The 134,486-nt window shown below is 58.1% G+C and overlaps 9 protein-coding genes across 26 annotated transcripts in view; 5 read left to right on the top strand and 4 right to left on the bottom strand.

Moving 5' to 3' along the window:
• NR1H2 (nuclear receptor subfamily 1 group H member 2) lies at nucleotides 3,230-10,151 on the top strand. Of its 4 annotated transcripts, none has more exons than XM_005664782.3 (10): nucleotides 3,230-3,386; nucleotides 3,500-3,634; nucleotides 4,175-4,239; nucleotides 4,326-4,457; nucleotides 4,760-5,050; nucleotides 5,133-5,404; nucleotides 5,597-5,776; nucleotides 6,361-6,460; nucleotides 9,100-9,308; nucleotides 9,614-10,151. In XM_005664782.3, the coding sequence occupies exons 3-10, from the start codon at nucleotides 4,194-4,196 to the stop codon at nucleotides 9,758-9,760; spliced, it is 1,377 nt and encodes a 458-aa protein (XP_005664839.1). In that variant the 5' UTR covers nucleotides 3,230-3,386; nucleotides 3,500-3,634; nucleotides 4,175-4,193; the 3' UTR covers nucleotides 9,761-10,151. The 4 variants fall into 4 exon arrangements, with proteins under 4 accessions (XP_005664839.1, XP_020950450.1, XP_020950451.1 ...); XM_021094791.1 differs by having other exon boundaries at nucleotides 4,061-4,239; nucleotides 9,614-10,149; XM_021094792.1 differs by having other exon boundaries at nucleotides 9,689-10,147.
• On the top strand, nucleotides 12,493-36,781 carry POLD1 (DNA polymerase delta 1, catalytic subunit). 4 transcript variants are annotated; one of them, XM_003127364.5, is made up of 27 exons: nucleotides 12,493-12,601; nucleotides 22,387-22,589; nucleotides 22,834-22,947; nucleotides 23,920-24,066; nucleotides 24,152-24,277; nucleotides 24,354-24,522; nucleotides 24,604-24,685; nucleotides 24,763-24,892; nucleotides 25,336-25,502; nucleotides 25,829-25,933; nucleotides 27,356-27,496; nucleotides 27,587-27,697; nucleotides 27,954-28,145; nucleotides 28,239-28,327; nucleotides 28,409-28,525; nucleotides 28,726-28,839; nucleotides 29,143-29,290; nucleotides 31,893-31,988; nucleotides 32,095-32,232; nucleotides 33,541-33,716; nucleotides 34,040-34,192; nucleotides 34,332-34,434; nucleotides 35,106-35,238; nucleotides 35,332-35,445; nucleotides 35,786-35,838; nucleotides 35,916-36,013; nucleotides 36,595-36,781. In XM_003127364.5, exons 2-27 carry the CDS (start codon nucleotides 22,388-22,390, stop codon nucleotides 36,698-36,700), a joined length of 3,324 nt encoding a protein of 1,107 aa, XP_003127412.2. In that variant the 5' UTR covers nucleotides 12,493-12,601; nucleotide 22,387; the 3' UTR covers nucleotides 36,701-36,781. The 4 variants fall into 4 exon arrangements, with proteins under 4 accessions (XP_003127412.2, XP_005664840.1, XP_020950452.1 ...); XM_005664783.3 differs by having other exon boundaries at nucleotides 12,498-12,601; nucleotides 25,336-25,466; XM_021094795.1 differs by having other exon boundaries at nucleotides 12,596-12,688.
• Nucleotides 37,541-45,575, top strand: SPIB (Spi-B transcription factor). 3 transcript variants are annotated; one of them, XM_003127365.3, is made up of 6 exons: nucleotides 37,541-37,625; nucleotides 38,549-38,576; nucleotides 40,923-40,995; nucleotides 41,310-41,521; nucleotides 41,960-42,113; nucleotides 43,643-45,575. In XM_003127365.3, exons 1-6 carry the CDS (start codon nucleotides 37,603-37,605, stop codon nucleotides 43,939-43,941), a joined length of 789 nt encoding a protein of 262 aa, XP_003127413.1. In that variant the 5' UTR covers nucleotides 37,541-37,602; the 3' UTR covers nucleotides 43,942-45,575. The 3 variants fall into 3 exon arrangements, with proteins under 3 accessions (XP_003127413.1, XP_013854148.1, XP_013854149.1); XM_013998694.2 differs by lacking the exons at nucleotides 37,541-37,625; nucleotides 38,549-38,576 and having other exon boundaries at nucleotides 40,930-40,995; nucleotides 41,998-42,113; XM_013998695.2 differs by lacking the exons at nucleotides 37,541-37,625; nucleotides 38,549-38,576; nucleotides 41,310-41,521 and having other exon boundaries at nucleotides 40,930-40,995.
• Nucleotides 46,685-74,878, top strand: MYBPC2 (myosin binding protein C, fast type). The gene is given in 30 exon segments (XM_003127371.5): nucleotides 46,685-46,787; nucleotides 47,140-47,335; nucleotides 48,439-48,528; nucleotides 49,003-49,089; nucleotides 49,266-49,414; nucleotides 49,718-49,835; nucleotides 50,516-50,564; nucleotides 50,756-50,815; nucleotides 53,254-53,447; nucleotides 53,693-53,825; nucleotides 56,380-56,504; nucleotides 56,617-56,722; nucleotides 58,011-58,183; nucleotides 60,411-60,576; nucleotides 61,287-61,393; nucleotides 61,663-61,692; nucleotides 62,012-62,151; nucleotides 63,453-63,612; nucleotides 63,712-63,816; nucleotides 64,003-64,191; nucleotides 64,542-64,676; nucleotides 66,792-66,959; nucleotides 67,092-67,180; nucleotides 67,283-67,478; nucleotides 68,842-68,981; nucleotides 70,609-70,768; nucleotides 70,951-71,087; nucleotides 73,262-73,394; nucleotides 73,397-73,447; nucleotides 74,762-74,878. Coding segments are annotated over 29 exon segments (3,420 nt in total). The 5' UTR covers nucleotides 46,685-46,787; nucleotides 47,140-47,316; the 3' UTR covers nucleotides 74,773-74,878.
• FAM71E1 (family with sequence similarity 71 member E1) lies at nucleotides 75,310-80,963 on the bottom strand. 2 transcript variants are annotated; one of them, XM_005664786.3, is made up of 5 exons: nucleotides 80,796-80,963; nucleotides 80,501-80,619; nucleotides 80,015-80,145; nucleotides 76,016-76,301; nucleotides 75,310-75,479 (listed from the first exon to the last, which is right to left on the bottom strand). In XM_005664786.3, exons 1-5 carry the CDS (start codon nucleotides 80,863-80,865, stop codon nucleotides 75,423-75,425), a joined length of 663 nt encoding a protein of 220 aa, XP_005664843.1. In that variant the 5' UTR covers nucleotides 80,866-80,963; the 3' UTR covers nucleotides 75,310-75,422. The 2 variants fall into 2 exon arrangements, with proteins under 2 accessions (XP_005664843.1, XP_020950455.1); XM_021094796.1 differs by having other exon boundaries at nucleotides 80,501-80,601; nucleotides 80,796-80,929.
• On the top strand, nucleotides 81,078-86,945 carry EMC10 (ER membrane protein complex subunit 10). Of its 2 annotated transcripts, XM_005664785.3 has the most exons (8): nucleotides 81,108-81,312; nucleotides 82,406-82,478; nucleotides 83,363-83,472; nucleotides 84,008-84,112; nucleotides 84,492-84,673; nucleotides 84,781-84,874; nucleotides 85,694-85,780; nucleotides 85,993-86,945. In XM_005664785.3, exons 1-7 carry the CDS (start codon nucleotides 81,199-81,201, stop codon nucleotides 85,778-85,780), a joined length of 765 nt encoding a protein of 254 aa, XP_005664842.1. In that variant the 5' UTR covers nucleotides 81,108-81,198; the 3' UTR covers nucleotides 85,993-86,945. The 2 variants fall into 2 exon arrangements, with proteins under 2 accessions (XP_003127414.1, XP_005664842.1); XM_003127366.5 differs by lacking the exon at nucleotides 85,694-85,780 and having other exon boundaries at nucleotides 81,078-81,312.
• JOSD2 (Josephin domain containing 2) lies at nucleotides 100,160-105,713 on the bottom strand. Of its 3 annotated transcripts, XM_013998690.2 has the most exons (6): nucleotides 105,526-105,712; nucleotides 104,820-104,982; nucleotides 102,952-103,077; nucleotides 101,600-101,794; nucleotides 101,360-101,492; nucleotides 100,160-100,303 (listed from the first exon to the last, which is right to left on the bottom strand). In XM_013998690.2, exons 2-5 carry the CDS (start codon nucleotides 104,963-104,965, stop codon nucleotides 101,393-101,395), a joined length of 567 nt encoding a protein of 188 aa, XP_013854144.1. In that variant the 5' UTR covers nucleotides 104,966-104,982; nucleotides 105,526-105,712; the 3' UTR covers nucleotides 100,160-100,303; nucleotides 101,360-101,392. The 3 variants fall into 3 exon arrangements, with proteins under 3 accessions (XP_013854144.1, XP_020949092.1, NP_001230345.1); XM_021093433.1 differs by lacking the exon at nucleotides 101,360-101,492 and having other exon boundaries at nucleotides 105,526-105,713; NM_001243416.1 differs by lacking the exon at nucleotides 100,160-100,303 and having other exon boundaries at nucleotides 101,246-101,492; nucleotides 105,526-105,689.
• On the bottom strand, nucleotides 106,037-108,231 carry ASPDH (aspartate dehydrogenase domain containing). Its single transcript, NM_001243870.1, is given in 7 exon segments — nucleotides 106,037-106,208; nucleotides 106,660-106,814; nucleotides 106,885-107,105; nucleotides 107,188-107,337; nucleotides 107,429-107,513; nucleotides 107,770-107,914; nucleotides 108,109-108,231. Coding segments are annotated over 7 exon segments (855 nt in total). The 5' UTR covers nucleotides 108,164-108,231; the 3' UTR covers nucleotides 106,037-106,164.
• LRRC4B (leucine rich repeat containing 4B) overlaps nucleotides 111,481-134,486 on the bottom strand; it is a 63,090-nt gene continuing 40,084 nt past the window's right edge. For all 6 annotated transcript variants that reach the window (XM_021094800.1, XM_021094798.1, XM_021094802.1 and 3 more), the window contains one exon: nucleotides 111,481-113,470. In XM_021094800.1, the coding sequence (XP_020950459.1) occupies nucleotides 111,602-113,470 (1,869 nt within the window). In that variant the 3' untranslated portion in view covers nucleotides 111,481-111,601. The remainder of the gene's footprint in view (nucleotides 113,471-134,486) is intronic.

Consider the following 134,486-nt stretch of genomic DNA (forward strand, 5'->3'; position numbering starts at 1 on the left):
TGAAATGAACAATTTTCTAGTTGTTGGGGAATTGGTTGAGTTCTTTTTTTTACCTTTTTCTTCTTTCCTTTTTAGGACTGCACCCGCAGCGTATGGGAAGTTCCCAGGCTAGGGGTCGAATTGGAGCTGCAACTGCCGGCCTACACCACAACCACAGCAACACGAGATCCGAGCCGTGTCTGCGACCTACACCACAGCGCCTGGCAACACTGGATCCTTAACCCACTGAGCAAGGCCAGGGATGGAACCCACATCCTCATGGATGCTAGTCAGGTTCCTAAACCGCTGAGCCATGACAGACACTCCCCTTAGTTCATCGATCTTATCTCTGATTTCACTTCAGAATAGTAAAGGCAGAGTTAAACACGAGAAATGATTTGAAATAAAAACAGAGGAATTGTGTGCTCAGCAGGTTAAGTATCCAGCTTGTCACTGCGGTAGTTCTGATAAGGATAGAGGATAGTTAGCTACACAGGGAGTTGTAGAAGCCCCAGTAGGCGACCATGGCTAGAGAGGGAAACCTAGGGAAATTTGGGAGACCACTGTAAGTTAATAATTGCTCAAGAAAGTCATCAGAACATCATGGCACAAAGCAGCCTTGCTTAACTATAAAACCATAAATCGAAGCACGAGATATGCCTCAGGTCATTGAATGAGAGATTAAAGGAGTATTGTCTTCAAGTTGGGCAAGATAGTGATCCTTAAGACAGGAATTTAAGGGAAAGGTGACCTCCCAAAGTAGGAGCCCCTCATTGTTACAGAAACCTGCAATGATTCAACATATTTCAACCTATGTTACCACCCTCCCGCTGATCTGAGTAAGCGCCACGACAGTCCTGGTTTGACCTCACAGGTCAAAGTCTCTCCTACCCGAGATGAAGGAGGAGCTAGTGATGTCAGCATGACGTCTACTGGAAGAATCAGGAAGAGGGCGGTCTTTTCCCCCTCCCACCCTCATTGGATTATAAACATGAGCCTCCTCACCTGCCCACCTGTATCTCTCACAAGCGTCCTATCTTAATAAATCCATTTCTTGCCTACCACTTATCTTTCGCTAAATTCCTTCTGCACTGAGACACAAACAGAACCTGCGCCTCAGTATCAGGTGCGTCCAGACACCAGGTGAGTGACCCCGGGTTCAAGTCCCCGTCCCGGTTTATGCTGGGTGTTTCCATTTCAGTTTGTGTTGGTGCTGTGACAAGTGTTCGATCCCTGGCCCGGGAACTTCCACATGCAGAGTGTGTGTGTGGGGGGGGGGGTGTCAGGGGAAGAGCCATCAGGAAAGTACAAATTAAAACCATGATGAAATATCTATTCACACCCACTAAAAGGACCATAATAAAAAAAGACAGAAAATACCAAGCAGTGGTAAGGTAGCAAAGAAACTGAAATCTTGGGATAGCGTTGCCGGGGATGTAAAGAGATGCACGTGGTCTGGCAGCTCCTCAAAAGAGTTAAATAAAACACACACAGGACACGACACAACACAACACACACACACGACAAAAGCTACACATAAAACTTAAATAATCGCATGGCGTATTAAATCAAAGACATTAATTTACATTAATTAGAAATCGAGTCACATTTTTTTTAAGGTTCACCATGGCAGCACTTGGAGGATTTTAACATGTAACTGAATGAGAAGTTCCCATTGTGGTGCAGTGGTTAACGAATCCGACTAGGAACCATGAGGTTGTGGGTTCAGCCCCTGCCCTTGCTCAGTGGGTTAAGGATCCGGTGTTGCCCTGAGCTGTGGTGTAGGTTGCAGACACAGCTCGGATCCCTCGTTGCTCTTGTGTAGGCCGGCAGCGGCTACAGCTCCAATTTGACCCCTAGCCTGGGAACCTCCATATGCCACGGAGTGGCCCCAGAAAAGCCAAAAAACAAAACAAAACAAAAACAAACAAACATGTAACTGAACAAAATCCTGAAATGCCCCTAGGGGGTTGCTTTATGTTTGAAAAAAATTCTTTTTCCATTTTATAGGCAATTTCTGTGTTTATCATAAGCTTCATGCTAAGGATGGAGAATTCTGGTGAATTGTAAATAGTATTGTGCCATTCTATCATTTGCTTGGGGCCAATTAAAATTTGTTTTACATCTGTACATGTTAAAAAAAAAGTAAACACAGAGTTACTGTAGAACTCAGAAACTCCACTCCTAAGTACACGGGAGTTCAGTCATCTCCCAATGCCGTGTTAGTCACTCTGCTTTATTGGTAAACAACCTCGGGTGGAAAATCCCACAGCTTGAAGGCCACGCTGGAATGGACAAAACAAGTCAAAAGAGACCATAGAGTATATATTCCCATTTTAAAATTTTTTATTGTTTATTTTTTGGTGCAGAAACCCAGGAACGAAATACTCCCATTTTTTAAAAAATGCTTATATGCTCGATATAGATCTAATTGTAATTGAAAAGACTTTGGAACAACTCTCATCTTCTACCTGTCCAAGTATTGAGTTTTCTTTTTGCTTTTCTTTTTTGGTCACGCTGTGGCAGGTGGAAGTTCCTGGGCCAGGGAATTGAACCCGTACCACAGCAGCAACCCGGGCCGCTGCAGAGTCAACACCGGATCTTTAACCCCCTGAGTCACAAGGGAGCTTTCTTTCTTTTTTTTTTTTTTTAATTCTTCCTATCACCAAATTATTTATTTTATGGCCCCACTTGGAGCAAATGGAAGTTCCCCGGCCAGGGACTGAATTCAAGCCCAGCAACAGCCAGATCCTTTAACCCAATGTGCCTGCCAAATGGAACCCGCACCTCCGCAGTGACCCGAGCCACTGGAGTCGGATTCTTAACCCACTGGCGGGCAGCAGGAACTCCCGAATTATTTTTAAAATACATTTTTTTTCTGCGTCTAGGTATGTAATTAACTTATTTAAAACCAACAAGCAGCTCAGTTCCAAAATCTGAAAAAATTATAACAACCAAAAAAGAACAAATACGCTTTAGAAGAGCCATGGGGGGAAAAAAGCTGTAGCCGGGGAGACGACGCCGGTAAATCCCGCGAGCCCAGGGAGGCACAGGGCAGAGTTTAAAGCAACACTGGGCGGGGCAGGGAGGTTTGGGACTAGCCACGCCGCCCTCCCGCCCCACTTTGGATTGAATGGAACCGGAACTCTTCTTCCGGCCTTCCGTGGAGCTACCCGGTAACGCGAACTTCCGGGCGGCAGCCGCCATCCGTAAGAGACAGCCGCTTAGGCTACCCCTAGACGGACCGGAATTCCGTCATCCTGACTCCACGCCCACTTCCGGAAGTGACGCGTGGTGGGGTTGCCGGAAGAAGTGGCGAAGTTACTTTTGAGGGGACCCTAGTCGCGGCGCCGTGCCAGCAGATACGGAGGCGGCAGAAGAGAAGCAGAACAAGGGGACGAAAGCAGGTGCACCCGAGTGTGGGGAGACGCGGGAGGAGCCCTGGGCCTGGGGCTTCCCGGCGTTCCCCGCGCTGCTTGGCTCAGCCCCCTCCTCTCCTTCCACCCCTTCCCTTCCTTAGCTCGCGCCGCCGCCGGCTGTTTCCAGGGCAACAAAAGTAGGAGACCCCCACAAGAAGCCGCCCACGAGACCCTCGCGCGCAGCCATGAGCCCCGCCCCCCACTGGTGTTCGGAGAGGGGCGGGACCTGGAGAGAGGTATGGGGGCGGAGCATCACGGGAAGGGGTGGAGGCAGGATGTGATGGGAGGGGGTGGGGCGGGGCCTGGAAGGGATGGGGAGACCTAGGAGGTGTGGGCGGAGCATAATGGGAGGAGGTGGGATCAGAATGAGAGATGAGGGCGCTTCCTCGGTGGAGGTGGAGTGAAGTCTGAGTAAAAGTAGGTGGGGTGAAACTGGATGGGAGAGAGGAAGTGAGGGTAGAGCACTTGAAACTGCAGGGACGAAGGGACGGGACGTTTCTGGAAAAAGCGGGTGGGCGGGATCTAGGAGTGGTTGGGGTCTAGGGGAGGGCGGGGCTTGGCCCTGCTGAGGGCTGTCCTGGAGCATAAGGGGGCGTGGCCTGTTAGAACTGGGTGGGAGGGTCCGAAGGCTGTCAGGGGCTGGGAGTGGGGTTTGTACACAGTAGGGTGAAGAGTCTGGAAGAGATGAAGAGGGAGGTGCCCCATTGAGACCTGTGGCTGGCGTAACCTGACCCTCTCTGGCCCCACAAGGCTCTCAGGCCCCCTGTATTCTGCAGGCTGCTCCGTGACCCCACCATGTCCACCCCCACCACGAGTTCCCTGGACACCCCCTTGCCTGGTGGTGAGTGACTCTCCCCCACCCAGCCACTGCCCCCCCGCCCCATCAGACTATTGTCAGGAGAAACCCACTGTGCCTCCATCTCCCAGGTAATGGTCCCCTTCAGCCCAGCACTCTGTCGTCTTCATCCGATGGAAAGGAGGATGGCCCTGAGCCATTGCCCGGAGGGGCGGACCCTGATGTCCCGAGCACTGACGGGGCCGGCTCAGCCTCCGTTGTGGGTGAGATGGCGCCCAGGCACACGGACTGGGGTTGGTATGGAGGTTTGAGGTGGGATCTAGGAAGGGAGAAAGAGCAGAAGCGGGGCCGGGCAGCGCTAGTTCCTCTCCCAGGCATCCTTGCCACCTCTTATTTTGGTCCACTGAGGTTCACTGACATACACATCTTTCTCTCTCATCGTCATCTCTCTGGGTCACCCTCTTCACTCTGGTTCTTTGCCTCCGATCTTTCGTGGATGTTTCCCTTCTGGCCACCGTTTATCTTTGTGGATTTGTCTCTCATGGCTTCTGTCCACTCATGCCAGTCATCCTAGACCCAGCAGAGGAGCCGGAGCGGAAGCGAAAGAAGGGCCCGGCTCCAAAGATGCTGGGCGACGAGCTGTGCCAAGTGTGCGGGGACACGGCCTCCGGCTTCCACTACAACGTGCTCAGCTGTGAAGGCTGCAAGGGCTTCTTCCGGCGAAGTGTGATCCGAGGCGGGGCCGGGCGCTATGCCTGCCGGGGCGGTGGAACCTGCCAGATGGATGCCTTCATGCGGCGCAAGTGCCAGCAGTGCCGGCTGAGAAAGTGCAAGGAGGCTGGGATGAGGGAGCAGTGTGAGTGCCAGGAAGGAAGCGGTGCCAGCCTGGCCCCTGCCCAGCCCTGGGGCTTCTGTTGAAGCCCGTGTCTCCCCACCAGGCGTCCTCTCCAAAGAGCAGATACGGAAGAAGAAGATTCGGAAGCAGCAGCAGCAGCAGCAGCAGCAGTCATCACCCACAGCGCCCGGAGTCAGCAGCGGCTCGGCTTCTGGGCCGGGGGCCTCCCCTGGAGGATCCGACGGGGGTGGCCAGGGCTCTGGGGAAGGCGAGGGCATCCAGTTAACAGCTGCGCAGGAACTGATGATCCAGCAGTTGGTGGCGGCCCAGCTGCAGTGCAATAAACGCTCCTTCTCGGACCAGCCCAAAGTCACGGTACTGCCCCTTCCCCAGCCTCGAGGGGTGATGGGCCCCGAGGGGTCAAGGCCCCAGGGGAGGATGTGGCTCCAGAGGGCAGGGGCTTTGAGAGGAGGGGCTCCTAGGGAGTTTCGGCTTTGTCTCGAGGGGCCCATAGCGTTGGGCCCCTGGGAAAAGTCCTGAGAGTAACCTGGCGCCCCATATCCCCAGCCCTGGCCCCTGGGCGCAGACCCCCAGTCCCGAGATGCTCGCCAGCAGCGTTTCGCCCACTTCACGGAGCTGGCCATCATCTCAGTTCAGGAGATCGTGGACTTCGCCAAGCAGGTGCCTGGCTTCCTGCAGCTGGGTCGTGAGGACCAGATCGCCCTCCTGAAGGCATCCACCATTGAGGTAATGGCCAGCCCTCCCGGCCTCAGCAAGGCCTTTCCATCCTGCCCTCGGAACCCAGCAATAAGCCCCAGGAAGATGCTGGGAGCAGAGGGACAAGCAAGACTCCAGTCCTTGTCCTTGTGGGGATGACATTCTACAGGAGACCTAAGCAAGTCATCAGAGCCTCCCACGAGGCATGGAGAGAAAGGAAACAGGGCCTGAGGCTCTGAGGATAATTGAGAATTGGAGTAAGCATTGAGTACCTAGTGTGTACACCTGGCCCTGTCCCTAGTGCTGGGCGTGTGGCAGTGAACAAAACAGACAAGCGAGCTCTGCCGCAGGCCTCACACCCACTCAGGAGAGTGTCCTGAGCGGAAGAGGCTGGGGGTGCCGACCCTGGAGGAGGGAGAGAGCTCAGAGGGTCCCCCATGCTGCCTGCAGGCCGTGTGGCTGGGAGAATGGGGGCCAGAGCCGGGAGGGCTGATCCCAGCAAGTGGGCGTCTCACTCAGGCCGGGGGAGGGGGACAGTGGCTCAGGGCTCATAGGGGCTCCTTAAGCCCCTGCTGACCCCTCTCCCTGCTGACCCCTCTCCCCGCCTGCCTCAGATCATGCTGCTGGAGACGGCCAGACGCTACAACCACGAGACAGAGTGCATCACTTTCCTGAAAGACTTCACCTACAGCAAGGATGACTTCCACCGCGCGGGTGAGGCCAAGGGCAGGCTGGGCGGTGGGGGCTGGGCAGTGCCCATGCTGGGTCCCTGCTGGCCCAGAGGCCTCGGACCCTCTCATTTCCGTCTGAGCCGCCTCCGCTTCTTCACATCCCAAGTGGGCTGAGGGTTGAGCCCGCCCCCTGGTAAAACAAGAGCACATTTATTGAGGACAGTGGGACGTAGGGCAGGAGGTGACAGAGGGGTCTCTGCTGGCTCTCACACAGGGCATCTCCGTAGGAATTAAGAAAAGACACTCCGGGAGTTCCCATTGTGGTGCAGTGGAAACAGATCCGACTAGGATCCATGAGGTTGCGGGTTCGATCCCTAGCCGCGATCAGTGGATTAAGGATCTGGCATTGCCGTGAGCTGTGGTGTAGGTCGCAGATGAGGCTCGGATCTGGCATTGCTGTGGCTGTGGCGTAGGCCGGCAGCTATAGCTCCCATTTGATCCCTAGCCTGGGAACCTCCATATGCCGCAGGTGAGGCCCTAAAAAGGCAGAAAAAGAAAAAAGGAAAAGACACTTTGAGAGTTCCCTGGTGGCTCAGTGGGTTAAGGGTCTGGCATTGTCACTGCTGTGCCTCAGGTCACTGCTGTGGTGCAGGTTGGATCCCTGACCGGGGAACTTGTGCATGCCATGGGTGCAGCCCAGAGGGGTGTAAGAGGAAGGAAGGAAGGAAGGGAGGAAGGAAGGGAGAGAAGAAAAAAGGGACACTCTCTCTCCTCCCCAAACCTGGTCTCAGATGAGGGAGGCTGGATCTCAGCCCATCATGAAATGTCCAACCTCCCCAACCATACAGGGCAGCCGCAGTCCCTTCCTTGGGGGTATAGCTTAAGGAAAGGGGCTTACGGAGCAAGTGTAGTTGAACTGAGGCCAGAGGAGTGAGAAATGCCGCCTAGGAGAAGGGAGGTGGGGAGCAGCATTAGTCACCAGGGAATGCCTGTGCAAAAGCCTCGCTCCCTGGGTCTCTGGGCTTTCTAGTAATTTCTTTTCTCTCCCATCATCTCTCCCTGGGGCCTCTCTCTATACTTCTGGACATCTGCCCATACCCCACCTTCCTTCCTCTAACCCCTGGTCTCCTAACGCCCAAGACAGTCCCAGGGACTCTTTGAGCATAAGCTTGGCGAGGGGAGCACTGGGCGAGGGGGAGTGTTTCTGGCAGGGCAGTCAGCATGTGCAAAGGTCCTGGGGTGGGGAAGAACTGAGCGGTTTTAAGGAACCATAAGTAAGCTCAGGCAGCTGGAGCACAGGGAGGTGGGGCTGGAGGGGCGGCTGGATTACTGCCACTGCCCCCACCCCATCTGCTGCCATTGCCGATGTCCAAGCTTAGTTGGTTCTCTCTGGGCTCCTCCTCCCTTCATCCCAGCCTAGGCTCCGAAGAATCCTGTTAACAACCAATTTAGCTCACGTCCCTTCTATGGCTCTGGTTTCACTGGGAGAAAACCCGAAGCCCTCGCCTGGCCCACAGGCCCTGCAAGGTCCGACCCCGTGCCCTCCCACCCTCGTCTCCCCTGATCTCCTCCTCCAGCTACACTGGCCTCCCTCTTATTTGAACCTACCAAGCACGCTCCCACCTCAGGGCTTTTGTACTTGCTGGTCCCTCTGTCCAGAACTAGGGCGACCAGTTCGCCGCAGTGCACCTGGGAGCGTCGCAGCTTTAATACTGTCTCATAGCCCAGGAAGCCTAGTCCCGGGCAGAGCAGACGCTGGTGGTACCCTGCCCAGAACACTCATGCATCCTGGTGACTCCCCTCTTTGAATTGAACACCCTGCAGCCAGGGAGGCCTTTCTGCAGTGCGACCCTACCCTGACGTCTGTGTAAGATGTCACATCATTCTCATCAGTCCCATTACCCTTTGCGGCATCACCTCCATCGATAGAGCTCATCGCCATCTCACAGGTTGGATAGTTTGGGTTTTTTGTTTCTTTGTTTTGCTTTTGTTTTTAGGGCTGCACCCGCATCATATGGAGGTTCGTTCCCAGGCTAGGCCTACACCACAGCCTCAGCAACACCAGATCTGAGCCACATCTGTGACCTACACCACAGCTTATGGCAACGCTGGATCCTTAACCCACTGAGCAAGGCCAGGGATTGAACCTCATGGTTCCTAGTCAGATTTGTTTCTGCTGGGACACAATGGGAACTCTTTTTTTTTTTTTTAAGATTTTTATGTTTCTTCTATTACAGCTGATTTAGGATGCATAGTTTACTCACATATTTAGTATCTGTTCCATCAACCCCCAAATGGGAGTTCCATGGGGTTTTTGTCTCATAACCGTCTCTACCCCCGAGGGGCCGAGTGTGCAGTAAGTGCTCTGTAAAGTTTGACGAATGAATGAGTCACTCCTGGAACTGCGTCCGCGGAAGCCACCACAGGGTGACATAACATGACCTAGGATTAAACATCCTTCCTTGAACCGAGAAGTACCCGGAGGCCTGGGTGGAAGCACAGGTGGTGATGGCGGGTGGAGGATACTAGATTAATGTTCGCCTTGCGCGTTCGCGCCTTCATTCAGGCACACCTACTGTGTGCTAGGCCCCCGATGGCTGCACCCCCCCACCCGCCTGTTGTGGCGCCCCGCTCCCCGCCGGTGGGCGGGGCAGGGACGTCATCGGGCCCCGCCTCCCGCAGGCCTGCAGGTGGAGTTCATCAACCCCATCTTCGAGTTCTCGCGGGCCATGCGGCGCCTGGGCCTGGACGACGCCGAGTACGCCCTGCTCATCGCCATCAACATCTTCTCGGCCGACCGGCCCAACGTGCAGGAGCCCAGCCGGGTGGAGGCTCTGCAGCAGCCCTATGTGGACGCGCTGCTTTCCTACACCCGCATCAAGAGGCCGCAGGTACGGGCGGCTTCCAGGGCGCGGCCCCTCCCAGCCCGGGCCGCATTGTCAGCAGAGCCCGCCCTCGGGCCCCTGGCCCTCACCAGGGAGCCAGGTCCAGGCCCCGCGCAGGGACTAGGGGTCTCATGCGCGGCCCAGCCGCTCCCCACGCCCCACGCCGTCTCTCCTGGTTTGGCCTGGTCTCGGCGGGCCGGCCCCGCCCACCTCCCTCCTTTCCCCGCCCACCTCCCTCCTTTCCCCGCCCACCTCCCTCCTTTCCCCGCCCACCTCCCTCCTTTCCCCGCCCACCTCCCTCGCCACCCTAGGACCAGCTGCGTTTCCCGCGAATGCTGATGAAGCTCGTAAGCCTGCGCACGCTCAGCTCCGTGCACTCCGAGCAGGTCTTCGCCCTGCGGCTGCAGGACAAGAAGCTGCCGCCTTTGCTGTCCGAGATCTGGGACGTCCACGAATGAGGGGCTGCCCACCCCGCCCCCCCACCCTCCAGTGAATGGACACCAGGGTGGGAAAGGGCGGCCTGGGCCTGGGGTCCGCCTTGTGGCTGAAGCAGCGCTCAGGATGAGCCCCAGTCAGGGTCCAGGAGCCTCCCTTCCTACCCACCGAGTCTTCCTGAGAGGGGCAGATAGGTCATCGATCGCCACCTCTGACCTCTCCCAGCGCTCCTGCTGCCCTCCTGCCCAGCTTACACCTCAAGCCTACCACGCGATGCACCTTGAATGGCAGGAGGGGAGGGCCTGTGGCTCCCCCACAGCACGAGAGCCCACAGGTCCCCTTCCCTCTGCTCCTTTTATTTAATAAAAACTAAAAAAACAAAAACAGGAAAATAAAATATGAATAGAAACATGGCCCGAGTCTGAGTGAATCTGAGAAGGGGTTGGGCTGCCAGAGCCTTCGTGGACACTGAACCGCTAGGCCTGGGGTCGGTCTGGGGGGGGTTCAGGGTGATAAGACTAGGTGTTATAGGGGCCCAGGAGAGGCCCCCAACAACCTCAGGGTCATCTGGTGGTTGGAGTCCACGTCTCCCCCCCCCCTTTTTTTTGTCTTTTTGCCTTTTCTAGGGCCGCTTCCCACGGCATATGGAGGTTCCCAGGTTAGCTAGAGGTCTAATCCGAGCTGTAGCCCCCCGGCCTATGCCGGAGCCACAGCAACGCCAGATCCAAGCCGCATCTGCGACCTGCACCACAGCTCACGGCAACACCGGATCGTTAACCCACTGACCAAGGCCAGGGATCGAACCCGCAACCTCATGGTTCCTAGTTGGATTCGTTAGCCACTGCACCACGATGGGAACTGCCCCCCACCTTTTTTTTCTTGGCCACACCCACAGGGTATGGAAATTTCCAGGCCAGGGGTCAAACCTGCACCACAACAGCAACAATGCCAGGTCTTTAACCTGCTGAGCCACCAGGGAATTCTTGGAGCCCACTTCTGAAGGACAAGGAGAATGTAAGTGGATGAAAAGACAGGGCTTTCATTCAAGCTTTGCCGAATCTGCTTGCGGGCCAGGCACTGTGCGGACCATCCTGGGGACACAGAAGTCATTCATTTGACAAATAGGAAGGGAGCATTTACTATCTGCCAAACACAATTTTAGGCACTGGAAATTATCAGTGAACAAGATAAAATCCCTCCTTGCTGCTACTCTGGAAAATAGTATGGCAATGTCTCAAAAAACTAAAAACTACCATAGGACCCAGCAATTCTATTCCTGGGTATGTATCCAAAAAACAAAACCAACACTGATTCAAAAAGATATATGCACCACAATGTTCATAGCAGCATTATTTACAATTGCCAAGATATGGAAGCAATGCGTCCAGCAACAGATGAATGGATGAAGCTGTATACACACACAATGGAATACTACTCAGCCATAAAAAAAGGAATTGTGCCATTTGTAGTAACATGGATGGACCATAAGGGCATTGTGCTAAGTGAAATAAGAAAAATAAATACAAAACCGGTATGATATCACTTATATGTGGAATCTTAAAAATGCAACAAACCAGGAGTTCCCGTCATGGCACAGTGGTTAATGAATCCCACTAGGAACCATGAGGTTGTGGGTTCGATCCCTGCCCTTGCTCAGTGGGTTAACGATCCGGTGTTGCCAGGAGCTGTGGTGTAGGTCGCAGACGTGGCTCGGATCCCGCGTTGCTATGGCTCTGGCATAGGCTGGCAGCTACAGCTCCGATTAGACCTTTAACCTAGGAACTTCCATGTGCCACAGGAGCGGCTCAAGAAAAGGCAAAAAAAAAAAAAAAAATTACCTTCACCTGCACCAGGGCCTAAGGGGCCACGGAGGTGAGCTAGATAGATGGGCAGTCCTGCCTGAGAGTGAAGGAGGTGTTGCTTGGAGGGATGGGGACTGAAAGGGTTTTTTTAGGGGGAAGAGAGGATGGCAGAAGTAAGAATAGTTACAAGCGACTGTCCTATTCCTTTTTTTTTCTTTTTCTTTTTGCCTTTCAGGGACGCACTCGCGGCATATGGAGGTTCGCAGGCTAGGGATCTAATCGAAGCTATAGCTGCCGGCCTATGCCACAGCCACAGCAACGCGGGATCCGAGCCGCGTCTGCGACCTACACCACAGCTCAGGGCAACGTGGGAGCCTTAAGCCACCCACTGAGCAGGGCCAGGGATCGAACCCGCAACCTTATGGTTCCTAGTTAGATTCGTTTCTGCTGCACCACGACGGGAACTCGCCGACCGTCCTATTCCAAGTGGTGTGCCTCTTACCCTACAAGTCATCTGCCAACCCTGAGCTGAGTCCAGTTTACAGGTGGGGAAACTGAGGCCATGAGCTAGACCAGGTTAGGATCTGAGCATTCACTGGCCTGTCACTACGTGGAGGTCAGGCCGTGGGTGGAAGAATGAACAGGGAGGAGGTGATCCTCCCGACACGGCCTCGGACAGCAGGCAGGTGCAGAAGAAGAGATTGTGCGCCCAGCACCCCAGGTCTGGCGGAACTGGGGCGGAAGGGGGCAGGAGGCCACCGCCGCTGCGCACGCAGTAAACACCCGGGCCCACGACGCGGCTGCAAAAAGGAGGTGTGGCCTCCTGCCGCAAAGGTCTGGCGGGCGGGGTTTGGTGAGGATTTGTCGGCCAGGAGACTAGGCCACGCCCTCTGCTGGGACGGAGGGGCGTGGCCTTGCCTTGGCGGGGGGACGGGGCGTGGCCTCCCCGTGTGGGCTGGAGGGGCGTGGCCCGGCTCGGCGCGCGGTGGCTCTGGGCCTGCGCACGCTGGAGTCAGGGGTCACGGCGGCGTGGGCTGTGGCGGGAAACGCTGTTTGAAGCGGGTGAGTTACGGGAGAAGGGGAATTGCCGGGGACTCCGCCTGGCAGTGGAGGCGGCTTGAAGAGCCGGGCGCTTGGGCCTGGGAGAAGGTTGTGAGGCGTCTCGTGAAGCGTGGCGGCGAGGGGGATCCCCCGCCTTGGTTCGGGGCGCGCGAAAGAGAGGCAGGGGCCAGTGGTCGTGGGCGCGTGCGCGGGGGCGCGCGGGAAGATGACAGGGGTTGGCGGGGGCCCCTTCCGTATGCAGGGGCTCCAGCTCTGGGGACTGGGGGTGACGTACCCTGGAGGGTCTTAGGGGCTGCGCGTTCCCGAGGCATTGGAGACTGAATAGTGCACATGGGGACCTAGCGTCATCTTTTATTCACGAAATGTTGAGTGCTCAGTGCCAGGCACTGTTCTAGAAGCAGAGGCTACCACCGGAACAAGGTAGAGAAGACTGTGTCAGGGGGAGACAGACAGTAGACAAGTAGTAAGGATAAAGTAATGCTTTCAGCTCGTAATACGTTATCCCAAGTGAAGTAAAACAGAGCAGCCTTCTTTAGCTCGAGTGATCAGACATCGTCTCTCTGACGAAGTGACATTGGAGAGCGATCGGGCAGGGGGGACAAGCAAGTGCAAAGGCCTGGAAGCAGGAAGGGGCTTGGGGTGTTTCTAGCTGGAGGGAACAGTGAGGCTGGAGATCTGATGGGGAGTCGGATGCCGAGGAGCCTTGTAAGTCTCGGTGTGGCGTTTAGTTTTTATTCTAGGTTCCTTGGGAGCCAGGGGAGGTTTGGGGCATTGGAGGACCATGACCCTCCTCTGTGTTTTGAAAAACAAACTCCCTGGCTGCTGATCCAGGGTGGCATTGTAGCAGGAGCAAGAGTGGAAGGAAGGGCCAGTTAGGAGGCAAGAGCGGGTGGTTGGTGGCTTAGCCTGCAGTGCAGGTGGGCAGACTCCATCCGCACAGGTTGTCTTTGGGGTTTGAGCTGGCATGACATGAGCGTACAGGGAGGGGGCGCCCAGGGTGAGCAGCGGGCTGGAGAGAGAAGGTTGAGGGGAGCAGGTTTGGGTGTGAGGGGGCAGGATGATGTCAGGGTCTCAGCCTCCTGGCCACACCTGCTTTTTCTCCCCTCTTCCTGCACTTTCCCACTCTAGCCCCTTAGGTTCCTACCCCACTTCCTGCCCCACTCCAGGCCTGTGCCTGCCACACCCTTCCCTCCTCCTGCAATGCTGTTCCCTCTCCTCACTTCTTCAGCCAGCTGCTCTTGGGGCCGGGCCTTTGCCGGGCACTGGGGAGCCAGTGATAATTCAGTTTGGTTGAGGGAAGGACAGGACTTCTTAGGCCAGAGGGCCAAGCTATAAGGAGGCAGTGCTAGTCTTTGGGAGCCGAGAGAAGAAAGTGGGGGCTCAGGGCAGATTTGTGGGATCCAGTGACATTAAAGTGGAGTCTAACTCACATAACTTTTTTTTTTTTTTTGTCTTTATTTTTTTTTTGTCTTTATGCCACCCGTGGCATATGGAGGTTCCCAGGCTAGGGGTCGAATCAGAGCTGTAGCCACCAGCCTACATCACAGCCACAGCAACACGGGATCCGAGCTGCATCTTCGACCTATATCACAGCTCACGGCAACGCCGGATCCTTAACCCACTAAGCAAGGCCAGGGATCGAACCTGCGTCTTTATGGATACTAGTCAGATTCATTTCCACTGAGCCACAATGGGAACTCCTAAACTGACACAACTTGAAGTAGCCCGCATTCCAGGCACTGTGCTGGGTGATGCTGGGGCCTCAACTGGAGCAAGTCCTTGACCATTGTTTGCTTGTTTGTTTTGGCTACATCTGTGGTGTGTGGAAGTTCCTGGGCCAGGGATTGACCCTGAGCCACTGAAGTGACAACACCAGATCTTTAACCCACTGCACCACACAGGAACTCCCTTGACTCCCTTTTTTGGGGGTTTTCTGTTTGCCTTTTTTTTTTTTTTTTTTTTAATGGCTACACCCATGGCCTATGGAATTTCCCAGGCCAGGGACTGAATCAGAGAGCCACAGCTGTGACATATGCCACAGCTGCAACAGCACCAGATCCTTTAACCCACTGCTCAGGGCTGGGGATTGAACGCGCACCTCCGCAGCGACCCAAGCCACTGCAGTTGGATTCTTAACCCACTGTGTCACAGCGGGAGCTCCCTCAGCCCCTGTTTTTGGGGCACTCCCAGCCCAAAGCTGTCGTGGCTCGTGCAATAAACATGTGCTCTAGGGCACTGTGAGAGCCCCGAGGGGCTGCTGATCCTCCTGGAGAAGTTGAGCAGAGCTGATTCTCAGAGGATCCAGAGAAGTTAGGTGGCCAAGAAAAAGGATTTCATCCAGCAAACCCCTCCCAAGGCCAGACCTCATTTGGGTGATGCTGGGGGCCCAGAGAAGCCTCAGCCCTGCCCTTGAGGGAAATATGAATGGTGAGAGAGTCAGACACAAGCCCCAGAGGTCCCCAGCCTGTGCCTCGGGCAGCGGGCATCAGGGAGGCCCAAGGAGGGACAAGGCCAGAGCCTGACAAGTGTGTAGTTTTCTGGGGATAAATAGGTACATTTGTGATTTTTTTCTTTTGGGGCATGCCCAGGGGAGTGAGGAAGCTCCCAGGCCAGGGATTGAATCCAAGCCACAGAGTGACAACATCAGATCCTTAACCGATAGGCCACTGGGAAACTCCCTGTAATTGTTTCATCCACCCCTCTGCAGCTGCGTGTGAGCCAGGATGTGGGGCTGAGCAGACACATGCATCTGGCCCTGGTCTGCCTCCCCAGGGCAGAGGGCACTTCACCCCCGATCTCTCCTGGCACGTCTGTGGTGCTGGCCAGCCAGTGTGGCTTTGGAGGCAGCCTGCCTGGGTTTGAACCTTGGCTCTGCCCCTTGTGAACTAGCTGTGCCACCTCAGGTGGGTGGCTTCACCTCTCTGGGCCTTGGTCATTCAGTTGGAGGGTAACAGCAGCTCCTGCCTCTGAAGTTTTGGGGAAAATTCTGGGCGTTCCTTCCTGCATTCATTCAGAAAATGTTTATCAGGCATGTACTCAGGCCCAGGCTCCCCCCAGGTGCATGAGATATGACAGGAAACGAGAGACAAAATCCTAACTCTCACAGCATCCTCATTCTCCTCCAGGGGAACAGATAGTAAACCAAATAAATAAGCAGGGGGAGTTCCCATCATGGCTCAGCAGAAACGAATCTGACTAGTATCCGTGAGGACACAGGTTCGATCCCTGGCCTCGATCAGTGGGTTAAGGATCTGGCGTTGCCATGAGCTGTGGTGTAGGTTGCAGATGTGGCTCGGATCCGCATTGCTGTGGCTATGAGTAGGCCGGCAGCTACAGCTCTGATTGGACCCCTAGCCTGGGAACCTCCCTATGCCATGGGTGCCGCCCTAAAAAGACAAATAAATAAATAATCAGGGGTTCTCAGACTTGATACCACACGAATTGCATGGGAAGCTCAAGCAGCAGAAGTGGGGCCCCGCACTTTGAGAACTCTAAGAACTGATAGAAAGCACCAGACAGAGACAAGGGCCAGCAGGACAAATACAGCAGGGGAGGGGGTTGGAGAGTATGAGGATGGGGCAGCGGGGCTGTGTTTTTAAGTGGGCCTCACTGAGAAGGTGACATCTGAGCAAAGACCCCAAAGGGGAGGAGAGAGCTGTGGGGACATCTGGGAAAGAGCATTTGGCCCAGTAGCGGGAACAGCTTGTGCAAAGGTCCTGGGGTAGGACCAAGCCTGGCGCATTTAAGGAACACAGAGGAGGCAAGTGGCTGGAGTGAGCAAGGGGGAAAGGGTGGAGGTGGTGCCCTTGAAAGAGAAGGGGTTGGGGTGGGCAGTAGTGCAGGGTCTTGTGGGCCAGGATGAAGACTTTGTGGATGAGACAAGGAGTTCCCGTTGTGGCTCAGCAGTAATGAACCTGACTGGTATCCACATGGATGTGGGGTGGATCCTTGGCGCTGCTCAGTGGGTTAAGGATCTGGTGCTTCTGTGGCTGTGGTGTAGGCTGGCAGCTACAGCTCTGATTTAACCCCTAGCCTGGGAACCTCCATATGCAGCAGTGCAGCCCTAAAGATAAATAAGATAAAAAACTTCATGGGACAAGAGCCAGGGATGGGTTCTGAGCAGAGCAGGGGCGGGACGACCTGACATATTTGTATAGATTCCCTTTGACTGCCAAGCGTGGAGAATACACTGAGGGGGAGGGTGGAAGGCGGGAGGTGGGGGCCAGCGGAGAGGAGGGGAGAAGAGGCTATTCATTCATTCAGCAGATATTTCTCGAGCGCCCTCTATGGACCAGACGCTGTTATTGATCAGTGAAACTCTCCGTGCCCGCGCCGAGCTCCTTTTCCAGCAGGGGGAGCCAGACAACCAGCAATGCCCAAAATAAAGCCCCATCCTCTGGAGTGTGGGGGCCCGAGGAGCAGTGGGACTCTGGTGAACTCCGGTCCATTGGAAGGCAGACCAGACAGGATTTGCCAGTGGGATGAGCGTGTGGTCCGAAGGGGAAGAGAAAGTTGGTGTGACTCCGATGTCTCAGCTTGATGGGAGCTGCCGCTTACTGAACTGGGGGGAGACCGTGGGTTGCAAGGAGCAGACTTGGGGGGAGATCAGGAGCCCAGCTTTGGAGTCCCAGGTGCCAGAAGGAACATGCTCGCAGTGGGCAGTTGGATCTCTCAGCCTGGAGCCTGGACAGAGGTCTGGGCTGGAGGCACGAAAGTGTAAAGGTGACGTTTGATACCTTGTGGGTTGGGACGGCGAGATGGCAGGAGTGTCACAGGGAAACCAGCATTTGATCCAGAGCGAGCACTCACGGTTGTATTATTGCTGAAATTGCTGGCTCTTCAGTATTTGCTTCTGAAGCATTGAGAAAGGGGAGCACAAGCTGTCTTATGCGGGACACCCAGGGGCCTTCCTTCCATTTTTTAAATTTTATTATTATCATTATCATTATTATTATTATTTTTTTTTATGGCCGCACTCTCGGCATATGGAAGTTCCTGGGCCAGCCAAGAATTGCATCCGAGCCACAGCTGAGACCTAAATAAACTGCAGCTGCAGCAACGCAGGAGCCATCAACCCACTGCACAGGGCCAGGGATCCAGCCCCCACCTCCACAGCCAACCAAGCCGCTGCAGTTGGATTCTTAATCCACTGCGAAACTGCCTCCTTCCTTCTAATGCTGCCTCCCCTGACTGTGCACTGAGGACAGCGCCTGGCGCATTCCATTGCGGTGCAGGGGGTTAAGGATCCTGCAGTGGCTCAGGGTGCTGCTGTGACAGGGAAGATCCTGGCCCTGGAACTTCAACATGCCACGGGCACAGCCAAAAAAAAAAAAGGGATGGCTCCTGGGGTGGGGAACTAGTGCAGGACTTAGATTTTACTCCTGGTAACATATTCCCTCCCACTGTGCCCCTTGGCCACAGCCCAGGGACCCAGGGCGGCCAGTCAGCCCCTTCTGCCTCCCTCTGCCAGGCCAGATTTGATCACTCCTTCGGGCTCCTGGAAACCCCACAGCTTCCTCTGCCTCCCCCAGGTCCTACCTCTGCATTTCTCTGGCTACCGGCATGGCTGGAGCAAAGGCCTCCAGGCCTCTTCCCCCGAGATCAGCCATGTGCGTGCCCAGTTCCCACTCAAGAGGCACAAGAGGAAGGTCTTTCTCCTTATACAAGATGCATGTTTGCACAGTGAGAGCAAGTCACGAGAGCCCGAGGGTGCAGACAGACAACCCTCATGGATAAACACAATGCGAAACAGCCAGATGGTGGGGAAGTACTCCGGCATACCAAGGAATGAGATGGGGAGTTCCCGCTGTGGCATAGTGGGTTAATGATCCAGCTTGTCTCTGTGGAGGTGCTAGTTCGATCCCTGGCCCGATGCAGTGGGTTCAGGATCCCGCGTTGCTGCAGCTGTGGCATAGGTCACAGCTCTGACTCGGATTTGATCCTTAGCCTGGGAACGTCCATCTGTGTGGATGAAAAAGAAAAAAAATTTTAAGAATAAGGATCAAGGTGCTGATCTGTGCTACAATGCGGGCGGACCTTGAAAATGTCATCCACAGGGAAAGAAGCCAGACGCTAAGGAAATATCTTCTAAGATCCCATTTGTGGGCAGGCCCAGGGTAGGCAAAGCCATAGAGGCAGACAGAGTAGGTGGGGGGGTGCTGGGAGGGGAGGGGGGTGGAACGGAGAGGGTCCCTTCTGGGGGGTGATGAAGCTGTTCTGAAATGGACCGGAGGTACTGCGAACCACTGAACCGCTTGCTTTAAGTGCGTGAATCGTTTGGCCTGTGAAATGGATCTTGGGCAAACCATCTCCCCCACCCCTGGTCTCCTGGTCTCCCTGGGAAACCAGTGTGGCCGGTTTATTGCCTACCTTTCCCGAATTGTACCTTCAGAGCCAACATCCTGAGATGGAGTCTCCCACCCACCTTGTAAAAGTGTTATTTTTATTATGTATTTCCCGCCACCTTTTTTTTTTTTTTTTTTTTTTTAATTTGGCTGTTCTCACGGCCAGGGATCAAACCCCAGCCACAGTAGTGACAACGTCAAATCCTCCACCCGTAGGCCAGCAGGGAACTCATTCCTCCACCTTTTTATTTTGCAAAGAAAGTTCCATGCCTGCAGAGACGTTCAAATATACGAGTTCCCAGGAACACCCATGAACCCTTTGCCTGGATTTGCCAGTCTCTCCGCATTTGCTTTATCTCGATACTACAGGGTAATTATCATAATCAGGCCATCTACCCCGAGACCATCCAGTCCGGATTCAGGTTGCCCAGTGGGTCCATGTTACCCTTCAGGTCTCTTTTCGGGTTTTTTTATCCACGATCTGACCTGGGGTCACACCTCGCATTTAAATAGTTGTCATGACAACGGAGTCTCTCCTTTAATTGAAAACAGTTTCTTGGCCTCCCCCCACTCCACTCTCCCTTTCCTGACTTTGACATTTTTTGAAGAGTTTACCTTGCAGGCCAGTCTTTCCTTGGGTTTGATTGTTGCCTAATGATTAGAGTCAGGGTAAATATTTTCTTAGACATCTTTTTTTTTTTTTTAAATAGATAACACAGCTAAGTACATCATTCTGCCCTTTGCTTTCTGGGCTTAACAATGGGTCTTTGAGAGTCCTCTGTCTCAGTACATAGAGAGCTTCCTCATTCCTTTATAGAGCTGCATAATATTCCATACGGCAGAATTCACAGAGCGTATTTAATCAGTGTCCCCCCCCACCCTGGGGGAGGACATTTAGGTGGTTTCCAGTCTTTTGCGATTGCAAACAGCCCTGCCGGAAATAACCTTGTAAATGCAGTTTTTCCCTATGTGACGGTATATCTGGAGCCTAATCCCTGAGATGTGGAATCGGAGACTCCCCATCTCGAGGTTTTTCATTTGAGGTGCAATTTACATGTGGTGAAATGCACAAGACCTCGGTGGCACAGCGGAATGTATGGTCCACGTCCATCATCCGAGACAGCAGCCTCACGCCCCTTGCTGGTCAGCTTCTCCTACCCCGCAGGCAGCCACCTGCTTGATTTCTAGCACATGGATTAGCTGAGTCTGTTCTAGAACTTTGTGTAAATGGCATCATGGAAATACATTCTCTTTTCTTTTTTGTTTTTGCTTTTTAACGGCTGCACTCGCCGCATACGGAGGTTCCCAGGCTGGGGGTCGATCAGAGCCACAGCCACCGGCCAATGCCACAGCCACAGCAACGCGGGATCCGAGCCTCGTCTGCGACCTACACCCCAGCTCACAACAACGCCGGATCCTTAACCCACTGAGTGAGGAGGCCAGGGATTGAACCTGTGTCCTCATGGATGCTAATCAGATTTGTTTCCATGGCACCACAACGGGAAGTCCCGTGGCCACCTCCTTTTTAATGCTGAAAAGTGTACCCCGTGTACCCCCACCATGTGTCATAACCCATCCCCAGTCAGTTCAGAATTTGTCCATACTCTGTCTGCTAAGGTCTAGATTAAGCTGCTATAACAAAGAAGCCCCAAAGCACAGCAGCTCAGGCAACACACAGCATTATTTCCCTCCCGGGGTTCCCTGGATGGCTCAGCAGGTTAAGGATTCGGCATTGTCACTACTGTGGTTTGGGTTTGATCCCTGGCCCGAGAACTTCCACATGCCACAATCTTGCCCCCCCCAAATGTCTCCCCATAACCATCTAGGTAGGCAGCTCTGCTCCAGAAGGTTGTCAAGGGGCCAGGTTTCTTCCATCTTGGAGCTTTGCAGTCCCTGCAGTGTTGTCCTTGTGCCCATGGTCAAGGTTGGCTTACAGCTACCACATCCTCGCTCCAGCCATCGGGAAGGGGGAAGAGGCTGGAGGGCAACCTCCCTTTTACGGTTTTCCCTAAAGCTGTGTGTGCCTCACCATGACCTATGCCACAGCGGTGGCAAGGCCAGATCCTTACCCCACTGTGCCACAGCAGGAACTCCAAAGATACGTACTTTTTAATCTATGTATCTTGTCGAAAGATACCCCCCAAATCATTTTCCTTATAGGTAACAATTAAGAAAACACATATATAAGTAGCAGTCTCTAGGTTTTCTTGTGTTTGCTCCATTGTATCCTAGCTGGGGGCGGGGGTTAGTACTATAAGGGGCATTTGGGGACCATTGGAGGAATTGGAAAATGGATTCTTTTTAAAATTATTATTGCAACCATGTTAAGTGTCCTGGATTTGATTGTGGCACTGTGCTTGCTTAAGGGACCATTCCCCTGTTCTTCAGAGATAGATGCCAAAGTAGGCAGGGGTCAAGGGGCACGGTTCCTGCAGCTACCTCGGATGGTTTGGGGACATAATAACAGGACAGCTCAGGTATAGGTGCGGGGGCAGGGAGAGACTGAGCAAAGGCAAATAGCAACATCTTTTTTTTTTTTTTTCTTTTTTTTTGTCTTTTTTTTTGTCTTTTTGTCTTTTTTTGTTGTTGTTGTTGTTGCTATTTCTTGGGCCGCTCCCTCGGCATATGGAGGTTCCCAGGCTAGGGGTTGAATCAGAGCTGTAGCCACCGGCCTATGCCAGAGCCACAGCAACGCAGGATCCGAGCCACGTCTGCAACCTACACCACAGCTCACGGCAACGCTGGATCGTTAACCCACTGAGCAAGGGCAGGGACCGAACCTGCAACCTCATGGTTCCTAGTCGGATTCGTTAACCACTGCGCCACGACGGGAACTCCAAATAGCAACATCTTGACGCTTGGAGAGTCTGGGTGAAGGGCGGACGTGAGTTCTAATGAGTTTGAAATGACTTCATTGTGAAAAGGGCTTCTGTTTCTGTCTTGTTTTCCAGTGGGCTGGGGTGCCTCTGAGGTCAGGGGGCAGGGAAGGGACCCAGGCAGATTCATGTTGGCCCCCAGGCCCTGGCACGCAACGCTGTGGCTGGCCTGAAGGAGGCACTTGCCAGCTGTTTGCAGAAGGAAGGCCTGGGGCAGGCGGGGGCATTCAGGACAGGGGCTTAAGGGAAAGAGAGGCTGTGCTGAGGATGGCGGGTGAGGGGAGGCAGGCGGGTGCCCAGGGGTCACGGGGGGCAGGTAAACAGGAACAAAAGGATGTGGAGGGCTCGGGTGTGTGGGGAGGTGGTTAAACAGAGGCGGGCATCGCCTGGTGGAGGCTGAGTCTCTGGAAGGTGCCCACAGCCCCTGAGCCTGCAGGGAGTGTGCGGGGCAGAGTCCTGATATGCTTCAGACACGCTGGGGAATGAAAAGGCTCACGGTCCTGGTGGGTGCATGGGATGCCATGGGAAAGATGGGAGCCCTCACCCCACCCGACATGCCCTGCAGGATGGAGGGAAAGCGGCGACCAGGCCCTGGGCCTGGGGTGCCCCCCAAACGGGCCCATGGGGGCCTCTGGGACGAGGATGAGGTGTATCGGCCATCACAGTTTGAGGAGGAGCTGGCACTGATGGAGGAGATGGAGGCAGAGCACAGGCTGCAGGAACAAGAGGAGGAGGAGCTGCAGTCGGCCCTGGAGGGGGCTGTGGACGGTGAGACCTGGGGCGGGAGCCCTGCACCCTACACCTGTCATGCGTCTGACCTCAAACTGCCAGCCTCCGGCCCACTTTGAGCACCGGGCAGGGCTGACCTTTGACCCCATGTCAGTATGCCACCTCTCTTGCCCACTGCTTGCAGAGGCCACCTGAGGGATCGTGGGGTGGACTGGGAGGGCAGCTTCTTATTTCCAAAGCAGGACCACGACTCCATGGAGCCCTGCTCCCCTCCCCCATCCAGGGCAGTTCTCTGTGACAGCCATAGACCCCCGCTGGCTTCGGCCAACCCCTCCCACCCTGGACCCCCAGACAGAGCCCCTCATCTTCCAGCAGCTGGAGATCGACCATTACGTGGGTGAGTTTGGGGGACAGAGCCTGGCGGGTGGGAGAAGGGGGCCTTGGGTTTCTGGGGCGGAAGCTGGGCCAGGGTCTCAGCCCCTCTGGCTCTGGGGGAGGAGAGGGACTCAGACAGTCCCTGCCCAGGTGACATGGGCCCTGGGGGGTGGGGGGCATCTTCTAACTGAGGCCTGAGGAGCTGGCTGCTTGCAGAGGGGAGAGATCTGGTGTGACGTCGGGAACAGCTGAGCCTGTGCACTGAGTCAGGCCCTGCTCCAGCCAGACCAGGTCCCTGTTCTCAGAGGCTCACGTTCTAGAAGGAGAAGCAGAATAAGAAAGGAAGTAGAGGAGTTGCCACTGTGGCTCAGTACGCTGAGAACCCAACTAGTATCCATGAGGATATGGTTCGATCCCTGGCCTCGCTCAGTGGATTAAGGATCCCTCATTGCTGTGGCTGTGGTGTGGGCTGGCAGCTGCAGCTCCGATTCGACCCCTAGCCTGGGAACTTGCATATGCCGTAGGTGGGGCCCTAAAAAGACAAAGAAAGAAAGAAAAGAAACAATTTCTTTTTTTTTTTTTTTTTTTTGTCTTTTTGCTATTTCTTGGGCCGCTCCCATGGCATATGAAGGTTCCCAGGCTAGGGGTCAAATTGGAGCTGTAGCCACCGGCCTGCGCCAGAGCCACAGCAATGCGGGATCCGAGCCGCATCTGTGACCTACACCACAGCTCAGGCAATGCCGGATCGTTAACCCACTGAGCAAGGGCAGGGATCGAACACGCAACCTCATGGTTCCCAGTCGGATTTGTTAACCACTGCGCCATAACGGGAACTCTAGAAACAATTTCTGATTTGCAAAAAAAGACGGCTCCCTCTAGCTCTAGGTGGAAAAGGACTGTAGGGGCTGAGGATGGAAAGGGAAATTGGGAAGGAGGCGGGCAGACCTTCGGGGAGTCAGAGGGCAGCCCCTGCCTTACCCTGTGACACTCCCAGGCCCAGCGCGACCCCTGCCCGGGGCGCCCCCACCATCCCAGAGCTCCGTGCCGGTGCTCCGCGCCTTCGGGGTCACGGATGACGGTGTCTCCGTCTGCTGCCACATCCATGGCTTTGCACCCTACTTCTACACCCCAGCGCCCCCTGGTGAGTGGCCCCGACCCTCAGGACCCCTCCTCACCCCTCCATCTGAAGGCCCCCTGCACTTCTGATCGGCCCCCCTCACACCCAGGTTTCGGACCCGAGCACCTGAGCGACCTGCAGCGGGAGCTGAACGCGGCCATCAGCCGGGACCAGCGCGGGGGCAAGGAGCTCACGGGGCCGGCCGTGCTGGCGGTGGAGCTGTGCTCCCGGGAGAGTGAGTGCTGTCCCAGGGGCCGCTGGGTGGGTGGAGGGGGGCCCTGTGGGCCGATGCCAGCCTCCTCTGCCCGCAGGCATGTTCGGGTACCACGGGCACGGCCCCTCCCCGTTCCTGCGCATCACCCTGGCGCTGCCCCGCCTCATGGCCCCCGCCCGCCGCCTCCTGGAGCAGGGCATCCGCGTGGCAGGCCTGGGCACCCCCAGCTTCGCGCCGTACGAGGCCAACGTTGACTTTGAGATCCGGTACGGCCCCTCCCTGGCGTCCCAGCCTCCTCCCCACGTCCCGGCATCCGCCTCTGCCCACTGAGTCTCACTTCCCCGCAGGTTCATGGTGGATGCGGACGTTGTCGGCTGCAACTGGCTGGAGCTCCCAGCCGGGAAGTACTTGCTGAGGCCGGAGGGGAAGGTGCGGGGGAGTCCCTGGGGCGAGGGGGGAGCACAGGGCCAGGACCCTGCAGCAGCTGACCCCCGCCATCCCCACAGGCCACGCTGTGTCAGCTGGAGGCGGACGTGCTGTGGTCAGACGTGGTCAGTCACCCGCCAGAAGGGCCGTGGCAGCGAATCGCGCCCCTGCGTGTGCTCAGCTTCGACATCGAGTGTGCCGGCCGCAAAGGTCTGTCCCGGGCCTGGGGCTCGCTCCTCCTTCCCTCCCTCCCGCTGGACACAGGTGACATGCGGGTCCCATCCCGGGGGTCCCTGCCCTTCTCGAGCTCACTCAGGAGGAGGGAGCAAACACAAGCAGACAGGTTATCAGGACAGCGCCAAGGAGGGCGGCGGGGGTGGGGAGTGACAGGTGCTCAGGAAGGCCTCGGGGAGGGGACAGGCCTTGTGACAAGGGTCGGGTAGTAGGGAGGGGTGGGGAGAGCATTTCCTGCACAGAGAGCAGCAGGTACAAAGGCCCAGGGGCAGGCCCGGCCCTGTCTGTGGGAGAGGGGGAGAGGGCGATAGATGTAGGCATGGGGGACCCGCGTCTGCGAGCGGTGGGGACAGAGGGGAGCCGCCCCTGCGATGTGTCATGCGGGAGTGTCAGGAGTCATGTCTCCTTCCTCCTCGCAGGCATCTTCCCCGAGCCCGAGCGGGACCCTGTGATCCAGATCTGCTCGCTAGGCCTGCGCTGGGGCGAGCCCGAGCCCTTCCTGCGCCTGGCACTCACCCTGCGGCCCTGCGCCCCCATCCTGGGTGCCAAGGTGCAGAGCTACGAGCGGGAGGAGGACCTGCTCCAGGTGGCTCTCGTTCCACAGCCCCTGCCATTTCCTCAGGACCCCCTATGCACCTTCCAGGGCTGAGCCCGTTTCCTGGGCCGCCCCGGGTGCGGCCCCTGGATGCTGAGCTGCCGTGTCCGCGGGTTCACATCCCTTCCCCTTGAGCAGTGAATGTGTCCCCTCTGGGTGGGTTATTCTCAAAAGCACCGGCCTGATCTGTCTACCATGGGTGGGAGGGCTCTTGGGCTCCCATTAAGGGCTTCCAGAACATTCCAGGAGTGGGGAGGATCCATGGCAGGGGGCGGCCAGGATGACAGCCGGCGTGACCCCGAGCGCTCCCTCCTCAGGCCTGGTCGAACTTCATCCGCGTCATGGACCCCGACGTGATCACCGGCTACAACATCCAGAACTTCGACCTTCCATACCTCATCTCCCGCGCCCAGACCCTCAAGGTACAGCAGGCGGCTGTGGGAGGCCTGTTCTCAGATGCCCCTGGGGCTCAGGGTGTGGGCAGCCCTCCAGCAGCTCCAGAGGCATCCCCGAAAACCCGGCTCTAGCCCCATCCCTGCCCCTCTCGAAGATCAGAAGGTCCGGGTGGCTGTTGCAGAGGCGAGGAAGCATTCCCGCAAAGAAAAGCGTTTGGAGGGGCGGCTGAAGTGTGCAGGGCTCCAGTGCCTTGTCTCTAGGCTCTCAAACACACCAGCAGGAGTTCCCTGGTGGCTCAGCAGGTTAAGGACCTGGTGTTGTTGCTGCGGTGGCTTGGATCGCTGCAGTGGCTTGGATCGCTGCCGTGGCTCGGGTTTGATCTCTGGCCCAGAACTTCCACATGTTTCATGCGTGGCTGAAAAAAAGAGCAGAAAATAAGAAAAGGAGAGGGGGTTCCTTGAAGAAGGTGCCAAAACCTGGGTGCTTGTTGAATCTGGGTGTGGGCGTGTCAGGGGGAGAGTCTGCTGGGGCTGTTGTGACCGAGACCTACAGGCATGGGCCGTCCCTCGGTCTGGGAGCCGGAAGGCCAGTCAGGGTGTCCGAGGATTAGTTCCTCCTGAGGCCTCTCCTAGCTTCCGGTAGCATCTCATTCCCAGGCTGTACGTGGCGTTCTCCCGGACTCTGCCCCGCGTCCCCCTCTGTGCGGGTCTCTGTGCTCCAGTGTCCCCTTTTTCTAAAGCCAAAGGCCTCTTGGATCAGGGCCACCCTGATGACCTTATTCTAACTTGCTCACCTGCAAGGACCCAATTTCCACTCGAGCTCACCTGAGGTCCAGGAGTTAGGACTTAACATCTCTTGGGAGGGGACACAGTTCGGCTCCTAACAGGGTATTTCGTGTGGCTTTCTCCCTTTGCTCCATGTTCGGCCCATTTCATAATGGAAAAAACAACCATACCTAAAGCCCCCAGCGGCTCCAGGGCCATGCCCGCCCTGTGCGCCCCCCTTCCTCCCCCTCCACCCCAGCTCAGGCCTCACGTCTGTGTCTGGTCCCCCCCGCGTGGACTAGCTCTCCATGCTGTCCCTGCTCGTGCTCCCCGCGGCTGTCCCCCAGGGCCCCCAACCCTGTGCGTTCACTGCTCCCCCACCAAGCTCAGCATCCTCTCCAGATCTGCTCCTCCTCCACTCCCCATCTGGGTGCAGTGCCCCCGGGGCACCCTCCTTGCTCGCTTCACCCCCACAGCCATTGCCCCCACCACCCCTCAGCCTCCTGTTTGTCCCCTTCAGTCTGTGCCTTTCCAGCCCCAGAGGGTCCTGCAGCCCCAGCGCCGCCCCTGCTCTCGGGCTCCCAGCCGGAAGAGGGCAGCACCGTCGCGGGTGTCGGGGTGATGTGGTCACCTTCCTGGCCCGCCCCCGCCCCAGCCTCGGCACTCCCTGTGGTCTGCCCCCAGGTGCAGACCTTCCCCTTCCTGGGCCGCGTGTCTGGCCTCCGCTCCAACATCCGGGACTCGTCCTTCCAGTCCAAGCAGACGGGCCGGCGAGACAGCAAGGTGGTCAGCATGGTGGGCCGCGTGCAGATGGACATGCTCCAGGTACGGGGGCGGGGCCTGGGCAAGAGGCGGGGCCTGGGGCGAGAGGCGGGGCCCCCAGAGGCCGCCGCCCACACCGCCCCGCCCGCGTAGGTGCTGTTGCGCGAGTACAAGCTCCGGTCCTACACGCTCAACGCCGTGAGCTTCCACTTCCTGGGTGAGCAGAAGGAGGACGTGCAGCACAGCATCATCACCGACCTGCAGGTGCCCGGGCCTCCCAGCCACCTGCCCGCCCGCCCGCCTGCCCGGCCTCAGGCTTGGCCCCCCTGCCCGTCTCCTGCCCTCAGCCCCTGCCCTTGCCCTGCAGAGGGACCCGAATCCCTGACCACTCCCGCGACCCCTGGCCCTCTGACCTTTGTTCCGCTCCCCTGCCCCGACCTCTAGTCCCCGGGAGCCCCTCGCACTGCGCCCTCCTCCCTCCGTCGTCTCTCTGACCCCCGCCCTCCGCCCCTGTCCCCAGAACGGGAACGACCAGACGCGCCGCCGGCTGGCCGTGTACTGCCTCAAGGACGCCTTCCTGCCGCTGCGGCTGCTGGAGCGGCTCATGGTGCTGGTGAACGCCATGGAGATGGCCCGGGTCACCGGCGTGCCCCTCGGCTACCTGCTCAGCCGAGGCCAGCAGGTCAAGGTCGTGTCCCAGCTGCTGCGGCAGGTCCGTGGGCAGAGCCCGGGGAGGCCCTCCCCGCCGCCACCACCCAGCGTCCTGCCTGCGCCCACCCTTCGCTTTCACCCTTCTCCCCTCCAGGCCATGCGTGAGGGGCTGCTGATGCCCGTGGTGAAGACGGAGGGTGGCGAGGACTACACGGGAGCCACTGTCATTGAGCCCCTGAAAGGGTGAGGCCCAGCGGCGGCGCAGCTGGATGGGGCGGCGGCAGTGGCGGGGCTCCCAGTGCTGACTCCTCCCCGCACCGCCAGGTACTACGATGTCCCCATCACCACCCTGGACTTCTCCTCGCTGTACCCGTCCATCATGATGGCCCACAACCTGTGTTACACCACGCTGCTACGGCCCGGGGCTGCCCAGAAACTGGGGTATGGAGGCCTCCCTGGGCACGTGTACCCCAAGGTCACCCGAGGGCCTGCCTCAAGTGGGGTGGGGCTAGGGACCCAAAAATAGCAAGGAGGAGAGGGGACTACCCGCCAGAGGTGGGGGATCCTGTGGGGGATCCTGTGGGGGCTGGAGGAGGAGGAGCCGGGGAGCCCAGGTGTCACCCCCAGCGCCTTTGCCCCAGGCTGACCGCGGATCAGTTCATCAAGACGCCCACGGGGGACGAGTTCGTGAAGACGTCGGTGCGGAAGGGGCTGCTGCCCCAGATCCTGGAAAACCTGCTCAGCGCCCGGAAGAGGTGGGTCTTGAGCCCCCCTCCACCCCCACTCAGAGCTCAGACTTGCTGAGGCGGCCTGGCAGTTCCTGTCCCTTGTGGGCCACACTTCGCTGCCGCTGTGCCTGATAGAACAAGACACCCCCTGCACGCAGCTCCCCGCAGCCCCTCTGCTGGGCACCTCTGTGTAGTGTGCAGCCTACCCAACTGTGCATGGCCCCCCTTTCCAGAAAGGCACCCTGACCAGTGCCTAGGCCCAGGCCTCTCATCTTCTGACACCTGATACGCCACCTGAGTGACCTTTACGGGTCCCCCCCCTTCTCCCAGGGCCAAGGCTGAGCTGGCCAAAGAGACAGACCCCCTGAGGCGGCAGGTCTTGGATGGGCGGCAGCTGGCACTAAAAGTGAGCGCCAACTCTGTGTACGGCTTCACTGGCGCCCAAGTGGGCAAGCTGCCATGCCTGGAGATCTCGCAGGTGAGTGCACGGTGGCACGTGGGGGGCCGATCCCCCCCGTCTTGGGGAGAAGCAGGGCTTGATGGGGTGGAGGTCAGAGCCCAGATCACCCCAACCTGCCAGCCTGTGGAAAGTGGATGCTTGAGTGATTGGTTCGTTCATTCATTGGTTCAGCAAACACTGCTGACCATCCCCTGTGGGTTGGGCCTTGTGCCCTGTGGGTCCAGCAGGTGACACATGGGACAAGAGTTCCTGTCTCACTTGCCCAGCCTACCAGGAATACAGATGGTGACAGCCAGCAGTAAATGCTGCTCGCAAAGCTATTGGTGCCAGGGGTTCTGTAGATAAAGTCGGAGAGGGACGGGCGTGGCCGGGCGGGGTGGGCGGAGGCCGAGACCGAGGGAGGGCAGCAGTCTTGCTCATTCTTTCCGTCTGTCACACAGCCACCTAACAGACCCTAGGTCCCTGGCAGTCTCCACCCCAGCCCATCTCCTCCCCTGGTCCCCACGAGGAGAGGGGAGCAGAGAGCAGGTTTCCTCCCCCTTCCTAAGGGGGCTAGGGCAAGGCCGGAGGTCAGCCAGCGGCCTTGTCAAGCTCTTGCACTTGATATGCTATGTGTCCTCCGTGTCCGTCTTGTCCCTGCGTGAGCACCCCAGTGGGGACGCTTGGCAGATGCTAGAACAGTGTTCTGCTCCAAGAGGAGTGTGGGCAGAAAAGCCCACTGCCTCCCTCCCTGCCCACAGCAGCATCCTAGGCCTGTTTGCTCTGCTGCTCAGACAGGAAGGCAAGACCACAGGGGGCCTGGGTCTCCAAAATTCTGCCAAGCTGGGTTCAGTGCCTCAGCTCCTGGCCTACAAGGTTCTTAGGAAAGTCTTCTGTGTAGCCCCTTCCCCTAGGGTTTGGGGCCTGGCATATTCCAGACTTGGTTACCTCCAGCCACGGGGAGCTCCCTCCCTGATACTGTGTCCTCACATGGCTCTGGGTGAAAGACTTGGAAGAATGGGCAGCAGGCGGGGCTGGGGCCACTTATGCTGGGAGGGGCCTTGTGCACACCCCCTGTACACACTTGGAGTTGAGGGGCCCCCAAGCCCATCCTCAGATCCAGTGATTCACTAGAAGGATTCAGAGGCTCAGAAAAGCAGTTAAGCTCATGGTTGTGATTTATTGCCGCGACAGGCTGGGGATTAACATCGGCCAAAGGAAAGGCGCGTGGGGCAGAGTCCAGGGGGACCAAGCACAAGCTCCCAGGTGTCCCCCGGCTCCTGTGGACGGTGTTGTTCCTCCCAGCATGGAGGCTGAGCTGCACACACCTGGTCCTGCCCATCAGGGACGCTCACCTGAGCATTGGTGTCCTGGGTTTTTATTGGAGATCAGTTGTGGAGGCAGGGAGCCCCGTGTGACTGACCCTAGTGACTCAGTCTCCTGGCCGTCCAGAGGTCAAACTGATCCCATGTGGCCCAAGGTCCCTGCCGTAAATCACATTAGCACAGGTCACTTGGTGTGACCCAAGGTCCCAAGTGAACAAAGACGCTTGTGAAGCAGGACATGCCGAGGGCTCCCAAGCACCCACAAAGAGCCAGGTGCCTCTCTGGGCAAAGTGCATCTCTTAGACAGGCCACCCTTACCCCGCGGACTTGCCCTTCCTAATCCCTGGGGGCCACCTCCAGCCTCCTTGGTGGAAAGAAGTGGGTGTTTGATCATCAGCTTCCAGCCCCCTATGGGGAGACCAGGCAGGAGGCTGGGGCTTTTCCTCCCCTGGGGCTTCTCGTCATCGCAGCTGTTGCTTCCTGGCCTTCTCTCTCTCTCATCTCCCTCTCAGCCCCTTCCCTCTGTCTCTGTTTTGTTTTGGTGTCTTAGCCTCTTTCCCTGTTTCTGTCTCTCAAGCTTATGGGGGCAGGGGAATGAAGGAAAACAAATACACAGCCAGAATACTGAGTCATTCCTGAAAAGGCAAGGAAAGAACAGGGAACAGAGAGCAGGCGGAACAGATGAAAGACAGTCCAGTGGTAGGTTTAAGCCCAGATGCAATTGGTGATTACACTAAACATAAGTGGCTCAAACACTGTCCTTAAAGACCAGGATTTTCTGACTGGATCCAAACAGAAACACCCATTTATCCTTGGTGTGTCCCTCCTCCTTTCCCAGCCTGTTTCCTTATTTGTAGAAGGTTATTGAAGACGAATGGGCTCTCTCGAGGCACTGGTACAGCCCCCTCCCTTGGAGGGGAGGCATTTAACAGCTGGTGGGGTCACTTCCAATTGCCCAAGGATGGGCGGGCAGGACCAGGAAGGTCCAGGGTCCTGCGCCTCGGACAGGAGAGCTACCCGGAATGTCGCTGGATGTGGAGAGAAATACCAAGCTGATGGCCTCGTCTGGCTCCAGCCTTTCCGCTGCTCGTTTACTGCAGTCAGTTCCGCCTCTGCCCTGAGCTCTGGCCCGGGGATCCATTTCTTTCCATTAAGGAGCAGTTCAGCAGCCCCATTTCGCAGGTTTGGAAGCTGAGACCCAGAGGGTGGCGGAGTAGCGCACCCGCCAGGTCCACACCCGTAGGAAGCAGCGGAAGTGGGACTACCATCCTGTGTGGCCCCTGGGCCCTCACGCCGCGTGGTTCTCTCCCCAACAGAGCGTCACTGGGTTCGGGCGCCAGATGATCGAGAAGACAAAGCAGCTGGTGGAGTCCAAGTACACGGTGGAGAACGGCTACGGCACCAGCGCCAAGGTGGGGCCTCCTCCTGTCCGCCTGAGTTGGGCCTGGGGCTGGTGTGGAGAGCGCAGGGGCCAACGACGTCTCCCCGCCTCCCCCGGGCACATGCGCCCCTCCCCAGGTGGTGTACGGCGACACCGACTCCGTCATGTGCCGATTTGGCGTCTCCTCTGTGGCCGAGGCGATGGCCCTGGGGCGCGAGGCCGCAGACTGGGTGTCTGGCCACTTCCCCGCGCCCATCCGGCTGGAGTTTGAGAAAGTAAGTGCCCCCCCCACTCCCACCCCCCCGAGACCTGGTAGGCAGGCGTGGGTCTTGCCAGCTTGGGGCGTCTCTCTTAGGATGCCTACAGAGTTTAAGAATGCATTCAGGAGTTCCCATCGTGGTTTAGTGGAAATGAATCTGACTAGTATCCATGGGGACACAGGTTCGATCCCTAGCCTCGCTCAGCGGGTTAAGAATCAGGCTTTGCCGTGAGCTGTGGTGTAGGTTGCAGATGTGGCTCGGATCTGGGGTGGCTGTGGCTGTGGCGTAGGCTGGCAGCTGCTGCTCCAATTCCACCCCTAGCCTGGGAACCTCCATATCCTGCCAGTGTGGCCCTAGAAAGACCAAAAACAAAAACAAAACAAAAGTGTGCATTTGTGGGAGTTCCCACTGTGGCACAACAGGGTTGACAGTGTCTCTGCAGCACTAGGACGCAGGTTCGATCCCTGGTCCAGCACAATGGGTTAGGGATCTGGTGTTGCTGCAGCCGTGGCCTGGGTGGAAACTAGCTGGGATCCGCTCCCTGGCCCGGGAACTCCATGTGCCACAGGATGACCGAAAAAGAACACATTTGTGTGGGCTTCTCCTCTACCTCAGCATCTGGGAAGCCCCAGTGTTGTCAGGGTGTCGATGTTGGGGTGCTCTGGCTATCCCATTCTTTAGTTCATGACCCGCCGTGTCGAGGTATTTTGCTGCCTGAACCCTGAGTTCAGGACGTGGGCTTCTCTGAACAGGAGGGTGTCTGTTTTCTGGAGACCCTGTCCGCCTGGGGGAGCTGCTCTGTGCAGCAGGGACCCTGACCGGGGTGATTCCTGGATCCCAACACTGTTGTCCTTGCTCCCCAGCACCCAGCACGTGACAGGCCTGGGTCTGGGAGCCCTCAGGCCATATTCCTCCCCACCCCTCAGAGCTGGGGTCAGGGCTTGGGGTGCGCCTGCTCTCAGGTTTGGAGCCTGCGGGCTGGGGGAGGTCCCTGCCTTGGAGCTCCGTCCCTGGCCTTTTTCTCCTCTGTGGCGGTGCCGCCAGAGCTCCCCCCATCCTGCAGGTGTTTCAGGCCCAGATCTGGGGCCCTCCAACCTTCAGCCCAGTGTCTGGATCCCGATTTTGGGGATCTAGGTTTATGCCAGTCCGTTTCCCACGTGAGGTCCCTGGGATGTTGAGGGTCTTCCCCAGGCTCAGATGCTGAGGGTCTGGATCCTGCGGCACAGGGACCAGCCTTGCTTGAGCCTGTCTGCTTCTGGGGAAGTGTCCGGAAGGGACAGCCGCCCCCACAGCCTCGGGGTCTCAGCCGCAGGGTCCCCCCAGGTCTACTTCCCCTACCTGCTCATCAGCAAGAAGCGGTACGCCGGCCTGCTCTTCTCCTCCCGGCCGGACACCCATGACCGCATGGACTGCAAGGGCCTGGAGGCCGTGCGCAGAGACAACTGCCCCCTCGTGGCCAACCTCGTCACCGCCTCGCTGCGCCGCCTGCTCATCGATCGGTGTGTGGGACCACCCCCCCTGCCCCCAGCCCTGGCACCCAGTCCCTCCCTCAGGCCCAGGAGCCCAGCCCCCAGCCCCTCCTCCCCTGGGGACACAGGTGGCAGGCCCAGCCCTTCCTCGGTGGCGGCGGAGCTGTGGAAACAGTGTGGGGTCAGACAGCTGTGTGTTCAGATCCTGCCTCCGCCGCTTTGCAGCTTGCGGCCGGGCCGGGCCCCTCCCCGCCCCCGGAGCGCATCCTGGTCCCCAGCCCCAGGCGGTGGAGTGGGTGCCAGCCTGGCGCTGGGCACAGCCCCTGGTGACGCCCACCCGTCGGCCCCCGCAGAGACCCCGCCGGCGCCGTGGCGCATGCGCAGGACGTCATCTCCGACCTGCTGTGTAATCGCATCGACATCTCGCAGCTGGTCATCACCAAGGAGCTGACCCGCGCGGCCGCCGACTACGCGGGCAAGCAGGCTCACGTGGAGCTGGCCGAGAGGTCGGCCCGGCGCGGGAGGGGGCGGGCCGGCCAGAAATAGCCCCTCTCCTGCCAGCTGGGCCCTCCGCCACTTCCTACCCCCGCTCTCCCCGCCGGCCCACCTGCCCTCACCCGCCCCGCCGCCCCAATCTCCCCGCAGGATGAGGAAGCGGGACCCCGGGAGCGCGCCCAGCCTGGGCGACCGAGTCCCCTACGTGATCATCAGTGCCGCCAAGGGCGTGGCCGCCTACATGAAGTCCGAGGTCAGGCCCACCTGGGCTGCTCGCCCGCCCAGCTCTCCTCTGCTCTCACTTCTGCTTTCCAGGCCGGGCGGGGAGGGTGTTTCTCTCCGCGGGGCCCCACAGGGCCCTGAGAACCGCCCCCCAGCACACCCCTGGGAGTTGGCTCCTTGAAGCTTTGCTCCCGGTGCCCTCCGCGGGGGGCCCCGGTTATTCTGCCCCCCCTTCCTGCAGAAGGGAGCCCGGCCTCACGGGGGCACACAGCCTGTTCTGGCTGTGTCCTTGGCCCTCCCTGGCCCACCTGTAATTCCCTCCGGTTCACAAGCGCCCCTGACTGCCCCCACCCCCGCTCAGTCCCCAGCTCCTGGCCACCGCCATGCCCCCACCGTGTCCGCCGACCCTTCCCTGGCACCCTGCGGGCCCCTACCTATGCACACCAGCGTGGGTCACAGAGCCCATGACCTCCGACCCCCATTCCAATCTGGGTCCAGTGACTGCCCCCATCCATGACGAGAGGACACACCCCCCACCCCACCCCAGGCGGCTCCCAGTGCCCCTCACCCTGCTGACCTGCCAGTGACCACAGTCCCCCACTCCCCGCCTGGCATGGGGCCTCTCATTACCCCCCTGCCACCCTCCACTCTCCCTCCACCACCCCCCACCCTGGTGTGACAGCGCCGCTGCTCTGCCTGCAGGACCCCCTCTTCGTGCTGGAGCACAGTCTGCCCATCGACACGCAGTACTACCTGGAGCAGCAGCTCGCCAAGCCCCTCCTGCGCATCTTTGAGCCCATTCTGGGCGAGGGCCGTGCGGAGGCTGTGCTGCTGCGTAAGATGGGCGGACGGGCGGCACTGGAGGCGGGAGGCAGGGGGCCCAGGGTCGGGGGAGGGTGCCCGGCCCACCATCAGCCCTGTCCTGCAGGCGGGGACCACACGCGCTGCAAGACTGTGCTCACCGGCAAGGTGGGCGGCCTCCTGGCCTTCGCCAAACGCCGAAACTGCTGCATTGGCTGCCGCACTGTCCTCAGCCACCAGGGTGAGCCCGGTCCCCAGCCCCGACCCTGGACCAGGCCCCAGCCCTCCTGCCTCTGCCATCCCTGCAGAGCCCCAGCACCGGCCCCACAACCTGGCATGGCTGTCTCCGCGGGCCCCCTGGGTGGGGGGCTCTGGTCTGTAGGCACCCCCACCAGGGTCCTGGGCCCCCCACCCCGGGAGTTCCCCAGGGAGTTTTCTCCACACACTTGCTCCCTTGTTCTCTTGTCTTCGGGGACTTTCAGAAGCCGGGATGGGCAGCGGGCGGGGAAGGGGCAGGGATGGGGCGGCCGGCCCTGGCTCAGCCCCAGCTCCCTTGTGCTGACCTGCACCCCCACCCCCAGGAGCCGTGTGCAAGTTCTGCCAGCCCCGGGAGTCAGAGCTCTATCAGAAAGAGGTGAGGGCGAGGGGGAAGCGGGGAGGGGCAGCGGGGTGGGGGGGGCAGGGTCGCCCACTCAGCCCGCACGTCCTCAGGTGTCCCACCTCAATGCCCTGGAGGAGCGCTTCTCACGCCTGTGGACCCAGTGCCAGCGCTGCCAGGGCAGCCTGCACGAGGATGTCATCTGCACCAGGTGGGCACGCCTGTTGGCCCCAGCGTCAGGCCCCAGGTTCCTCCAAGCTCCCGAGGCCCGTGGACCAGAGCCCTGGTTCCCGGGGCTCAGGCTAAAGTGCCCCCCACATCCCCCTCTGGCTGTGGGGTCCCACTGAGCCTTGATGTCCTGGCCTGCAAAACGGCTGATGTCCATCCCAGCCTGCCAGGGGGAGGGGAGTGCTGCGGGGGGGAGGGCTGGCCAGGCGCCCAGTATCTGCCTGGGAAGTGGCACCCCCCAACCCCCCCCACACACACAGGGTCCTGGCCCCCTCCCCCAGGGCGGGGCTGGGCTTTCCCCAGGGAACAGGTGGGCGGGGCGGGTTCCCACGCCAGGTGCCAGGTGACAGGTGATATACGGCTGGTGGCCCAGCGCCTCAGCGAGCACCCGCTGTTATCGGCTCCCCCTGTGCCCACTGAGCAAACAGCCCGCTGGGGGAGGGGGGTTGGGTGGGCAGCACACAGGGGCCAAAGTCCTGGGAACGGCCCCTGCCCTGCCGCGGGGCCTGCGGCTGGCTGGCCGGCCTCTGGTCCTGACCTCCCTCCCTCTGGGCTCCCCCGCAGCCGAGACTGCCCCATCTTCTACATGCGCAAGAAGGTGCGGAAGGACCTGGAGGACCAGGAGCAGCTTCTGAGGCGCTTCGGCCCCCCCGGCCCCGAGGCCTGGTGACCTCTGACCTCAGCCAACCTCCCACGAGGGCCTCGGGTGGCGGGACCGGTGGGGAATGAATAAAGTTCAGGCCTTTTGTTACCCGGTGCTTCGTGGTGTGTGGGGGCTGGGGATGTGGTCCACTGTCGTGAGCCCTGGCCCAGGTGGGTTATCTCCACTGGCGGGGTCTGCGCGTGAGCGGAGGCCCCCACCGGCCCCCTTCCCCCTCCCTGCCAGACCCGAGGCCCCCCGAGTGAGCAGAGCGGCTCTGCGCCGCCCCACCCTCCAGGTGCTGACCTGTTTCCTCCAGGCCTGGGGCAGCCCCTGGTGTGGAGACTCCCACTCGCCGGGGCGGCCAGGGGGACCCCCCCTCCTATGTCACACCCACCATCTTTCCACTTGGAGGTCCTCACCCACTTCGGGCTTGAGTTTTCCTCAGGGACCCCCACCCAATCCACATCCACTGGAAGAGCCCTACCCCCACCCTGCCCTCTGACACCCCCACCCCACCCCACCCCCACCCCGGGGCTCTGTCTGCCCTGGGTCTCAGCCAGCGCCCAGCACCCTACTCCCCTCTGGTTCCTGGGTCCAGAGCACCCCCCTTCACTGACCTCCTGACCTTTCCTTTTTCAGGGTCCCCCCCAATCCAGCTCCTCTCCCATCTGCGCTCCTCAGGGGCAGTCTCCCCCACCCCAACGCTGGGGATCCCCAAATCCAGGCAGCCCCTGGGCCCACCCTCCCTGTCATGTGACCAAGGGGTTGTGCAATCCAGCCCCCTCCCCTGACCCCCTCCCTGAGGGGATTTTCGAGGAGGGCTGAGCTCACAGCCGCAGGCACCCCTGCCCCCCCCACCAAGGAGGCTGGGCCAAGGTATAAATAGGGGTGGTGGCTGCAGCCGGCAGTGAGCCCAGCCCGGCACCACCATGCTCACCCTAGAGGCTGCACAGTAAGTGGGGGCCCCAAAACCTGTGCTCAGGATCCCCACCCTGCACTGCACCTTTGACCCCTTTGACGGGCCTCCCCCAGGGGCGGGGGTCTCTGCCCCTCCCCACCCCCAGCCACAGGGGGCAGGTGGGCAGGCGGGAAGGGGGGCTCCACACACCTGGGCCTCTCATCTCGGACGATTCCTTCCTCCATCCCATACCGGGACCCCAAGACCTCTTTTCCTCGAGGACGTGCCCCTCCATCCTGCCGTCCTCTCCTAAGGGCCCTCCATCTCTGCCTCCATCCCTCCCCATCTCCCTCTGGGGCAGGGTTGCACTGTCCCCTGCCTGCCCGCCCGCTGTGCCTCGGCCCCGTCTCAGTCTCTGTCTTTCTCTGACTCTCCAGCTTTCTCTCTGCCTCATCTCTCCTTTGTCATCCCCCACCGCATCTATCTTTGGGGCTTCACAAATCCTTCCCATGGCCTCTCCACGCCTTTCTCCCTTCCCTCCTCTCCTCTCGGCGCCTTGGCGGAGCCTCTCCTGTTTTCCCATCTCTCTCCTCCGGTCCGAGATGGACCCATTTACCCGACTCACTCACGGAGGCCCCCTCCCCGCCCCACCCGCCCACGGGCCAAGGTGGGGGGCACATCTCCTCTCCGGGGACTTTCTCTCCCTCACTTTCCCTTGCCCCCGCCCAGTCTCTATCTATGCAAATCCCAGGGGAGGGGGGGGGACCATTTGCCTGGCCCCTGCCCCCCACTTCCTGTCCTGGTGGGAGAGTGGGGGTGAGTGTGGTGGGGCTGGTCTCACACGGAGACACACAGCGGGACAAGCTGCAGTGGTCACAGCTGCAGCTGCCTCTCCCCCCTCCACCCGGCCCCCAACCACTGGGAGATTCAGGAGGCTGAGGTCGGCCCGACATGCCCCTGTGTCTCTCCCCCTCCAGGCTCGACGGGCCACACTACAGCTGTCTGGTGAGTGGGGGCCCTGGGGGTCAGGGAGGAGTGGAGGGGACCCACATGGCCCATGGAGGCCTCCCTGCCTCGGTTTCCCCCCTCCAGGCCTTCCAGGCTCTTTGTCTTTCTGACTTTCCTCCGACTTGCCCAACCCTCCTCCCCTCCCCCCCCATCACTGATGTTTTTTCTGACGTCACTTTCCTTCTCGCCACCGACTCATTGTGTCTCCCTCCATCCATTCCCACGTTCTGCAAATCTCCTCAGTCCTTCTTCCCATCTCTGCTTTGCTTTGTATTTGTGTTTGTATTTTTTTATTTCTTGTTTTTGAGGGCCGCACCTGCGGCATATGGAAATTCCCAGGTGAGGGGTCCAGTTGGAGCTGCAGCTGCTGGCTTACGCCACGGCCACAGCCACGCCAGATCCTTAACCCACCGAGTGGGGCTAGGGATGGAACCCGAGGCCTCATGGATACGAGTCGGGTTCATTACCGCTGAGCCACAATAGGAACGCCCTGCTATGTATTTTTAAAAATCGAATCTGAGCTATTTCAGATACACAGAATACTCTACCCTAACCCCACAAACCCACAGCCCAGTTCAAGAAATGAAACCCTACCCATGTGCTTGAGAGAAACCCCCTTCCCCGTACATCCCACCCTCCTCTAACTTGAAGAGGTTTGGGGTTTGTTTGTTTGTTTTGTTTTGTTTTTTGCTTTTGAGGGCTGCACTGGTAGCATATGGAGGTTCCCAGGCTAGGGGTCTGAAACTGAGCTATAGCTGCTGGCCTATGCCACAGCTCACGGCAACGTCAGATCCTTAGCCAACTGACTGAGGCCAGGGATCGAAACCGTGTCCTCATGGATGCCAGTCAGATTCGTTTCCACTGAGCCATGATGGGAACTCCAGCTTTTTTTTTTGTTCAATTGAGATATGACTTACAGGTTAGGAAAGTGGCAAATCTTGTGTTGTTCCACTCAATGAGGTTCTACCTTAGCCATACACCTGTGTAACTGCTAGACAGACCTCGATACAGAATATCGCCATCACTCTGGAAGATTCCTTCATGTCCTTTCGGCATCAATACCCTCTTCTGATATCTTTCGCCAAAGATTCCTTTTGCTTGGTTTTGAACTTTATATGAAATGAATCTCATGGAGGGAGGGTGTTCCCTTTTGGGTCTGACTCCCTTCTTGAGACATCAAGTGTTGGGTGTTGGTCCTTTTTCCTTGCTGTGTAGTACTCCTTCCTGGGCCCACACCACAATTCGTGTGTTCATTCTCCTGCCTGTGGGCACTTGGGCTGTTTCCTGTTTGGGGCTGTTGCTCAACTGCTCTGCTTCTTCTTCTTTGTTTTTGTTTTTTGTTTTTTGTGTGTGTATGTTTTAGGGCCACACCCGCAGCATATGGAGGTTCCCAAGCTAGGGGTCAAATTGGAGCTACAGCTGCTGGCCACAGCCACAGCCACAGCCATGCCAGATCCTTAACCCACTGAGTGAGGCCAGGGATTGAACCTGCAACCTCATTGTTCCTGGTCGGATTCGTTTCCACTGCACCACCATGGGAACTCCTGCTCTGCTTATTCCCGAACAAGGCTATTCTGTAGACACGTTTTCAGTTCTTGTGGGTAAACAGCCAGCAGTGAGCTTGCTGGCTCACCAGGCTGCCGTCTATCCAGTTTTAGGCTTTCACTGCTAAAGCAACACTTGACTCTTGGGATGAATTGCAGCAATAGGGAGGTGCTTAAAAGAAGCCTCGAGAGCTTCTTTGCTTCTGTTAAAAACACTTCCACTGGAGTTCCCAGGTGGCACAGTGGGTTAAGGATCCGGCATTGTTGCAGTAGCTCGGGTCACTGCTGTGGTGCAGTTTGATCTCTGACCTGGGAACTTCTACATGCTGCAGGTTCGGCCGAAAAAGCCCACAAAAACACTTCCATGCCTCTCACCTTCACCCCTTGGCCCCCCGAGGCAGGCAAGGCTGGGGGAATTCGTCTACACCTTCCCCTGCTGCTGTGATGTCCTGACTGTGTACGAGATCCTGGGACGCTCATTCTCTGGGTGCGCATGCGCAGTGTGTGTGTGTGTGTGTGTGTGTGTGTGTGTGTGTGTGTGTGTGTGTCCCGGTGCGCATGCGCAGTGTGTGTGTGTGTGTGTGTGTGTGTGTGTGTGTCCCAGTCTTACCTGCTTCGTCTGTGTCGTCTCCTCTCTGTATCTCTGGCTGTCTCTCTCTTTGCCCCCGTCTCTGGCACCTAGTCCACAGGACTCTTTTGCTCTCCCTCTGCCAGCCTGTCAGAGCCTCCCCGCTGTCTGGGATGGGATGGGGTCCCCCTGCAACCCGGGATGACCCCTTTGCCTCCCCCTCCCCATCAGTACCCAGATGGAGTCTTCTACGATCTGGACAGCTGCAAGCACTCCAGCTACCCAGACTCAGAGGGGGCTCCTGGTGAGTGAGTGAGCTCCTCCCCCCTCTCCCCTTGGGCCCATTTCGCAGACTGGGGGGGAGGCAGCTAAAGCCCAGGGGAGGCTGTCACCTGGTGCAGCAGGACAAGGTTAGCCCAGGCCTCCAGCCCTCCTCCCCTTTCCTCTCCCAGCTACCCGCCCGCCCATGCAAATCCTGGGGTCAGTGATTTGCACAGCCCACAATGGCCCCTCTGTGCTGCTGGGGCTTCAGGGGGGAGGGGGCCCTGAGGCCAGACCTCCCCGACCTCCCACCCCACCCCCACTGGCAGCTTCTGATTCAGCGCCCTCCCCCCCCAGACCTGTGGAGCTATGGCCTCAGTCCGGCTGTCCCAGCTGCCTCCTATGAACCATTTGACCCGGCCGTGGCCACCTTTGGCCACCCCCAGGGTGTCCAGCTCTGTTACGGACCCTCAAGCTACAGCCCTGTGGGGAGCCTGGACCCGGCTCCCAGCCTGGAGGTCCCAGGACCCGGCTTCCCAGCGTACCCCACCGAGGACTTCGCCAGCCAGGTGAGGGGCAGGGAGGCCAGGAGCATCTCCATCATTTGATGGAGTGAACTGGGTGCCAGACACTGCAGCAAAACCTGAGCCCCCAAGTACCCCTGTAACGACCCTCTGAGGTTCAGTACTGGTTAGGACTCCAGTGCATGAACCAGCATGAATCAGAGAAGCCCAGACTCCAGGCCCTTGAAGGGCCGGTGCCCACGGCTGTTATCTTGGCTGGGTAGCCTTTCATGGAGGTAGCCCAGGCACCTCCTGACCGCGCCATGGAGATCGGTACAGAGAGTAGGCTGTGAGCGGAGTGGGGAGGGCCAGGGCCCAGCAGGAAGCCAAGGGGTGAGGGCAGAGGGAGAGAAAGAAGCCCCCCCCAACCCAACATAAACACACACACACACACACACACACACACACACACACTGGACTACAGGGAATCCTGACCTTCCGCAGACCCTGGGCCCCCCGGCGGCGTACGCCCCGTACCCCAGCCCCGTGCTGTCAGAGGAGGAGGACCTCCTGCTGGACAGTCCTGCCCTGGAGGTCTCGGACAGCGAGTCGGATGAGGCCCTCGTGGCTGGCTCAGAGGGGAGGGGATCCGAGGCAGGTACGTGGGAGCAAGTGGGGAGGGAGGGGGTCCAGTGGCGGGGGAGTTAAAGGAGCCATGTCTTCCCCAGCACCTACTGTCTATACCCCAGGGCTGAGGGCAGTTCCCAGATCTGCCATCTGCTGGCTGAGTTGCTCCGGGCAGCTGCCTCTACCTCTCTGTGCCTTGCTCTCCTATCCAGTGGGGATGGGCGACAGTATCAGTGTCTATCCCTGGTGGTTGGCAGGAATGGGGGGAAAAATACGTGCTGATGAGATAGCAGCAGTGCCAGAGTGCACAGCGTGGGCACTAAATAAATCCTCACCGTCGTGATGGATAGCAACAGCAAACATCAAAAGACCAACCCCTATCTCTTCAAGCCCTGCTTCTGCCTCTGTGCCTGACATGCATTATGTGCAACCCCTGAGAAGCTGGAAGTGTTCATGGCTTCAGATGCTCATCTGCAAAATGGGCCTTATTGTCATCATCCCCATCTTGCGGGGTTATGATGAAGATTAAATGAGCTCGTAATTCATAATGAGCTTATAATCGTTTAAAGAGCTCATCATCGTATGAGCGTGCTATGAAGAGATTTGTAAAAATAACACATACACACATATCTCATTGATAGCTGAGGAAACACCAGCTCAGAGAGGTTAAGTTACCACCCCCATGTCACACAGCTGGGAAATGAGAGATGGGATTATTAGACCCAGTGCCCTGCTGTGAACCGCCACCCTCCAGCTTAGGGGGGCCCTTGCTGCTTATAGGAGCCCAGCAGTCAGACTCCCCTGGCCTCTCCCAGGATCCCAGTCCCCCTGGAGCTGAGAGGCTGGGAGACCAGAGCTGGCCAGGCAGATTCAGTCCACTCCGGATTTCTCCACTGCCAGTCAGCTCTGTTATAAGCCTTTGGGGAGCACCGCCAACCCATTTCACAGATCAATCCACGGGCTCAACAGATAGGTAGTACTACGTGTTGGCCACCAGGCAGACACAGACTAGACACACGTCTTTTTTTTTTTTTTTTTTTTTTTTTTTTTGTCTTTTCTAGGACCACACCTATGGCATACGGAGGTTCCCGGGCTAGGGGTCGAATCGGAGCTGTAGCCACCGGCCTCCACCTGAGCCACAGCCACTCAGGCTCCGAGCCGCATTCTGCAACCTGCATCACAGCTCACGGCAACGCCGGACCCTTAACCCACTGAGCGAGGCCAGGGATCAAACCCACAACCTCATGGTTCCTGGTCGGATTCGTTAACCACTGTGCCACGACAGGAACTCCTAGACACCCATCTTGAAAACAAAAAGCCGGGAAGAGGGAGGGCGCGTTCTAGGATGACAGTTTCAGGGAGGAGGTGCAACTTGCTCCGGATTATGGGGGGGACACAGGGAAGCCAGGCAGGTGCCTCTAACAGCCGCCTCCTTCATCCCAAGTCTCTCTCTGTGAGACAGAGGCGGGGTAGGTCCCGGGCCGGGCCGGGCCGGGCCAGGCCGGGCGGGGGAAGGTGCCCGCCGGCCGCTTCCGCTAACGCGCCGCGCACCCGCCGCAGGGGCCCGCAAGAAGCTGCGCCTGTACCAGTTCCTGCTGGGGCTGCTGACGCGCGGAGACATGCGGGAGTGCGTGTGGTGGGTGGAGCCGGGCGCCGGCGTCTTCCAGTTCTCCTCCAAGCACAAGGAGCTCCTGGCGCGCCGCTGGGGCCAGCAGAAGGGCAACCGCAAGCGCATGACCTACCAGAAGCTGGCGCGCGCCCTGCGCAACTACGCCAAGACCGGCGAGATCCGCAAGGTCAAGCGCAAGCTCACCTACCAGTTTGACAGTGCGCTGCTGCCCGCCGCCCGCCGGGCCTGAGCCCAGGGCGGTCTCTCGGGGGGGCTCGCAGGGGCCCCCACGCCTGTGTCACGTGGGCGTCCCCACACCCTAGGTCATAGGACCCACGGATCCCCCACACTGGTGGCGGGGGCGGGGCGCTACCACAGTCCCTAAGCCCTGCCCGGGGCCCCTCTGGGACCTCCCCACTCGTGTCTGGGGCCCCGAGAGCTTCACGTCGTGGGGCAGAGGACCCATAGACGACTATACTGTGTGTCTGCGTGGAGGGGCGGGGCAGGGCAGGGCTTCCAGAAAACCTAGAGCCTCTCTGGGATCCCTTGTGATGCCTGCGATCCCTCAGTTTCATCTAGGGGAGCGTCAGCCCACAGAGCATCACATCAAGAGGGGGGGGCTCTGCCGGCAACCCTAAGCCCTGTCCAGGGTCTCTCTGGGATTCCCTTCTCATGTCTGAGCCCCTCCTGGCAGATCTGAGATCTTCTAGTTATGTCTGGGTCCCTCTGGGAACCCTTTACATGCTTCCATGTCCATCTGTGACTCTCCGTTTTGTCTGTCCCCCCCAAATCCCTTTGTCATCTTTGAGATCCTCTAATTCTCTGGAACCACCCTGCTACCACTTTTTTACGTCCGGAATTCTCCAATCAAATCTAGGGTGCCTCTGGAATCTTTTTGTGACGTCTGAAAACACCCTTCTCAGGTCTGGGGGGGTGGGAACCTCAGTGAACCTTGTCATGTGTGGGCCACCTCTAGGATGCCCTTGTTTGTCTGGGACCCTCCAATCACATGCTGAACCCCTCTGGAGTCCCCTTTGGATATGCCCCTTTGGGGACCCCACCAGCAGCCCTGAGTCCTCATGGGGACCCTCGCTGGAGTGCCCTCCCTAGGGCCGTGATGGGGATCGTTCTAGCCCCTCGGTTGATTTCTGGGTGATCTTGGCAGTGCTCCCCGTGTCCGTTCTAACCAGAGACTTTGCACAATCCAGCAACGGTGGGCCAGCTTTTCTGTGCGGAGAGGCTGGAGCAAGGTGGCAGCCACACCTAATGGGGCACCTTGTTCTCCAATCTGCCCAAGTCCCCTCCGCCCCTGGCTGTCATACCCCAGTGGCTTCTCTCGGCTGGACCAACCATTTGCGTGTGAACCCAGCCTGAAGCCTGGATGAACTGTGGGAGGTGTGATGGAACCCACGGGGGGTGTCGGAGGCTGTGGACGTAAGAAGCCAGGGTCCTTGAGCCTGGGTGGCTGGGGGCTGGGGGTCTAGGGTGAAAGATTAGCTGCTTCTGGGCCAGTTTGTCCCTTCTGTGAAAGAGAAGAGGAGGAGGAGGAAGACCTCAGAAGTCCCTTGAAGCCCTGTGAGTCTTTGAAACATCTGAAATCCACCCACTGATGGCCAGAAGGAAGAAGAGGAAGGAGCACCAAGGACCCAGAGAGGACGGGGTCCCGGTGGGGGCACACAGCAGCTGGTAGCAGAGCACCGCCTGGGACCTGCCCTCAAGAGGAAAGAACCCCTTCCGGGGGGGTGGGGGGGTGCACCTGGCCGGAGGAGGGGCATGCCAGGGACAAAAGGTCTTCCTGGGGCCTGCTCTTGCACATGAGGTACCTTTTGCAAAACATCATTACCCCAAGTGTGGAATAAAATAAAACAAATCAAGGTAGACACACCTCCTAGGATCCTTTCTCAGGGACCGCAATTCTGCCATCCACCCGGGCCTCCTGGCCCTCGGAGACACTGGGAGAGCGAGGGGGAAGAGAGGAGATGGTAGTTAGAGCCAAACCAGGCTGAGCCTGGAAGGCTGAAGTAAGAGCTTGAGATGCAGGCTCTGGGAGTTCGATTCCATTTTCATCTCTTCTTAACGACTGGAGTTCTTTCCCACCCTCTCCCTGCTTCCCTCTCCGTCTGGGTCCATGTTCTGCTTTCTGAATTTCTGCCCCCTTCTCTGGATCTTTGACCCCCTCTCGCAGGACAGCGTCTTCAGGGAGGCGGGGCCGGGCGCGGGAGGCTCGGGGCGCTCCGCCCCCGGGCCGGGACCGCTGGAGCCGCGGAGCAGCCTGCCTGGCGACCCGTGACGTCACAGGGAAGCTGCCTCCGGGTTGGCTTGGGGCTCCTTGGAGGCGGGAAAGTTTCCGGCTCTTAGGGGCTTTTGGAAAAGAACGGTGGGCTGGGGGCGGGGGCGTTGGGCAGGAAGAAAACCCCGAGGAATTTGTCTTCATTCATCCTGAGTCCCTAACCCGGCGTTCCTTCCCCGCCCGCCCTCCGCCTCAACCCCAAGCCCGCACAGCCTTCCGCGCTCTCTCACACCCACCTCGCCCTCCTCCCCCTAACACCTGGTGTCCCCAAAACCCTGTCCTCCCGCGATCCTCCCCTCATCTCCTTCGCCTCCCCCTACATCGCGTCTAGCCACCCCCCCCAATTCAGAAAGCCACAGGTCCCCCTGCCGGGAAGGGCGCCAATGTCCGGGCAGCCCTCCAGGGCCTTCCCGGTCTCCTCACCCGCCCCCTCTGGGGGCAGCCGCCCCCTCCCCTGCGTCCGGTGCCCGCCGCGCCCGCTCCGGGAACCGTGGCGGGGAGCTGCCCGGGCGCGGTCCCAAGAGGGGCAGCAGCCAGTCCGGGGTCCCAGGTGGCCTCGGGGGTGGGACTCCGGAATCCCTGCGCCTCGGTGCCCAGCGGGCACAGAGACCTCTCCCTCGCCTCCCCCCTCCCCCCGTCGCCGTCCTGCCTACGCTGGGAAACCGGACCCTCCCTCCCGGCTCTGGTTTCCGGAAAACTCCTGACTTGCAAATACTAAGAATGGCTTCTAGACCCTGTCTTCCCCGCGAATCCGGACCCCGCCTGCCGGAGTTCAGGCTCAGAGCCCTCACACCCACTTCAGACCGGTGGGTCCCCTTCCTGTCTCTCCTCCTAGGACCCAAGAAGCCAGGCCCTCATCCTTCTCCTTTTCCTAGGACCCAAGAATCTGGACCCCAGGTCCCTTCTGCCCCTGGTTCCTGGAGCCCAGGCCCCCAGGTCCCCCTTCTCCTTTTCCTAGGACCCCCAGGCCCTCACCCTTCTCTTTTTCGTAGGACCCAAGAATCTGGACCCCAGGTCCCTTCTGCCCCTGTTCCCTGGAGCCCAGGCCCCCAGGCCCCCCTCCCTCAGACCCAGGTGTCAGAAGCCCAGCCCCCTCCTCCCGGGGGACCTGGCGCTCAGCCAACGCTCCTGGTCCAGCTGTTGTTTCTCGCCCTTTAGGACGCACAGGCGGAATGCGCGGCCGCCAGCGAGGGTGGGGAGGCACGTCCTGGGCCTCCCGGAGCCTCCTGGGAGTCTCTGGACTCCTTAAAGGGCTCCCTCTGGGGGCCCACCTGTCCTCCCTAGGGCCAGTGGTCACACAGCTGCGGTCACAGGAGCGGGAGGAGGTCCGGTGACATGCCTGAGGCAAAACCAGGTGGCTGTGGGGTCTCCCTCCCTACGTGGCATGTGGTCCTCTTTTCTGAGTCCCTCTGTGGGGTTGGCAGAATGGGGTGCCTTCCTTGTGGGAGATGGGAGGGTCCCATACCTATGTGAGGTGGGTGGAGGTCCCCTTCCCTAGGCATGTGTGTGTCGGGGGAGGAGGCCCTTTCTCTGGAGGGAGTTGGGGGCATGACTCTGGGTGCTGGTGGAGATTCTCTGATTGGGAATTTGGCTCCCTTTTTCTCGATAGTGACGGGAGGCCCGTGTATGCCCGAGTCATTGCAGGGCGACTGGGGGAGTCCCCTACATTTGGGGATGGGATCCCCTAAGAAGGGCTAGGGGTCATTTTTCCGAGTCAGGATCCGGACCTTTCTCTGCAGGGGAAAGAGGCCCTGGCTTGTCTCGCTCTTAGGAACTCTTATTTGCCGGGTAAAGAAAGCTCTTCTCTATACAAGGATGAGGGGACCGCCTTTCAGCAGGAACTGGGGTTTCCCCATGCAGTAATTAGGGGACCTTCTCCATATAGAGGCTCAGAGCCTTTATGTGCAGATTCAGGGTCCTCCTTAGAATAGGATTGGGGGCGGCGTGGGGATATCTTTCTCCGGGGATGGAGCTTTCTCTCTCTGAGAAAGTGAACAGACGGAGTCACAAGCCCCGCCCCCTAAGGACCCCTCCTCCTGGGGGGGGGGTCCGGTCCGCTGGTACCAGGCCCACCAGGCTGAGGGGTCAGGGGTGGGGGGGGTCCCAGCCCTTCGCTGCAGCTGGGGCCCCTGAAGGCCAGGAGCCAGCCGGCCGGGCAGGTGAAAGATGCTGCGGTCAGCAGGAGGGATCCAGTTTCCAGCCCAGGGGAAGAGCTAATTATACCGCCAAGACCCAAAAGGTCACGGCCCGGTGGCCTGGGTGGCTGGGGCATGGTCTGCCTGGGGCAAGGAGAAATCCGATCGCACAGACTCTCGGATTAGAGATAAATTTACACCTGGGCGGCTGGACTCCAGGTTCCGAAGGAGGAGGGGCCAGGGCTCCTGCGCTCCGCTCCCGGGTTGCGCACAAGGAGAACCCTGGGCGCATGCTCAGCTGTGACTATTTCCCGCCTCGCAGCCACCAAAAAGGCCCCCGCGGGCAAAGATGCCGCCAAGCCAGCTCCCAAGGAAGCCCCCCCGAAGGGGGCTCCTGAAGAGCCCCCCAAAGGTGAGAAGGCAGCCCAGCGGGCTGGGCGGGACCTGGCACTTCTGCTCCTCCCGGCTCTCTCCTTTAGCCTGCCCGCCCCTGCTCACAGCTCTCCGAAGATCCCCAGCATCCCCAGGACAGAGCCCAGCCCCTCAGCCTGGCCTTCAAGGCCCGCCCCACCCCAGCTGATGACATCACCGAATCTTGCCCAGCTCTGAAGCCCCCCAGTGCATCCTGACACCTCTCCCACCCTCAAACCCCACTTAACCACCCCGTTCACAGAAGGGGAAACTGAGGCCCCCAAGAGGTGGGAGTGAGGGGAGCCTGGCCAAGGTCCCGCGGCCACTAGGTGCCTCGTGGTGTGTCCCAGGTCAGGAAAAGCCACTTTGCCCTTGCTTTGGTCTCTGACTTCTGAGCAGAGGGTCCCCTGTTAGTTGTAAGCCCCGCCTCCAAAGTGGCCGGTCACAGACCCCCCTGGCCCTGTCTCCTGAGCAGAAGCCCCACCTGAGGACCAGTCTCCCACCGCTGAGGAGCCCACTGGCATTTTCCTGAAGAAGCCAGACTCCGTGTCGGTGGAGAATGGTGAGGGGCGCCTGGGGGAGGGAGGGGGCGGTGGGGGGGGGAAGGGGGGGCTCCTGGGTCTGAGGGAGGAGGGGCAGCAGGCTCCCAGCCTCCCAGGCCCCTCTGTAGCGCCTGGCGGTTCCTGCCCTGCCCTCCCGCCCACCCTCCCCCCTCCCGCTCCCCCCACCTCCCCCCAGGAAAGGATGCCTTGATCGTGGCCAAGGTGAACGGGAAAGAGCTGCCTGGCAAACCCGAAATCAAGTGGTTCAAGGGGAAGTGGCTGGAGCTGGGCAGCAAGAGCGGGGCCCGATTCTCCTTCAAGGAGTCCCATGACTCTGCCAGCAATGTGAGGAACCTGTGGGGTGGCAGGGAGGGCACGCAGGCCAGGGCTGGAGGTTGTGCGGGGCTGCTTGGTAGAGGTCGTGCTGCGCGGAGGGGGAAATGTGTGGGTTGGGGCAGGGGACCTATGTGTGACCAGAGAGCTCTCGTGGTCACGGACAAAAGCCCCCAGGGGTCAAGATCGTCCGGGGCATGGGAAGAGTCTGCTGGCCTCTCCTGTGGGGACTCCTGTGGTGAGGGGGGCTCTGGGGGAAGCGGGGTGGCCCTGGAGAGTGGGCACACGCACCCAGACCGCTGTCCTGGCCCCCAGGTGTACACCTTGGAGCTGCGCATTGGGAAGGTGGTCCTGGGGGACCGCGGGGATTACCGCCTTGAGGTCAAAGCCAAGGACTTCTGCGACAGCTGTGCCTTTAACATCGATGTGGAGGGTGCGCTGGTGGTGGGCTGACCGGGGGAGGGGGGCCAGGGTCCTGGGTCTGGGTGGGGGGGAGTATACAGATGTCGGGGTGAGGCAGGCGCAGGCCTTTGGAGGTGCAGGGCTCAGGGTGTACCAAACTGGGGAGGCCGTCTGCAGGCTTAGAGCAGGAGGTGCCGATTTGGGGGGGAAGGGTTCAGGGTTTGGGGGGGTGATTTATGTAGATTCCAGGGTCACAGCGTGACATCTCGAGAAAGGGGCAGTCAAGGCTTGGAGAAAGCCAAGGTTTAGAAAGTCAGGGTGTGCGGGTTCAGGCTGAGGGTGGACAGAATTATTGGGAGGTTATGCAGACTTGGGGCCATGTGTGTGGAGCTCTGAGGGTGTGCAGGCTCGGGGGGGGGGTCTTGAGCCTAGGATGTATGGGGGGCTTAAATATGGTGGGAACAGGGAATGAGGTTGCCCAGGCCTGGGGAGATGGGCCAGCTAGCCCAGGTGTGGGGGGGATGGGCCGCTGAGAGGGTGGAAGTGAGTCTGCAAGTAGAGGGTGTCCAGGCCCAAGAGAGAGGGTGTGCTGGCCCCGGAGATAGACGCGAAAGGGCCTGGGGGAGGCTTGTTGGTCCTGGAGGGGCGCTCTCGGTCTTAGATGGGGCCTTGCCCCCAGTCACCTCCTCTCCTCCCATCTCCTCTCCCCAGCGCCCCGTCAGGACTCCGCTGGGCAGAGTCTAGAAAGCTTCAAGCGTTCGTAAGTGACCCGGGACCCTGGGGAGGGGTGGCAGTGTGTCCTGGTGCCAAGGACTGTGGGGGGAGGGTGGTCTCCCTTGGGAGGGGGAGCTGTGGGAGAGGGGAGATCGGGAAAAGCAAGGAGTGGGGACCCAGGGTGAGGCCGAGGGTCAGGACCTCAGTGGGGTTCCTGCCCCCTCTCAATGGTCACAGGGGCGAAGGGAAGCCGGAAGGCGCGGGCGAGCTGGATTTCAGCGGCCTGTTGAAGAAGAGGTGAGCCCACCCCACCTGGCGGAGAGAGGGGAGATGGGACTCAAGGAGGAGAAGGATGGTGGGTGAGGACCTCTGACCCTGTTGCTCCCCACTGCTATACTGGGACACCACCACCACGCCACCATCTACCCATTCCCAGCCCACCCTGCCACCTATCCATGTAGCCACCCGCCCATATACCCACCCCCAGACCCATAACCCCTGCCACCCACCCATCTCTCCAAGCGGCCTACCCACCCACCCTGTAACCCACCATTCTCACATCCACCTTCCTGTCCACTCAGGCTCCAGTTCACCTACTCATCCACCTGTTCACCCAGCCAACCAGCCACCCATCCAGCGGTCCACCCACCCACCCACCCATCCGTCTCATCCCTCCATCCACCCAGCTACCTATTTACCATCTACTAATCAACCTACCCACCCATCAGTCTGCCCACTCATCTGTTTATGCAACCAGCCACCATCTATCCATCTGCAAACCCACCCATCCACTACCTGCCCCTTCTTCCCTCTGCCCACATATCCAACCGTCTGCCCACCATCCTCCCACCTGCCCATCCATGCCTCTGCCATCACCCTCAGTCACCCACTCACAAACCCATTCCTTCATCCTTCGCCCACCTACTCCATCATCGCCTTCTCTACCTTTCGAGGCACCCATCGGGCCATCTTTCCACCACCCATTGGTCTACCATGGATCCATCTTCCCACCCATGTATCCATCTGTACCTGCATCTCTCTTTCAACTGAGCCCAACATCCCACCTACCCATCTACTCCCCCACCTGCCCATCAAGCCTGGCACTCCTCAGTCAACTGTTCACCTCTTCAGTGGCACACCCATCCACCCAGATGGCTCTCTGTCAGACTGATCTATGTGAAACTGCACTTCTGAAGGTGAAAAAATGATTGAATACTAGCAGTTTCATATTACTCACCAGGAAGCTCATCCAATCCCTCAGGTTTTCATTATCTGCTGGTCCACCTGTCCATCCTTCCACTCACCCATCTATCCCCATAACCAGATCTCTGACCACCCCACCTGCTAATAGAGTCCTCTGCTCGTCTTGATCCAGCCAACCATCTCCCCAGCCATAAGCATATTCACCCAACTGCTCACCCAGCCATGTGCCACCAACTCATCAATCCACCCACTCACCCAGCCATCCTCCATCAGCCCGTCCACCCATCTTAAGGCCACCCTTCCCCTCCTGACCCACCCGTCCACGGACCCATTCAACGGTCAACCTAGGCCCCCAAGGACCCCTCCACCCAGTTGCCAGGCCCCCACCTAATGTCTGTACATCAATCCAGAGAGTCACCTGTCCCCCAATTCACCCACTCATCTGTCCTTCCTTTGTTCCCTTCCTTCCTTCCGTCCAGAGATCCACTCACTCTCTCACTCAGCAAACGTCTTCTGAGGCCTCCTGTCTACCAGGCCCTGAGCTGAAATCAGGGGACAGAGAGAAGTTTGACTGGTTCCCTGACGCTGAGTCGCTCATTGCCTTGGGAAGATGGGTCTGGTCCAGCAGACATGGGCACCGACCAAGACCGTTTAGTGTGGTCAGAGAGAAGGTCCCACGGGGGCCCTGTGAGAGCCCAGAGCGAGGGCCACTCCTTGACTGAGGGGACAGGGACTGCTCCCTGGAGGAGGAGGCTTTGGCACTTGATACTGTGGTGTGAAGGAAAAGGTGGGGAGAGGTCACCCAGGCAGGGAAACATTTTGTGCAAAGGCTGGGGAGCAGGAGTGAGCCCACAGTGTCCAGGAGAAGGCAAGTGGGCTGCTGGGGATAGTTTGGGGAGCGCGTGGTGATGGGACCGAGGCTGGGTACAGTGGTGATTTCAGGCTAAGTGGCTGGGCTTTCCCCCTGAGAGCCATGGGGAGCCACGGAAGAGTTTTGGTTTCTGTTTTTCTTTTTTTTTTTAGGGCTGCACCTGTGACATATGGAAGTTCCCAGGCTAGGGGTTGAATGGAAGCTGCAGCTGCTGGCCTACACCACAACCACAGCAGTGCCAGATCGAGCTGCATCTGTGACCTACACTGCAGCTCACGGCAATGCTGGGTCCTTAACCCGCCGAGCGAGGCCAGGGATTGAACCCACATCCTCATGGATACTAGTTGGGCTCTTAACCCACTGAGCCACATCGGGAACTCCCATGGAAGAGTTTCAAGCAGGGAAGGGATAGCATCTGAATTGGGGGGGGGGTTCAGAAATATCCACCTGGGGCTGCACGGGGAACAGACTGGAAGGGGAGAGATGGGGAGAGGTCAGGAGGCCAAGGAGGAGACGGGGCGACGGTCCCAGTGGGACAGAATAAGGGACAGAAGACCCAGAGAGAGAGCGAGAAAGTGACACAGCCGGTGGGCGGAGAAGCAGAGGGAAACGGTCACCTCCTCACTCCTTGCTGGCCCCGCGCTGCTCTCCCCACCTTCAGGCAGGTGGTTGAGGAGGAGAAGAAAAAGAAGAAAGACGACGATGACCTGGGCATCCCGCCTGAGATTTGGGAGCTCCTGAAAGGGGCAAAGAAGAGCGAGTACGAGAAGATCGCCTTCCAGTACGGCATCACTGACCTCCGGGGCATGCTGAAGCGGCTCAAGAAGGCCAAGGTCGAGGTCAAGAAGAGCGCAGGTCAGTGCCGGTCTGAGGGACCATGGGCCCTGCCCCTAGGGACCCCAGCATCAAGGGCATCCAATGTTTGGACCCTGGACCTGTCTTTTGGAGTTCCCAATCTGAGGTTCTCGGGAGCCTCCAAGTTCATGGGAGGCTTTCCGACTTGACCTTGGAGAGCCCATCGTCTGGGGAGGGAGACTTGGTGGCTCAGGACAGTGAGAACCTCTCTCAGCTGCATCCGCCTTGCATCCTTGCATCTCCAGCCTTCACCAAGAAGCTGGATCCGGCTTACCAAGTGGATCAGGGCAACAAGATCAAGCTGGTGGTTGAGATCAGCGACCCAGACCTTCCCCTCAAGTGGTACAAGAACGGCCAGGAGATCAAACCAAGTAGCAAGTATGCTGGGGGGGGCAGTCCCCGGGTCGGGTGGGGGGATCTGAGTCCCAGAGAGAGCATCCAGAAATAAGGCTGGTCCCTCTTCACCCAGAAAGGGCACACACCCTCACCCGCACGTAGAGTGCAGATACCTCGGTAGAAAAAGAGACAAAGGCAGAGTTCCCGTCGTGGCTCAGTGGTTAACGAATTGGACTAGGAACCATGAGGTTGCGAGTTTGATCCCTGGCCTCGCTCAGTGGGTTAAGGATCCGGCTTTGCCGTGAGCTGTGGTGTAGGTTGCAGAAGCGGCTCGGATCTGGTGTTGCTGTGGCTCTGGCGTAGGCTGGTGGCTACAGCTCTGATTAGACCTCTAGCCTGAGAACCTCCATATGCCGAGGAACCAGCCCCAGAAAAGGCAAAAAGACCAAAAAAAAAAGGCTTTTAGGTTGTGCAGTTCTAGGTGTTTATCCTAAGGGAGTGATCATGGTGGTGCATATTTGTCTGCAAGGATGTTCACTGGAGCATGGCTGCTGTAGCAAGAAATGGAGAACAACCAAAACATACAATTCCATATTAAGGTGCTCTGGGGTCACTGAAAAAGGTATTCTCAATTTTATGGAGTTCCCTGGTGGCTCAGTGGGTTAAGGATCCGGTATTGTCATTGCTGTGGTCCAGGTTCGATCCCTGGCCTGGGAACTTCCATATGCCACAGGCGCAGCCAAAAAATTAAAAAGAAAATAAAATTTATACTAACACGGGAAGCTGTTCAAGATTAGTGTTATGTGCAGAAGCAGAGTCCCCAGTTCTGCTTCACAAAATGTTAATCTGCATATAGATTATGTATAAAAACATTGGAAAGACAGAGGCCAAAATGTTCATAGCTGCTATTTCTTGGTGGCACAGTTAGGGACGGGTTCTATTTTTATTATTTTTCTCTTGGCTGTCTTTTCTACATCTCTCACCATGAGTTTTTTGGGGTTTTTTGCTTTTTAGGGCTGCACATGCGGCATATGGAAATTCCCAGGCTAGGGGTCAGATTGGAGGGGCAGCAGCCGGCCTGCACCACAGCCACAGCTACACAGGATCTAAGCTGTGTCTGCGACCTACACCCCAGCTCATGGCAACACCAGATCCTTAACCCACTAAGTGAGGCCAGGGATTGAACCCACATCCTCATAGATCCTAGTCGGGTTTGTTACGTCTGAGCCACAATGGGAACTCCACCATGAGTATTTTGGATAAGATAAAAACTTATGTTAGCTAAGGCATCGGTCAAGTTGCTATAAAAAAGAGGCCCCAGAACACATTAATTTAGAGAGAAATGTATTTCTAGCTGATTGAGGCTGGTGGGCTGTCTCCCCTCTTAGAGGCTTTTCGGAAACCCATGTTCCACATAAATTTTTTTTTTTACGTTTCTTATTTTTGACTACATAGTTTCTTTTTTTTTTTTGGCCGCACCCACGGCATGTGGAAGTTTCCAGGCCAAGGATTGACCCCATGCCACAGCAGTAACCACAGCCACATCAGTGACCACGCCAGATCCTTAACCCGCCGAGCCACCAGGGAACTCCAGCTACACCACTGCGTGTGGTGGTGTCCTCAATCTGAATGATCGAAGCTGGGTCATGGGTATATCTGTGTCTATCAGGCAGGAAGTGGGAAGGAGAGAAATCGAGAACAGGCACCTCAGAATCGAAGATGACCTAGCCGCTAGCCCATCACATCCACTCGCATTCCCGTGGTCCAGGCTCAGTGGTGTGGCCATCCCAGCTGCAAAGGAGGCTGGGAAATGTAGTTCTCTAGGTGGGTCGCTGTGCACCGCTGCTACCTGGGAGAATGGATACAGGTGGACAGTTAACATTGCCAGTGCTGTTACTGGACAGAACATTGTAAATTATACTATAATTAAAAACAGAGGGAGTTCCTGTCATGGCACAGTGGTTAATGAATCCGACTAGGAACCATGAGGTTGTGGGTTTGATCCCTGCCCTTGCTCAGTGGGTTGAGGATCCAGTGTTGCCGTGAGCTGTGGTGTAGGTCGCAGACACGGCTTGGATCCTGCGTTGCTGTGGCTCTGGAGTAGGCTGACAGCTACAGCTCCGATTCGACCCCTAGCCTGGGAACCTCCATATGCCACGGGAGCGGCCCAAGAAATAGCTAAAAAGATTTAAAAAAAAAAAAAATGCATTCCCATAATGGCTCGCGGTTAACGCAGCCGGCTAGCATCCATGAGGATGCAGGTTTGCTCCCTGGCCCACTCAGTGGGTTAAGGATCTGGTGTTGCCATGAGCTGAGGTGCAGGTCGCAGATGCGGCTTGGATCCTGCGTTGCTGTGGCTGTGGTGTAGGCCAGCAGCTGTAGCTCCCATTCAACCCATAGCCTGGGAATTTCCATATATTGCGGGTGTGGCCCTAAATTAAAAAAAAAAAAGCCAAAAAAGAGAAAGAAATTGGACTGTCCATCTGCTCCCACACAATCTGGCTCTGAGAGGGAGTGTCTGGTCCTGAGAATAGATGGCTGGATACAGGGTCTCCTCCACGCCCTGGGTTGAGCTGAGACTTTTTTTTTGTACCAGATACGTGTTTGAGAATGTTGGCAAGAAGCGGATCCTCTGCATCAATAAGTGCACGCTGGCGGATGATGCTGCTTATGAGGTCGCCGTCAAGGATGAGAAGTGTTTCACTGAACTCTTCGTCAGAGGTGAGGCCGGGACGAGGGGCTGAGCTTGGGGCCGGGGGGGTGGGGGTGGGTGTGGGGGGGCTCTGGAAGGGGTCCCAGCGCTATTGACCGCCCGGTTCCCGCTGCCCCACAGAACCCCCAGTCTTGATTGTCACGCCCCTCGAGGACCAGCAGGTGTATGTGGGTGACCGGGTAGAAATGACAGTGGAAGTATCAGAAGAGGGTGCCCAGGTCATGTGGTAAGTGACTCCTGACCTCCACAGAGATGCCCACAGGACCTTCGGCGCAGCCTCAGCCTTGATCTTGAGACATGCGCTTGAAGATTTCAGACCTTTACCCAGGAGATATCAGGAGGCCTCAGTTTTTCTCTAAAAATCCTCATCTTCACCCATGACCTTTTTTGGAAACTATTGACCTCCAGCCATTCCATCCTCTTCCAGGTCTTTTTCCCGACCTTTGCTATTTCGGATCCATTAAGTTATTTATTCATCTGTTCAACCAGTTGCCCATCCTTCGGTCCATGTACTCAGGCATCCCCTCCATCCATCCATCCCCCCCATTCAGCCATCCAGTCATCCGCCCCTCCTCTCCCATCCCATTGCTTCATCCGTCCCCCCCCACCCCCGCTCAGCCACCTACCATCCATTCATCCATTCTTACCTCTATTCCCCCACCCAGCAAGTATTTATTGAGCACCTATTGTGTGGTGACCCTCTTCTAGGTATTGGAGACAAAACAGGGAGAAAATGTATCAACATGGCACCTGCCCTCCTGTAGTTTATGAGCTGGTGACTTGCTGGGGTGTGTGTGTGTGTGTGTGTGTGTGCACGTGCGCGTGCGTGTGCGTGGTGCGTGCGTGCGTGTGTGTGTTGGAGATGGAGACAGACAGTAATCAAGTCATCACACAAATAAATCTGAAAGTTCTATTTTGCCAAGTATTTCAGAGGCGGGGTAACTGATGCTAGAACCACTTTTTATTGATTGATTGATTTGCTTTTTAGGGCCACACTCATGCCATATGGAAGTTCCCAGGCTAGGGGTCGAATCAGAGCTGTAGCTGCCAGCCTACACCACAGCCACGGCAACATGGGATCCGAGCCGTGTCTGCAACCTACACCCCAGCTCACGGCAACACCGGATCCTTAACCCACTGAGCGAGACCAGGGAACGAACCCGTGCCCTCATGGTTCCTAGTCAGATTCATTAACCACTGAGCCATGACGGGAACTCCAAGAAACGCTGTTTAATGAGGCCATGACACTGCTGTCTCTCTGTGATCTGAACTCCATCTCTGACCTCTGCCCATGACCCCTGTGGCCCCTGACCTCCAACCTGTGACCTCTTCTTCCTCTTTAGCTCCCTGACTCCCACTTGCGATCCACCCACTCCAGATACCTCTGTCACCCTCTGTCCCTCCTCGTGACCTCCCTTCGGACCCCTGACTCCTGCTCAGGACCGTCTGCCTGGCCCCTGACTCACCTCTGACACCCAGGCCCCTCACTCCCGCTCCGTGTCGCGCCCGCCCAGGTTGAAAGACGGCGTGGAGCTGACGCGGGAGGACTCCTTCAAGTCCCGGTACCGCTTCAAGAAGGATGGGAAGCGTCATATCCTCATCTACTCGGATGTGAGCCTGGAGGACAGGGGTCGCTACCAGGTCATGACCAACGGTGGCCAGTGCGAGGCGGAGCTCAGCGTGGAAGGTGCGGGGGCCTTCGGGGCGGGGACCGGGCCACACACCGCAGGCTCCACATCTCCGAGGTGGCGCTGCTCTGCTCTGTGCTTCGAACCCTCCCCGCTCGGTGCCTCATGCCCTCCATTTGATTCTCGGGCACCTCCCAGTGGCTCCACCTTCAAAGGCTGGACCATCCGACGACGCCTCCCCGCTGCTACTGTCCTCACCCGGCCCGGGTCTCTGCCACCCTCACGCCTAGACCAGGGCACTCGTCTCCTTGCTGCTGGCTGTTTCTGCACCCATGCCCCCACCCCCAGCCAGCCCGAGGAAGCCCTGTAGGTATAAGACTGTGGTGAAAACCAAACACAGTCCGCAGTCTAGCTCACAGGACTGGACCCACGGCCACATCCTGGTTTGGATATCGGGCGACAGATACCCCAGATGGCACCACTGGGGGAAGGGTACATGGGACACTGTGCTATTATTGTGAACTCCTGTGCATTTAGATCTAAAAAGGGAAAGAAAGGAAGGACGCTGCTGTAAAGCACAGGGCACTCTATCCAGTCGCTTTTGGTGGAGGATAATGTGAGCTAAAGAATGCATATGTGTGTGTGCGACCGGGGCAGCTTGCTGTACAGTAGAAAACTGACAGAACCCTCTAAACCAGCTGTAATCTAAAGAATAAAAATCATTAAAAGATAAATAAAACATAAAAAAAGAAAGGAAGGGAGAAAGGAAAGAAAGAAAAGCTCTGAGTTCCATGGCGGCTCAGTGAATTAAGGATCTGGCCTTGTCACTGCTGTGGCAGGGGTTGGAACCCTGGTCTGGGAACTTCCACAGGCTGCGGGCGGGGCCAAAAAGGAAAAAACGAAAAGAAAAGAAGAGCTGGAGTCATTGCCGGGCCAGAAAAATTATGGTATATTCGTCTGTAGCCGTAAGAAAGGACAACTTTGAGGTTCCTGATGTGGAAAGATTCCCAAGATGTATTGTTAGATGGAAAAGCAAATGCGTCACTCTTAGTATGAGGGGGGAAGAGAGGAAATAGGAAGGACAGAAGGGAGGGAGGAAGGCGGAAAGAAAGAAAGAAAAGGAAAGAAGGAAAAGAGAGAAAGAAAATGTATGTACACATCCTTGCTTTTATGTGTGGACTGGCTGCCTTTGAGGAAGGGATCTGAATCTATGACTGGGGAGTTCCCTTGTGGCACAGAGGGTTAAGGATCCAGCATTGTCACTGCAGCAGCTTGGGTTGCTGCTGTGGCTCAGGTTCCATCCCTGGCCTGAGAACTGCCACTTGTCGCAGGCATGGCTGTATGATTGGAAGTGGGTGGGTGAGAGATTTTCCCTCTAAAATTTCGATCCCTGGCCTCGCTCAGTGGGTTAAGGATCCGGCGTGGCCGTGAGCTGTGGTGTGGGTCACAGACGCCGCTTGGATCCCACGTTACCGCGTTTCTGATGTAGGCCGGTGGCTACAGCTCCAATTGGACCCCTAGCCTGGGAACCTCCATATGCCGCGGGTGCAGCCCTAGAAGAGACAAAAAGACAAAAAAAAAAAAAAAAATATATATATATATATATATATACACATACATATATAAGTCAGATTGAAGCCATCTTTCCAACACCGTCCAGTGGTGGTTTTTTTTTTTTTTTTCTTTTTTCTTTTGTCTTTTCTAGGGCCGCACCTGCAGCATATGGAGGTTCCCAGGCTAGGGATCCAATCGGAGCTGGAGCCGCCAGTCTTCACCAGAAACGCGGCAACGAGGGATCCAAGCCGTGTCTGCGACCCACACCACAGCTCACGGCCACGACGGATCCTTAACCCACTGAGCGAGGCTTGGGATCGAACCCACAACCTCATGGTTCCTAGTCGGATTCGTTAACCACTGAGCCACGACAGGAACTCCCCGTCTCACTTTTTCAAGCACAGCCCTCCCACGTCTGTCTCGCTCACTCTCTGCAACAGCCTGCTTGCTGTTTCCCAAACCAGGAGCCTGCTTTCCTCCTCAGGGCCTTTGCACATGCCACCCCTCTCCCTGGGGGCTTCCTCAGCCTCCCGTGGACTTGCCCCCGCCTTCCCCAGGCCTCCTTGCTCCCTCCTGTTATTCCTGTGTGTGTGTTTCCTGTTCACCGCCTGTCTCCCCACTAAACGTGCGCTCACGGGGCGTTCATGGCTGGCTTGGCCCGTGGTGGGTGTCCACCCATCTCTGTGGGTCCACCGGAGTTTGACGGCCCCATCGCCTTCCCTCTTGATCCAGAGAAACAGTTGGAGGTCCTGCAGGACATCGCTGATCTGACGGTGAAGGCCTCGGAGCAGGCTGTGTTCAAGTGTGAGGTGTCCGACGAGAAGGTCACGGGCAAGTGGTACAAGAACGGGGTCGAGGTGCGGCCCAGCAAGAGGATCACCATCTCCCACGTGGGCAGGTACGGAGCTGACTGTGGACAGGGTCCCTAGACTTGGTGGTTTAAAAGAACAAGGGTTTACGCAGTTCCCATCGTGGCGCAGTGGAAATGAATCCGACTAGGAACCATGAGGTTGCGGGTTTGATCCCTGGCCTTGGTCAGTGGCTTAAGGATCTGGTGTTGCCATGAGCTGTGGTGTAGGTACAGACACGGCTCGGATCCCGAGCTGCTGTGGCTCTGGTGAAGGTTGGTGGCTCCAGCTCCCATTAGACCCCTAGCCTGGGAACCTCCATATGCCGTGAGTGCGGCCCTAAAAAGCAAAAAAAAAAAAAAAAAAAAAAAAAAAAAAAAGTCTGATTGCAGCGACTCAGGTCACTGTGGAGGCGACGGTTGGACCCCGGCCCAGCGCAGTGGGTTAAAAGAATCTGATGTTGCCACAGCTGTGGTTCAGATTCAGTCCTTGGCCTGGGAACTTCCATATATTGAGGGTGTGGCCATACAATTAAAAAAATTTTTTTTAAAAAGGGGGCACAGAGAGGTTAAGGAACTTGCCCAAGGTCACACAGCTAGTCAGGGGCAGAGTGGGATTTGAACCCAGGCCCTAGGATTCCGAAGCCCAGAATAAGAATGGTGGGCGTTGAGGAGGTGGTTTACCTTGAGGGGAGTATTTCTCCACGGGGTCCCCGGGGCGACCTGGCCTGCTCTCTGCCCTGCCCCCTCCACCTCTGTAGGTTCCACAAGCTAGTGATTGACGACGTCCGTCCTGAGGATGAGGGTGACTACACGTTTGTGCCTGATGGCTACGCCCTGTCCCTCTCGGCCAAGCTCAACTTCCTGGGTGAGGATGCCTCCTCGTTTCCCCGAGTGCCATAGCACCCACCCCCCAGACCCCGGCGGGCCCGGTGCCTGCCTGCAGGAACAGGCTCCCCTCACTGTAGGTTGCAGGTGACAGGGTGGGCGAGGCGGGACAGTCATGGGCCGGAATCCACCCCCAACCCCCCAGGTCCCAGGGTGCTGCCAGGCCCTCCCCTCTGCTTCTGGGCTCTAGGGTGGGAAAAGGGGCCCCATGGATTTAGACTTACCCTTCCTGTCTTCTTTGACCTCCAGAAATCAAGGTGGAGTATGTCCCCAAGCAAGGTAAGGTCCAGGGGCTGCCATGGTCCTTAAGCTGGGGCCTGACTCAGGTCTGAGGGAAGGGGTTGGGGCTGGATCCTGGGTCCGAGGGAGGAGGGGCTGGGGGCTGGATCCTGGGTCTGAGGGAGGAGGCTGGGGCTGGATCCTGGGTCCGAGGGAGGAGGGGCTGGGGCTGGATCCTGGGTCCGAGGGAGGGGCTGGGGATCTGGTCTGCTGGGTCTCTGTGGCTGTTGGAACCCAGCTTCTTAGGAAATCCTCTGGAGGGGTTTGGGAGGCCAGCTGCCCACTCCCAAGTTGCCCAGAATCTCTCCTCTGCCACCAGAGCCACCAAAGATCCACCTGGACTGCTCGGGGAAGACCTCAGAAAATGCAGTTGTGGTCGTGGCCGGAAACAAGCTGAGGCTGGACGTGTCCATCACAGGGGAACCCCCTCCCGTTGCCACCTGGATGAAGGAGGATGAGGTATGGTGGGGCTTCCGCTGTGCCCTGACTTCTCAGCTCTGCTGGGTGACTCTAGGCAAGTTGGTTTCCCTCTCTGAGCTTCAGTATTATTGGCTGTAAAATGAGGATGATAATTCCTTCTCCAGAGGGTTGTGTGTTTTTTGGCTTTTTAGCTGCATTCCCGGCATATGGAGGTTCCCAGGCCAGGGGTTGAATCTGAGCTGCAGCTGCTGGCCTACACCACAGCCACGTGGGATCTGAGCCGTATCGTCGACCTACCCCACAGCTCACAGCAACGCAGGCTCTTTAACCCACTGAGCGAGGCCAGGGATCAAACCCACATCCTCGTGGATACTAGTCCATTCATTTTCGCTGAGCCACGAAGGGAACTCCCCAGAGGGTTATTTTGAAGAGTGGAGATTATATTCGTTCATTGCCTAGTAGTAGCCCAACACATGATGGGCGCTCCAGCCATCCGTCTGTCCATCCGCTAATCCATCCATCATTCCAGCCATTGGCCACTCATCCATCTAAACCATCTTTCCATTCATCAATTCATTGACTGACTGCTTAATCATCCAGTAATTAATCCATCTGTCCACTTATCCATGAATCAATCCACTTATCCACCCACCCATCCATCCATCCATCCAACAAATATTTTCACCTTGTGTGTTCCAGGCCCTAAGACAGTTCAATTTTTCTCCTCTCCTCTGGGCTTCAGTTTCCTCTTCTGTAGGATGGATAGACTTGACTCAGTCTTCACTCATTCCTTCACTCAGCAAACACCCCCTGAGGTTTCCTCTATGCCAGGCCCTGTGCGTAGACGCTGAGGATACAGCCATGAGGCAGACGCAGCCCGTGCCTTCCTGGAGCCTTTGCTTTTGGAGAGAGGCAGACAGGCACAGGCCAGGGTGATCGGGGCGGAGATAAAGGGGGGTACCGGAGGCCATGAGAGTCAGGGGCTGGGGCTAGCACTTCAGTGGGGAGCATGCAGGAGGGCTTCCTGGAAGAGGCGACTTCTGGAGCAGCTCTCAAGGACAGGTGACAGTATAGCGGATAGAGATGCGGGGGGTGGGGGGCAGGGCATTGCATGCCCAAGCCCAGGAACAGCTTTGCAGCATCTTGGGGGAGAGGAGGGTCTGGTGTTTTTCAGTAAGGGCGGTGTGGGGAGGGGTGACGAGGCTGGGCGCCAGCAGGTCCCCTCGTGCTGGGGCTGGTCTTGGGGAGCACTGGTGATGGTGCGCGGGGCAGCGGGAGCAGGGGCCGCTCTGGGCTTGGAGGGAGGCGGAGCCAGGCCTCTGGTGGATGTGTTCGGTCAGGTGTTCTCGGGCACCGAGGGCAGGGTCCGCCTGGAACAGCGGGCGGACATCAGCAGCTTTGTGATCGAGAGCGCGGAGCGAGGCGACGAGGGCCGCTACACCATCAAGGTCACCAACCCGGCCGGCGAGGACGTGGCCTCCATCTTCTTGCGGGTCGTGGGTGAGCAGAGGGAGCCAAGGGGGCTGAGCCCGGGGAGGAGGGGGTGGCCCCCCGAGGCCCCAAGGGGTCCTCTGACCATCCTGCCGGCCTCTCCCCAAGATGTCCCGGACCCCCCGGAGGCTGTGCGTGTCACGACGGTTGGAGAAGACTGGGCCATCCTGGTCTGGGAGCCACCCAAGTACGACGGGGGTCAGCCGGTCACCGGTGAGTGCCCCTGGGGCTCTTCTTGATCCCGGACCCCCCGACCGTGACCCCTGACTGCCCCGTGACCATGAGACCAAGCCACGATGGGTGGCCTCAGACCTCTCTGGGCCCTGTAACCCTGATGGCCCCCGCTGCCCTGCACCCCCGGCCTCCCGTGATGGCCCGCTTCTCCTGGGGGGCCTCCAGGCTACCTCCTGGAGCGGAAGAAGAAGGGCTCTCAGCGCTGGATGAAGCTGAATTTCGAGGTCTTCACCGAGACCACCTACGAGTCCACCAACATGATCGAGGGCATCCTCTACGAGATGCGGGTCTTCGCTGTCAACGCCATCGGCGTCTCCCAGCCCAGCGTCAACACCAAGCCCTTCATGCCTATTGGTGACGCCCCTCTGCGCCCTCTCCGGGCCCCCGTCCACCTCTGCCCCCTGCCCTGCCCCTCACTGATCTCTGACCCCACACCCTGGCCGTGGACCCCCCTCACCCTCCGCTCTCCGGACTCCTGTCCCTTCTCATCCAACAACTCAGCACATCCCCCCCCCACCGCGACCCCACTCCTGGCCTCCTCCCGCCCACGTGGTACCTCGGCCCCCGCCCGCTAAGATCCTAGACTCTGTGCCAGGTCCCAGATACGTCCCTGACCCCCAACCCACCACCCTGATCCCTTTCCTGACTCCAGCTCTGAGCCCTGACCCCTCATGTACCCCCCTCCTCCCCTTGGGTTTTTACAGCGCCCACCAGTGAACCCCAGCACCTGACGGTGGAGGACGTGACAGACACCACCACCACCCTCAAGTGGCGGCCCCCAGACAGGATTGGGGCGGGCGGCATCGATGGGTACCTGGTGGAGTACTGCGTGGAGGGCTGTGAGTCACCCCGTCCGGGCGGGGCTCCAGTGGGTGTCCCGTCCAGGGGACTGCTCCTAGGGCGGGGCGGGGACAGAGCTGCTGTGCAATGGGCTGCCCTTGCCTGCATCCCTGGGCCGGGCCGGGCCGGGCCGGCCCGACCCCCCAGTGACCGCTTGTCTGCTTCCTCCCTCGCTCCCTCCCCCACACCATCCTCCAAATGGCAGCGCCTTGTCACCCGTCCATCTAGCCTTGCATCCAGCTAATTCTCTGCTGCCTCAATTGCTCTTCCTCCGTTCTCTCCATTTATCCATCCATCTACCCTCCAACCCGTCTTTCATCCCTCCATCCCTCCCTCCATCCATCTTTCCTTCCTTTTCCTTCCTTTTTCTCCCCCTTTTATTTCTCCTTCCTCCCCTCCACCTCCCCACGCAGGCGCCCATCCCGCCATCTCTATATCCATCTGAACAAAATTTCGATCTATCCATCCGGCCAGTACTATTTTTTCCACTCAGACAGCCAGCCTGTCACCGCTTTCTCTCTTCCTTCCCTCCCTTCGCCTATATGACCCTCTCCCTGTCCAGTGATATACTGCCATCCATGCCGCCGTCCACATTCGCACATGTCCCAGGGTCCATCCTCCCCCGAGCAAGCATGTCCTGAGTGCTAACTCCATGCTGGGACATCTCTGACCTGGTCCTCTCACAGGGGAGACAGATAAGATCTCGACACCCTATCCCAGGCCTTAAGCCAGACAGACGTGGGTTCCAATCCTGCCCCTACGCTTTTTACTTTTTGTTTAAGAAATTATTGTTATTATTTTTTTTAGGGGTCACACCTGCAGCACATGGAGGTTCCCAGGCGAGGGGTCGAATCAGAGCTGCAGCCGCTGGCCTACGCCACAGCCACAGCCACATGCGATCCGAGCTGTGTCTTCACCCTACACCCCAGCTCATGGCAATGCTGGATCCTTAACCCACTGAGCGGGGCCAGGGATCGAACCCACATCCTCCTGATACGAGTCAGGTTTATTTCCACTGAGGCACAACGGCAACTCCATCCCTATGCTTTTTAACTGTATGACCTGGGGCCACTCTGAGTCTCAGTTTCTGCATCTAAAAATGGTGAAGACACTCCTCTTTTTAAAATTTTTGTCTTTTTGCCTTTTCTAGGGCCGCTCCTGTAGCATATGGAAGTTCCCAGGCTAGGAGTCGAATCGGAGCTGTAGCCACCGGCCTACACCAGAGCCACAGCAATGCAGGATCTGAGCCATGTCTGCAACCTACACCACAGCTCACAGCAACGCCGGATCCTTGACCCGCTGAGCGAGGCCAGGGCTCGAACCCGCAACCTCATGGTTCCTAGTCAGATTCGTTAACCACTGCGCCACGACGGGAACTCTGACACTTCCTTCTTGACAGGGTACAGTGATGACCGCATTGGGTAATGCATGTAGATGGGGGATGGCTGGACTCTGGTCAGTTTCTTCCTTTTCTCTTCCCAGGGCTCTTTGCCCCTTTCCTTCCCTGCTCGCCCTTCCCGAGTCTGTGTTCTAGAACCTACCCTGATTAGAGTTCACCCTGCTGACTGTTGATCTGACCCAGCTTGGTTCACCAACCCATGGCGACAAAACCAAGATGGGAAAGGCACCTGTCACAAAGGCAGGAAATCCAAGGCACCGTCTCTGATTACCACCCCCAGTTCCGCCCCCTCTCTGAGCCTCAGTTTCCCCACCTCTAAAATGGGGATAATGGAGTTCCCGTCCTGGCACAGGGGAAACGAATCCGACTAGGAACCACGAGATTTCGGGTTCCATCCCTGGCCTCGCTCAGGGAGTTAAGGATCTCGTGTTGCTGTGGCTGTGGCCTAGGCCTGCAGCTGCAGCTCCGACTGGACCCCTAGCCTGGGAACCTCCATATGCCGCGGGAGCGGCTCTAAAAAGACAAAAAATAAAATAAAATGGGGATGAGCGTGGAGGTAGGAATTAATGAGCTAACACTAATTAGCTCCAACCTGGTCAGAAAAAAGCCTCAAGAAATGTCAGCTGCCGCTCTTTGTTGCTCTGGGCCCAAGACACGGGAGGGGGCGGAGGGCAAGGTCTGGAAGGAAGGGTCCGAGCGTAGCTCGTCTCTCTAGCGGACGAGTGGATTCCTGCCAACACCGAGCCCGTGGAGCGCTGCGGCTTCACGGTCAAGAACCTCCCCACCGGAGCGAGAATCACCTTCCGCGTCGTTGGGGTCAACATCGCGGGGCGCAGCCAGCCGGCCACCCTGGCCCAGCCGGTCACCATCCGGGAGATTGTGGGTGAGCCGCCCCGACAAAGCAGTGTCCTCATTAGGGCCTCCCCCGACAGCCTCGTCGCCACCACTCTCTCTGTTCCTCTGCGGAGGGTCCCCCAGCCCTACGCTGAGCCGGCCCCTGGGATTGTGTCCCCAGAGCAACCCAAGATCCGGCTGCCCCGCCACCTCCGCCAGACTTACATCCGCAAAGTCGGGGAGCATCTCAATCTCGTCATCCCCTTCCAGGTGCGCGGGGCTGGGGTCGCGGTGGGAGGGGGCAGGGGGCAGCTGCCGAGGGCGGACCCGGCCTGACCTCCTCGCCATCCCTCACCCCTCCCCCGTCCGCAGGGCAAGCCGCGGCCACAGGTGGTGTGGACGAAGGGCGGGGCGCCCATAGACACCTCCCGCGTGCACGTGCGCACCAGTAACTTCGACACCGTGTTCTTCGTGCGCCAGGCGGCCCGCTCCGACTCCGGGGAGTACGAGCTGAGCGTGCAGATCGAGAACATGAAAGACACGGCCACCGTCCACATCCGGGTCGTGGGTGGGTGCGCGGCCCACGGGCAGGGAGGGGATGGAGGAGGCGGAGATGGGGGGGGAGATGAGGATAATGGGGAGGGGGGGAGTGCAGAGATCGGAACCCGGGAGCGTGGGAGGTGGCAGTGGGGCCAAAGGGGAGGCAAAGGGAGTGGGGAAAAGCCGAAGATCACAAACGGCTCGGACATTTTTTAAAACTTGCCTGCACGTCTGTAGGTTAATTTCAAACACCCTTACACACCCAGAGGCATCATGTTCCAAAAATGGGGTTTCTGTTGTTTATTTATTTAGTTAGTTTTCTTAGGGCCGCACCTTCCATATATGGAAGTTCCCTAGGCTTGGGGTCCCATCAGAGCTGCTCCGAGCCCTGTGGCACCGCAACACAGATCCTTAACGTGTTGAGCGAGGTCACGGATGAACCAATACCCTCATGGATTCTAGTCAGGTTCGTTATCACTGAGGCACAAGAGGAACTCTGCCAGGTCTTTTTTTTTTTTTTTTTGCTTTTTTCAGCCGCACCTGCAGTATATGGAGGTTCCCAGGCTAGGGGCTGCGTTGGAGCTGTAGCCACCAGCCACAGCCACAGCCACAGCAAGGCCAGATCCAAGCTGTGTCAATGACCTACACCACAGCCCACGACAGCACTGGATCCTTAACCCCTGAGCGGGGCCAGGGATCAAACCCGTGTCCTCATGGATCCTAGTAGGATTCGTTAACAGCTGAGCCAGGACAGGAACGCCGTTTTGTTTTTCAGAGCGCTGTTTTTCCCTTTTAATTTGCTCCCCCTTCCGGTCACTCCCCACTTGACATAAACAACCTCCCCTGGGAAATCCTGTAACCGACTTCAAATTTTTCTCTACTGTTTTGTTTGTTTTTAAAAAGGGCCGCACCCACGGCATATGGAAGCTTCCAAGCTAGGGGTCGAATTGGAGCTGCAGCCACAGCAATGCCAGATCCAAGCTGCACCTGCGACTTACACGGCAGCTTGTGGCAATTCCAGCGGATCCTTAACCCACTGAGCAAGGCCAGGGATCAAACCCGTGTCCTCATGGATACTAGTCGGGTTCTTAGCCCGCTGAGCCACACTTGTGTAGTGATCCTTCACAGTGTGTTTTTATTTTCTGGCCATTATTGGTTTTTTAAAAACTGCCTTATGGAGTTCCCTGGTGGCTCCGCGGGGTGAAGGCTCTGACCTCATTCACGGCTGTGGCTCTGGTTTGATCCTGGGAATTTTTCATGTGCAGCAGGCTCAGCCAGAAAAGAAAATCGCCTCATACATAATCAAAAAAAGAGGTGATGTGGCTGGGCGTGGGCACGGGAAGGGACATTTAGGGAGGCCTGGGCCGACTTAGAACAACGCTTCCTTCCAGAAAAGGCAGGGCCTCCACAGAATGTGATGGTGAAGGAGGTGTGGGGCACCAATGCGCTGGTGGAGTGGCAGCCCCCCAAGGACGACGGCAACACTGAGATTACCGGGTATTTCGTCCAGAAAGCCGACAAGAAAACCATGGTGAGAGACCAGAGGGGCCAGGGGCGGGGCGGGCCTGGGGGGAGAAAGCCGCCCAGATTATCGGAGGGGGCATGTTGCTCCCATTTCCCAGCTGGGGAAACTGAGGTTGGAGAATGGGCTGGGGCTGGGAGGGAAGCCTTTTGGTTGAGATTGGGTGCAGAACAGAGTATCTTTTTTTCTTTTCAAAAAAAAAAAATTTCAGGGCGTTCCCATCATGGCTCAGTGGTCCACAAACCCAGCTAGCATCCATAAGGACGTGGGTTCGATCCCTGGCCTCACTCCGTGGGTTAAGGATCCGGCGTTGCCGTGAGCTGTGGTGGAGGCTGGCAGCTACAGCCCTGATTCATCCCCCAGCCTGGGAACTTCCCTATGCCGTGGGTGCGGCCCTAAAAAGACAAAACAAAAAAAAAAAAAAAAAACTGATTTATAATGTTCCGTCCTTTTCTTTTTTTTCTTTTTCTTTTTTCTTTTTGTCTTTTTGCCATTTCTTGGGCCACTCCCGAGGCATATGGGAGGTTCCCAGGCTAGGGGTCGAATCGGAACTGTAGCCACCCGCCTACACCACAGCCACAGCAACCCAGGATCCGAGCCACGTCTGCGACATACACCACAGCTCACGGCAACGCCGGATCATTAACCCACTGAGCAAGGGCAGGGATCGAACCCGCAACCTCATGATTCCTAGTCGGATTTGTTAACCACTGCGCCACGACGGGAACTCCCTGTCCTTTTCTTTTAATTGAAGAAAAATTCACCTACTGAAATGGAGCATTACCCATTTAAAAATGGCACTTAGCGGTGTCCCCTGATGGCCTAGGGGGGTAGGCTCTGGCGTTGTCACTGCCGTGGCAAGGGTTCCATCCCTGGCCCGGGGACATCCACGTGCCGAGGGCGAAAATAAAATAAAAGTGACATTTTGTAGCTTCCCAGTGTTGTGCAGCCAGCCCCTCTGTTTAGTTCTGAGACATTGTCATCACCTCAAAAGGAAGCTCCGTGTCTGTCAAGCAATTGCTCCCCTTCCCCTCCCACCCCAAGCCGGACGCCCCCTCCCCCGTCTGCTTCCTGGGCATTTGCACACATACGGACACAGCCGCTCGCTATGTGGCCTTTTGCGCCTGGCTCCTCTCACTCAGTGCCAGGTTTCCCCGGCTCTCCCACGCTGAATGCTTCATTCCTTTTCATGGCTGAGTCCCAGGCCACGGTTTGAATGGACCCCCTTCTGCTTCTGCTGCCACCCTCCAGTGGGCATCTGGGTTGTTCGCACCTGCCAGCAATTGTGAATGACGCAATGGGAACAGTGGGTTTTGTGAGCAAGATGCCGGCTTGGGTGTGCTTTCCTTTTTTTTTTTTTTTTTTTTTTTTTTTGGCTTTTTCGGGCCAAATCCTTCGCACATGGAGGTTCCCAGCCACGTGGGATCCGAGCCTCATCTGCGACCTATATCACAGCTCACAGCAACGCTGGATCCTTAACCCACTGAGTGGGGCCAGGGATCGAACCCGCGTCCTCGTGGATGCTTGTCAAATTCCTTTCCACTGAACCACCACTGGACCTCCTGCTGTGCTTTCCTCACCGATCCGTGTCCCTCACCTCACTCTCGGCCACTCCCTGTCCCCCCCGCCCCCCCAGGAATGGTTCAATGTCTATGAACACAACCGGCACACCTCCTGCACCGTCTCCGACCTCATCATGGGCAACGAATACTATTTCCGAGTTTACAGCGAGAACATCTGCGGCCTCAGTGACTCACCCGGCGTCTCCAAGAACACGGCCCGGATCCTCAAGACAGGTAGCGCCAGCCCTCTCCGTGGGGGGCCGCCCCCCCTCCCCCCGCCCCGCCTGGGGCTTGACCTTGACACCTCTGCCCACCCCCCTCCGTGGACTCGCCACGGACGGGCTCCTGGTCCTGGAGGGGAGGTGGTCCCCGAACAGTCTGGATCGGTGCCCTCACAGGTGCCTCCCCCTCCCCAGGCATCACCTTCAAGTTACCGGAGTTCAAGGAGCATGACTTCCGAACGCCTCCCAAGTTCCTGACGCCGCTGCCCGACCGAGTGGTCGTGGCTGGTTACACTGCAGCTCTCAACTGCGCCGTCAGAGGCCACCCAAAGGTGCCGTGTGCACGCGCGCGCGTGTGTATGTGTGTGTGTGTGAGAGAGAGGGAGAGAGAGAGAGAGAGACCGTGACCCTGGAAGGAAAACTTCACCAAAGCAAAGCCACCTCTCCTTCCCATCACATGGGGTCTTCCTCTGAGTTCTCTCGCCTCTGCTCATGGGATTAGCTTACTTTTTTTTTTTTAAATGGCCATATTCTCAGCATATGGAGGTTCCCAGGCTAGGGGTCAAATCGGAGCTACAGCCGCCGGCCTACACCACAGCCACAGCAATGCCAGATCCAGCCACATCTTCGACCTACACCCCAGCTCGTGGCAACGCCGGATCCTAAACCCATGGAGTGAGGCCAGGGATCGAACCCACAACCTCGTGGTTCCTAGTCGGATTTGTTAGCCCCTGAGCCATGATGGGAACTCCAGATTTGCTCACTTTTAACCCACTCAACTCTAACCAGAGCCCAAGTCTCGGCTCACCACACTTCGATTTACCTCAAAAACAGACACCTTTTGGAGTTCCCAATGTGGCTTAGTGGGTTAAGAGCCCGACATAGTGTCTGTGAGGCTGCGGGTTCGATCCTTGACCTCGCTCAGTGGGTTAAGGATCTGGCGTTGCCACAAGCTGCTGTGTAGGTTGCAGCTGCAGCTCGGATCTGACGTTGCTGTGGCTGGGGTGCCCTCCAGTTGGACCCCTAGCCCAGGAACTTTCAGATGCCTCAGGTGTGAACATACAAAGGAAAACAAACCAAAAAAAGGCCTCTTTGTTGGGGAGGGAGGTCTAAACCTCCAGGGCTCCAGGGCATCTTCCTGCCCCATCGGGTTCCCAGACTGCTCTCTGGGAATGTGGGCACTTGTACCCTTGAGCTCCAAGGACCCCCAGAGACCAGAGGTTGGCAAACTATGGTCCTTGGACCAAGTCTACCTGCCAGTGGTGTCTCTAAATAAGATTTTTAGAAGTCAGGTTTTCCTTTTTTCTCTTTTTTATTATTTTACTTTCATTTTATTCAGGAAGAGTTTATTGGAACGTGGCCGTGCACACTGGTTTGTGTGTTGTCCATGGCTGCAGGGACCACGGGGCCCCCAAAACCTAAAATATTGACTACCTGGCCCTTTCGACTTCAGGTCTAACCCCGGTTTTAGCATCTGCCCACAGGCACACATGGATTCTATCCTTCACCTCCTGCAACACTTTCTGCTGCTTCATCCGCTAACTCATCTGTCCATCCATCCTCCACTCACTCACTCACCTGCCAACCCCTCATTTCCTCTGTTCATTCATTTGCTCCATTTGCTCATTTATATCCTTCCTTCTTTCATTCATTTGCTCTGTGAATTCTTTCAACACACACTTTCACAGGCTTTCTGCGTGCTGCTGAGTTAGACAAGGAGTTCGTCCTGTGTGGTGGGGAGGTTGCCATGCATCCAAAGTCACACACTTGGGGAGTGGGTCAGTGGAAAGAATCTGACTAGCATCCATGAGGACGCAGGTTCGATCCCTGGCCTCGCTCAGTGCGTTAAGGATCCAGCATTGCCGTGAGCTGGGGTGTAGGTCGAAGATGCAGCTCAGATCCCTAGTTGCTGTGGTTGTGGTGTAGGCCAGCAGCTACAGCTCCGATTGGACCCTTAGCCTGGGAACCTCCATATGCTGTGGGCACAGCCCTAAAAAAAAAAAAAAAAATATATATATATATATATATATATATATATTTAAAATCACACAATTGACTATAAAATTATAAAGGGTGGCAAGAGTGCCAGGGAAAAGCAGGCAGTTATGAGAGGGTGAGGCAACCATTCCTGCTTCATCTAGGGGCCGGGAAGTGCCATGGGGACCCGAGACCCGAAAGACAGGTGGGCGCTGTTTGGGTGATGAGAGGAGGGAGGGGTCCGCGCCAAGGTCCGGAGGCAGGAACCTGTCTGGTCTTCTTCAGGAGCAGAGGTGTGGCTGGAGCAGAGGGAGGGTGGGGAGGGAGGCAAGGGCGGAGGAGTGAGGGGCCAGATCATGCAGGCCCTGTGGGCCCCGCGGGAGAGACCTCTTCCTCCTGCCGAAGAGGAGCCTGAGGGTCAGAGAGGAGAGGAGACCAGTCCGAGGTCCTCGGGCAACATGAGGAGGCGGCACAGCCAAAGGGAGGCCTCCCAGGGGGCCCTCTGTCAGGCGGCTTCCTGTCCCCGCAGCCCAAGGTGGTCTGGATGAAGAACCAGATGGAGATTGGCGAGGACCCCAAGTTCCTGATGACCAACCACCAGGGCGTCCTGACGCTGAACATCCGCCGCCCGTCCCCGTTCGACTCGGGGACTTACTCGTGTCGGGCGTCAACGAGCTGGGGGAGGCCCTGGCCGAGTGCAAGCTGGAAGTCCGAGGTGAGGACGCCACACAGCCCACCGGCGGCCCCGCTGAGCCGTGCTGAGACCTGCGATCAGTCCGCCCCGCACCCTCTGGGAGCTGGATGGGAGGCCAATCCAGACCCCAGCAGGGATGCTGCAGGGGGACACGCGGGGGCGGGGGCTGGGGGGGATTGAAGGCGGCACAGGGTGTTGTGGGAGTGGGCGAGGGGGGTGCCTGACCCAGCCTGGGCCCGGGTCTGAGGCTTTGCAGAGGAGTTGAAAGACACATGAGAGGTGAAGGGGGCGAGAGAGTTTAGCACAAGATGGCTAAGGCTCCCAGTGCGCCCGGCCCTACGTAGGGAGGTGCGGGGACACAGCCTGGAAACCCACATGGGTAGCAGCAGAGGCCCAGAGGATGGGAGCCCAGAAAAATGCGCTCCCTCCACAGCCTGTCCCCCAGCTCCGTCCCTCCCGTCCCTTCCTCTCTGCCCCACAGCCCCAGCCTCATTCGTCCTCTTCCTCCCAAATCCTCCCCCAGCCTCCTCCCAGGCCTCCAGGCCTCCAGGCCTCCTGGTGCCCGGTTTCTCTCCAGTGCCCCCCCGCCCCAGGGCGCTCCATATCCAGAGGTGACCTGCTCTCAGCCCTTCCCAGGCTCCCCAGCAGCCCAGGAACCCTTCTGCCTGGTGTCTTGGTTCTGCATCTGCCCCCAGCCCTTCCATCCTCAAGTACCCAGGTTCCTGCCCCACGTAGCTGTTGGCAGTTGGACAAACCAGCTGTGCTTTTTCCTGCCCCTGGGACTTTGCACATGCTGTTCTCTCTCACCTCGTCTGCCTTGGGCTTCAGTCCAGCAAACGTACACATCCAGACTTGGAAAGGAGGCCACTCATCATGTCCCTCAGAGGTGGCTGAGGTTAATACGGGCTTCCGGAGCCTGTCCCCGGCCGTGACTCCCCCTGGCTCTGATGACAGCCCAGCAGACAGATGGGGCTAGAGATCTTTAGCAAAGGGCCCAGAGGGCCGGCTCTCCAGGTAGCTCCTGCCTGTCATTCTAAAGCCCTGCTCTTCCAGGCTAACCTAAGTCCTACCTGGTGTCCTGCTGTCCTCCTTATCAACTATTGAATGTGTTCAGAAATATCCCTACTTCAAGATTCCAGTGACAGCTGATCGGTAGCAGCTGCTGGGAAATCAGAACATCCTAGTTCGGGGCTCAGAACTCCGGGCTCTGTGAAGTTGGGTTGACCCTGCGCAGGGCTGGCGGGGGACGGGAAACCTGCGCCCCCTGCTGGCCAGGTGCAGGCAGCGGGCAGGGGGCGGGGGCGTTTTCACCAGCCTTTTCTCTCCCCCCGACAGTGCCGCAGTGAGGCTCCCGCCTCCACCCAAGGTAGTTGGCTGCTGAGTCCTGACCCGGATCTCCCCGAACCCCTTTCCCTTTCCCGAGTTATTACAAGATTCTTGAGTCGGACTCAGCACACGTCTGTCCTTCTTGAGTCTGTAGCTCTGCTTTCCTCCTCCTGGGTCGGGGGGGGCTTGGTCACCTGGGGGCGGGTGACGGGGGCAGCCACAGTGGGGCCGCCCTGATGAAACAGACCACGTTGAAGCCCCCGTCTGGGAACAACCACCTTAGTGAGGCTGCCGCGTTGCCATGACAACGACAAAGTCAAGACCCTGTAGAGGCAGCCTTCTTGGACTGGCTACTGAGCCGGCTCCAGCGGCAGCCACCGTGAGTCCAAGATGAACCACAGCCCAGACTGGGGAGGCCACCTAGTGAGAGAGCCATGATGGAAGGGCGGGCCCTAGGTCTCGCGTGGCCGGAGGAGCCAGACGCGTCGCAAGAGAGCTCCTTCTGCCGTGCTGCTGCATCGGTGACAATGGGCAAATGCTCAAGAAGCAAATGCTGGTTGGTTCTTAAGTGGCCGATCTTTATTAACTTTGATAATTCATCTGTCCGGCCCCGAGGTAGGGTACGCTTTGAGCTCTGGTCTTTTGGTGACCTCATAGAATGTTGGAGGAGTCAGAGGCCCCAGAGTTCAGAGATCTGTGGGTCAAGTCTGGCTTCCATGGCTTGAAGCTGGGTGCAAGAGAGAGCGCATCTGAGATGGCTTGATTGCGTGTGTATCTGCAGTTTGGGGTGGGGTGGGGTGGGTGGGGACTCTACTTCTTGGGAAGGCAGAGGTGTCTCAAGGTGTCTCAAAGAGGAAGAGGACCCAGAGGTTGCAGTGTCCCCACACTCTAGAACCGCTGCCTGTCCCTTCCCCAGGCCTGATAGGGAACTATGCATCCCTCCTGGACCACCCCACCCCTTCCAGGCCTGGGCATTCCCTCCCCAGATCCACTGTGGTAGTCAGGGGAGGGAGGCTGGGGTGGGAGGATGCCCAGGTAGGAAACTGTCGCCAAGGCCTTGCAGAGATGGTCCTGCCTCGAGATACTCCTGTCCTCTGAGCTGAGCCCCCTTTCAGGACTCAGACTCCTGAGTCACCTTCTTCCCTCAGACTCAGGATCCAGCCCCAGCCCCTCCTCCCTCGGACCCAGGATCCAGCCCCAGCCCCTCCTCCCTCGGACCCAAGGGCCCCGCCCCTGCCCCCACCTCTCTGCTGATCCCCTCACCTCCTCCCGCTCGGTCACATCCTCGTCTTCGTCGTAGTCGTCCTCGTCGTCGTCCTCCTCCTCATCCTCCAGCGCCGAGTACGCCTGCGTGAAGGGCACGGCTCCCTGGGCCGAGTGGAAGCGCAGGCGGTAGAGCAGCCGCACCCACTGGCCGAACTCACGGTCGCGGGTCTCGGGCGGGGCCCGCAACTGCAGGTAGAAAGCGCGGCCGGTGCGGAACTTGACCTTGAGCTCCCTGCGGCTTTCGTCATGGACGAAGAGCTGGACGAACTGCAAGGGGAACAGCCTGGGCGGGCGGAAGGGGCCGTCTCAGCGTCTGACCCTCCCTGGCTCCACAGTGCCCCCCTCCCTGCCCCTCACCCCACCCCGGGAAGGGTCCTTTTCCATGGTCTCTCCCCCCATGGCCTCCGCCGCGCCGCATGCGGGAGCTCCCCAGCCAAGGGACAGAACCTGGGCCACGGCAGTGACAAGGGCCGATCCTGAACCCTCTGTGCCATAAGGGAATCCTTCCTCTGCCTCTCGAATTCTATCCACCCCCAACTTTCTTCCGGACACAAAGTCCATGTGTGGCTCCCTCTGGTCCTCGGTCCTAAAGGCGAGACTCGGAGAGCTGTCTACTGGGAATTTCCATCTGGATGTTGGACCGACATCGGACACACAAAATGTCTAACAGCCTAATTCCTGCCCTTCCCCCAACCCCAAACTTGCTCCTCTCAATCCTCCCCATCTTAACCACATCCTCCAACTTGCTCCGTCAGAAATCGCGGGAGTCGCTCCGGACCGGACTTGCTTTCTCATGTCCTCATCCACCCCTCCTACCAAATCCTGACCGGCCCCACCGTTAATATGTACCCACAGTCCGACCATTTCTAAGAACCGCCGCTGCTGCCTCCGCCCCGCGGTCCAGCCCGGGTAATCCCCACTTCCACCCCAGTCTGTTCCCACGCGGCCGCCAGAGGGCGCCAGTCAACACCCGCGGTCGCTCTGGTCCCCTCGCTGCCTTCCCCTCCCGCCCACGTCCCTCGCTGACTGGGCTCCCTCCATCCTGGTCTCCACAAAGCTGAGGTTGGTTCTACCTCAGGACCTTTGCACAGCCTGTTCCCTCTGCCCCGTATCTTCCTCCTGCCATCCCCAGGGCTGGCTTGGCCCCTTCCTCTCTCGCGTCTTTCTCAAGAGGTACCTTTCTGGGAGTTCCCGTCGCGGCTCAGCGGTTAACGAATCCGACTAGGAACCATGAGGTTTGCGGGTTCGATCCCTGGCCTCGCTCAGTGGGTTAAGGATCCGGCGTTGCTCGCAGATGCGGCTCGGATCCTGCGTTGCTGTGGCTCTGGCATAGGCTGGCGGCTACGGCTCTGATTAGACCCCTAGCCTGGGAACCTCCATATACTGCGGGTGCGGCCCTAAGAAAACGAAGGGGGAAAAAAAAACGCCACCTTTCTCAGGGAGAAGATCAGTTTACAACCTCCGGCCTATTTACAACCGAATCTGCCCTTGCAGATCCCCCCGCATGTCCCCATAAGTCTTACCCACTGGGCAAACTGACGTCTATCCTGCCTTCCCTCCCAGAGGAAGGTGAGCTTGAGGGCAGGAATTTGGGTTCAATTTTGCTCACTGCTGCTTCCCTAGTCCCCAGAGCTGACCCTTGGTTGGTGCTCAACGAATGCTTGCTGAGTATTTGAATAAATCAATTGCTCAGGTTGCCAGCCTGACCCAAGGTCCAACAGGGCACAGGAGGGAACAATCCGGAGGCCCAGCCATCCGGAGAGGGTGGGTAGACTCGGCCTAGATCACACAGCAGGGATCTGACCCCATGTTCTCATGACCCTGGGTAGCCCCCCTCCCAGCCTCAGGCCCAGCGATACTACCTCAAGCACTTATCTTCCAGACACCCTCACACTGGTGCACGTGGGTGCCCCCTGCCTACCACGCTGGCTGTAACCCGAGGGCACAGGATGCATCGTGTCCCTCCAGAGGAGACGCTTATTATGACGTCTTCCAAATGGGAGAACAACAGGTGACATTGCAGAGGGCGTACCCTCTTCCAGGGGCAGTTCCAGGCCGTTTACAAACGTTTGCTCTGTGGATCCCTGTCGGTCACCTGCAAGGTGGGCTCTCCCCTTATTCCCATGTTGCAGATGTGAAAACTGAGGTCCAGACAGGTAGGAAACTTGGCCAAAGACAGTGAAAGAAAAGGTGAAGCCAGGATTTGAACCGGGGCTGTCTGAAGACAGCCACGCAGTCAAGGACATCGTCACAGCAAGAGGCCAGTCGCAGGTTGGGTGTCCAAGGGGGCAGAGGTTGGTCAATTTTGCGGGTTCATAAGAGGCTCTGGTAGCCCTGCTCAGGTTGCTGTGCAATGACTGCTGATGTGGTACTGATGAGGGAGCGGGCAGAGTAGAAGGGTGGAGCACACAGCTGCTGCTGGTTCATTTTTTGTTTTTGTTTTTTGGCTGCATCCACAGCAGGCAGAACTTCCTGGCCAGGCATCAAACCTGAGTGACAGCGTTGGATCCTTAACTGCTAAGCTGCTAGGGAACTCCACTGCTCCTGGGTTTAAAGAAAGCAGAGAGTTCCCCGGTGGCTCAGCAGGTTAAGGATCCCCAGTTGCCACTGCTGTGGCGCAGGTTCAGTCTCTGGCCCTGGAACTTCTGTCGGCTGCGGGCGCAGACATAAATAAAATAGCAAATGCACCCAACGTGCTTGTCTGCGCTGGCCCAGAATCTATGGGTTAAGGGATCTGGCATCACCATGAGCTGTGGTGTAGTCTGCAGACATGGCTTGGATCCTGCGTTGCTGTGGCTGTGGCTGTGGCTGTGATGTAGGCCAGCAGTTGTAGCTTTTATTTGACCCCTTAGTCTGGAACCTCCATATGCCATGGGTGCTGCCCTGAGAAGCAAAGAAAAGGAATACAGTACAGAATGTCCCAGTGCCCAGTGGGGGCATCAGAATACGACTTTGTGAAATGTTTTAAATTTATACAGGGGGAGGAATAAATAAAGGCTGGAAGTAGAAGTTAGCTCAGGCCAGAATCAGATTCTACCACTGAGTGAGTTACCAAAAAAAAGAACAAAGCTTTTTGGATTTCAGAATTGCAAAGGACTGTGTGAGTGTGTGTGTGTGTGTGTGTGTGTGTGTGAGAGAGAGAGAGAGACAGTGTGACTCCACCCTTCCTTCCTTCCCTCCCCCTCTTCCCCTCGCCTACTTTTCTTTCAGTATCTGTGAGATGTAGTCAAAAAAGTGAAAGCCGGCAGCAGAGCATTTCTGTTAATATACTATACGCCTGTGAGTGTTTTGGTATTTGCAGCTGGAGTTGGAGGCAGGAGCCTTGGATGGGAGAAAAGCCTATTTCGGGCTATGTGTGTCTTGTACTTTGGAGTGTATTTGCATTACTTTTTCAAAGCAGAAGACAAAGACCTGGGAGTTCCCTGTGGTGCAGGGGGTTAAGGATCTCATGTTGTCATTGCTGCGGCCTTGGTTGCTGCTGTGGCTCAGGTTTGATCCCTGGCCCAGGAACTTCCACATGCCCTAGGTGCAGCCAAAAAAACACAAAACCCTGAAGGGGTAGTGTGGCATGTGGCACGGGAACTCAAGACTCCACCTCTGACCTACCACAGGGTGCTGAGCAAGTGGCTCCCCTCTCTGGGACTCAGGGTTTCTTTTTGGAGCACTGGGCTGAGGGGCCCCATTATACGAGACTATGAGGTCAGAGGTGGGACTATGCATGTGGTCCAGGGGACACCTGGCATGCAGTAAGTGCTGCATAAGTGGTCATTCTCCTGACCCTGCCAGGGTGTGACTGAGGGCTGTCCCCCTCCTGTCTATCCATCCCTGATTTCCGGCCCCTGTTGGATGGCCCTGTCCTTGTTCTCCAGGTGGACAGTAGCCTGGAGAGGGCTGGCAGCCCTCGTGGGTCGTCTGGGTGGAAGAAGGTGCTGCAGGGGGCCTAGGATGCCCAGAGCTGGGGAAGGAAGAGGTCTAGGCCGGGGTGGGGGCAGTCACCCGAAGAGCTGCAGGCATCCGTTCTCCTTGGCAGGGCCGGCCAGCAGCAACAGGTCTGGAAGTTCCAGGGCTGGACTGGAGGCTGCCACCCCCATGGTGACCTTGTTGGCAACTTCTCCTAACCGGGTCACCTGGGGCCGGGGGTCAGAGGTTAGAAGCTGGATAGATGGGGGGCAGGAATTTGGGTAGGTTTATGGTTCAAGGAACCAAGGAAGTTAACCACCAAATCAAGGGGTCAAAGGTCAAGAGTCATATGGATATGAAGGCCTGGAAACTGGACCCAGGGAATCAGAGGCCAGGTTTGGAGGTACTGGCGTGGCGGGGGTGTGGTGTGTGTGTGTGTGGTGTGTGTGTGTGTGTGTGTCAGTCAGGAATCTCAGGAGATGGGCGTGATGGGGGAGTGATCAGAAGCAGGGAGAACAGAGGTTCCCTAAGGCAGGAGATCGGGGTTCAGGCTTGCGCTAGGAGGGTCCTGGGTCTTCACACCTGCACGAAGTTGCTCTCAAAGATGGGGAAGTCTCGCAGCTGGTCGAACTCGCCGCTCAGGAGATGGCGTTGGAGCCGCCCGGGCCGGCCCGTGGGGCAGGCTGGAAACAGGGGGCGTTCTACAGGGGCAGCGAAGTTCTCAGGTCTATTCCAAGAGCCTGCGCCGGGGCCCTCCAGCTGGTAGGGCCCGGGCCACCCCGCGCTGAGGATAGGGGGTTTCGGGCTAGCGGTCTCCGCATCGCAGTCCCCATCCCTCACCCGGTCCAACCCCTCCAGGCCCGGCTCCGCCTCTCACCTGCCATCCCACCTAGTCCCGCCTCACCGGCTCCACCAGGGGCGGGCTTAGGCTGGTGCACTGGTTTCATCGCAACGCCCCGCCCCTTAGAGGAAACGCAGGGAGGCGCCCTCGGAGAAAATAGGGGGGCGGGGCCGTAGGCTCTGTGACGTCACAACGCAGCGGACGGGGTTTGACTACGTCACGGAGAAGCCGTCCGCGACTGTAGCGTCATCCAGGGGAGGTGCCCAGAGACCCGGATGGAGCGGAGGCCGCTCCGCTGACGTTCTGCCCGGTAACGGCGGGCGCTAGTGCGCCGACGCAAGGCGCAGGCGCACGGGCGACGAGGTGCGGCCCGTTTTTCCCGGCGTGCTCCGCGGCTCCCGGCTCACTCCTGCCCGGTGCCTGGTGGGAAAGGGCCGAAATGGCCGGGGCCCGCGCTGGGGCTACTCGGCTGCTGCTGCTCTTGGTGATGGCTGCAGCAGCCCCCAGCCGGGCGAGGGGTAGTGGTTGCAGGTCCGGGGCCTCTGTGCGGGGGGTGAGTGCTTATTCGCTCTGCACGGAGCACGGAGCCTGACGGAAATTGTGTGTCTCGGGCTTTTAGGTCGGTTATGGTGGGAGCGAGGCTGCGCTGGGCTGAGGGAAGACAAGGTTGCAAACCCGGGAAAGCGGTCCCGAGGTGCATGCCCGAGGCCGCAGGACTGGGAGAAAGTGAGAGGATAATTAGGAAGATACTAGTTAGTGAATATGCATGAGGGGGCGGGGCTCGGTTGGGGTTGTTTTTTTTGGGGGGGTGCGGACGGGTGTTCGGTGCGGTGAATACGAGACTATTCCGAAAGAGAAGGTTGGGGCAAGATCTTTAACATTTGAACGGAATTTTCTTGTGGCCCAGCAGGTTAAGGATCTGCCGTTGTCGCTGCAACGGCCTGGGTCGCTGCTCTGGCACGGGTTCGATCCCTAGCCCGAGAACTTCCTCATGCCGCGTGCGCTGCCAAAAAGAAAAAAAAAACCTAAACATTTCGAAGGCTAGGAATCTGCAGTCGTGAATCTGCTCGAGAAGTTCTGACGTGGGTGGAATCTTGGCGAATCAGAACTCGGGCGGCTAAAATGAAAAAGGCGAAGGGAGAGGAGTTCTGGATCATGAATATTCATGAGGAGGGCGCAGCATTTAGCTTGGGGATTAAATCTGGATCAAGGTTGCCGGCGGGCTTGTGGCAGTAGAGTGGAGGACACAGACGTCTGAGAAATTTGGAGAGTTGGAGAAAAGGAAGGGAACTTGCGTGTGCTTGTTAGGGTGGAACTCGGGGCGGGGGCCTCATGGCTGTTGGGGCTGTTAAAGTGAAAACGAGGCCGCTTGGATATTAGCTTGGGAAGGAAGCCCAGGGTGCCCATGAATATTTATGACCCTAGGCATGAAAGTGACCTTGGAAAGGAAGTTCTGCTGGTTTGCGGGGTCTGGTTTTCATGAAATGGGCAGTTCCTAGTGGAATCGGGGGCAAGTGTCACTGTTTGGATACGGGTATGAAAATAAGGCTCTTCCTGCACCCTGCTGCTCTGTCTTCGGATCTCTGGGTCCTGTGGAACTGCAGGCTCTGACGATCCTTGGCCTCAGCCCTCTCTGTCCCCTGCAGGCTGGGGCTGAAAGTCGAGAGGGCGAGGGCTGCGGCACCGTGGGGCTGCTGCTGGAGCACTCATTTGAGATCGGTGAGTCCAGTAACGTCCTGACCTGTCTGGTGCCCTGTGAGGTCAGGAACTCCGGTCTGGGTGCCACCCAGTGTGAAACACTTCGCTCTTGGGAGTGTGTTAGCATCCCACTGGGGGGGGGGGTGAGGAGGGGCATAGAAGCTCTGCCTTTGAATACTCCCTTAGCTGCAGGGCAGATGCTCTTTTCAGAAAGGTCAGCACAGCGGTTCCAGCCTCAGAGCCGACTTTGATCAAGTGCCCCGTGCCCTGACCCACTGCCCTCGTAGTTGGCTGCCCTTCGTGTATTAACTCACACATCCTCGCGGTAGTCGTGTAAAGTAGTAGGTGCTAAGGAAAGCCCCCTTTTTGCAGAAGAGGAAGCCGAGGCTCAGAAGGACACCTGACAAGATCCTCTTGCAGTTGAGCAGCAGAGCTGGTGCCTCTCTAAAGCCCAACTCAAACTGCCACAGTTTGGGCAGCCAGACTCCTGGGGCATCATAATTGAGCCTGAGGCCCCAGACTTTAGGGGCACTTGTCATGAACACTGAAGCTGGGCCCCTCTGAGGCCTCCCTTTTCGGACCCTGGCCTCTGCCCGAGAATGCCTAGGGCTTGGTTGGGAGCTCCCAGGCTCTCCAGCCCCTGTGTTCTGCAGCTGGGGAAACTGAGGCTCAGATAGGTTATGCCTGTGACCCTGGCTCCCCCGGCAAGGCCGAAACAGGGCTTAGGAGCTGCAGGGTTTGGGTTTTGGCTGAGGGTGGCCCTGGGAGGCAAGAGGGCAGGATGGGGTGGAGGTGTCTGCAGTTTTTAGGTGGGAAAACGGGCTGGGTAAGGGGAAGCGACTTAGTTGCTGCAAGAGGTGAAGGGTGTGGCGACAGGGACATCACTGAGTCCAGGCCCCCCACAGATGACAGCGCCCACTTCCGGAAGCGAGGCTCATTGCTCTGGAACCAGCAGGATGGCACTTTGTCTCTGTCACAGCGGCAGCTCAACGAGGAGGAGCGGGGCCGCCTCCGGGTGAGGAGGGGCTGCCATGCTCTGCGGGTGGGGGGCACATGCCTCAGGGCGAAGGGATGATCCAGGGCTCGGGTGGGGCTCCGGACAGCAGGGTAGAGGAAGGAAGGAGGGGCAGCGGGAATGGGGTCTTTGGGGAAGGCTTGCAGCAGCTCCGAAGTCCACTGCCACTCTGTCCTTTGGCCAAGATGTCACTGCAACGGAAGCCGGGGGCACAGGCTGTCTTCTGGGTGCCACGTGCTCTTGGGTGCCCTCCTGGTGGGAGATGCCAGGGTGAGGCCTGCCTCAACCGGCCTTCCTGCATGGTGGCCCGTGTGATCCTCTGTCACAGCCACCCCCAGAGAGAATTTGTGGCCCACGTAGCTGGGGAGTCCAGGTGGGGGCTGGCTCTCGGCTCTGAGAAGTGTCCTGGGGACCCAGGCTGTTTCAGGGCTGGGCTCTGCTCTCCTTGGAGTGGTTCTGCCCTGGCTGGGACACCACAGTGGGACAAGCCAGGCACTGGCTCTCTCACTGCCACCCTTCTCTCTCTGCTCGGCAGGATGTGGCAGCGCTGAACGGCGTGTACCGTGTCCGGGTCCCACGACGACCTGGGGCCCCTGATGGCCCAGAATCCGGTGGCTACGTCTCCTCCTTTGTCCCCGCAGTGAGTCAGTGATGAGGACCGGCCCCCATTTGCTTCACCCACTTGCTCCAGCCTGGGTTCTACCCCTCAGCCGCTGCCATTCGTGCCCAGCCTTTGAGGATGGAGAGGGCTTGGACCTGGCTTTGCCCTGAGGGTCTCCTGGGCTGGGGAGGGACAGTCCAGGTGGCGGGTGCCTTGTTGGGCAGCTCAGGGCCTCGTGGGCCCTGGGAGGGCTGTTGCCTGTGCCCGAGGTTGGCAGGGAGCTGCGGAGGGCTTTGACAGATGCTTCGGGGCCCCGGGGGCGGGGGCAGGAGGCTTGGGGGTGCTGGTGTGGGTTGGCAAAGCCTGGGCGGCAGCCCCTGCCAGCCCCCTTGCCTGACCCCGTCCCCTCCTCCCCCAGTGCTCCCTGCTGGAGTCTCACCTCTCGGACCAGCTGACCCTGCACGTGGACGTGGCCGGCAACGTGGTGGGTGTGTCGGTGGTGACACACCCCGGGGGCTGCCGGGGCCACGAGGTGGAGGACGTGGACCTGGAGCTGTTCAACACCTCCGTGCAGCTGCAGCCGCCGGTCCCCGCCCCAGGGTGAGGAGCCGGGGCGGGGCGGGGCTGGAGCCGGCCCTGTCCCTCCCCGGCCTATTTGGGCTGCCTCAGGGGCTCAGCCCCTCATCGCATCTCCTTCCCGCCCCCAGTCCAGAGACAGCGGCCTTCATCGAGCGTCTGGAAATGGAGCAGGCTCAGAAGGCCAAGAACCCCCAGGAGCAGAAGTCCTTTTTCGCCAAATATGTGAGTGGGGCTCTAGCCGCCCCTGGCCCCTTCCCGCCCGGCCCTCCCCCTCCCGCCCCGGGGCCCTGCGCCCTGCTCCTCTGCCCCGCGCCTTCCCTGGGCCCCTGGACGTAGGGCCTGCTTGTCCCCGGCTGGGGCCTCTGTGCCCATCCCACTGGCGCCTTGACCGAGCCGGTGAGGGCTGGGGCCCCGCGCCCTGCCCCGCCTCTGTCGGCGCGGGGCGGTGGTCCCCGGCCCCCTGGTCCCGGCACAGCTGGCCTGGAGCTGGGCGCTGAGGGGACCTGGGGCGCCCGGGCTGGGGCAGGCGGCGCGCCGGCAGTGTCAGGCTTGACTGGAGGCCCGTTTGGAGGAAGTGCAGCGAGGAGGGCTGTGGTCAGCGGGGCTCAGGCCCAGCTCTTGGAGGTTGGGACGAGGGTCTGGGGCAAGGACGAGGCGCAGGCGGCAGAGATCTCAGAGGAGCGGGTTGGGAGGAGGGCGCGGTGCTCCTCCAGCCAGGCCAGGCGGGCGGCCGGGCGGCCGGGCTCTGGGTGGAGGTGCCCAGGAGGCTGGGAGCCGAGGAGGAGAGGATGGCTCTGCCGCCAGAGCAGCCCTAGAGGCCCAGGCCCTGGGAGCTGGGGAGCTGGGGGCCTGGGTGCTGGAGGAGGCCGCTGCCGCCCCAGTGAGGGCAAGGGACAGAGGAAGCCAGTGTGGCTGGGCGTCTGCGGGGCCTCGGCTAGTCCGCTTGCTAGGCAGGGAGCCTAACAGCCGAGGTGCGGGTGCCCCGAGGCCCAGAGGGGCCGCGCGCCCTTCCGCCCTGACCTGCGCCCCCTCCCTCCCTAGTGGCACCTCATCCTGGGGGGGGCCGTGTTGCTCACAGCCCTGCGTCCTGCCGCCCCCGGGCCTGCACCGCTGCCGCAGGAGGCCTGAGTGAGGACCGAGCCCCTCCCGCCACCGCCCTCCCCCGGCCCTCCCCCCACCCCGTAGCCAAGTAGGGGACCCGGGCCCCATTCCCTCCCCGCCTCCCCTCCCGCCGCCCCGCCTTCCGCACCCTGGCTGGGCCCGGCACTCTTCTGCTCACGCCTTTCTCTCTGTCTCTCTGCCTGTCTGTCCGTCCGTCCGTCCGTCCGTCCGGCTCGCAGTGGATGTACATCATTCCCGTGGTCCTCTTCCTCATGATGTCGGGAGCACCAGACGCTGGGAGCCAGGGTGGGGGTGGCGGCGGGGGCGGCGGCGGAGGCGGTGGCCGCTGAGGGGCCCGTGAGCGCCCAGCGGGTCCTGGGGTGGATCCAGCCCTCCGGTCTCCCCGGCCCAGGAGGGTGGGGTGCACCTGGCGTTCCCGTCCGCGGGGAGTGGCTGGGTCTGGGCCTCGCTGCACCCCACTTTCCCCGTGGCCCCGATGTACCGCAGAGGCTTCCCTTGGCTGCAGGATGGAGCCCGAGTTGCCCGTCCAGCGCTGAGCTCACGCCGGTTCCCTCCCCGCTGCCACCGCTGCGGCCGCCGGGCCCTGCACTTTGGGGCCGTGCTGAGTTCTCAGCCTCTGTGCCTTTGTTCGTGGTCTCCTCGCCCCGCCTGGCCCTGGCTTGGGGTGCCGGCACCCTGGGGCTCCTCGGCAGCCCAGAGCTGGCACAGAGCAGGGGTGGGCGGGCCCTGGGGACCCCCAGCTCCACTCGGGGGAGCAGCCCTGTACCTGCCCACAGCCCTGCGCTCTGAACGGGGGTTGACCCAGCCATCAGGATGCCGGGCCCTCCAGAGGCTTCTGGGCTTGAAGAAGTGAAGGTGAACATCAAAGCACCGTGGCGTCAGGGGCCAGACGATGTAGCTAGAACCCCTCTCGGCCTGGAATGTCTTCCTGGGACTTGGCTGGGGCTTTGCTGTTTGTGTGCCCTCCCCCCCCCCCCGTTTATTTAAAAATTTAAAAACACTGACGAGACACCATATGGAAACGGAGAAACATTTTGGAGGCGGTCAGGTGGTGCAGATGTTACCGTGTCCTGCGGGCCCGTTGTCGGGGTCTGCGATGTGGCGACGCCCAAATGGCCGCCGTTGTCGTGGTAGCGGTTTATTAAAACTGTCCCCCAGTGTGGACCCTCCAGCCCGCCTCCTGCTGTGTGTGGTTATAAATGGCACGACTGCGAGTGAGGGGGCGATCGAGTGAGGGGGCCGATCGCCGTCCCCGGTGTGGGTTTGATTTCCTGTGGCGCGCCTCCGGGAGGCCTCACCTGGCAGGGTAGGGCTGGCGTCTAAAAGGGCAGAGCGGCCCAAGGAGGCGCGCCGCGGGCCCTGGTCTCGTGATCACTGGCTCGCTTTGACCCGTTGACGTCCCCTCGCGGGGAGTGACTGTGGGCACCAGCAGCCGGGACCGTGTATTCTTTCCCTCTTTGTGACAAAAGGAGAGCCTTCCGGGAGTGCACTGTCCCCCAGTCGCCGCTTTGCTCCTGCGGTCTCTTCTGCACACCTGTCCCTGCCAGGTTGAGAGTTGGGGCGCCACCAGAAAGAGGCCCAGAGCCCGCCCTCCGCTCTTGGACTTGGCGGTTCTCACGAAAGGCGCCTGTGACCGAGTTGAACCCCAGCCCCAGCCCCCAGTCCGCGGAGCCTGGCAGCGCTGTTGGTATTTTCTGAGACCTGTTGTTGTCCTTTGCTCAATGGCCGCGTTTATGTTTTTGAAATCTTGTGATTCACGGAATGTTGCGGAGACCTTAGCGTGCCCTCTCTGTCCTCCGTGCCCCTCCAGTCCTGCCCCGCAGGGGCTCACACCCCACCCCACTCCCCGGTGACAAGCCCCAGAGTGTCCCAGCCCCGCACTTGGCCTGGGTATTTTTGTGAGTGTGCCTGGTGTGTTGCACACCTGCTGGCATTGGGGGTTATCACTTTACCTGGTTTTTGTTTGTTTTGTGGCTTTAAGTCATCAGACGTGTCCCCGAGTTGCTCTAACGCGCACCTCTTTCTCCATCGGCGGGAAGCGGTGCCAGCTGCTGTCCCGCCTGCCGCCCAACTGTCTTTTCCTAGATTGCCCGGGAGATGTTCCCTGATGTTTTTGTGAATTTTGTCTCATTTGCAGTTGTGTTCTCCCTCTAGCCATTGGCTGGGCCATTTTGTTAGTTTTTTTTTTTAATGGCTTGAGATTTTAGGTCTTGATCCACCGGATACGTTCTGTCCTTTTTTAATTGCTCTCAGGCCGACGGTCACTCTGTGACGTGGTCTCATCAGTGTCCGAGCGGTGCGGGCCCCGGGGCTCTGTCGTGCTTCACAGTCTCCTCCAGTCCTTGCGGTCCCTCCAGAGCTCGGTCACTGTTCCTTTTTACTGCCCAGGGTAGCTGGGGTTGTAGCATGAACGTTGAAAGGTGCAGTAGCCTCCGAAATGGAGAGCCTTCCACCCACCCCAGGGGCCCTGGTCCCCTCAGTGGGGCAGCCTGAGTTTTCAGTCTCCCGTGTGCGTTGCTTTCGAGACTCTCCAGAAACAAGTGAATGTGTGTGTACGTGATTTTTTTGCCAGAATGCCTTGCCCCAGCTCCCCACCCCCACGCGACCACCCGACAGGGTTAGAGAGGTTTCCGTCTCTTGATCTTTTAGTTTCTGGCTGCCCCCGCAGCATGTGGAAGTTCCTGGGCCAGGGATTGAACCCGTGCAATAGCAGTGACCAGAACTGCTGTGGTGGTAGCACCAGGTCCTTAACCTGCTGAGCCACCAGGGATCTCTGGGAGATTTCCATCTCTGATCCAGACTGCATGCTCGTTCCACGACACAGCTGGCCCAGAGTGGATTTCATGGGTCCCGTTTTTTTTTTTTTTTTTTTTTCTTTTTTGGCTGCCTCACGGTGTTATGGAGTTGCTGGGCCAGGGTCAAATCTGAGCCACAGTCTCGACCCACGCCACAGCTGTGGCAACGCCGGATCCTTGTGCCGGCCTGGGGATCAAACCTGTGTCCCAGTGCTCCCAAGATGCCACTGATCCTATTCGCCACAGCGGGAACTCCTGTGGGTGCCCTGGTGATGGGCCTCTGTGTTGTTCCAGGCAGCACTGTGGGAAGCCCCATGTGCCTGTGTCATTTCCCACACATGCGCGTGTCTGCAGGACCCAGCACCAGAGGGGCCCCACTTCACCCCCCCTTCCCCCCACCCCGGGCGGCGGCAGCAGCAGCTCCATCCCTCCTTCCTCTCTTTCCCCACTGAGCCACCCTCATCCTCTCCCTCCTGCCCCGCCCCCAGCCCCACCCTCTGGTCTAAGACAGGAGAGCCCCTGCCAGGTAAACGCTCAGGTCCTGCCCCTCCCCTTGGATGCCCTTCTTTGCCCCACAGAATGTCACCTGTTCTGTGGCACTGAGGAACCTCCCCTCTGCAAACCTAGGGTTCCTTGTTGTCATTTGGGTATATTTAAAACAGTCTCTGGTGGCTCGGAGTTAAGGATCCGAGTTGTCACTGCTGTGGTTCAGGGTTCTTTTTTGTTTGTTTTGCTTTTTAGGGCTGCACCTGTAGCATATGGAAGTTCCCAGGCTAGGGGTCGAATTGGAGCTGCCAGTCTACACCACAGCCACAGCTACTCAGGATCCGAGAAGCATCTGTGACCTACAGCACAGCTCATTGCAGCGCCGATCCTTAACCCACTGAGCAAGGCCAGGGACTGAACCCGTGTCCTCATGGATGCTAGTCGTGTTCATTACCGCTGAGCCACAAAAGGAACCCCTGTGGCTCAGGTTGGATCCCTGGCCTGGGAACGTCTGCATGCCGTGGTTGTGGCCAGAATAAAAATTTTTAAAATAGTTACTTGATAAGCAACCTTTTACCTTTTTTTTTTTTTTTAGGGTCTTACCTGTGGCATATGGAGGTTCCCAGGCTAGTGTGGAACTGGAGCCACAGCCACAGTAACACGGGGTCTGAGCCACATCTGCAGCCCACACCACAGCTCACAGCAATGCTGGATCCTTAACCCAATGAGCAAGGCTTTAAAGAATGTTTACCACTCCGAATTGTGTGTTGCAGCAGGTAGCTCCTGGAAACAATTCTAGAGTTTTCTGTGTTAGGCGTCCTAGGGGAGACTCGGCGAGGCTTGGGGCCTGTCAGCCCTTTACCTCTGCTTGCACCCACCCTCCATTTCTGAAGGGAAACTCAGCGTGGCCCCACTCCTACAGGTAGGCTCCAGGGCAGCAAGTTTTGAAACCATATCCCACTCGCCCTTTCCCACAGCGGTCACCGCGTTTCTAGGGCGGCGGGAGAGCGGAGCTCGACAGCAAACGCTCGCGCAGCTGGAGGTTTACGCCGGCGACCAAGCAACTTGCCGAGTACCGTGCTTACGTACTGGTTAAGGGACAATCTTTAATGTTTCCAGAATTTTGCAGATCCTGCCTGTCCCCTTCTCCCACCAGCAGCCTCTCCCCAGCCCCAGGCAGGGGCCTCTCTCTCCTGTGCACGATCCCGGGTCTGCGGGAGCTCGGCTGCAGTTTCCTCCCTTGCCAGTAGGTGGCGACGGAAGCCCAGCCGGGCTGAGAACGCTGCTCCTGCAGGTCCGTGCGGTTCCCTGCAGGGGGCGCTGGCGGTCCTTGGCCAAGGTCGGGGCTCCCGCGAAGCCTCTGTCCCGGCGGATGCTGGTCCTCGGGACCGCGAGGCGCCTGGTTTTTATCGGCGAAGTGGGGGTCGGGCGAGGTCCTCCCTGCGCTGCGGTGCTTCTCGCTGCGGGAGGGAGAGGGGAGGGGGAGGCGGTGGAGGGGCAGAAGGCAGGCCGCCCCCTTCTCCGCAAGTTCAGACGCGAGTCCAGGGGTCTGCAGAGCCGCGGAGGGGCCAGGGCCTGGCCCCGCCACTTACGTGCTGTGTGCCTCTGGGCACTGTGCTCCCTGCCTCTGAGCCTGCGCCTTGCTTCCCTTCCTTGGACCCGGGGCCGGCCCGGGCCCTTCAGGCGGTGTCCAGGGTCCGGGACACGCAGAAGAGAGAGAAAATGGGGGTCAGAAAGGCCCGTCCAACTCGGGGACTCTGGCTCGGCAGCCCGGCCCCAGGGTGGACGGAGCCCCGAGGGCGAGGGCGGGCGAGGGAAGGGGGGTCTCCGGAGACAGGGCGAGGGCGGGCGAGGCGGGGAGAAGAGAGGACGGGGAGCGGGTGACAGAGGCCGGGAGGGGCCTGAAAAGAGAGAAGCCCGAGTGGGAAAGAGGAGCCCGAGGGACGGGGAGCGACGGACGCCAGCGCCGGGCGGGGGGCGGCACCCCCAGGGCACGGGCCGGGGTGGGGGGTGGGGGGCGACGAGGGAAAGAAAAGGGGGGAGGAGCCGCGGCCAGCGTGGGAAGGAAGGGGGCCAGAGGCCGGGACGGAGGCCGAACCCCGAGAGGGGAGCAGGGAAGAGCCCGGGGGTTTTGAGGAGAAAAGGAGGGAGCTGGAGGGGAGAGGGGAGGAGGGAGCGGAGGGGCGGAGGCCGCGGGCAGAGAGCCGGCGTGTGAACCGGGCGGGTTCCGAGACCCCCGGCGGAGGAAGGGCCGGAGAGGAGGGAAGGATGCCGAGAAGGCGGCGAGGGCGGGTGGGCGGCTGAGCGGGGCGAGAGGAGGGGCGGGGAGACCGGGAGCTGGGGGTAGGGGTTGGGGGTGCCGCCTCCCGGGTGAGCACGCGCCCTTCCAAGTCGCGGGACCGTGTCCCCGTTTAATCAGGAGCTGCAGGCGGACGCCAACGTGCAGCCGAGCTCCCAGGCCCTAAACTGCGAAACAGACATCACAGGACCGTCTGTGCCAAGGCAGGGGGCCTCCCGAGCTGGGCCGGGGGACGGGAATAGGGGGCTGCAAACCCCAGGTGGGGGGTGGGAGGAGAGACAGAGGCAGTGGCCAGGGAGGGGCAGAGGGGATGGATGAGGAGGAGGAGTAAAAGAACTCACTGAGAAGGAGTTCCCGTCGTGGCTCAGTGGTTAACAAATCCGACTAGGAACCATGAGGCTACGGGTTCGATCCCTGGTTAAGGATCCCTGGTTAAGGATCCGCCACTGCCCTGAGCTGTGGGGTAGGTCGCAGACGCGGCTCGGATCCAGCGTTGCTGTGGCTGTGGTGTAGGCCGGCGGCTATTACAGCTCCGATTCGACCCTGGGAACCTCCATATGCCGCGGGTGCCGCCCTGGAAAAGGCAAAAAAGACACACACACAAAAAGAGGAGGGAGCGCGAGGATACGAAGGGAAAGCAGATGGAGTCAAGAGGAGAGGCGACGGGAGGAACAAAGCGAGGGGAAGGGGACCCCGAGAGCACAGGACCCTTCGCGCCCTCCGGAAGGGCCTGTCCCCCACTCCCCGGGGCATCACTTGGGGGACAAGTGGGTGGGAGCAAGGAGAGGGAGAGCAGAAAGGCTTCCAGAGAGACCCCGAGCACAGGCGACGAGCAGGGGAAACAACGGGAAGCAGGGAGGGAGGAGTGCCTGAGAGAGAGGGGCGGGGGGGAGAGGAGGAAGCTCTGAGAAGCAGGTCGGAAGGCTGGTGAGAGGAAGAGAGAAAAGCTGTGAGCAAGTGGGTTGGAGACAGACAGCTGGACGGGTGATAGAGACGGACCCGCGGGGGGGACACGGAATGACAAGACAGATGCGCGCGAAGGAAACCAGCACACAGGGTGCGGGAGATGCCTGTGGGAAGCCGGCGTGCAAGTCACAGAGCAGCCACAGGGCAGAGGAGGCAGAGCGGAGGAGAGAATGCAGAGGGAGGGGGAGAGAAGGGAGAGAAACCATGAGGCCAAGGAGGGAGGAGACCCTGGAGCCCGCCTGAGCCTCAGTTTCCCTGGCTGCCAGTTGGGGGGGTGGGGGGACAAGAGGACAACAACCCATGACTTAAGGACCAGAAGAAGAATCAGTGCCCTTCCCATGAACACCGTTCCAGCATTTTCTATCCTACTTTCCCTCTTGGTCCTCCTTCAGTCCCTCTTCCTGTCCCTACACCCCACCCCGAGGAAATAAAATTGGAACCCCAATCGGTCGTCTCGTTTCTCTGCCCAGCACCGTGAGGGAAGGAGCTGGGGCTCTTCTACAGACGCCTCCCGCCGGAACCGAGAGCATCCACTGCTGGGAAGGAAGAGCAAGGCGAGGGCGAGAGCACAAGGTTTAAGGAGGGGTTTAAGGAGAGGCGGCACACAGCTGGTGCTTCATTAGTGCCCCTCCCTTTCCCGGTAGAGAGAGCAAGCAAGAAGGGAGGGGGGAGGAGAGAACTGAGGCGGGGACGCTTTGAACACAGTTGGTGCTCATTCTCTCAGGAAAGAGAAGCCACCTCGGAGAGGAAGGAAAGAAACCACCGCAGAGAAGAGCAGGGGAGAAAAGACAGCCTGAGGAGAGAGGGCTGGGGTGGAAACTGCCCTTAAGTGTCAGTCCCCTCTCCTGGAGCAAGAAGGCAGGCAGAAATGGAGGGGTGTGGCCAGGGGCGGGGGGACGACTCCAACAGAATGAACAAGAGAAGCTGCGACAGAGGGACGTGACATAGGTAAAACAGCTAGCACACAGTAGGCACTTAATAAACGTCCATTCCCATCCCAGGCAACGAGCACAGAGGAGGCAGCCAGGAGGAGGAATGCAAACCCAGAGGGAGAGAAGAGAGCAGAGCCTGTGAGGCAAGCCAGGACAGCTGATATGAGGAGAAGCACACCGCAGGTGCTCATTATGTGCCTAGTTCCTCTCCCAGGAGAGAGCTGACAGGGCGGAGAGGATGAGAAGCAGAAGGAGAGCAGGAGCCGGGAAAAAGAGAGGAAATGAGGAAGAGTGTGTGGGCATACAGGAGGTACTCGATAAATGCACACTGTCTTCCTTGGAGGAGAGAGAACAAGAGGCAGACACAGGTGAAAGAAAGGTCAGCTGAGGAGATGATAGGACAGGCAGAGCAGAAGGGAGGAGGTAACCGGAGAAGGCAGTGTGGGCAAATCCCTGGGCACTCAAAAGGTGCTCAATAAATGCTTCCCTAAAGAAGGCTCAGAGAACACAGGGAGGGAGAAGCTGTCAGAATGAAAGGAGAAAGGGGCAGGGAGAAAAACAAGAATAGTGTGTTGTTAATTGCCTGGCATACAGTAGGTGCTCCATAATTGCTTGTTCTCTTTCCAAGAAAGGGCAGACAGTGCAGGAAAAGGGAGAATCGAGGAGAGGGAGTGGAAGGAGATTGCTTGGCACAGAGGGGGTGCTCCGTAAATGCCCATGTCCTCTCCTGGCAGAGACCACAGGTCAGTGGAGATGAAGGGGCGAGACGGGAGTAGAGAGAGCAGAAGCGACTGCTTGACATACCATACGTGCTCAATAAATGTGCCCTTGCAGAGAGCAGAGAGCCGAGAAAGACGGGAGGATAGAGGAGAGACGGAGGGAGGAAGAGGGTGTGAAGAAGGGGGAGGTGTGTAATCTGCCTGGCACACAGTAGGTGCTCAGAATATATTCATTCCCTTGCCTAGGAGGGAGCAGACAGAAAGGAGAGGAATTGAATAGAGAAGGAAAGAAGAATGAGGGAGAAAAGAGAGGAGACTGGATTTGTCAATTCCTAGTGTGGCACACAGTAGGTGCTCAATAAATGCCCATCCTTTCCAGGAGAGACCAGGCAGATCAGAAAGAAGGGAAAAGAAAGAGGGTGGAAGGGACAGGAGAGCAAAAACAAAAGAGTATAAGGGGTGCAGAGACAGTGTGTGAAAATTGCCTGGCAAACACTGGGAACTTAATACATGTCCATCTCTTCCAAGGAAGGGAGCCAGAGGTACGGGAGGAGCAGGCAGAGGGCACAGAGGAGGGGACCCGGGAGATAAGAGGGTGTCTGGAGGCATTTCAGGCACATCCAGCAGGTGCTGCATAACATGCCTGTCCCCAAGCCTGGCCACGCAGAAAGCGGGAGACCCGGGAAGGGAGCCCCCCACCCCCAGCGGCCCCGCGGGCGCCAGGACAAGGGCCTGTTGTCCCCGCCTGGCACCGCCTGGTGGGAGGGGGAGGGGGGCTGCTGTGTCTGGGGGAAGGCCGGGCACTGCCTGATCTCTGTCTCTGGGTCTCCCCGTCTCACTCTCCGTGTCCCCCAGCGTCTCTAGGTCCCGCTATCCGCGGTCGCACTGGCTCCCTCGTCTCTGAGTCCAGACCCCGGTGGCGCTCTGGCTGTCCCTGTCTCTCGCTGTCTCTCCCTCTGCGCCATCTCTCTTGCTCCCCATCTCCTCTCCCCCATCTGTCACCCCTGTTTCTTGAGGTCTCTCGAGGCTCTGGGAGGGAGCAGCCCCCGGTTGGGGACCCCCACCCTCCCAGGATCAGGGCAGGGTGCTGAGCTCAGAGGCAGAGGAGTGAGAAAGGAAAGGAGGCGAGGGGAGCGGAGAGGTGAGGACAGAAACAGCTTTATTCAGCAGAACCCGCAGCAGAGGGCCCGGCGGCCGCCATCGGGGAGCTGGAGAGGTGGGGTCAGAGACCGGGTGGAGTGCGGGAGACAGGGGGACCAAGAGCAAAGTGGGGAGAGGGCCAGAGACCCACAGAGACTGGGCGCAGGGAGAGAAACGGGCAGAAGGATCAGAGAAAGGGAGAGACAGAGAGATAAAAAGTCAGGGACAGATGAAGAAAGAGGGAGTTCCCCTGTGGCGCAGCCGGTTAAGGACATGCCACTGTCACTGCAGCAGCTCAGGTTGCTGCAGTGGGGAGGGTTTGATCCCTGGCCTGGGAAGTTCCGCAAGCCATGGATGAGGCCAGAGAAAGGAAAAGGAAGAAAGGGAAAGAAAAGAAAGGAAAGAAAGAAAGAGAAGGAAGGGAGAAAGAGCCAGGGAGAGCTACACAGAAAAGAGACAGAGCTGAGAGAGACAGAGCCAGAGGTGAGCGGCAGGGGAGGAAAGGAAGCAGGACAGAAGCAGAGTGAGAAACCGGAGGGAGAGATGGAGCGCCGCAGGGTCTGAGGTGGGAAGAGCCAGGAGAGCCGGCGGGACCAGAGGGAGAGCCGGCGGCCAGAGGATGGCCGGAGAGGGGCAGCCGCTGCGCGGGCCCAAGGGCGGGGAGTTGGGAAGGATCGCAGCCCCTCTCACCTGGCATCGCTGGCGGCTGCCCCCCGGAGGCCCGACCACGCAATTTAAGGGGTGCCCTGGGGGCGGGGCTGCACCCCCACCGCCTTATCCGGCCAGCCCCGGGCTTCGAGAGCTAAATCGGGCCTCAGCTGTCAGCACCCAGGGGGCATGGGACAGCTGTCACCTCCCCCTGCACCTGCCGCGTGACTGCGGCCCCCCTCCTCCCCTCCAGCAGCCAGGCAGGCACCCAGAGGCCCCCTTGAGGTCTGCGTGGGGCGCCCCCAGTGGGTCACCTGGGGACCCCGGGAGCCCCCCCACCACCCTGAGACCAACCTGGGGGCCTGGGGACAAGGGACAGCAGGACCGAGGCCTTGCGAGGAGCGGGGTGCCAGCAGGGCCCATGAGGCTGCCTGGGGCAGTCTGCACCCACCCTGAGGGGCAAACGGTAAGCACTCAATCTGCCTGCAGGCCCAGCCCGTGCACAGCAGGAGGGGCTGGTGCCTGAGGGGGGCTGGGCACAGGGGGGAGGCTGCGGGGACCCCCTTGCTCCCTGCCCCTGGTCCCACCCTCGCCCTGCGGCTCCCACTAGGACCATATTAGGCCACTGCTGAGAAGGCACCTGGGGAGGTCACTCAGGGCCAGGAATAGAAACACTCAGGGAGCCGCGCCAGGCTGTCTGTGACCAGATGGGACAGGCGACAGGCACAGGGCAGGGGGCGCCCAGAGCGACAGAGGCAAGAGACAGAGGTTGCGAGTGACACAGAGAGACAGAAACACCCAGAAAGAGAGACCAAGAGAAAGACATGAAGGGAAGGACAGAGGGACTCGGAGACTGGGGGTGGGTGGTGCCCCCAGAGTTGGGGTGTCCAGGCCGCTGTAGTCTCCCCTCCTGTGCTGCTGGACTTTTCGCTTTACGAGTTACCCTCTGCCCTCCGAGATCTTGGGAACCAGCCCCTGCCAAGCTCACGTCCCTTGTCACCTCGGGGTCCGTGTCCTGCAGCATCTGCCCCCACCCCCCCACCCCCAGTCTCCTGGATGAATTAACTGTCTGGGCGGAGCCCAGCCTGCCTGCCTGCCTGCCGCCTGCAGCCTCTGCCCAGCGCCTGGGGAGGACCCGCCCTCGCCCAGGCTCCTCTTTTGCCTGCTTCCCTCCCGCACACATGCTCATGCCTCCTGGGTCAGGCCTGTGACCCCTGAAGCCATCTCCTGAGTCCCTGCCCCTGGTCCCCCTCCCGAGGTCCCCAGCCTGTGACACCCCTTACATCCCGCTGAGCACAGCATGTCCCTCACCCCCACTCCTCCTCCCAGGGTCCCATCTGTTTGGGGTGGCCCCCCCTGTCCCCCACGACCCAGGGCCAGAACCTGGGTACCTCCTTTCCTGCCCATCTCTCTCACCCCTAGAGCCTGCCAGGCCCAGAGCTGACTCTCTTGTCACCTCTCTTGTCCTGGCTCAGGTCTCCTCCTCTCCCACAGGGACCCTCAGCCTCCTCCCTGGCCTCCCTGCCTCCAGCTTGCCTCCATGGGGCCCCAGAGGGTTCTTTCTGCACCAGGACTGACCAGCCCCCCCTGCTCAGAGCTCCGCCCCCAGCTCTGGAGTTGGGGGGAGCCCCTCAGCTGTTCTAGGAGGCCCTGTGGGCTGAGGGCCCAGCCAGGATCCACCCTTATCTCTTATCACCTCAACATTCCAGGGCTGTTTCTAATTCTGGAGCGGTCCCTCACTCCCCTCTCACTGGCTCCCTGGAGAGGCCCCTTCAGTCTTCTAGAGCCAGCCCCCAGGTCCCCTCCCCTTCCTGTGGCCCCCACATTGTCCCAGGGGACCCCCATTAACCCACTCCCATGCTGGGACTGGGGGCTTCACGTACATCCCCTCCTGTCTTCCTCCCAGCCTGGAAGTGGGGAGGGCAGGCACCCGGCTGCAGGGACCAGACCCAGTGCTGGGACCGCCAGGACAGGAAGGCAGGGAGGGACAGTGAGTCCCCCAAGAAGGTATGGGACTGGAGGGGGGCAGCTTAGGTGAGAATTGGGGAAAAAAAGACCCCCAGTAGGAGCCTATCCTTCCTCTGCTCAAATCCTACTGGGCACCATCTTCCCCTCCACCCTCTCTCCCTGATTCACTCAGCTGCTCGCTCGGCTCTCGCCACACCAGCCTACCTCAGGGCCTTTGCACTGGCTCTTCTCTGCCTGGAATGATTCTCCTGCAGCCCTCCCTCTGGCTCCCTCCTCCCCCATTTTTCAGTGTTTGCTCAGGGACACCTTCCACGGCCCCCCTCCTTTTTTTGGTAGCCTGACCATGCCGGACCCTTAGCTGCTAGGCCACCAGGGAACTCCTCCATCCCTAAGGAAATCTAATGCCATAGTCCTTTCCCCTGGCTGCTCTAACAAAGCTAGTGCCTTAAAAACAATACACATAAAAATATCCCGTGCTCCTGGATTTGAAGAATTAATATTGTTAAAACGGCCATACTACCCAAAGCAATCTACAGATTCCATGCCATCCCTCTCAAGTTACCCATGACATTTTTCACAGAAGTAGAACAAACAATCCAAAAATTTATATGGAACCATAAAAGACCCAGAATTGTCAATGCAATCCGAAGGAAAAAAAAATCATGCAGGAGGCATAACTCTCCCAGACTTCAGGCACTATTACAAAGCTACAGCAATCAAGACAGTGTGGTACTGGTACCGAAACAGACAGACACACCAATGGAACAGAACCCAGAGCCCAGAAATAAACCCAGACCCCTACGGTCATTCAATCTTCGACAAACGAGGCAAAAATATGAAACGGGAAAAAGGTAGTCTCTTTAGCAAGTGGTGCCGGGAAAACAGGACAGCTGCCTACAAATTAATGAAACTAGAACACACCCTCACACCATGCACAAAAATAAACCCAAAATGGCTTAACGGCATAAACATAAGACACCATGCAACTCCTAGAAGAGAAAGCAGGCTAAACATTCTCTGCCATAAACTGTACCGATGTTTTCTTTGGTCAGTCTCGCAAGACAATAGACATCAAAACAAAAATCAGCAAGTGGGACTTGACCAAACTTAAAAGCTTTTGCAAAGCAAAGGAAACCATAAAAAAACAAAACAAATAGAAAAACGAAAAGACAACCTGCAGTATGGAAAAAAATAGTTGCAAATGATGCAACTGACAAGGGCTTAATCTCCAAAATATACAAACAATTCATACAACTCAACAACAAATAACCCAACCGAAAAATGGGCAGAAGACCTAAATAGACATTTCTCCAGAGAAGACAGACAGATGGCCAGTAGGCACATGAGAAAATGCTCAACATCACTAATTTTTTTTTTTGTCTTTTGTCTTTTTAGGGCCGCACCGGCAGTATATGGAGGTTCCCAGGCTAGGGGTCGAATTGGAGCTGTTGCTACCGGCCTACGCCACAGCCATAGCAACGCCAGATGAGAGCCACGTCTGCGACCTACAACACAGCTCACGGTAACGCCAGATCCTTAACCCACTGAGCGAGGCCAGGGACCGAACCTCCAACCCCATGGTTCCTGGTCGGATTCGTTTCTGCTGTGCCACGACGGGAACTCCCAACATCACTAATTTTTATAGAAATGCGAATCAAAACTACACTGAGGTACCATCTCACACAGATCAGAATGGCCATCATTAATAAGTCCACAAATAACAACTGCTGGAGCAAAGGACACCCTCCTACACTGTTGGTGGGAATGTAAATTCGTACAACCACTATGGAGAGCAGTATGGAGGCTCCTCAGAAAACTAAATACAGAACAATCCTATGACCCAGCAATCCCACTCCTGGGCATCTATCTGGACAAAACTGTGATTCAGAAAGACCCATGCACCCCCATGTTCACTGCAGCACTCTTCACAAGAGCCAAGACCTGGAAGCAACCTAAATGTCCATTGACAGATGAATGGATTCAGAAGATGTGGTCCATATACACAATGAAATACTACGCAGCCATAAAAAAGAACAAAATAATGCCATTTGCAGTAACATGGATGGAACTAGAGACTCTCATACTAAGCGAAGTCAGTCAGAAAGAGAAAGACAAATAGCATACGATATCACTTATATGTGGACTCTAAAATACGGCACAAATGAATCTGTTTACAAAATGGAAACACACAGACATAGAGAACAGACTTGTGGTGGCCGAGGGGGAGGGGAGGGAGTGGGATGGACGGGGAGTTTGGGGTTGGTAGATGCAAACTATGACATTTAGACGATAAGCAATGAGGTGCTGCTGTACAGCACAGGGAACTCTGTCCAGTCTCTTGGGTTAGACCGGGACGGAAGACGATAGGAGAAAGGGAACGTATGCATGTGTGTGTCTGGGTCTTCGCTCTACAGCAGAAATTGACGCAACACTGTAAACCAACTATCCTCTAATAAAAAGTATTAAAAAAGGAAGCAACACACGTTGCTTCTCTTACATTTCTGGAGGTCGAAGTCCAAAGTGAGTCTCACCGGGTTAGAGTCAGGCTGTTGGCCGGGCTGGCTCCTCCTGGAGGCCTGGGGGAGAAGCCGTTTCCTTGCCTGTTCCAGCTCCTAGATGGGGGGGGTGCTGCTTCTCCTGGCTTGTGACCCCCTCTCGGCTTCCAAGCCCCCCTCCCCCACCACGGAGCCTCTCTCTGACCTGCGTCCTTCCTCAAAGCCTCCCCCCCCCCGCCGTTTTTTTTGGCCACGACCTGGCCATGTGGAAGTTCCCCGGCCAGGGATTGAACCTGTGCCACAGCAGTGACAAGGCCGGATCTTTAACCACTTGGCCGCCAGGGAACTCCTCCTTCCACCTTTAAGGGCCCTCGGGATTACAGGGGCCAATTTTTTTTTTTTTTTTGGCTGCACCCATGGCATATGGAAGTTCCCGGGCTAGGAGCTGCAGCTGCCGGCCTACACCACAGCCACACCAGATGTGAGCCGCATCTGCAACCTACACCATAGCTTGCAGCAACACTGGATCCTTAACCCACTGAATGTGGCCGAGGATCCAACCCTCACCCTCACAGACCCCATGTCAGGTTCTTAACCCACTGAGCCACAGTGGGAACTCCCCATTTCCCAATGTTAAGGTCAGTGGCTTAGTGACCTCTGTCCCCCTTTGCCACGTATCTGAGCGTATTCATAGGGTCTGGGGACGGTGAGGACCTGGACATCTTCTGGGGCCCTGACTGGCGTCAGCAGCCGAACTAGGAGTCAAGAGGCAAACGCTGGCTTCCTCCCTGGCACGGCCGCCGGGACGCCCTGGTCTGTCTGCTCCTGGTCTCGCCCTGTCCCCAGTGCACCAGGGTTTGAATGTGTCGCCCCCTGATGAGGAACGTGGGGCCCCGCGAGCAGAGGGATCTGCGTGAGGTGGCCACGCCAGGAGGTGGCAGAGAGCCCGGTCAGGCCCGCCTGGGCCTCCCTGATAAACCAGAGGAACTGGAGGGCCGGGGCCCCGGGGAGACACGGGCCAGGTCGGGAGCAAATCAGCAGGTTTATTGAGGTGGCGGCGGCGGCATCGCGGCAGGGGTATGGGGAGGGGTCCACGAGGGGCCGGGCCTGGTCCTTCCCCACACACAGGGGCCGCACCGGGCAGGCGGCTGTGCCCCCTCCTCCTCAGGGTCAGTCTGTCCGCAGCCAGGAGCCCTTCTCCTCCACCTCCTTGGTCACCACCAGCAGCACCTCGCACAGGCCCTGAGCCAGCGCGGCCGCCAGGAAGGCCCTGGGTGGAGAAACAGAGGGCGGGGGCGCGGGGGCTGAGGTCTGGGGGACCCAGGGTTTGCCTCCCAGGAGCGGGGTCTGGTGCCCGGCCCAGAGTCGCCCCCTCACCTGACGCTGTCCTCGTTCCCCAGGACCTCGGGCGCCCGCAGCTTGGAATCCAGATTGTAGTAGACGCCGCCCACCTGGCGCAGGGCCACCCAGTGCCGCCGGCGCAGTGGCAGGGACAGCAGCCCCAGCGACACGGGCGAGGGCAGGTTCAGGATCAGCCCCAGCACCTGCGGCAGCGCCAGCTGGGACAGGGGCCTGCGCGGTGGGGCAGGGACACCACCGTCAGGGCCTGCTCCTCGGCCCGTGCCCACCGGGCCGGCATTACTGAGCGTGTGGGGAGGGTTGATGGCAATGGTGGCCACCAGGCCCACCCGGGGACTCGACTCTCCACCCTTTGCCTCCTTGCACCCAACCCACTCCGTCATCCACCTAGCCTCCCAAGCAGCCACTGACCCAACAACTCACCCCTCGCCATCCGCCTTACCCATCCCCCCACCCCCATTCCCCCTAGCCACCGACCCCAGCCACCCCCCAGCACTCAACTCCCCTTTCACTGTTCAGCCCACCACCACCCGCCCCCCGCCTTCCAACAACTTCTCCGCCATCCGGCCCATTCCCCACCCACTCTCGGCCCGTCTACTGTGGATTCCGCCCATTCTCCATTCATTATACACCGCCTGCCCCCACCCCCCCACGCGGACCTCCCAGCCGTCTGACAAGCATCCACCATCCGACTACCCACCTACTGTTCACCCACTCGGCACCCGCCCACTGACGCCGTCAACCACGAGCCGGCCGCCAACCCAACAATGTGTTCACCATCCACCCACGCAGCCACAACCACGTGGAACCTGAGCCGCGTCTGCGACCTACACCACAGCTCACAGAAACGCCGGCTCCTTAACCCACTGAGCGAGGCCAGGGATCAAACCTGCATCCTCATGGATACCAGTCGGGTTCGTTTCCACTGCGCTACAACGGGAACTGCAGACCATCCACCCACTCTTGATGCATCCACCCAACCAGCCATCCACCCACCCACCCACCCGGCCTCCCATTTGGTATCCACCATCCATCTTTTATTCTCTCATCCACATACCACCCATCCATTCACACATCCCAACCCCCAACCACCGCCTCCCCAGCACGTCCAACCACCCATTCATCGTCCATTTTCTCATCCAGTTACCATCAGTCAACCCATCATCTAGCCATCAACTCACCCCACGGGCCCTCTGGTCACTCCTCTACCGTCCCCTACCCCTCAGTCTGCTGCCAGCCATTATCCACCCATCCACGCCTTCCTCCCTCTCTCCTGCCCACCCCCCACCCCTTTCCCTTCGCTCTGACCACCACCGCACCACACCACTTAGCCGAGCTCGGCGCACATGACTTGGGGTCTTGGGTCGCACCTCCTTCTGTCCCACCACACGGCGGCCAGGCCCTGCCCCTGCAGGGCGGCCATGATCACGTTGACGTCATAGTTTCCGGTGCCCAGGAGGCTGCGATGGGGGTTCAGCCGGGAATCTGGGGCCAACCTGGTTGGGCGGTGGGCAGGGCCTGAGTTGGGGTTCCCTGGAAAGGCCTCCCGCACCCTACCAAGCAAAAGAGTCCCCAGGCCTGCGAGTCACCCGGCCTTGGGATTCTCCCCCTCTTCAACCCAAGCCCTGCTCCTCCTGTGCCCCAACTCTCTCCGCCCTGACCTCAAGGCCGGGTGCCCTGTCCTCGACCCAGAGCTCTCTGCTCTGGCCTTGCCCTCCTCCGCCTGGCCCCTCACTCAGCATCCAACCTCCGCCACCAAGGCCCTCTCCCATGGGCCTGGGGCTCCTTCTACCCCTGGCGCTGCCGCCAGCCCTCCCTGGCTCCCCTGGCATCCCAGGAGCGCCCCAGTCTCTCAGCCTCGCCTTGGAGGCCTTGAGCGGTCTGGCCCCTGCTGGCCTCCTAGCTTCAGGCCCCACCCATCCCTGCATGGCCACCTGTCCCCAACATCTGTGCTCCTGCTGCCCAGCCTTTCCTCCAGCTGTCCCCCAGCCCCAGAAGTTTGCCCCACCACCGCTTGTCTCTCTGAGCCCCCCTCCTCTGGACAACCGGCACCTTTGTTCTGACTTTGGGCCCTTGGTGGGCGGGGCAGGGGGAGGGGCCGAAGAGGGGAGTGTTGTGTCGGATTTTTCTGGGTATCTGCTTCCCTCAGGACAGAGCTGTCTCTGGACCTCCAGTGTGGCCTCCCATGAAAGAGGTGATTGATTCCTGCTCTGAATGACAGAGAGAATGAATAGATTCTAAAATAATCAGGCTGAGGGGCTGGGACTCTGCCTGAGGATGCTGGGGAAAGGGCCACGGGAGGACTGTGACAAGGGATGTGGGGACAGGGCCACCTCTGGGTGTAGGATCACGCAGGCTGAGGGGAGGGTCCAGGAGATGATGGGACCAGAGCTGTGGGGACAGAGAGGAGGCAGAAAGACAAAAAGGGGTGTCTGAAAACTTGAATAGCGAGGAGGGGCCTTTCAGGCTGCCGAGAGGAGGAAGCTGTGCCAGGCAGAAAGAACAGCCTGGGGAGTTCCCGCTGTGCAGCGGAAACGAATCCAATTAGTATCCATGAGGATGCGGGTTTGATCCCTGGCCTTGCCCAGTGGGTTGAGGATCTGGTGTTGCCATGAGCTGTGGTGTAGGTCACAGATGTGGCTTGGATCCTGTGTGGCTGTGGCTGTGGCGTAGGCCCACAGCTGTAGATCCGATTCAACCCCTAGCCTGGGAACCTCCATATGCCATGGGTGCGGCCCTAAAAAAAGGGAAGAAAGAACGAACGAAGAGCACATGAAAAGGCCCAGAGGCACCGTGGTGGGGTCCATTCAGGGCCTGGAGAGGAATTTGCTTTGAGAGGAGCTGCAGAGACAAGCGGGGATCAGAGCACAAGACTGCAGAGCTTGGGCCTTCTTCTGGGGTGCTAGGGAGCCATGGGAGGGCTGGGAGCAGCGGAGGAGCAGGGTCAGACCGGACGCTGTGTAGCTGGGACTGAACGAAATAAATTGGGAGCTGGGAGGCCAGAGAAGAGTGAAGGCGATGGCCCAGATAACAGGGTGAGACAACCTGAGGCTGAGGCCAAGGGGACAAACAGGTGCACGAGGCAACATCTCAATCTTTGAGTCCCAGGGTCTAGCCCAGCTATGAGATAGGGCAGCAGAAACCCCCGGGGCTCTGCCCCCGCCTTGCTCTGAGACCCAGGTGGGTTGCTCGCCTCTGTGAGCCCTGCTTCTCCAGGGTATGGGGGGGTGATGGTCACCTCTTGCAGATCTCATCGGCAGCCTCCTGGCTGAAGAGCTGCTGCTGCAGGACGTTGTTGAGGGCGTGGACAGCACAGAGTTCCAGGCGTTGCCGTTCGTGGTACACGGAGGGTGGGCTTGGCTGAGCTCCTGGGGCCTGGGACATGCCGTCCTCGGCTCCTCCTTGAGGGAGTGGGGAGAGAAGGTACTCAGGGACCTGGGATCTGGAAGGCCAGCCTGCCGGCAGGTCTGGGGCGGGCGGGCGGCACTGTCATTGAGTTGGGACTCATACAGCCTGAGGGGCCACTGGGCCACTGATTCGGCTGTCCTGGCAGCAGAGTACCTTCATCCCCTATTTCTAGGAAAAAAGCTCGCTCTTCCGCTCACTTAGCAACAGAGGACCACCCCTGCCACATCCCTAAGTGAAAGGGTCCGTATGGTCACCTAGCAACAAAGAAACCCTCTCCCCTATCCCTAGGTAACAGGCTTCATCTCCAGCTACCTAGCAACAGAGAACCCTCCACCCCAGTAGGTAACCAGACTTTCTTCTGGTTACTTAGCAATAGAGGAATCCTCCTCTCGCGTGTCTAGCTAACAGGGTCTCTTCTGGTTGCCTAGCAACAGAAGACTCCCCTTCCCTGTCACTAAACAAGAGCGTTCTCTCCTCTGGTCCTCTGGCAACAGGGCCCCCTCCCCGACAGCAAGAGCCCTCTCCCCGACCCGTACCCCAACCGTAGCGCTAGTCCGTTGCCTGGCAACGCCCTTCACCCCGCCTGCCTCTCTGTTCCTCCGAACCGGGGGTTCCCGCATCCCCCTGGGCGGTGGCTCTGGGCTCCGTGAGCAAGGCGGGCAACAAACACCGCGCTGACTGGCCGGGCGGGACCGACTACAGCTCCCGGCGGCCCCCACGAGCCGGACTACGACTCCCGGCGACCCTCGGGAGCGCGCCTGCTCCGCATGGAACTTCCGGGCAGCGTGGCCCGGAAGTCCGCTGTCGCCCGGAGAACGCGGGACTACAACTTCCGTCGGTCCCTGCGGCGAGTCCCGGAAATGTGCCCTCAGCGGCCTCGCCTTCTCCTACTGCCACGCCCCCTTCTGCTCAGAGGATCATGGGAAATGTAGTGCGTAGGTTCGCGCGTCCCTGTATGCCCGCTCCATGTGGTGGCGTCAGGCATAGTGTGACGACGCAGCGTGACGTCACGGGAGGGGAACAAGTGATCAGACACCAGACCAGGTCGGGAAAAGAGCCTCCAATATTTACTGAGACACGAGGGAGGTATGGGGACACCGAGGCCGGGGTAGGAGCCGGACGGTGGTGAGGAAGTACATGAGACAAAGATGTCCTTATGGGAAGGAGGAGGCTTCTCAGCAGAAATGGATTCCCGGCTTGGAGGGGAGCTGGCAGCAGCCTGCAGGGGAAATAACCGGGAATGAAAGGCTCAGACAGAGAGATGAGGAGTGACAGACACCTGGAAGAAGGGACAGGCCAAGGTGGGGATCGAGGAAGACCTAGAGGGAGAGCCTGAGACCCAGAGGGGCCCAGCGACCTAAGGAGAGGGACCAAAGTCCCAGAGATAGAGGGACAGAGACCGTGAGGGTGGACAGGGACACCTGGTAGGGTCCCAGAGAGAGGGGGACACAGAGGCTGAGAGCATGGAAACTTGGACAACAGAGAGAGATCTAAAAAGATTCAGCATCATCGCGCGCAGGGTTAAGGAGACTCAGAAACAACGATCAATCAATTAAGACAGAATCAGAACTTCAGACCGAGGCAACACCTGAGACGCAAGCTCTGCAGAGCATGAGAGCCCGGGGCTTGGGGTGAGGGACCACTAGCACTGGGGAGGAACCTGGCCTCACCCAGGAGGCTGCGCCAGAAGGCGGTGACAGTGGCAGAGCCAGTGACAGCACCGGGCTCAGCTGGGTTCTCCCTGTGGGTGTGCACAGCAAAGCTTCGGCCTGTGGGGCCTGGGGGGCCGCTCAGCTCCACATCCACCACGTGCATGTCCTTGAGGCTGAGGCAAGGAAGGTAATCAGTGCTACTGGCCTGGCCCCAGCCCAGACCCCCTGCTCAGCTTGGCTCACCTGAAATCAGCCACAAGCACCCCAATCACACGGTCAAAGCCCAGGCTGGGGGCGGCCAGGGCAGCAGCTGCCATGGTGTTAGAATTTCGGGGGGCAAAGGGGCAGAGCCCACGGACAGGGCCTTCATAGAGCACGGTGCGAGGCCCGGTGCTGTGCGCTGTAGCCAGGGGTCCCTCGAGCCGGAAGCCATCGGGGTGTGTGGCCATGGTGACTCGGAGGCTCTGGAAGTGAGAGCCAGGGTCAGGGGGGCTAGGGATCTCTGTTGGCCCTTTCCAGTTCCCGGGGAGCCCAGCGGACCCTCACCTGGAGGCCTCCGGCTTTGTCCAATCTGGTGATGTCGTCAGTGCCCCACAGGGCACCTCGGGCCACGAACACAGCGTGGCCCCAGCGATGCGAGGCCTCCAGGAGCCGCTGCTCCGTGGCCTGCTCAGCCAGGGCCGAGGGGGAGCCCACCTGGGGAAGATGAAGGCGGGGCGGGGCTGAGGTCAGATGACGGATCCCATTTAGAGGGGGGTGGTGCCAAGGCGAAAGAGGCAGGGCTCACCAGGAGATGGGCATAGCGCAGGATCTCTGCCCCAGATTCGTGGATTATTTTGGGATGGGCCACTTCCACCACAAGGTCAGGGTGCCTGGGAACGGGGAGGGGAGGGGGGAAGGCCTTGAAGACATAATAGAGCTCCCCTCCCCAGATTCCCTGAGTCTATGGAGGCCTGTCCCTCTTCGCCCTGGCTGGGGAGGGGAAATGGGCCGGAATCTTGTCCTATTTCACATTTGGGTGAACCAAAGCCCAGAGAGGGTGAGAGACTCTCCTGAGAGCACACAGCACCCAAGGGAGCCAGAAGAGGAGCTTCAAAGAGTCCCACTCTCTAGGGCAAGGTCACTGACCTCTCCCCGAGAGCAGCAAGGTTCTGGAGCTGCAAGGAAGGGGGTACGCTCCCCGCCATTCGTCCTGGGTCACGGTTCCAGACGAAAACGAGTTCGAGGCCCAGTTCTGGTCCCTGAGTCAGCAAGTGGGAGACAAGGGACTGCCCTGGGGAGAGGGGAAGAGACTCAGAGAGAAGGGGACAGAGCCCCGTGGTGGGGAATGGGAGGTGCTCAGGCAGACACAGAATCAGCCGGCCGCTGATTGAGACAGAGATGGAAGATGTGTGCGTGGAAGGCACAGGGGCTCTGGAAGCTTCAGAAAGGGGCTGGGGAAGAGGCCCCAGACGGTCAAGGACTCACCGAGGCGGCCGTAGCCCACTATGCCCACCTTCCTTGGGACCTGGTCGAGGGCCATGCCCTTGGGTGTGATGGTCAGGGGGCTGAGCTCCACCGGCGGCTCGCTACCCACTGCCCACCCCCACTGAAGGTTTGGGCAGCAGCTGATCTTTGGACATTTGACCCTTGAGCCTCTCCGGAACCTCCCCCCTTCCTCCAGCAGCGGCCCAGAGGTGGGGGTGTGGGTGTGCCGCGTGGGGGTGGGATGAGAATCTGGGGGGGCACTGGGCACGATGGTCTGGGGTTCTGGGGCCCTGAGTTTGTCCCCCCTGCCGGCCCCCCGTACCCGGCCCATTCCTTCTCTGCATCACATCCTCCTCCTTTCCTGCTGATGTGGAAAATTTCCTCTGCAGTCCCCTGCCCCCCTTTCTGGCTGGCCAGGTTGTCATGGAAACTGCATCCTACTTGGGGTGGGGATAGAGAAGGCTGGGAGCCAAGGATGGGAGCTGGCGATGCGGGACTCCTGCTCTGTCTGTCCCCTTGCTCCTGTGTTTTCCCACCTTTGCGGCCACTTCCCCTGCGCCTTGGCACCCGTGTTCCTCATCAGCCTCCCTCCTTCGTGTTTTCCTCCCTTGGTTCTCTGGCTCTGATCTCTCAGGTCCTTGCGTCTCTCCACCTCTTCCCGGATCTCCAGCCCTCTTGCTTCCACCCTGCCGCCTCTGGGCTGGCTGCCATTCTGCCCCCAACCAGGCCAGGCCCTCGTCTCCTCCCTACCCCAAGGTCTGCGGGAGGACTGGCCTGGCCGTGCCCGTTTCCCTGCAAGGCAGCAGGAGCTGGAGTTGGACTCACCCTAGTCTCAGTGGTCCCCAAACCTCCTCCAGCTCCCCTCCAGAACCTTCCTTCCTCCAGTCTGATCATTCCTCTGTTCACCTTGACTTCTCTCACCTTGTCCTCCCCTCCCCCAGCCACGATGCCACCAGCTTCCACCATCCCCCTCATAGTCTCACTCCCATGCCCATCCCTCCCTTCCCCCCACCTCCATGGCCAAGGAGCAGCCTGTGAGGCTCGTGGAGGCCCCGAGCGCCCCCGAATGAGCCCCAGCCACTGCGCCTCGCGGGTGCCTGGCATTGGAAATGGCGGAGGCTGCGGCAGTGTCGGCTCCCTGCCCCCAACCACCTGGTACCCGCTGCAGCGTTGCCGTGGCAACCAGGATGAGGCCCTGAAAGAGGACGAGCGAGAAAGAGCGCATGAAAGAGGGAGTGGAGCGAGCGGGGAGCCAGGCATCACTTGAGACAAGAGTTCTGAGTCGACAGGCCTTGAGAGCAGACAAGCCAGGCAGATAGGGTCGGGGACCCCAGACATGTCCCAGAGGCGGCTGCCACGGCCGATAAGGGAAGAATTTGCTTGAAGAGCCCCAGGTGGGGGAGAGATAAGATGCTGTGGGGGCAGAAACAGGCAGGGAGGTAGCGCAGGGCCAGGCACATGGGCCCGGCTCAGGCCCTCTCAGGGCACAAGGGGCCCCCGGGTGGGGTGGCAGGGGGCTTCCTGCCCACCCCGCTTTTGGTTGTGGACATCAGTTGTGGATGCCCCTGAGCCTGGCCGTCCTGCGCATGTGCCAGGCCTGCTGTGTAGGGGAGCGGGCCCAGGCTGGAAGGAGGGGAGGAAGGGGGCCCCTGTATGGCCACGGCTATGTCTGCACGGAGCAGTGACTCATCCTGAGTGACAAGGTGTTGTAAGTTGTAAGGTCACGCCTGCCTCCACTGGCCTCTGCCTGTCTAGACAGCATGAAACGGTAGCCCTTGTGGGCACTTGCCCTCTGGAGGCTGAAATGTTGGCCCTTGGCCTCCCCCTGCTCCACCAGCAGCTGCCCGCTGTCCTGGCCGACCCCTGGCATTTGCTCCCACTCGCTGGCTCTTGTCCCTCTGAGGGGTCTGTGTGTGGCCCCTGCCCTTCTGAGCTACAGCGTGGTCCCCTCTGACACCCTGGGCCTCCAGCCTCTGAGTTAACAAGACCGACGTGCAGTCCTGTCGGCCCCACAGGCCCCAGCTGCGGCTAGAGCACCCCCCACCGCCCTGGCCCACCCTGCTCACTCCGCCCCTCCCCTTCAACGCTTTCACCAAGGCAGGGTCCTGAATGGGTCTGCAGTGGAGACAGACCCGTTCTGGTTTGGCTCCGTGATGGGCTGGATTGCATCCTCGCCTCCTGTCAAAGTGGGTGTGCCTTTGTTTGGAAAGAGGTTCTTTGCAGATGATGGAGATGAGGCCGTACTGGAGTTGGGGGGGGGTCCCTAATCCAGTCTGACTGGTGTCCTTATAAAAAGGGAAAATTTGGACCCAGAGACGTACCCAGAGGGAAGGTGATGTGGAGACAGAGAGAACTCCCTGTGGAGACGGGAGGCGGGGACTGGGGGGGGACCCTGCTCCAAGCCAAGGAATATCTGAGGCCACCAGAAGTTGGAAGGGGCAGGAAAGGACCCTCCCCTACAGGTTCCAGAGGGAGCACAGCCCTGCCCACACCTTGACCTTGGACTCCAGACCTAAGCCCCTAAATTTCTGTTGTTTGAGCCACCCAGTCTGGGGCACCATGTAACCACAGCCCCTGCATTTCTGTGGTGAAGTGGGAGGCGGCGAGGAGAGGACCCCAAGACCTGCCTCGAAAGGGGGTGCAGGGAGATTAAACACAGATTAAACACCCGGGTGTGCTGGGTGCCCCAGCCCGTCGCTGGGGCCTCCAAGGTGAGGGGCAGGGGCCGAAGCCATTGGGAGGGCGGCGGGCCTTCTCTGCAGGGGCTGCCCCACTTGCCTTTCCCGCCACACACTTGCCCCCCACTCCCGTTCCCTTTGTTTGCTCTCATGCTTTCATGACCCCAAAAAAATGTTTTTTTTTTTTACTTTTTCCGTGTTTTTTTTTTTTTTTTTTTTTAAAGTAATTACAGAGCAGGTAGTCGTTGACGTAAACCTCCCTTCAGTATCAAAAGAGTCTGTGGGGCAGGAGGGGGCCGGGGGCCAGGGTGGGGGTGGGTTGAGGCCGCCCCACCCGCAGCCCCCGGGGGCCGGGGGCCGGAGGTGGACTCGCCTGGGGCGGGAAAGGGCCAGGGTGTCCGGAGGCTCTGCCATCGTGGCTGTCTCTTCAGTTTCGAGGGCGGAAGTGTTGGACGGGGGACAGGGGTCAAACTGCAAAAAAATGAACCGTAAAAGGAGGGCTGTCGGGGCCGAGGGGAGGGAACACCCCTCCAGAGAGCTCCTCTCTCCCCGGGAAGGCGGAGGGCCGGAGCGGTCGGTGGGGAGAGCGAGGAGGAAAGGCCCGGGGTTCCGGCCCCTTCCCCCGAATCCTGCGCGCCCTCCGGTCGCGGTCGCGGTCGCCGCCGGGGAGGGGTGGCGGGGCCGGAACCCCGGGGGCTCCATCCTCGCCCCTGTCCTGGCTGGGGCGAGCCGCCCTGCGGTCCGGACCCGGCTGGGGCTCCGAGCTGCCTGCCCCGAGCTGCCCCGGGCAGGGCCCGTCCGCGCGACAGGCGGTTTCAGATCTGCGTCTCTTGCACGTTCTCCTTGGAGCCGCTCTTGAAGAGCAGAGGTTCGTGGATGGAGTTGAGGCCGGGCGGGCCCTTGCCCCCGCAGCCCCCGCCGCTGGGGTTGCTGCTGTAGTGCGCCTTGAAGGCGGCCGCCACGTAGTGGTGGTGGTTGAGGTGGTCGCGCTCCAGGGCGGGCAGGGCCAGGTGGCTGTCCCCGCCGACGCCCCCCGCGCCGGCCACGGCAGCGGCGGCCGCCACGGACACGGCGGAGGCGGCGGGCAGCTCGTCCTCCACGTTGATGATCTCCACGGTGCGCGTGGGCCCGTGGTGCTTGTGGAGCTGGTGCTGCTTGCGCAGCTTGTAGAAGGCCACGAGCATCACGGCGGCCATGAACGTGATGGCCACGAAGCAGCCAATGATGATCTTGGTGGTCTTCATGACGTCGTCCAGGTCCTTGAGGGCGTTCTCCGTCACGTCCGTGATGGGCACCGTGAACGCCTTCTCCGTGGGCCGCGACGAGCGTGGGGCGGGCGCCGTGGTGGACGACGAGGCCGGGCCGGCCGCCTCCCCGGGCCGGCCGCCGCCCCAGACGCCGTCCGTCGTGGGCCCCGGGGGCTCCTTCTCCGTCCCCCGCGGCTGCAGGGCCTCCTCTCCCGGCTGCGTCTCCAGGGTCTCCACGGTCACCGTGGTGAAGTAGGTGTAGCCGCCGCTGCCCGCGCCGCCGCCGCCACCGCCGCCGGCGCCCCCGGGGCCGCTGCCGGGGCCGCCCCCGCCGCCGCCGCTGGCGCCCCCGGCCGCCACGGGATCCACGGCCGAGACGTTGAGCGTGGCCGAGGCGGTGGTGTTGCCGGCCGAGTTCGTCACCATGCAGGTGTACTGGCCCGTGTCCTGCACGGTGACGTTGGTGAAGTTGAGCGTGCCGTCGTGCAGGACGGAGATGCGCACGCGGTAGGAGCCGTGGGTCATGAGGGTGCCGTTGGGCGTCAGCCAGTTGACGGAGGTCATGGACGTGCCGGTGCGGCACTTGAGCTCGGCGGCCATGCCCTCGGTGACGTTGAGGTCCGTGGGCGGCTCCACGATGACAGGCGCGTAGCAGGTGAAGTGCGACTGGTCCAGCTCGCCGATGTAGCGCCCCTTGAGGCCGGCGGGCGCGTGGCAGCGCGCGCAGCACGTCGTGTTGCTGGGCACGGTCTCCTTGAGCCACCAGCTCAGCCAGAGCACGTCGCAGTTGCAGTGCCAGGGGTTGTGGTTGAGGTGGACGCGCTCGAGGCGGTGCAGGGGCGTGAAGAGGTCATGGGGCAGCGACATCAGGTTATTGTGGGATAGGTTGAGCTCCTCCAGCGACTTGAGGTCGTCGAAGGCGTTGCGCTCGATGGTGGCCACCTGGGCGTGCATCAGCCACAGCTTGCGCAGGCTGGTCAGGCCCTGGAAGGAGCCCGGGCGGATCAGGTCCAGCCGGTTGCCCGACAGCTCCAGCTCCTCCAGGCGCACCAGGGCCGTCAGGTTGGGGATGTCCTTGAGGTTGCACATGCCCAGGTTGAGGTAGCGCAGGTTCACCAGGCCCTCGAAGGCCGCCTCCGAGATGTATTCCAGCCGCTTGAGCTCGCCCAGGTCAAGGCGGCGCAGCGAGGGCACGCGGTTGAAGGCGTAGGACGGGATGCTCTCGATGGGGTTGTTGCGCAGCCAGAGCTCCCGCAGCTTGGACAGGTACTCGAAGGCCTGCGTGGGCACCGTGGTCAGCCGGTTGTCGAACAGCTCCAGGGTGTTGAGGCTGGGCAGCCCGTTGAAGGCGCCCACTTCGATCTTGCGCACCAGGTTCTTGCTCAGCTGCAGGATCTCCAGGTGTCGCAGGTGCTTGAACGTGTCCGTCCGGATCACCTGGGGTGGGGGAGGGCAGACACTGTCAGTGATAGGAGACGGCCACGGGGGCGGGGCCGCCCCGAGGCGTGGTCTGGCTCAGCCATTGGTCAGCATCTCAGGGGGCCCCGCCCCCTCCCCTCCTCTGTATAAAAGGAGGCCGGCCTGGGGGAAGGTGGCCCTCGGAGGCACTGGTCTGCCCTCCTCTCAGTTCAGCAAGCATTCTCTTACTCCTTGCCCCACCAACTTGTCTCTGGATCTATTTTTATTGATGGATTTACTTTTGCCACCTGGGACAGCATATGGAAATTCCTGGGCTAGGGATCAACTCCCAGCCGCAGCTGTGACCTAGGCCACAGCGGCAGCAATCCCAGATCCTTAGCCCACTGTGCCAAGCGGCATCTCCATTCTCTCTGGATTTATTGGTCTGTCCTGCAGTGAGCAGAGTGAGCTTAGGCTCAATGTCAATACTAATGGATCCACCAGAGAGTTTTGTTTCTTCAGTTTATTTTATTGACGTATAATTGATTTCCAAAGTTGTGCTAATTTCTGCTATATAGCAAAGTGATTCTGTTTTATACACACACACACACGCACACACACACACACATTTTCTTCATATTCTTTTTTGTCATGGTTTAGTCACAGGATATCGAATACAGTTCTCTGTACTATAGTATACTGTAGGACCTTGTTCCAGTCTATGTAGACTAGCTCGCACCTGCTAATCCCAAACTCCCAGTCCCTCCTTCCGTGCTACCTGCCCCCCCCCCTGCCCCGCCTCCAGCAACTACAAGTCTGGGCCACAGAGTTCGGAGCGCTGGCGAGGGCACCCAGCCATCCCCTTTCTCCAGCTTAGCTGTAAGACCATGAGACCACTGTGGAAAGCAGTTTGGTGGTTTCTTATAAAGTTAAACAGAGAGTTAGTTACACGGGACTCGGCCATTCCACTCTTGAGTATTTCCCCAAGAGAAATGACCGTGGCTGTCCATCCAATGGCCTGTGACAGGTGCTCACAGCCTCTGTGTTCATTTCAGTCTAAGCAGGAAGTGACCCAGGGTCCAGACCCACGTGGTGTTTGCGGGATGGAACACTAGGACTCAGCAAAGAAAAGGAATGAACTTTTGACACAACAACTTGGATGATCTCGAGGGCCTCAAGTTAAGCAAAAGCAGCCAGAAGCGAAGAGCATGTGCTGTAGGACGCATCCTTCCACCAGCAGTTCTGAGTGTGTGAGTGTTCGTGTGTATGTTGGGCCCCAGGGCAGGGGGACAGTCTGAGAAGGGGCACGAGGGAACTTTCTGGACTGATAGAAATGTCCCTAGTTGGGTGGTGGCTACAAGGGTGAAGACAAATGCTAAAACTCCCCAAACTCTACCCATAACATGGGGACATGTTATTCTATGTAAATTATGCCTCAATCAAAAAGATGAAAAGCAGTTGCATCGGCAGCTACCATGCTTTGGGCACTTCTTGGGTGCTAAACGTGGCTCTAAACCACCCTGTGAGAACTCTGAAGACTAGATTTTTGGCAACTTTTTTTTTTTTTTTAATGGCTGCTCCCATGACACAGAAGTTCCCAGGCCAGGGACTGAATTTGAGCCACAGCTGCAACCTTTGCACAGCTGCAGCAACACCGGATCCTTAACCCACTGGGCTGGGATGGGGATCAAACCCCCAAGGCCACAGAGACAATGCCAGATCCTTAACCTGCTGCGCCACGGTGGGAACTCCAAGATTTTTTGTAACTTTGGCACCAAATCCCATTTGTTGGCCAGACCTTATCAGAACTCATGAGAAGCTGTTTTAAAGTTTTTCCAGATCCCACTCCTGTGATTATTCAAATATTCCGCCCTAGAAATCCTCACGCATTTGACAATAAGTGTAACAGACCCACTGAGGTGCTGTAAAAATATATGCTGTATATTAATACCCTTCTAATTCAGATGCCCAAACACAGCTAGACTCGAGAGTTTCACAAGAGGGATTATGAATTATCTCCACCTAAATTGGAAGAAATGGAAGCACAGAGAGGTTCAGTGACTTGCTCAGGGATGCACAGGATGGGATGGCAGACCTAGGATTGGGCCCAGGTTGCCTGGCTCCAGAATCTTGGTTCCCTTTTTTTGCTTTTTAGGGCTGCACCCATGGCATATAAAAGTTCCCAGGCTAGGGGTCCAGTTGGAGCCACAGCTGCTGGTCTATGCCACGACCACAGCAATGCCAAATCCGAACCATGTCTTTGACCTACACCATAGTGCCTGGCAATGCCGGGACCTTGACCCACTGAGCGAGGCCAGGGATCGAACCTGCAACCTCATGGATACTAGTCAGGTTTGTTTCCACTGAGCCACGGCAAGAACTCCCAGAATCTTGGTTCTTAATCCCTGAACTTGGTTGCTACCTCCCAGGGCTAAGGCTGTTGCACTACAGAAGCGGGTGGTGCTGGGCTGGGTGTGGGCGGAAGGTAAAATCTTACCAGATTCTCCTGTCACCTGCTGTGCCAGGTACACTGAGGCAGAGAAGGCCATGCGGCCCTCAGATGGTGTTTCTGAAGCCAAGATAATGCCATGGAGAAACGCACTGTAATATTAAGGGGGAAACCAGCATACCGGATGCTTGTGACTTTGCAGAACCGAAAAAAGCCGCTGAGGAATTAGGTATCTGCAGATAGGCACTAAGACAAGACTGCAAGAAAAATGCCCCAAGCTTTTCTTAGTGGTGAACTCCAGCTGTTGGGAATTATGGGCAATTTTAATTCTTTCGTTATTTTTTTCTTTAATGAACAATAATTCCGTTTAAGTAGAAAAACACTTGAAAAACTTTTTTTTTTTTTTCCGAGACACTCGAAGTTCTCAGGCCAGGGAGCAAAGCTTCCCCACAGCAATGACTCGAGCCACAGCAGTGACAACGCCAGAACCTTAACCGCTAGGCCACCGGGGCGCTCCTAAAGACTTTTAAAAGAACCACACTGCCTGAAAGGCACCCAACAAAAGGAACAGCGACATTCCTGGTACTGTCACCATCATCCAGCAGTAACAGCCCCCATCCCTGCCGGTGCGCCCCAACAGGAACACGACGCCAACTACCTGCTTAAGTGTGAATTTCCTAGAGGCCATATTTGAAAAAAAAAAAAAGGTGAAATCAATTTTGATAATGCATTTATTTAGCCCAAGAGTCCCAAATATGAGGACTTTGGCATGTCATCGAGAGGCAAGCGTACTTATAAACTTAACGGATAAAGCGAAACAGAGAGTTGGTTACGCAGGACCCGGCCATTCCCATCTGACACTCTTTTCACGCTAAGCCTTCGGGGTCGGCTGCGTGTTTCACGGCCCACACCCCCAGCAGCTGTGTGTCAGGCTGTGCAGGCTTCCGAGGCGCTTTCTGGACTCAGTGATGTTTTATGAACAGGATCGAGTTTGGTGGACGGGGATGACTGTGGCCCCCGTTTCTGGAAGGAGGAAGCGGGAGCCCAAGCAGGTGGCGTGACTGGCAGGTCCCACCTGGTACGGCCACCACCTCATGTGTGCTCCTGTGGGCAGCATCGCCCTTACCACTCGGCAGCTGCAGAAATGGAGACCAAGGGTGTGGCAGTGGGGACAGAGTCCGGTTCTTGTCCCATCGCCTCCTCCCAGCTATTGGGCCTGTCACTTGAGCGCTCTGTGTCCCCGTGTCCATGGCCAGACTGGCCACCAAGGGGAAATGATGAAAATCCCTCTGGGGAGGTGTTGGGGGGATGAGAGCGCTCAGAGGCTCCTTCGCATCCTCATTCTTCCCCTTACTCCTGGCCTGAGTGACAGGGGCTGTGCCAATAGGGTCACAGCCCTGAGCCTCTTAACCGAAGGCCACACTGCTGCCGCCTGAGGAGGGTGGCTCCCAGGCCGGCAGAGAGCCCTCTCACCACGCCTTCCTGCTGCAAACCAGGCGAAAACCAGCCTGACACTTGCTGGTGCCCATCAGTCCCCCAGCCCAGCCCTCTGTCCTCCGTCTCCCTGTTCTGTCCCCTCTTCTCAATCCCTTGGCCCCCGCCCCGGCCTAGCCTCCTTCTCCCCCACCTAGATATTCAGCCCATAGCTCCCTGGCACACCTCACCCCACTGCCTTTGCGGGATCCTGTGCTCCGCGTCACGCTGCAGACTGAGAGGGCCATGGCAGTGCCAGCCCATCATGAGACACGGTCTCTGCCCTCGAGCAGCTCATCGAGCAGGCAGGGCCTTACCCACCCCCTCCTCCTGCGCCATCTTTCTGCTTATCTCCTGTTCTGGCAAGTCCCTGGACACAGCACGCATGCCTCTGCCTCTAGGCCTCTGTATTTGCCGTTCCCTCTGCCAGGCACACTTTTCCTGCTTTTTTGTCTGGTTACCTCCCATCTGCTCTTCAACACCTGGTTCTCCAGGCACCAGCTCCGGAGGATGTCCCAGCCGCATCTCCTCCCCAGCCCTGACCTGCCTCGAAGACCCGGCTGTCTGCATGGGGCGTGTCTTACCCCAGGGACCAGGCCCCTCCAGGGAGAGAAAGGACTAGCTCGCAGCCCAGGGCTGGGAGCACAGCGGCGGCGCACACTCATGCTTTGGCTTTGGGGTTTTTTTTATCTTTTTTTTTTTCTTTCTATGGCCACACCTGTGGCATTTGGAACCTCCCAGGCTAGTGGTTGAATCAGGCTAATGTGCTGGCCTACACCACAGCCACAGCCCTGCCTGGATCCAAGCCACATCTTTGACCTATACCACAGCTCGTGGCAATGCTGGATCCTTAATCCACTGAGTGAGGCCAGGGATGGAATCCGAGTCCTCGTGGATACTAGTCAGGTTTATAACCTGCGGAGCCATGAAGGGAACCCCCCTCTTATAAAATTTGTTTTGCAAAATTTTTGTTCATATACTCTCCTGGGTCCTGGTGCATTTCCCCTTAATAATAATGTATTGTGAGCTTTTTGTCATATCATGAATATGCTTTTAAAACTCGACTTTTCGGGAGTTCCCTGGTGGCTTGGTGGTTAAGGATCAGGCATTTTTCACTGCTGTGGCTCAGGTTTGATACCTGGCCTGGGAACTTCTGTATGCCCCAGGCTTGCCAAAGAAAAATTAAAATACAATAAAATACGCCCTCCCCCAACTTTCATGGTCACCTAGACACCCTCCCTTCCCAGGGCTGCACCTGCTTTTGGACATTGAGATGGAATTGACAAGGTCAATTCTTAATTTTCTGGAACACGCCCCTGCCTTCTATCATTTCCCACAGAGAACACATCTAACCTTTAGAACTGGACAAGGATCACGAGGCTGGCCTGGGGTCTCTGCAGCCCGCTGGTGGTGCAGCTGTCTGTGTACAAGGCTAGGGGCGAGACGGGGGCCGGAGAGCCTTGGCCTGACCGCCCTGGGGCCCTGGGGCCCCGGCTCTGCTGCTGCGGCCTCGGCTTCCTCCTCCGAGGGACCCGGGGCAGAACCCAGCACCACGCCTCCTGGTGTGGTCTCTCTCTCAGGCCCATCCCTTGAGACTCTAAATAACAAGACAACAAAAAGCTTTCCCAAGCAAACACAAACATCTCTAGAGCCCGTGTGACCCACTGCAAGGCAGGTTAACTCTAGGTTTCCCAAACATAATAACCACAGATGCCTTCTCACAGGCTTTTATTTTTTGGCTTGATGTGGGATCTCAGTTCCCAGCTCAGGGATGGAAACTGGGCCACGGCAGTGAAAGCACCGAATCCTAACCACTAAGCCCCCAGGGAACTCCCCAGGCTGCCTTTTCTTATCCTGTGGGAAAACGCTGGTAAAGCACAAAGCAGATCCTCAGTTGCTGTTTCCCTTAACAATAGGAAGAACAGCAGCAGTAATAACAACAATAGGAGGATCCAGTCATTACTGATCACCAGGGAGAGAATGAGGCGGATTCTTCAAAGGTCAGACTTGAGCGTTTGCTCTGACACACTGAGAACAACGGATCCGCTGGCCCGGGTGCTGGCGCGAACTCCTGGGACCGCCCCCCCCATCTTAGTCACACGGAGTCCTGGGGGTCTCCCCAGTTCCCAGCAAACCCATCCACTTGCCCCACCCTGCCCCGCCCCCCTCCTTCCAGGTCCCTGTTCCCAGCGTGGCCCCTGTAGCCTGCCCTCCCGGTCAAAAGTGGGCCTGCAGCCTTGAACCCTGCACCACAGCCTTCCCTTGTTAGGACTGGTCAGCTGGTGAGTCCGCCAGGTTGGTCCTTTTTGACTGTCTCGCAGCCATCTTTTCTCTGTCCCCCTGGCCCAGCTCAGGCCTCAACCTGCCGGCTTCCAGTCTCTCCCCTCGAGTCCATCTCCGGGTCTTGCTACATTCAGAGCTGACGCTGTTTCTGCCCCCTCCTCTAGAATCCTCCCTGGCTCCCCAGTGCCCTCCATGGAAATCCAGCCTGCCTTGGAAGCCCGGCTTGGTTGGCCTGTAGGCCCTTTCCCCTGCAGCCCTCACTTGGACTGCGTTTTAGCCAGTCTCAACCTCTGGAACTACCTCATGGGTGCTCGATCTTTGCCTCTGCTGTTCCTTCTGCTCAGAATACCCTTCCCTTTTCATCCACCTGGAAAACGTCTGCTTGCCCTCTTGCACTGAGCCCAGGCGTCTCTCATCCATCCATCCATCCATCGTTTATTTATTGAACAGAGAAAGCACTTCTGAAGGGGCCAACAGGGAAGGGCCATTCTCTGTGAAAGGGGACGTTAGCCCTGCAGAGCTGTCTCAAGGACGCGAGGTAATCAGTGAGATTCGCTCAACGCAGGGCTTGCCACCTGCAGATGCCCTCCAAGCCCTGGTACCAAATGCCAGGCTCTGGGCTGGGCGGCCCATCCGTCAGCTCAGCTTGTCCCCTCCAGCCCTGCAGGGCAGGTGGTGGTAGCTCACTTTCACCGAAGGAACCAGCTCAGCGAGGCCACGTGAGGAGGGCTTTGAACCTAGGCGGCGCACAGGCGTGCATCGTACCTGTTTCAGAGGCCAGGAGCCACGCCTCAGCAAGGCCAGAAAGCTCAGCAGAGCTGTGCCTGCAGGAAGCGGGAAGCACACAGCCGGGGTTCTGTCAGTCTCTTGAGTCCTCTGGACAAAGGAACTGAAACTACACCATGTCCATAAGGTGTGTCCCGGCAGAGCCCAGGCTGCTGCCACTCCACATGATTTGTCCCCAGTTGTGACGCGAGGGTGTGGGTGAAGGGAGACGCTGGGGCACTCCCAAAGTGGGTGCGGGGTCCCCCCTGCCACCAGTCACTTCAGTGATGCACTGGAGAATAAGCAGGACGGGGGTGTTGCTGAGAAGGGAAGCCTGGTTTTATTGCTTTAAATAGGGAGTCCCTTTATTTTTAACAGGATTCCAGTCTTTTCTCCCTCCTCCTCTCTGCAGGGTGACTGGGGAGCAGCCTCGTGTTGGGCGGTGGGGAGAGTCAGGGTTGGGTTTGGCTTTGCTGCTGACCAGCTGTGTGAGCTTGGCCGAGTATCCTAAGGTCTCTGAGCCCACTTTCCACAAAGATCCTGCAGGGTTGTTGTGAGGCTTGGACAAGATAGTGAGTGCCTGGGGCCTGGCAATCGGGCAATAAGACATACGTTTAAACTGTTGATGCAGCTGATAATGATCATTGACAACTGTCTTACCTACCTCTAGGCTTCCAGTTTCTTCCCCAGCCTCCTTCCTCTATATCAACTGTCAGAAATACAGTTCAGATCCGGCCACATCCCTGCTCACAGCCCTCCCATGGCTCTGTCTGACTCTCGACCTGGTGCCAGAGGCTCTGCAGGACTGGCCCCGCTGGCCTGGCCTGTACTCCAGGCCCAGGGAGGTGTATGGGGCTCTACATGCCCGCCACGCTCTGCCCAGCTCTCTGCCTCTGCACAGGCTGTGTCCTCTTCTGACCACCTTCTGCAGGGAGGCCCTCTTTGGCCTCCTGCTCACCTACTCATCATGGGGATTCTCTTTTCAGACCTTTATCACACTGGTTCAGTGCGTCTGTCTCCTTGCTGGCTGTGGGCCCTTCATGAGTAGAGACTCCATCTGAGTCATTTCCACGTTCCCTGCACCCAAGTCAAGGCACGCTTGCGATGGCCCTCAGCCAAGGTCTGTTGAGTAAACAGACCAGAATGGACCAAGCTCATATTTGGAGAGTACCTGCTGTATGAGTCAGTGTGCCTGCTGGGCTTGTGGCCTGGGTGCCAGCACCCAAAATGTTGAAACCCTCAATCACAGAACTTGGGAGGTGTGAAAGAGCACTGGTGTTCTGCTTTTGGTTCTGGTTCCAACTTTTTTTTTTTTTTGCCTTAAAGACCATGTGTCTGATATTATTAAAGCCACACCAGCTTTCTTTTGGTTAGTGTTTGCATTATTTTTGCTTTCATCCTTTCTGTCTTTATGTTTTAGGTATGTTTTTTGTTTTTGTTCTCTCTCTCTCTCTCTCTCTTTTTTTTTTTTTTTGGCTGCACCCATGGCATGCCAGGAACTGAGCCCCTGTCACAGTAGTGACAATGCTGGATCCTTAACCCACTGAGCCACCAGGGAACTCCTAGGTATGTCTTTTGGATTTTGTTTTTAACTTGGTCTGAAAATCTCTTTTAACAGGAATTTTAGTCCATTTACATTTATTGTAATCACTCATCTATTTGGAATTATTCCTTCTACGTTACTTCAGGCTTTCTATTTGTCCCGACTTTCCAGGCTATCCTTTCCACATTCTTATGATCTTTTGTATTGATTGGATTTCTTATTCCATCTCCCCCATTTACCATTTTAAAATATATGCATTTTCACTTCTTTCAGTGGTGACTCTTAAGATTTCACATGCATACCTTAGGTCCAAAGCCAATCAACTGCTCTCTTCTCCTTCCAAACAATACAAGGTTGATCCCGTCTCTGACTCTAACCAAGTGCCATCTAAGGCAGGTTCCTAACAAAGCAAAGTGGGGGAACCAGTGTTTGTTGAGTGCCTATTGGTAAGCATGGGTCCTCAGACCTTGTGCTTAACACCCTGAGGTCATGATCTCCTTTAATCCTTGTGAAAATCCCATTACACAGAGATTATCAGCCACATGTCCCTGCCTTCCCTCTTTTATTTTATTTTAATTTTTGTCTTTTGTCTATTTTTCAGGGCCACACCCATGGCATATGGAGGTTCGCAGGCCAGGGGTCAAACCAGAGCTGTAGCTGCTGGCCTACGCGACAGCCACGGCAATGCTGGGTTCTTAACCCACTGAGCAAGGCCAGGGATCGAACACGTGTCCTCATGGATGCTAGTCGGGTTCATTAACCACTGAGCCACGTCGGGAACTCCCTGCCTTCCCTCTTCCTATTTGGTCATTTACAGCTGATGAAGTGGAGGTTCAGTGAGGGAGAGTCATTTGCCCTCAGTCTCACAGCCCCAAAGCAGCAGAAATAGGACTCACAGTCTGTTTCCCCTGACTCTCAACACCAGGTCCCCACCACACCCACACACCTAAGCCCGGGGGCTTGCTCTCTCAGGTTTTTACGAGTTTCTTGAGCTGCAGAGCCCATTCTTTATTCAAGCATTACCCAAGTGCTGGTTGGCTCTTTGACAGATATTCTCTGAGCGCCTGCTCTGTGTCAAGCATCATGCCAGGCTCTGGGGATCCAGCACGGACAAGGCAGCCACAGCCGTCTTCCGAGAGGCTGACCTCAAGGGAGGAAGAGACACACTAAACACATTAATTATGCAAATGATCACTTAAGGGGTACTAGTGTAAACAGATCTGGGGAGCTGCCCTGGTTGCAGGGGAGGGGCAGGCCTGCGGCCTCTCTGATGCAGGGTTTGACACCTCCCCAGACCAGCTGATAGAAAACCCTTTCTTTCTTTTTTTGGGGGGGTGCTTTTTGTCTTTTTAGGGCTGCACCCGTAGCATATGGAGGTTCCCAGGCTAAGGTTCCAATCGGAGCTGTAGCCGCCGCCTACGCCTACGCCACAGCCATGCCAGATCCTTAACCCACTGAGCGAGGCCAGGGATCAAACCTGCTTCCTCATGGATACTAGTTGGGTTCTTAACCTGCTGAGCCCCAATGGGAACTCCCCAAATCCTTTCTGATGTTGAGGGCTAGGTCACCCTCATGGCCATGGACACGGAGTGGGATGGACAAGGTGGGGACGGGTTCTTGGAGTAGGCAGATGCCCCTGTCCTCCCAGCCTGATGGGACGCTGACATCCTGTGATGTGGCAGAGGAGCTAAGCTTGGGGTCCTAACTGCTCAGGTCTCCTCCCTCCTTCAGCCCACATTCACCGAGCCCTCCTCCACCTGTGCCCCGGCTCTGTGCTGACTGTCAAGGATACAGACATCAGTCAGGCTCGGAAGGTGGCCCCATCAGTGACCACCTCCCACTCTGGCGGGGGCCTCTCCCTGCTCCTTCCAGCCTGTAACTTGGCCATAAGTTGGAGGACTTCCCACTTCCGCTGTGGTAGGTAAATGCTACTAATGCTGCAAAAACCCCACTGAATCCTGTTGGGATTTTTAAGAAAATAAACTGTCAAGAAATCCTTTATTAAAAATTTAACTGTGGTTGGAAAATGATGAAGTGAATTGTTCATCTTAACACCATTAAGACAAATTATTTTTATATGTTTTGAATGCAATGAACTGATAACAAAAGTTTAGTAAGCTTATGGTAGGTTTTTTTTCCTCCTTGATTATTTTTGGTTCACAATTGAAAAAGCATGTTTTTTCAGTACCAGTTGCTTTTATGATGACCCCTCCTATTCCTTCCTTCTCTGAGATCAGGGCTGTGCTTCCCTTTTCAGTGGGATTTCCTTGACCGCCAGGAAGTGACTGGAGCCTGACAAGCGTGGAGGCCACTGTGGCCCCCGCCTCATGCACTGAGCCCCCCAGGATTAGATGTGGCTTCCTGGGGCCTCAGTCTCCTCTGTACTGTGGGGACGGGGGCCCTGAGGACTGACAGAGAACAGGACAATGCAGTGCGGCCCAGGGGTGGGTTACCACTCAGAACGCAGTGCCCACGCCCCCTCCTCTAGTGAAGTCTGTTATCCATCACCTCACCCTCTCATTACCACCAACACACCCTAAACCTATCCCTGCTGGGAGGTTCCCGGACAAGCCAGACACCCTTCTCTAAAAGGGGAGGGGGGCGCCTAGAGGCTCCAGGCCCCCAGCCCAGGAGTCATCCAGCCTCTCCGCCTTCGCCGCGGGCGGGCGGGGAAGGACCAAGCCCCACCTCCACGGTCCTCAGCTCCCCAAATGACCACGGCGCTCAGACCTGTCTGGTCCCCATCCCCAAACCCCGCCTGGCCGTCCTTGCATGCTGAGCCCCCTCTGCAGCCTCGTGGTTACAGCTCTGGGGTCAGACAGCCAGAGTCCTGATCCGGCCTGCCCTCGACGTCTTCTGTGACCTGGGGTGCCTTTCAGACCTCTTTGGCCGCTTCCCCGTCTGTGCAATGGGCCCGAAAAATCCACCTCCTGCGACTGATGAGGATTAACCACCTTTTCGCACATGGCATCGGGTGCCTCCCCATCATCATGCTCAAGCTCATGCCGGCCCCTCCCAGAACCCCATCCCAGCCTCAGCACCGGCTCAGGGCCCTTGGCACCTGAGGCTTCCCTGCAAAGCTTTCTCCTCCCTGAGCCCCCTGCCCAGCCCTGTCCCATTACCTCTTCCTCCCAGAGGCCTCCCCCACGGGGCAGTTCAGAGGCCAGCAAGCAGGTCTCCCATTCATTAATTGGGGAAATGACCATCCACACGCCTGTCTAGTCCCCTCCTTCCCACCCACCTCCTTCCACCTAAGAGTTGCCTCCCGATTAGATGTGGCTCCCCCTCCCAGGCCTGCCCCCCCCCCCAGGCCTGGCCCTGCCCTGGGTGCCGAATCTGGCCCCATGCTCCCCACCCCAACCCCGGAGCCCAGGTAGGTGTCCAAATCTGGGTGCCAATAATGCAGGGGTAAGATCTACACCAGAGGGACGTGCCCATGGCTGAGCGCACCCCAGCTCTGCCCGAGGTGGTGGGTGGGGGGAGTGGGGAAGTGGGGTTAGGTGTAGGCTCAGCACCCCCCCCCCCGCCGCTAGACAGGTTCACGCAGCTCTTATGGCCACTGAGCACATGGCACACATCCAGCCAGCCTCCCGAGGGCAGGGATGGGAATCTGTCCCACTCACTGTGCCTGCAGCAGCAGTGCCTGGAACACCTTAGGTCAATGAGTCACGTATGTGAACTGGGTGATGGGCTATTCGGGGAGGGTCAGACCCCAGAGGGACTCATGGGTCTCACCGGGCTCCCTGCTCAGAGCCTGTTTCCAGGCCCAGGCGGAGACTTCAAGGACCCTGGAGGAAGAGCTTACAGCGCGGGGGAGCAGAGCGCGGGGCAGGCAGAGCGCAGGCGTAGCCAGAGGGCGACTGCAGCCCATTTTCGAAGGGTGGGGCTGGGGCGGCGTCTGGGCCCATCGGGGGCAACCCCCGAGTGGGGTGTGGCTGGGACCAGGACCCCACCAACTTAGGAAGGGTCTTCCCTTGGGGGCATATGGGCCATTTTTACAGCCCAGAGACAATGCGGGGACTCTGGCTGGGGGTAGGGACAGACTGCAGCCAGGCAGCCGGGAGGAAGCCGGGGCGGGTGTCCTGAGGAGGGGGGACAGGGCCAGGGCAGGGACGGGCTGTGGGCACAAGAGTCAGGACTCTGCTACAGTTCCAAAATCAAGTCGCTGGGGCGGAGAGCCAGGTGGCTCTGAATCAGGAATGTCACTGGAGCAGTCCGGCCGCCTGCCTGGGCTAAGCCCCAACTCCCCTGACTGGGACCTCCCGCACCAGCCTGATTCCTGCATCTCAGCTTCCTCATCTGTACAGTGGGGATAAGAACGGGCTCTGCTCATAGGAGCAGTGCTGGGGCCAGCGGTGACTACAGTGTGATCAACAAATTCGACACCAAATGGAGGGGTGGGCCTGACCAGACCCAGGACTCAGAGAAGACGCCTCAAAGGCCGGGACGTTTCTCTGAGTCGAGAAAGATGAGGGTGACCAGCCACAGTGACAGTCTCACCACTGACATTCACTGGACGTCTCGGGAGCTGACCGCCCGCCAGGCCCTCCTTCCTTGTCTGATCTGAGACGCTGAGTCCCCAGGGCCTCTAGGCGCGCCCGGCACACAGTGGCGCTCAGTACATGCTGGACCAAAGGTTGAAGACATTGACCTTCTGGGCACTCTACGGTGGAAAGACTGTTACCTCCCCATTTTACTGATGACCAAAACTGAGGCCCAGGCAGGTTCCATAACGTGCTGGAGGAATTGAGTCAGACCCCAAATGTCCCCCACAGTCCTACATGCTGGTGTTACCTAGTGAGTGGGAGGGTGGAACAGCATTCCAGAAATAGGGAGCAGCAAGTGTGAACGCTCTGAGCGAGGAGGGAGCGGCAGAGGCCAGGACGCAGGATGTGCAGGGGGAAGGGGGAGGCCTCGTCCTGAAGGACTGCCTCCGTCCGAGTGGGTACGGGGAGCACCCGGGCGTCTGATGTTCGAAGAAGCGGAGGAGCCCACAGGCATTGGACATGCCCTGTGAGGCACGGGCCGTGTGGCATCCTATCCTGAGTCGGCGGCAGCCTCGGGGCCCCTCCTGCCCCAGCCCGAGGCAGGCGGGCCATGCTCATGGAGTAAATGGGGAAAGGGCTCTACCTGGGTCCCCTCCGGCCCCAAAGCACGAAATCTATAATCCCTCTCCAGTGAGAGACCCAAACTGGAGGCAATCCCAACGCCCACCAACAGAAACGCAGAAAGGAACGGAGGCTGAGAACACGACCCGACAGCAGCAGAGGAAAGGGGAACAGCCAGGGCCTCTCGGCACCCCCCGTCAGGGCTCAGGGGAGGCTTGTCTCTGGGAGGGGGGAGGCAGTAGGGGGAGGAGACAGGGCCTCCCTCAGGGGCTCTTCATGTTTGACTTCTTGCCCTGGTGGCATTTCTGTGACCCTTCTCTTTCTGATCATCTTTGTTTTGTTTTGTTTTGGTTTGGTTTTGGTTTTGCTGCCCCATGGCATATGGAGCTCCCAGGCCAGGCATCAGATCTGAGCCACAGTCCTGACCTATGCCTCAGCTGTGGCAAAGCCAGATCCTTTAACCCACTGTGCTGGGCTGGGAACTGAACCTGCTTCCTGGTGCTATAGAGATGTCACTGATCCTGCTGTGCCACAGCGCGAACTCCCTGACGATTTTTTTCTCTTAGGACCACCCCTGCGGCACATGGAGGTTCCCAGGCTAGGAGCCCAATCAGAGCTACAGCTGCCGGCCTACACCACAGCCACAGCCACGCCAGATCCGAGCCACATCTGTGACCTATGCCACAGCTCATGACCATGCCTGATGCTTAACCCACTGAGGGAGGCCAGGGATCGAACCCTCACCCTCATGTACACTGGTCGGGTTCCCTGGCTCAGGTGCGGAGACTGAGAGCCAGAGGGGTCTTGAATGATCCAGGTTCTGGGGGTGCCTCTGGGGGAGGAAATAAGAGATCGGGGTCGGGTGGAAGGCATAGAGGGCGAGCTAGGCCTCAAGTCCTAGGGCCTGGGCAGGGCAGCTAGGGCCAGCTGCTCCCTCCTGCCCAGGTTGACTGGAGGGTCCCACCAGCCTGCAGGCAAAGCTGCCCTCGCTGGGCTCCGGGGAGGACCCCTCAGTCCTTCCTTCAAGGGCTCTGGCTGGGAAAATTCCCTCCAACCAAAAACCCCCATACTTCCTGATGCGGGCGGGACCAGCCACCCAGAAAAGTGCAAACTAGCGGGCAAGTGAAAAGCCATTTCTGTGCTGGCCTTGGTTTCCCTAGGCTGGGTTCTTCTTTGTAACAGACTGACTTTCCTGAAGCCGCACCCTGGCTGGCTGGGCCTCATGTCTCCCCTCGCTTCTCCATGCGGCTTCCAGGGGCCCAGGCCTTCCAGCGAGTCACCAGTGCCTGCGTTTGCACATCAGATGGGAACGATCTTGCCACCTCGGCAAGAACGGGGTCAGGGCAAACTCACCATGCATCAGTTTCTGCTCCCTTCTCCAGGGAAAGGTGAGCAAATCCCGGCGTAGACTTTCTTGCTTGTGTAAGATTTTGCGCCGGTTATTTTCGAGTTTAATTTGTCCCGATCACAAACAGTATTAAACACCCTCCTTGAAGAAAATGGGGAGCATAAAGAAAACAAAAGCACCTGAACATCCTCCGTAACACTAGGACGCAGGCAAAGGCACCGTTTTTGCTTTGTCTTGGTTTTGGCCTGGCCCGCGCAGCACGCGGAAGCTCCTGGGCCAGGGACCCAAGCTGCTGCGGTGGCAACGCTGGATCCTTACCCCACTGCGCCACCAGGGAGCCCTGACAACAGCATTCCTAACATGTCTGGGTGGTTCCTGATTTTTGCTGTTTTAAATTAAATTTTAAAAGCACATTGGCATCAACATCATGAATATTTTCTCAGGTCAGTCTCCCAAAGCAATAGAAATTAGAGCAAAAATAAACCCATGGGACCTCATCAAACTGAAAAGCTTTTGCACAGCAAAGGAAACCAAAAGAAAACAAAAAGACAACTTACAGAATGGGAGAAAATAGTTTCAAATGATGCAACCAACAAGGGCTTAATCTCTAGAATATATAAGCAACTTATACAACCCAACAGCAAAAAAGCCAATCAATCAATGGAAAAATGGGCAAAAGACCTCAATAGACCTTTCTCCAAAGAAGATATACAGATGTCCAGCAAACACATGAAAAAATGCTCAACATCGCTGATTATAAGAGAAATGCAAATCAAAACTACCATGAGATATCACCTCACACCAGTCAGAATGGCCATCATTAATAAATCCACAAATAACAAGTGCTGGAGGGGCTGTGGAGAAAAGGGAACCCTCCTGCACTGTTGGTGGGAATGGAAACTGGTACAGCCACTATGGAGAACAGTTTGGAGATACCTTAGAAATCTATACATAGAACTTCCATATGACCCTGCAATCCCACTCTTGGGCATCTATCTGGACAAAACTCTACTTAAAAGAGACACATGCACCTGCATGTTCATTGCAGCACTATTCACAATATCCAGGACATGGAAACAACCCAAATGTCCATCGACAGATGATTGGATTCGGAAGATGTGGTGTATATACACAATGGAATACTACTCAGCCATAAAAAAGAATGACATAATGCCACTTGCAGCAACATGGATGGAACTAGAGAATCTCATACTGAGTGAAATGAGCCAGAAAGACAAAGATAAATACCAAATGATATCAATTATAACTGGAATCTAATATCCAGCACAAATGAACATCTCCACAGAAAAGAAAATCGGACTTGGAGAAAAGACTTGTGGCTGCCTGATGGGAGGGGAGGGGGGGTGGGAGGGATCGGGAGCTTGGGCTTATCAGACACAACTTAGAATAGATTTACAAGGAGATCCTGCTGAATAGCATTGAGAACTTTGTCTAGATACTCATGTTGCAACAGAACAAAGGGTGGGGAAAAAAATGTAATTGTAATGTATACATGTAAGGATAACTTGATCCCCTTGCTGTACAGTGGGAAAAAAAAAAAAAAAAAGCACATTGGACATACTACCTGCAGCCTTCCAAATTCTCAGTGTGATCTAAGCCTTTCCCTGTGTCATTTGATCGTCTCTGAAATTCCTTTTTGGGGGGCAGCATGCAGAAGTTCCCAGGCCAGGGATGAACACAACCCCCACCACAGCGGTGACCTGAGCCACAGCAGTGACAACACCGGATCCTTAACCTGCTAGGCCACCAGGTAACTCCAAAAACTCCATTTTTTTTTCTTTTCTTGCTTTTAAGGGCCACACCTGCAGCATAAGGAAGTTCCCAGACTAAGGTCGAATCGGAGCTGCAGTTTGTGGGCCCACACAACAGCCACAGCAACGCCAGATCTAAGCCATACCTGTGACCTACACTACAGCTTTCGGCAACACCAGATTCTTAACCCACTGAGCAAGGCCAGGGATCAAACCAGCAACCTCATGGAACTGTGTAGGCTTCTTAACCCAATGAATCACAACAGGAACTCCCCAAAACTCCATTTTAAATTGCTGCAGGATAGGAATTCCTGCTGTGGTGCAATGAGATTGGCAGCACCTCTGCAGCGCCAGGCACAGTGGGTAAAGGATCTGGTGTTGCAGCAGCTGCGGCACAGGTAGGTCACAACTGTGGCTTGGATCTGATCCCTGGCCTGGGAACTCCATATATCATGGGATGGCCAAAAAAAAGAAAGAAAAGGAAAAAAATGCCGCAGCATAGTTTGTCCAAAGAATGTGCAATAATTCATTTAAGCAGCACCCTGGTCATCAGGCCAAGGCTACTTCTACGTCCTGGCCGCTGGCAATCCAGCCAACTCTCTGAGGCCTCTCCCAGTGTCTCCTTAGGATGGGTTGATTGGTTTCTTAGAGCAGAAGCAAATTTCCTTGTCAGGTGCCCACAGGACCTCATGGCTGACCCGTGGAGGGACCAGGGCAGCCCCTTAAAAGCCTGCGTGGGTCAGTGACTTTGTGAGGTTAAATGTCCTCTGACCCAGCAATTCTCCCTGGTCCATTCCAGAAACATTATCCCCAAAGGGCTCCTGAGGGAGGATTTGTAGTGGGGGGCAGCTTGGGGCTTCCTGGGGTGGGGGGGCACCCATCAAGCGGAATTCTGCAGCAGTTAAAGCAGCAGAGCGCGCGCACACACACACACACACACGCAAGATGAGATATGATGGCTCTTAAAAACCCAGGCCGAGTGAAAACAGTAGGAGACAAAGAAAGCCATCTATAACGCAGCTTCATTTGCATAAATTAAAAATACACGCACACAAAGCAACAATAAGCATTTTGCAAGAACACACACAAGCAGAAGGATCCAGGGTAAACACATGAGGATGGCTGGCCCTGGAGGGATGGGGGAGCAGAGTGGGGACAAGGAGATCAGGCCATGACTGTGACAGAGGACGAAGGCCCAGGGAGGACCCCCGCCTGACTGAGAAGCCCACCCCAGCCCAGGGGTGCAGCTTCTACGTGGACCCAGAGCAGACAGGGGGATGGGGTGTCTGTGGATCTGCATGTGCCCACTCTGGGGGGCACCGGGGCATCGGGAAGGCGTGTCCCCAGGGCTCTGCCCAGCAGGCATCTCTGCAGGCTCAGCCCCTGTCTCCTTGGCGTCCCCTCTCTCCCTGTGGTCCTCACCCTGGCTGCATCTCAGGCCAGGGGCTCGTGGGAACAGGCAATGGGGACCTCAGGGCTGCCCCCAGTTCTCAGGGCGGGCGCCGCAGCATTTGCCTCCTGTTCCCACTCACAGATGATTCCCCGGGGCCAGGTCCCCTGGGGCTGGTCTCCCACTCACAGACATCTGCTGAGCACCTACTGTGTGCCAAGCTCTGCTCTAGGTGCTGAGGATGAAGCAGGGAGCCGGGCAAAGTCTCTGACCCCATGGAGATGTTGTGTGGAAACCAGATGACAAATGGGTGACCTTGGACAAGGGGGCTCTCGAATCCCCAGAACTCAGGCCACCTCTACGGAGCACTGGTGCCAGGCCTCACACGCCTGTGTGTGCGGGGAGGTCACAGACTCCGACCGCACAACCCCACTTCTAGGAATTTCTCCCAAGGGAGGAATGGAGACTAGTACTGAGAACAGGCACGGAGGATGTTCACTGCTGTGTAGTTTATATCGATGAAAACATTCGCAATAAGACAGGACTAGTTAATGACAGGTCACCCACGCACCAGAATCCTATGCAGTCATTAAAATCCACATAATAAAGATCAGAATCAGGGAGAAAGATGCTCATGGTTAAATTCCTACGTGCCAAAAGCCAGTTGCAAACCACCATGAAATAGGGTGATGTCATTTTTTCTTAAAAAAAAAAAAAAAAAAAGCAAAGGCGTGACTTCCACTTAAAAATGTTTTTTAAATGTTTTATTTTTTAAGGTCCACACTTGCTGGCATGTGGAAGTGTCCAGGCTAGGGGTCGAATCGGAGCTACAGCTGCCGGCCTACACCACAGCCACAGCAACATCAGAATCTGAGCCTCATCTGCGATCTACACTGCAGCTCACGGCAACACCGGATCCTTAACCCACTGAGCAAGATCAGGGATTGAACCCACGTCCTCATGGATACTAGTTAGGTTCATTACTGCTGAGCCACAATGTGAACTCCTGTCCCTGTATTCTTTTTTTTTTTGGCTGCACCGGAAGCACGTGGAAGTTCCTGGCCCAGGGATCAAACCTGTGCCACAGCAGCCACCTGGGCCTCTGAAGGGACAACGCCAGATCCTTGACCCACCGAGCCACACGGGAACTCCTTGTCCCTGTGTTCTTACTTAGGTGTCTCTTCTAGCTTTTTCTAAATTAATTTATATTCATTCTATAATAAATAATTTAAAGCCTGATTTACATAGTCACAGAAAAGAGCCAGGGAGGCTTTAAAGCGAAATGTAAACAGTAGTTATTTATATCTAGGTGGTGGGAAGGTGGGGTGAGTTTTTTCATCTTTTTTATCTGGAAAATTAAGAAGTTATTTGGTAAAACACCTCTAACTGCTCCTGAGGCGGGCCCCTCCTGCCATCTGCAAGGTGCCCGCCCAGGGAGGATGCGTCCACTGCACATTGAGAAGCGGCCCCTTGACAGACCCTCCCTGCACTCAGGGAACAGGCAGGCGGGTGGGCAGGTCTGTGGTGTCCAGCGTGGGCGGTGCAAGAAGGCCCAGGGGCAAGAAAGCAAAGGGTTAGGATCTCAAGACATGCTTTCCGCCCCTAGCAATGGCTGTTGGGTGTAAGCTTTATTTTACAAATCGATCCACGGACGCCCTGCACCCGTGCAGGCCTTTGGCTTGCTTTTTTTTTTTTTCTTTTTTTGCTTTCTAGGGCCATTCCCGCGGCATATGAATGTTCCCAGGCTAGGGGTCACATTCAAGCTGCAGCCGCTGGCCTACACACAGCCACAGCCACGCCGGATCCAAGCGTCTGTGACCTACACCAGAGCTCACAGCGACGCTGGCTCCCCGACCCACTGAGTGAGGCCAGGGATGGAACCATCATCCTCACTGATACTAGTTGGATTCGTTTCCACTGCGCCACCGCAGGAACTCTGCCTTTTTCTTTCCTTTCCTTTTTTTTGGGGGCGGGGGTCGTTTCCAGGCCAGGGATCAAACCTGAGCCACAGCAGTGCCAACGCCAGATCCTTAACCCTCTGAGCCACACGGGAATTCTGCCTTCAGTAAATAAATGCGTTTCTGTCTACAGGGCTGGCATATATATTCTGACAGGGTGTGGGTCACACAGGCTGACAGAAATGTGAGCAGACAGGTCCAACCACGGGGTCAACTCAGATCTATGGAGTCCTTTTCCCCCCTCTTTTCCCATATCCACTTGGTTGGAAAATCCTGCCACGTCCACCTTCCAGGTGCAGAATCCGTCCACTTCTCACCACCTCCACCAGCTGGGCCACCGGCAGCTCCGTCCTGAGCTCTCACCAGCCTCTGAACAGGACTTCCCGCTGTCGCCCTTGCCTCTATGGGCCCCGCATCCCAGCTAGTGACAGACCCAAGGCAGAGCTGTCCGTCCTGTGCTCAGAGCCTCCCCTGGCCCGTCTCACCCAGAGAAGAGCCCAAGCCTTCACCGTGACCCCCGAGGCCCCTTTGCCCCCTCTCTGCCCTCACCTCCCACCCTCTCCCGGGCTCCGGCCATGCCAGCCCAGGAGGGCTCCACCTCAGGGCCTTTGCACTTGCTGCCCGCTTCCCGGGAGGCCCCAGAAGCCTCCCCCCTCCCCCTCCCTGAAACGCGTGGCTCAAACGTCACCTTCTCCCTGAGGCCACACCGACCTCCGTGTCTATGGCTTTTTGGCCTTGCCTGCAGCATGTATGTGTCAGTTCTAGGGCCTGGGATCAAACCTGCACCCCAGCTGCAACCTGAGCCGCAGTGGTGCCAACCTCAGGTCTTTAACCCACTGAGCCTCCAGGGAACTCCCGACCTCCGTGTCTAAGTCTAAGGCTACAGCCAGCAAGCCCTCCTCCTGCAGCCACCGCCCTGCTTCTCCCTCCGGTTGCCCTGCCCTCAGCATCTTTACCAGCGTTTAC

The sequence above is a fragment of the Sus scrofa genome, chromosome 6, assembly GCF_000003025.6.
Source record: "Sus scrofa isolate TJ Tabasco breed Duroc chromosome 6, Sscrofa11.1, whole genome shotgun sequence".
NCBI lineage: Eukaryota > Metazoa > Chordata > Mammalia > Artiodactyla > Suidae > Sus > Sus scrofa.

Excerpts from the sequence above, each read along its gene's own strand:
- POLD1 (XM_021094793.1), top strand. The coding sequence starts at position 22,388 with ATGGAGGGAAAGCGGCGACCAGGCCCTGGGCCTGGGGTGCCCCCCAAA. Across the intron at positions 27,497-27,586 it reads TGCAGATGGACATGCTCCAG|GTGCTGTTGCGCGAGTACAA; the intron begins GTACGGGGGCGG and ends CCGCCCGCGTAG. Across the intron at positions 28,328-28,408 it reads GTCATTGAGCCCCTGAAAGG|GTACTACGATGTCCCCATCA; the intron begins GTGAGGCCCAGC and ends CCGCACCGCCAG.
- NR1H2 (XM_005664782.3), top strand. The coding sequence starts at position 4,194 with ATGTCCACCCCCACCACGAGTTCCCTGGACACCCCCTTGCCTGGTG. Across the intron at positions 5,777-6,360 it reads TGAAGGCATCCACCATTGAG|ATCATGCTGCTGGAGACGGC; the intron begins GTAATGGCCAGC and ends CGCCTGCCTCAG. Across the intron at positions 6,461-9,099 it reads GGATGACTTCCACCGCGCGG|GCCTGCAGGTGGAGTTCATC; the intron begins GTGAGGCCAAGG and ends CGCCTCCCGCAG.
- SPIB (XM_003127365.3), top strand. The coding sequence starts at position 37,603 with ATGCTCACCCTAGAGGCTGCACA. Across the intron at positions 38,577-40,922 it reads GGCCACACTACAGCTGTCTG|TACCCAGATGGAGTCTTCTA; the intron begins GTGAGTGGGGGC and ends CCTCCCCATCAG. Across the intron at positions 42,114-43,642 it reads GGGGAGGGGATCCGAGGCAG|GGGCCCGCAAGAAGCTGCGC; the intron begins GTACGTGGGAGC and ends CACCCGCCGCAG.
- JOSD2 (XM_013998690.2), bottom strand. The coding sequence starts at position 104,965 with ATGTCCCAGGCCCCAGGAGCTCAGCCAAGCCCACCCTCCGTGTACCAC. Across the intron at positions 103,078-104,819 it reads GCCGATGAGATCTGCAAGAG|GTTGGCCCCAGATTCCCGGC; the intron begins GTGACCATCACC and ends CCGCCCAACCAG. Across the intron at positions 101,795-102,951 it reads GTGTGGTGGGACAGAAGGAG|GCCCCTGTCCCAGCTGGCGC; the intron begins GTGCGACCCAAG and ends CCCACCGCGCAG.
- EMC10 (XM_003127366.5), top strand. The coding sequence starts at position 81,199 with ATGGCCGGGGCCCGCGCTGGGGCTACTCGGCTGCTGCTGCTCTTGGTG. Across the intron at positions 83,473-84,007 it reads AGGAGCGGGGCCGCCTCCGG|GATGTGGCAGCGCTGAACGG; the intron begins GTGAGGAGGGGC and ends TCTGCTCGGCAG. Across the intron at positions 84,674-84,780 it reads CCGCCGGTCCCCGCCCCAGG|TCCAGAGACAGCGGCCTTCA; the intron begins GTGAGGAGCCGG and ends TCCCGCCCCCAG.
- FAM71E1 (XM_005664786.3), bottom strand. The coding sequence starts at position 80,865 with ATGAAACCAGTGCACCAGCCTAAGCCCGCCCCTGGTGGAGCCGGTGAG. Across the intron at positions 80,620-80,795 it reads GGGACTAGGTGGGATGGCAG|AACGCCCCCTGTTTCCAGCC; the intron begins GTGAGAGGCGGA and ends CTGCCCCTGTAG. Across the intron at positions 75,480-76,015 it reads ATGTGACCGAGCGGGAGGAG|CTTCAAGCCATGGAAGCCAG; the intron begins GTGAGGGGATCA and ends TCTTGCACCCAG.